At 39.3% G+C, this 144,179-nt stretch overlaps 1 protein-coding gene across 1 annotated transcript; it reads left to right on the forward strand.

Moving 5' to 3' along the window:
* The first annotated feature begins 49,906 nt into the window (after positions 1–49,906).
* On the forward strand, positions 49,907–51,458 carry LOC142457217 (heterogeneous nuclear ribonucleoprotein F-like). Its single transcript, XM_075558564.1, is given in 2 exon segments — positions 49,907–50,225; positions 50,227–51,458. Coding segments are annotated over 2 exon segments (1,245 nt in total). The 5' UTR covers positions 49,907–50,067; the 3' UTR covers positions 51,314–51,458.
* Positions 51,459–144,179: the final 92,721 nt, after the last annotated feature.

Raw genomic sequence — 144,179 nt, forward strand, 5'->3', positions numbered from 1 at the left:
CTGACCCTGAGTCTCCAGTGTTGTCCCCCTTAGGGCCCTGGGCCATCAAGGGATAGCATGTCTCATAGTGGGATCAGCCATATTGTCCACTCTGTCCATTGGCTGTTCAGAGCGGGGATATCATCCTCCAGGACTGATGGGCCAGGATGTGCTCCACTCTCTCTTCCTCCCTCTTCATTTGCTCTGATCAGACATGGCCCTCTCTGCTAACTGCAGCCTCACTGCTGTCCTCTCAAGTAAATTCTTCTGGGGGGAGGGGCAGTTGTCCACATAGCTAGTATGGGGGGCAAGCCCTCAGGCCCCTCCACTGGCTCCCCACTCGTTGCTGGCACACTGCATTCATCTGGCACTGGCTTTAAACCTAAATTTTGCTATTTTTATGCTCTTCTGTATAAAGTATACATCTGCTAGCATCTGTTAAGAAACAAAACAGAATAAACATTTTAAGATGTGGATAAAAATTCAATTGAATGAAAGATTAAGAATAATAATTTTAAATAATGCATATTTCAATTAATAAGCCTGTCACATCTTTACATTTAGAGTTTTATCTTATTTAAATTAGGTTTCCTATTTTATTTATTCCAAATATAGTGTTGCTCATTTGTTATTTACTGGTACCTCTAGTTGTATGGTTATTGTAAATGGGATCGTTTAAATTATGTTTTAAATTGCCTACGGATGAAGAGTAAACATTAGAAATCTGATGAACTTTTCAAATTCAGTAACTTTCCCACAATTTGCTAATGATTCTTTTATATGTCTGGATAGATAATATATCTTTCACCTGATTTACTTATTTTTGCACACCCTTTGTATCTACATTATGTCTTACTGCAAAATACTGAAAATAGAAGATTTATATTTAAGAGCGTTTGTTATATATATTAAAAGCATTATAATAAATTATTTTTATATTAAAGGAATTGTATCTATGAATACCAGCTATACTTGTGCATGAGTATATTGCTATCTTTCGTATTTTACCTGATTGAATTTACTAAAGCATCTTTATGGAGTGTCCACTTTAGCATTCCCTATCCTTGCTCTCAAAGAGAATAACATTCTAAGCTTGTGTAAGGCAGAGATGATGTAAGAGAAATATATATAAATATGAACAAAAAACTTAGTACTCTTGATTTTAATAAAACATTGCCATTGTTTTCACAGGCTTTTATATCCCTCTATATTTTGAGGCTTTTTGTAACATATTTACTATTGTATTTTTGGGCCATATAATGGTGTATTGAAATTACCAAAATGGCTCAGTCAGTTATCAAATGAGTCATTTGGTCATCAATAGGATCACAAGTGATGCCCAGCTTTCAGAGAACAAGTGCAATTGATAAAAATTTCTTATTTCCTTAATAACTGAAATATTTTTAATTAATGCATTTTATATTTAAAACAGGATGTTTTTTCAAATTTATTCAGCACTGTTGTAACTGAAAATTCATGAGGCAGAATCTGTGGTTTTGCCTTTGTGTATGTGTGGAGATCATCTTTTAAAATAAGCTGGAAGTTATTTTAGGTAGGATATGTGTTGCATAAAGCCCTGTCTTAATGAATATTCTCTGTTTTATATCTATGGGTTCTAATATCCATTGCAATAACTACACAGAACTCACACACAAATGAATGATTGAGGGTTTTTTAAAGTTACGATGCCAGTGAGGAATGCTGTGGGTTGAGTTGTTTATCAAATATGTTATTAAATTCTATCAAAACTGATAATAAATGCCCCAAAATCATAGCACTTTGTTATCAGACACAACACAAAGGTATTCATTAAGCTAAGCTCTATAGGTCAGCAAGTCCAACTTCCTTAAGTACCCAGCACCAATTTCAAATATGTGAATTCTCCTTACATCTTTCTTATTCAATGTACAGCCTTGGCATGCATATTAGTTCATGACTTGAATCAGATGCACCTTAGTGGTCAAAGTAATTTCTTTGCTTTAAAGAACACTAAAGAGATCTTTTGCAGCAAATAATGGTCTCCTGATCCATGTTCAAATAACTGTCTCTGATCAATCCACAATGAATTGTTCTGTAATTCCCATTTTCTTAAGGACATTGAGTTTGTTATGATCCATACATATACATGCCTTGGAACAGTCAATAAACCACAGCTAAACAGCTTTCTGGCATTAGCTGCTTTCAGTCATGATCCATCTGATATTAGCAATGACATCTCTTGTTCTGTGTCCTCTTCTAAATTAGGACTAACTCTTGGGGAGCTCTCTGTCAATGCACTACAGCAGCCTTTGTTGGAACATCTTCAGCAAAATTTTACTTGCATGTCATATTAAGGATATTTTTCTTTAATTTGAGCATTCTATTGGGTTACCTTTTTAGGAATGTGTGCAAATATATATCTCTTCCTGTGAGCTGGTCAAGTAGCTCTCTTCCAATATCCTGGCATGGACCCATGGACAAGTGAGGGCTTCCAGGGATCCATCAGTTTATTGAAACATTTCAATCGGTGATCCCTTAATTCCTGGAGCCTTGTTTCTGGCGAACGCTCTCAGTGCAGTGTGATCTTCTTCCTTCAGTGCCGTTCTTGCTCATATGCCACTTCCTGAAATGGTGGAATTTCCACTAGATCTTTTTGATACAGTGACTCTGTGTTCTTTCCATATTCTTGTGATACTTCCTCCATCAGAACATATTTTCCCCATAGAATATTTCAACTAGAAACGTGATTTTTTTCTGCATATGCCCTAGGAGTCAAGTTGATTAATTGTTATTAAGTTCCTTTATATCTGTAAACAGTTTCTTTCTAGTTATTCTGTCCTTCCTTAGAGTGGTGTCTTGCAATGTCCTATTGTTAGTGTAATATTGTTTATTTCTCTCTTCAATTCTATGAGTTGCACTTATATTTTAAATGTCTTTAATTGAATGCATAGACATTTATTATAATTATAGCTTCCTGTTCACTTGCCCTATTTTCATTACTTAATGCCTTTCACCTCCCATGATGGATTTTGCCTTGAAGTCTATTTTATCAAATATTCATATTACATTTCTGCTTTTTAAAATTATCCTTTAATTTTTGGTCCATTTTTGTCTCTGTGTTGAAGTGTGTTTCTCATAAGCAGGATATTGATAGGTCTGTTTTTCAATCAATTCTGCCACTTTCTGTTTCTTGACTGATAAACTGAATTCATTTACATTCCATGTCATACTTTATATGATTGAAATTATTGCTTTCATTTTTACTATGTGTGTTAGTCTGGGTACCTTAGAGAAACAAATCCACAGAAACTCATATGTAAAAGAGAGTTTTATATAAAGGGTAAGTGCACATCAAGAAAACATCCCAACCCAGTGCTGCCCAAGCCCACAAGTCCAACATTAACCCTTATGTCTGACACCAATCCACAAAGTCCTCCTACATCTCACAAAACACACACTATGATGCCAACTGCAGGAGGAAAGCCGAATCAGTGAGCATGTAAGCATCTCAGCACTGGCAGGGGTCTCCACCGGCTGCTCTAGCACCCAAGGCTGCATTGGGGTAGGTCCATGTGGCTTCTCCTCAGGGATGTCTTGCAGGAAGTGAGCCTTGCCAGCTGAAGCAGGGAACTGGCAAGGCAGCTGCACCCTGGTCCAACCACCACAAAGCAAGAGACCTGAGAACTAGAAAGGCGAGGCTCACTGAGCCATTTCTCTCTCCATCCTTCAATTAACCCCACATATGTTTATTGGCCAGATTGGCACAATGAACTACCTCACTATGGGTTTTTGAAATTTTAAAAATATGAATAAAATCTTTTCAAGAAACCTCATAACAAAGTGCCCGATTCCCTATTGACAATAAATGGAGATGAAGTTTGAACTGGCTTGAGTAGAAGAGGTCTGTGTAAACATACATAGATGGCGCTGACAGCTCTGAGCTCAAGTCCCTGGTATTGCATGAGCGTCACAGACAAACCCCGCAGTGTAAGGGCTGTCAATATGCAGAGTCACAGGAGAAACACTGAAGTACAGTGTCTTATTTATTCCCTTTTGTAGACAACTTTTCAATTTTCCCACATGATGCTTTCAAGATTTGCCTTATTTTTGATATGCCGAGTTAGATGTGTAGTGATGATTTTCTTTTGGGTTCTTTCAGCTTCTTGAATGCTTATTTTCTCTTCTCTTGATTTCAGGGACATTTTCTTACAGAAGATCTTGGATCAGTTTCTGTGTGTTTGTTTGTTTGTTCTTCCTGTTCTGGAATGTCACTCAGAGGTATATGCTTTGTTTTTTAATGTTCCATATAATTCTTATAGTTTCCTATTTTTTGTTTGTTGTTGTTCCTTTAATGCAGTTCTTCTAATAGATTATCATTGAGAGATTAACCTTCAAACTCACTCATTGAGCCTTCCTTTGCTTCAAGATTCTACTCTTATTTTCCAGTGTTATTTACTTCTAATATGTTAGTATTAGTCTTCTGAATTTATATTTATTATTTTTGTTATTTTCTAGTTTTTCTTCTATTTTGCCAAATTGCTTTATGTTTTCCTGAGTTCTTCCAAATTTTTTTTTCTGTTTTTGTTTATTTTTTCCAAAGTTGTGCTCATGATCTTTTTCTCCATCCATTGAAAGTACTAACAATCATTTTCATGAATTCATTTTCTGGAAATTCCTATACCTTTTCTTTCTCATGAAAGTCTCTTATTTATTTATATTGGTAACTTGTTTGTTCTAGCCTCTCTTGAAACTCTGTGGGAAATGTGATTTTCTGCTGTCTCTGAGATATCATATTGTATAGAAAGCTCTACATTTGAATTTTAATGTCTTTTTCTCTCCTCAAATAAAAGGAAATAATTTATAATACTTAATTTAATGTTTTATACAAAATAGCCAAATGCCACAGACAATACTGAATCATAACAACAACAACAACAACATGTTAATGTGCCTTAATTGTCTCTAAACCATAGGCAAAGTACAGTTGTGTCAGGTTAACTTCCTTATGTTTGACTAAATGATTCATGGAATAAAGCAGCTTGAATTTAATCAAACACTTTATTTGAAAGACACGTAGCTCTAAATCAATGGTTCTCAACCTTCCTAATGTGACCCCCCCCCGACCATAAAATTATTTTCATGGCTATTTCATCACTCTCATTTTGCTACTGTGATGACTCCGGCGACCCCTGTGAAAGGGTAATTCGATTCCCGAAGGGGTCATGACCCACAGGTTGAGAACCCCTGCTCTAAATTATCTTCATCTAAAAGTTTGTTTTAACACAAAAAAGAAGCTAGTGTTGGCATAAAACCATTCAAAATAAATGAAAGTAAAATTCCCCTGGATTCTCTTGGTATTATTTCTTCATAATAATAACCATTTAAGGGACATTGAAAATTTGAATTTTATTTATATATATTTAATTCACACTAAACAAGCTTCCTTTGAATTTTGAAAATAATAGCATACTTAGTAAGAATGTCTAAGAAATGAGAAAAATGTATCTTGGAAATTTCGCTGTACCCTAAATAGTAACAAAATAGGAATATCTATTATAGCATAGTCAGAATGATCTTAGAAGGAGCGTGACAAGGCCTTATCTCTGTACTTTGGATGTCTGTTCAGAGAAGTCTTTCCCTGGAGAAGATCATTAACTCGGCACAGGGGAGGGCTGTCAACAAAGAGTAAGACCCTTGCGGAGATAGATGAGCTCTAATCTCGACGAAAATAAAACAAAGCATAGCAACAATGGTGAGGGGGGCACAGGAGTGGACCATGTTTCATTCTGTTGTACAAAGGGTTATGATCTATTGGGAATGGCTCCGTGGCAAAGAAGATCAAACACTAGGAAGGAAGCTTCAAAAGGGTCAATGAAAATATAAAATTAAAAGATAATAAAATATTTTTCCTGAGTTTTTGAAGCCCTTTGTATAAGTACATTTTATAGCTAGTTCACATTTGGCTAGTATTCAGGTAGTGAGGATATTTTGCTTTTTATGGGCCCAGAGAGACATTTTCAAAATAGAATCGACCATTTAAAATAAAGTATTCTTTTGAAATGAGGTGGCAGAAAAGTGTAGAAATTTGGAATGCAGGCAACAAACTAATAAAACTCCAATTGTTTAGAAAGCTCTACATTTGGTTCTCAATGACTCTTTATTCCCTCAAAAATAAAAGGAAATAATTTACTACACTCAATTTAATGTGGTGTACTAAATAGCCAAATGCCACAGACAATACTCCACATCATAAACAAAAGTGAGCAGCAATTGTCCTTGGAAGTTGGAATCAAAATGCATCATAATGAAAAAAAAATCATTATCCCTTCTATGGGCTTGATAATGTTAATGTGTCTCAGTTGTTTTTAATCCATAAGCAAAGTACAATTGTGCCAGGTTAACTTCTCTATGTTTGACTAAATGATTCAGGGAATAAAGCACCTTGAATTTAATCAAGCAATTTATTTGAATGGCACATAGCACTAAATGATTTTTAGTTCAACTAGAAGTTTGTTTTGACATGATAAGGAACTAGTGTTAGCATAAAAGGAAAGCAAAATAATGAGAATATTTTTAAGTTAAAGACAAGAAATCAAGATAATTACAAATGTCATAAAAATGTTTTCCAAATGCCACATATATGAAGGGATGTCCAAAAGTGTTTCTACCAATTTGCAGAACAAAAATATAAAAATATTAATTTATCATTTCATAACAAAATCTCCATAGAAGGCTATATATTTCCTTGGGAAATATTTTCCTCTTTCTAACCCACCCATGGAGAATTCTGCCATGTTCATGTTACACAACATCAAAATAGCAGTTTGGGCATCTTCGAGGGATTTAAATTGTTTTCCTTTTAACTGTTAATTCAGTCTAGGGAACCAATGAGATCTGAAGGAGCAAGACCAAGGGTGTAGAGTGGATGAGGAAAGGACAGCCCTTCTGCCCCTGAAGAATGAGCAGGGACATTATTATTATTGGAGGAGGGGGGAAATCTTAGGTTGAATTATTCTGGATTTTTTTTTTATGAGTGCACTTTTCAATTTTCTTAGAAATGTTTCCCTACTAAGTTCCCTCCCTCTCATGATCATCCTGTACTTCAAGAAAATCTATTAAGATTAGCCCTAGGAATTGCAAGACAATGAGTTACCATAAGCTTCTGAACAGACCTCTTTACCTTGAATTTAAATGACCCAACAGATCCTCTTAGAAGGATTTCATTGGGCTTTGCTCTGTGGGTTGTAAGTATAAATCCAAGACTCATGTCAGTTATGATTTGTTCCTATAAAATTGTATGTACATGTATGGATTGTATGGATTGTATGATTGTATTGTATGGATTGTATGATGTATGTATATGTATGGATTGTGATAAGAGTTGTATCAGTCCTAAATAAAATGTTAAAAAATTTTTTTTTAAGTTTCATCAGTTTTGATCTTGCGTTAAAGATAGAAAAACTAGCTCTTAAGAGTGAATTTTGGGCAATGCTTTTGGCATCGTGTGATCCACACGCTTGCTGGTGCCAACATGTTTGCTGAATCAGCAATGCTGAGGTGTGTAAGAGCCCAATTTCAGTAGCTATCACACCGATGGGATTGCTATAGTCTCCTTCCACCCATTTCAGGCCTCCTCCAGTTTGTTCCATCATCGAGGTTGGTGGCTCTCTTCTTTTACTCATCTTGGAGGTCTCCCTGTCTTTCTTGAAAAGGTTTGATTTCTCAAACTTTTGGTGTTTTGGGTGCAGCAGCATTCCAGTGAGCTTATTGCAATGCTTCGGAGAGTCAGGAAGACGTCCAGGAGGTATGTTAAAAATTTGATGTTAATCATGCTCCTAAATTCATTTTCCCATGGTTCAGTATATATCCTTTTAAAAAAAATTAAAAACACCTTAAAGAGCCCAGACAAGTGGATTACAGAGAGAACTTACCTGTAGGCATCCACGTATTTCAGTTATATTTAAACAAGTGTTGTTTGGAATAGACCTGGACGTATATGAAGGGGAACATGAGCTGCATATTATTTTTTACTGACATTTGTACATATTGTTCTTTTTCAACCTTTCAAGTAGCATGACCATCTCATGTTTCTGAAGCAGCCAAAAGGGCAGCTTACAGTATGTAATGTCCTCTGCCTTGCTTTTTTGTTTTTCTTTTGCTCAGACCAATTGTTGTGTCTTCAACACTTTAATTTAGTAAATCTACCCTAAAGGTAAAGCAAAGTTACTCGCAGTAACGTTTCACTTGGCAGATTCTGGTACTCAGGGATTCCAGTACCAACGCAGGACTTCGGATACTTCCTGGCTGTCCAGCAGGAACGAAGCCTGCTCCATAGAGTTCAGACGGAGGGAATGGAGTCTGAAAGCGCTGATCGTCGTGGTTTGCTACAGTCAGCACACCACACGTCACCCAGAGAGAACCTCAGGAGTGACCAACCTGCAATCTGCAAGAACCACTCATCATCGCCATCCGTTAACCATATGGTCATGGATGGCACTGAAGATCATTGACTTGGTAGCAAATTAAAAAGCACTAAATCTACAGGGGGAAGGTTTCATCTGATCTCATATTTTCCATCCACTTCCGAGTTACAGGTTGCTTTTATCCTCTGCCTTCAATGTTCTTGTTTTCTCCCTGCAGTGGAACAGTGGAGGACCCAGAATATACAATACGGGTAATGCAGAGAGATACTATATGGAATTTTCACAGAATTTAGAAATCTAATCATTAAAATATGGTGAACAGTATATATTACAAATTTATATTTAAAACTATTATAAAACATATTTTATCAAAGCCAACTGAATCACATTAGGTTGATTTATAGGTGCTAGTTTCTAAAAGAATGCTGTATTTGGATTAAATATTATGTGTCAGATATTCAGTGGATAAGATAATCTGCCTCTGAAGAGAGCATCATTAGGTACATTAATCTGCCATACAACTCACCCAGTGACCTTTATGGGTGCCCCTTTCTAGACCTATTATGCTTTCTCTTTTAGAAAATATGTGAATTTAGAACATGCTGAGTGAATTATCCCACATTGTGCTCCTGATTCTGTTACCTTCAGGAAAATTAGGTGATTTCTGCTCCTGTTTTGCACCTGTTTATGTTACTGTGCAAATAATAGTAATTCATAAGCATGCTGTAGAAAATGCTTATGATGGAGTGGGCTAAGCATTGGGCTACTGGTTGCAAGATTCAAGTCCAACAGTTACTAGTTTGTTCAGTCCACAACAGAGAGATGAGACTGTCTTCTCGGAAGAATATTAATAGCATCAGGATCTCTATATACTGTCACTATGAATAAGAAGCAACTAGAAAGCAGTTGGGGGTGGAGGTGCTAAGGGCATTGTTCAGTTCAGTTAAGGTTTATGAAGACCTTTATATACAAGTCTATACAATTAAGTGTAGGAGTCCTATTGTTTTTTATCACTGATGTGTTATGTGAGAGAATAAGGATAATTATACAAGGCGTTGTGATTTGCGACTAAATAACTTTGAAGCTAAAATTAGAAGTTCTGGATTTGCATCTTTGTGACATTGGACTAGCCATGGGACCTTTTTGGGCATGTCTGATGGCATAACTGGACTTTGATTTGTTTTCTGTAAAAGTAGCATTGACTTTACCTGTCTCTTAAAAATTAAAATGTAACAGATAAAGTTCTTCTGCAATAAATTATGTGGTGTATAAAAACATGGAAAGGATCAAGTATGTAGGTTATTGTCATGAACCACAAGATATTGCCCTCATTCTTGCAACTCAAAGCACAAACTAGCAGACTCAGCATTCATTTGGGGCACATAAGAGCTGCAAAATCTCAGGCCCTACACAGACTGAAGATCTGCATTGGAACGAGATCCCTAGGTGATTTAATATGCATTAACACTTCAGAATCACTGGCTGGATATGCTTGCTCTTAATTCTTTCTTAGAATTAATAATAACTGTGTTAGTCTGGCTTGGCTAGAGAAACAAATTCATAGACACTCATGTGTATAAGAAAAATTTTTATATACAAGAGCAATTGAATATCAAGAAAACATCTTAGCCCAGTCCTGATCAAGTCCATAAATCCGATATTAGCCCATATGTCCCATACCAATCTATAAAGTCCTCTTTGGACTCACGAAACAGATGGAGTGATGCGAAATGTGGGGAGATCACAGGCACTGGGTGCAAAATCTTATGGATCCAGTGGGGGTAGAAGCATCTCAGCATTCTACATGCCTCCTCCAGTTCCCAGGGAACAAGGTCTATCAGAATATTGCTATGTGTCTTGTCAGCACAACGTCTCTCATCTCTCAGGGATGGAGTTTTAAGTCCTGTCAGTAGAGAGTCTTCAAGGGAGTCAGCAGAGAGAGAGGTGTCTCCTGCCTCCAAAGAGGAAACCCAGGAATGACTCAAAGGATATTCAAGTATCTTAGAAGAGGGCATTCAAGGTCCTTGTCAGACTTAGTACTTTCACATTTTCTTGGCAAAAATGCATGTAAAAATGTCATTTTCCAGGACCCAAAACTTAAAGTCTGATTCCCCAGTAACTCTCATTTTTTAACAATATTGCATTTTGTTCTATTATAGATAACTTAATCATATCCAAGCATATGACCACCTGTATCAGAAATACCGATGTGTTTTTTTTTCCAATTTCAGTAGCACAACTGATCCAGTAAAAGTTTTCCGACTCTGGAAGCCCTACATAGGATCATAACACGTCAGTTGATTGTGTTCGTCTGTACATAGCGAGCAAACCAGACATTTGGAATGGGGCTGCACTGTGACACAGAGCTAGCACCAGAAACCACTTATTGAAGGAACTGGTTTCATATAACAATGATCTGAGGAAAATATCTCCATCGAATCCATACTCACCTCTCCTAATTTATTTTAATTGGGAATCTCTCTCTCTCTCTCTCTCTCTCTCTCTCTCTCTCTCTCTCTCTCTCTCTCTCTCTCTCTCCCTCCCTCCCTCCCTCCCTCTCTCCCTGCTCAGTATCGATTCTAAATCATAGCAACCCTGTAGGACACAGAATAACTGCCCTTGTGGATTTCTGAGACTATAATGTTTTATGGGAGTAGAAAGACTCATCTTTTTCTTGGGACCTGGGGACCAGTAATTATTAATATTGTATATCATGCAGTTTGTTCTATCTAACTGGTATTCTGTTTAAGCTAGCTTGCAACTGGTGATCACAAAATACTCCTCTTTTTCACAAACTGTGCACTTTCTTCTGCTATTCTGAGGAGCAGTAACTTCTCTGATATTCACCGAATTCCTTCCAGAAGTCAACTGTAGACCAGTGAATAGATGTGCATCTTCAAATCAGAAAGAGAGAAACACCCAAATCTATGGCTACACACATTAGTTTTGGATTTAGTGTTCTTGTTGATGTTGTTGGAAGAGGTCAAGTCAGCTCTAACTCATAGAGACCCCCGCCATCTTCACAATTGTTATTTTTGAGGCCATCCTTGCAACTGTTGTGTCAATCACGTGGAAGGTCTTCCTCTTTTTTGCTGCCCCTGTACTTTACCAAGCATGGTCTCCTATAAGATGCACTGGTCTTTTCTGGCAACGTGTCCAAATTACATGAGACAAAGTCTTACAATCCTTGCTTCCAAGGAACTTCCTGGCTCTTCTTCTAAGAAAGACTGGTTGATCTTTTAGCAGTCCATGGTACTTTCAATGTTCTCCATCAATACTATAATTCTAATGCATCAATCCTTTTCCTATCTTCCTTATTGAATCTCCAACTTTCATAGGCTTATGAGGTGATTGAAAATACCATTGCTTGGATCAGACACATCTTGTAGCTCAAAGTAGCATCCTTGCCTTCCTTCCAACAATTTAAAGAAGCATGTGCAGCAGATTTACAACCAGGCGTCTCTTGGTTGCTGCTTTCATGAGCACTGATTGTGGATCCAAGCAAGATGAAATCTTTGACAACTTCAATCTCATCTCATTGGCTCAATTGTGAAGATGTTTGTTTTCTTTACAATGAATTGTAATCCATACTGAAGGATGCAATCCCTGATTCTCACCAGCAAGTTCTTCAAATTCTTCTCAATTTCAGCAGTCAAGGTGGTGTAACTGCATACTGAAGGGTAATAGCCACCCTTTTCCTTTTCCCCTTTTATCACCTTCACTGGATTGTTACTGTAGTTCATTTAGGGGAAATGGAGCAGGAGCCATGAAAAAAAGAGGAGACGTAAGATTGTTATTCTAATATCCCTACATCATTTTAGCAACTGACGGACTCCTGTAACTTCTTTGTCAAAGGAAAACAGGCCGAATTATCACTATGATTACAGCAAGCGCATATGGATAGTGCATATGGATGCACTATCTTATTAAAACATGTCTAAATCTCAAAGATCATAAATAAAGTACAAGCCCTTGTTGACGGAGATTGTCATAAAAAGGAACTCAGTGAAGCTTTATATCATTTATGAAATTGGCTCATATTTTATCAACTACACATCTAAGATAACATGTTGGTTTGCAAAAAAATTACATTTACTTACCTACCATAATTTTACATATGCAAAAATTTCAGCTAAAGTGTATTTAATCAATGCTCTCAACTTGCTTATGTGGTTATGAATGAGGAAGTGAATTCCTTGAAAGTGTCCAAGACTCTTTCCTGCGGCTTCATAATTCCATTCTAAATTTCCTGACTGCAGGCCAATGCTCGCCCTTCCTCATGCATCACTTTGTATTTGAAAGGCTAAGTGGAATTAAGTATAAAAATTTGAACATTTAGATTCATACTATGAAACCAAGGTTTTAAAGTTATGATTGATTTTTAAGGTGCAAAAGATCACTAATGCATGAGATTTTAAATATCTAAATTGGATGTAATAATACTTTTTATTGAAGATTGAAAATGGCCTGGGCTTTTACTGTTAATAGTTTTCAAACATGTACTAATAGGTAGGCCGATTAATGCAATGAATGCTTAGCAGCCTCATTTGCATAACGTGGGAGTCAAAAGTGCCCTTTTTTCTTTCTTCGTGCTGAGACATTATCTCAGTAGTAGTTTGCACCTGGTAACTTTTCCTAGTTCATGGTTCTTTGTAGTTTACTTTGTAACTAAAAGAGCAGTATTTGGCAGCAAGATACAATTTTTTCCTTTTTTGTCTTTTAAAGCTATGAGCTATAGTCTACTGCAAGAGTGCCTGGGGTGGGGAGGGCTACAGATTTCTCATTGTGAGGTGCCTTAAGTGGGTCCCTGAATGTGATAGATAAGGTGGTGTGTCAACTTAGCTGGGCTAGGATTCTCAGTGATTTGGCAATTAGCATTTAGTAATGCTCTATGACATGAACTGGCATAACGTAGTCGAAGTGAATATATTGTAAGCCTCCATAAGTTTCCTGATTTCTGGCCAATGCTGTCCCTGTCCCACATATCACTGTGTATTTCAAAAGGTAAGTGGAATTAACTATAAACATTTGAAGAGTCCGATTCATTCTATAAAGTAAAGATTTTACATTTTGACTGATTTTGTGTGTGTGTGTGTTCATGCCTTAAATACATATACATACATATATATCATCTATCCACTATCTGTCTTTCTATCTATATACCTTGGTGGCATAGTACACGTTGGGCTACTAACTGCAAGGTCAGCAGTTGGAAACCACTATCTTCTCCTTGGCAGAAAGGGAGAAAGCTGATGCTTTCTACTCCCATAAAGATTTATAGTCTCCAAAACCCACAGGGGCAGTTCTACTCTATCCTATAGGTCCCTGGGAATGGTAATCAATTTGATGGCAGTATATGTGTATATACATACACGTATATGTGTTTGTGATATATATATATATCATTGGTGTGGCACATACATTTATATGTGTTTGTGATTAGATGACAGATAGATACATACATGATAGATAGATAAACAGATAGATCAATTGATTGATCGATCGCTCGTCTGCCATACTGTGGTTGTTTGCATGTTGCTGTGATGCTCCCAAGCTGTGTCACCACTATTTCAAATACCAGCATCAAAGCATCAAAAAAAAGATATAAGTACTAAAAAGAGTTACTGTACTGAAAAGTTAGTTTGACCATGTCAGCACATGGCATATCATCAAGAATCAAGGGTGCTAAAGGAAGAAGCACAAATTACACGGTCATGTATTTGCTGCGCATTTTCTGCTCATTCTCCCATTGATCATTACTCTATGACGACTCATTTTCAGTAATAGAAATTGTTTTTATAGGTAAAATTTTAGTAGTAGTGCACATTCTGCATAGTGCTTGTCTTGAAAAGTTACTGTGGATGGGAGTTTTTCCCGTATCTCACAAATATCAGATGCTGAATCTTTAATTTGAGGTCACTCATCTGAGAATATAGCAAAGAAGTACCCCAAGTCTTTCCTTCATTTGTGTTCCTAAAATTTGTGATAAGCTAGACTTCCTTCCAGTCTCTACCATGACATTGAATTCTGCATCCATTTGCTCTTGCTTGCTTTCTTGTCTATCAATAACCACATAATGAGGCATTTAGGTGGTTTGATTCCTTTTTCTTTTCCTTTTTTAAGCCAGTGATAGTTAATGTTGCTGGCAATCAGGGTTATGCAAACCTTACCTTTATCTAAAACAAATCCATAGAGTTTTCTCATTTCTGTGACAAAATCAGGTCTATTTGCTAGGAGTCCTCAATGAGTCAGGGCTGTTTTGAAATTAGGTTTAAAACATTGTACCCACCCACAGTTGTTTTGTATTGTTTTATCATGACAAAGCTTCCCTATCCGCCTTACTTAATATGTACATAATTGGTAATGGTTTCCGTCTATGCACACATGTGCCACTGACTTCCTGCAGATAATGCAGGTCATTATTCTTCTTGATGTCAAACTTAATCAGATAATTTGAATTTTGCTTTTTTAGAGATGAAATATTACTTTAGCTGTAGGACATTAACAAGAAACACAATGCAACTGCAGACTGAAATGCCGCTGATAACCTGATTTTCAAATGTGTTATGCTAATACTGCCAACAGATGTTACAGTTCTGTGGCTGCTGGAGGAAAGACAGAGGAGGCTTTCTGAATCAATAAAGCACACGATAGTAATGATGATGGGAGACAATTGCATCTCTGGCAACTTTTTAATGATATTCACGTTGCCAATGGCTGTTTGGGTATATCTGTTGAGAGAGCTCATCTTATCGTTTCAGTTGATTCTAACTATGACTCATCCCATTGAGCAAAGAGCCAGATATGATTTTTTTCCTGGAAAAACTCCAGACAGTGATATAAAAGTTTGAGCATTTCACAAAGGATCACACACATTTGATTAAACCAATTCTCACTTGGTTTAACATTGAGAAGCAAAGTATTGCTCTCAGTACATCTAATGACCTCCACCACCACCACCACCACCCCACTGTAGACAAGGGTGGCTGCTCTGTCGTGGAGGGGGATTTAATTGGGTGGAAGGATTTAGCCACCTGGTTATAAGCCACTCTCATAGATTAAGTCTTGAGTGGTGTCTTCAGGAAAGTGTCAGACTTTCTAAGTTATGGTAGGTTGTTTATAATGGAATCACTGACTACCAAGTCTGGGGTTTTGTTTCTTTCTTTTCTTCTTTAGAGATCATTTTTGCCTTGTGACTTTACAAAAGACATTCATCTGTTTGGATATGATATTACTTTCATAGCTATGATAATGTGTTTACCTTTATAAGTGCTTACACATTCCTTAGACAGGCCTTGATTAAATAGCAAGATAGCTAATGAGTGAGAATAAAGAATTAAAGTCAATTTTCAATGTCTTACATCATCATCTTTAATGCTTATTTATTTTTATCTTTAATTGTACTGCAGGAAGTATAATGCCAATGTAAGGAGAAGGATTACATGAAATAAGACATACCAATTGGCAATGATCATAATTTCTGGGAAAAGTCAATATCTCACTTCACTGACACCAACTGCTTGAGCCAATTGAACTCATTATCAGTTCTGTTTCCTTCTGTCCTGACACCAGCTGAACATGCAACGCTTCTTCCTCTGATGCTAGGGTTCTAGAACTAGGTCAGATCTCACAAGTTGTGAGACACATGTGCCAGTCAACCAACTTCACAAAGACCTCAGATGCCAGTCACAGTCTTGGGATATCTAGTGACATTCTCACTGCTGAACTGTTAGATAAAAATTTGAGATTTAATTTTTTTCACTAGCCCCTCAAAATATCTGCCATAAGTTCATAGACCCAATTTCCTTTATTTGCGAACTATTGTATAAGAGCAGCATACTTTAAAATATCTTGGGTTAGAAAAGGGTAGTAGACTTGAAATTACCATTTTATTACAGCAAAAAGAATACAACACTGTACACAGAAGAGCTACACAGATTGAGGTCTAGGAGCATGTAAACAACCGGTAAGACCCTGAAGATCGCGGACACAGAACCTATATTGGGGGCTCATTAGAAAGGCCATGCCCTTCCCCACTCACCACTTTCTAGCATCACTTTCTAGACATTAACTGAGTCACCACCCTAGTGTGCACTTTCATCACAGGTAAAATTTCAAGATCTTAAAAGATAAATCTTAGGAACCAAGAACAAAGACTGCTTTGTGGTAAAGTTAATTTCTTTGTTGCAGTAATTGTTAATTGCCATCAAATCGCTCTTATTAATAGCAACCTTATATAAAACAGAATAAAACGCTTTCCAGTCCTGTTCCCTCCTCAATACCTTTGCCATGTTTGAGTCCATTGTTACAGGCACTGTGCCAATTCATGCCATTGGAGTTCTTCCTCCTATTCACTTGTGTTAGGCAGGGTTCTCTAGAGAAACAAAACCTGAACACTTATGATTTTATAAAGATAGATACATGATAGATAGATAGATAGATAGATAGATAGATAGATAGATAGATAGATAGATAGATAGATAGGGGCAGGTTTGTGTAGTGAGAAGGAATACAACAGCTAATTAGTTCACGCAGCTCTACAGAGGACTCAGTTCAACTCACTTTCATAGAACAGTTAATATACTGAAGGTCCTTCAACTCAAACCAACTGCTGGCCCAAGGTCAAGGAAGCCGACTGGGGAATCTGCCCTCTGACAAGACGAGCTGAGTTGGCCCACAAGCAGCAGACAAGGCCGGGTGGGACAGTAACAGCAGGAAGGTGAGAAGTGCAAACATAGCAGAGACCAGTAGCTCGGCAGCACAGGGAAGCAGGTCCCAATTAAGCCTCAAGCTCTACTGATGCACTCAGCAGGATCCACAGGTTGACTTGGCCCACAGGTATTACAGCAAAGGACTAGCTCAGGCAGCAGAGTACTGGTCTGGCCACAATGGAGACAGAGAGAAAAAGGCTGGCCTTGGAAAGACATTTTTCTCCATGGCCCTCCAATAAAGCTGTGACCTGACCAACGATCTCAATTCCACCCACATGTTCCTACAGAACCATTGAGTTGGTTCCAATCATAGTTACCTTATTGCAAGAGAATGGAACACTGATGAGTCCCATGACATTTTCACAATCATTAGCTCATGATTGCAACAATTTTGCCAACTCACCTCATTGAGAGTCTTCTTTATGTTTATCCTATACTTTACCAAGCTTGATGTAATTTTCCAGAAACTGGCCCTATCTGAGAATGCATCAAAGTACATCCCATTCTTAATTCAAAAGAGCATTTTAACTGTGTTTCTTCCAAGACAGTTTTGTACAATTATCTAGCATTTTTTGTTCAATCATTATAGAATATTTACACACTGTATATAAACAATTACTATTGTATGTATAGGGATATAATTCAAAGGCATTCATTCTACTTTGGTCTTCCCTATTTGTTGGATAGTTTTCCCATGAACTGGAGGCAGATGGAATGATCATGCTTTGTATCTTCTCCATTGAAAATAATTCTGCCATTGAGTAATTGCCAACTCATAGCAACTCTATAGAACACGGTAGAACTAAGCTTGTAACTATTTATGGGAAAAGAAAGCATCATTTTCTTCGGCGTAGCCATTAGGGGTTTGGAAATGCTAACCTTGTAGTCAGCAATCCAGCATATAATGCATTATGCCATCAGGCCTCTTCAAGGGTACCATAGCCCTCAAATGACCTCTCTGTTTTCTAATACTTTAAAGATGTATTTTGCCATACATTTTCCAATTGAAATATGTCATTTGGTTTCTTGACTGCTGTGCACATAGCAGTAAATCAAGGATCCAAGTAAAATGAAATCCTTGGCATCTTTGGTCTTCTCACCATTTACCTTGGTGTTACTCATTTGTGTAATTTGTCCAATTGTGAGGATTTTATATGTATAATTATTAAAGTATAATCCACATTGAAATCTTTGCTTTTCATTAGTAAGTGCTTCTAGCATCCTAGTTTTCAGCAAGCAGGATTTTGTCACTTGCATATCATAAACCGTTGATGAGTCTTACTACAATTCTGATGCTGTGTTTTCATTTAATTACTCCTCAAATTATTTTCTCAACATCAAGATTGAATGCATAAGCAAGCAGTTACCCTTATTCCGTTCGTGCAGCAGACTTCTGGCCTGTGTAATGTTCAACATGAGCACAATGAAATATTTCGTAATTCTCTTCTGTGTAATGTTATCCATACTTTGGTATGGTCCAGAGAGTCGAATCTATCTTCTTCTTCTTTGCTATTCTTCTACTTTACCAACCATGATATCCGCTTCTAGGGACTGGTCTGTCCAGACAACATGTCCTAAATATGTGAGACAGATCTTGCCATATTCCCTTTAAAGATATATTCTGGCTGTACTTCTAAGGCACACGGCATATGTATTGCTCTTCTGGTAGTCTACAGCAATTTCAAAATTATTTTGTAGCTCTATAATTCAAATTCAACTATTCCTTATCCATTGTACCGGTTTCCCTTGCACACGAGGCCATTGGAAACACTGTGGCTTTTGGGCCAGGCCTACATTCCTCTTCAAAGTGACGCCCTTACCCTTCAGCATTTTGACAAGGTTTGTGCAGTAGAGTCACCCAATTCAATTCTACCATTGAGTTTTTGCCTACAGTTTCCATTACCTTTGATCTAAGAAAGACACAATCCTTGACAACTTCAATCTTTTCTCGTGTTTACTCTGATGTTACTTATTGTCCTGGCTTTAAAAATTTTTATTTTCTTCATATTGAGTTGCCATCCATGATGAAGATTGCCACCACTGATCTTTATCACAAGTGCTTCAAGTCCTCCTCACTCTCAGTAAGCAAAGTTATGGCATCTATGTATCACAGGTTGTTAATAAGTCTTCCTCCTATTCTGATGTCTCATTCTTCTTCTTCTTATAGTCCAGCTTCTCAGATTATTTGCTCAGCATGCACATTGAGTGATTATGGTGAACTTTCCTGATTTCAAACAACGCAGACTTCCCTAGTCTCATTGAAATCAATGCTTCTTGTTCCATGTACGGGTTCCAAATAAGTACAACGATGTGTTATGGAATTCCTATTCTTTTGAATGCTATCCTTAGTTTTCTATGATCCACACTGATGAAGATATTTTCATAATTCTAGTAAACATCATCTAGTGTTCTACACTTTCAGCCAAGATCCATCCGATGTCACTAATGATATTTTCTTATGCCACATCCTTTTAAAATCTGGCTTAGATTCCTGGCAGCTCCCTGTCCACATACTACTGTAGCTGCTTTAAAATTCTCTTAAGCAAAATTTTACATGCATGCGATATTAATTATATTGTTTGAGAATTGCAACATTGTTGTATGCCCTTTTTTTGCAAGAGGTACAAATCTGGACATGTTTAATCTTCAACACTCCAGTCTGTTGTCCAGGTATCTATATTCCAGATTTATTGGCATAGATGAGTAAGTGCTTCTAGTGTTTACTCAGCTTGTTAAAAATAATTCATTGTTATTCTGTCAATTATTGGATCTTGTTTTTCACCTATTCCTGCATTGCAGCTTGGAATTCTTCTATAATTGCCATAGGTTCTTCATCATATGCTACTTCTTGAATTGACTATGGAATGTGGAATTTAGATATTAGGCCCACTTTAATTTTACTTAGATCCACAATCAATGCCCATGAAAGCATCAGTCAACAAATTGCACAAGGAATCTAGGACAGATTAATCCCTCAGGACCAATAATGAGAGTAGGGATACCAGGAGGGGAAAGGTAAGGTGGGGGGAGACAGAGGAAACCAATCACAATGTTCTACATATAACCCCCTCCCTGGGTGATAGACAACAGAAACGTGATTGAAAGGAGACATCAGTCAGTGTAAGACATGAAAAATAATAATTTATAAATTATCAAGAATTCATGAGGGAGGGAGAGTGGGGAAAGGTGGGATGAGGGGATGATACCAAGGGCTCAAGTAGAAAGAAAATGTTTTGAGAATTATGATGGCAACAAATGTACAAATGTGCTTGACACAATGGCTTGACACATATGTATTGTGAAAAGAGCTGTATGAGCCCAAATAAAATTAATTTTAAATAAATAAACAAAAATAAATTTCACAATATAGCATAATTAGAAAATCTGCTACAAAACACATTAGATATTAAAGAACAAAGATATCACTCCAAATACTAAGGTGTACCTGAACCAAGCCTTGGCATTTTCAATTGTATCATACCAATGCAAAAGTCGGATGATTAATAAGGAACATAAAGAATCATTGATATGTTGAAATATGCTATTGATGAAGAAAATTTACCTGCCATAGACTTATAAAAGTTTGACCAAATCTGTTTTGCAAGAAAAACCACCAGAGTACTCCTTAGAATCAAAGATAGTAAGGCTCCATATTGCATCCTTTGGACATATTATCTGGTAAAGACCAGTTCCCAGAGGAGGTCACCCTGCTTGGTAAGGTAGAAGGTGTGTGAAGAAGAGGAAGACCCTCATGGAGATGGATTGACACTGTGGTGGCAAGAACAGACTCAAAAACAGCATACGTTGTGGAAATGGTTCAGAATCCACAGTGTCGCGTTTGGATTGCTGTGAATTAGAACCTGCTTGATGGCCCCCAACAACGTGACAAAACATACGTTTTACATGTTAGTAGATATGCATTTAGCAGTACGTTTTTCTGTCTATTCTTTAAATTTTGTTTGGATGTTTTAAAGATGGTGTTTGGAACCATATGAAAGACAGAAAGTTAGTGGGGGGAAAAGCATGTTATCAAGTATTGCTTTTAGAATAGATATGGATTTATATTGCCCAAGTCTATCTGTAAAATATGGATAATGAAATTGATATTATAGAAGAAATAAGACTCTGTTCCTCAAGTTAAATTTGCAATTACTTTAGTAACTTTTTAAAAGGAACTATTCCAACTTAAAAAAATCATTTTATTAGGGGCTCCTACAACACTTATCACAATCCATACATACATCAATTGTGCCCAGCATATATTGCCATCACCATTCTCAAAACCCCTGCTTTCTACTTGAGCCCTTGGTATCAGTTCCTCATTTTTCCCCTCCCTCCCTGCTCCCCTTTACCCCTGAACCCTTGATAGTTTATAAATTATTATTATTTTGTCATATCTTACACTGTCCTATGTCTCCCTCACCCACTTCTCTGCTGTCCGTCTCCCAGGGAGGAGGTTATATGTAGACCTTGTAATCTGTTCCCTCTTTCTCCCTCACCTTCCCTTCCCACTCCCGAAATCACCACTCTCACCACTGGTCCTGAGGTGTTCATCTGTCCTGGATTTCCTGTATTTCCAGTTCCTCTCTGTGCCAGTGTATATCCTCTGGTCCAGATGGATATGTAATGTAGAATTGGGATCATGATAGTGGGATGGAGGAAGCATTCAAGAACTAGAGGAAAATTGTATATTTCATCGTTTCTACACTGCACCCTGACTGGCTCTTCTCCCCGCAGCCCTTCTGCAAGGGGATGTTCCATTTCCCATAGATGGGCCCTGGGTCCCCACTCCACACTCTCCTTCATTCACAATGCTATGAGTTGGGTGTTTTTTTGTTTGGTCTTTGATGCCTGATACCTGATCCATTCGACGCTTTGTGATATCACAGGCTCTCCATGTGGCCTTTGTTGTTTCTCAGTTAGATGGCCCCTTGTTTATCTTCCAGTCTATAGGACCCCCAATTCTATATATTTTGACAGCCGGGCACCGTCAGCTTTCTTCACTGCATTTGCCTATGCACCCCCTTTGTCTTCAGCATTCATGTCAGTGTAGGCTGGTGTGCTTTTTCCATGTGGGCTCTATTGTTCTTAGCTAGGTGGTTGCCTGTTTATCTTCAAGCCTTTAAGACCCCAGACACTATATCATTTGATAGCCAGGCACCATCCACATTTGCCTATGCACCCACTTTTTTCTTCAGCAATCGAGTCAGGACAGGCTGATATGCTTCTTCAATGTGGGTTTTGTTGTCTCTCAGCTAGATGGCTGCTTGTTTATCTTCAGGTCTTTAAGACAGCAGGTGCTATATCTTTTGGTAGCCGGGCACCATCAGCTTTCTTCACCATATTTGCTTGTGCACCCATTGTCTTCATTGATCATGCAGAGAATAATTCATTCAAGGCAAAGGCCGGAGTTTGCTAACAGTAGTGTTTTTCTAACACCTAGCACAGTGCTTGGCATGGAGAGCATTCCTCCATGCTTATATATTTGAAAGGTGCTACAACTGCACAAAACTTATAAACATATACATTAAACATCAAAAAACACCCCCTCCCCCCCAATCCAAATGCTGTTAGGTCAATGAAGTCAGATAAGTCATGATGATCTCATGTGTGCAGAAAAGAACTGGTAACTTCTGGAAGCAAAAAAATCTAAGCCTGTCTTATCAAGCACCTCGGAGTGACTTTCAACTGCCAACCTTTCAGCTAATTGTTGGAGTGATTCAATATTTGTACCACCAAGGGAGTCTGTTGCAATCCCCGAGCGGGTTTTAAATTCAGTTTTGTGGGTCAGGAGAAGTATTACTTTATGAAATGAAACATTTTGAACATATGAAGAGGCAGTGTAGCATTCCCTCGATAGCAATAAAGGGACCCCCTTCCCCACCCAGATGTAGCTGCACGTGAAGATGGTTGATACCATACCTACAATGTGAGAGTATAGAGAGATTTTATTACTCACATGACAATGGTTTCTGGAGAGAACAAGGTAGTTTCCATGTAGGTCCCAAAACAGATTAAGAGAGTGTGGAAGGAAGAATGGTTTGGCATTTTCATGGTGGCTAGTTTTTGAGGAAGGAGCCCAGGTGGCATCATGGATTGGGCTGCAAACCTCAAGATTGGCATTTCAAACTCACAAGCCTCTTAGTGAGATAAAAATGAGCTGTCTGCTCCCATAAAGAGTTTACTCTCAGAAACTCTAAGGAGACTTTCTATCCTCTCCCTCTGGGTCATGATGAGTTAGGCAAATGTTGACGATTGTGGGTTTGCTTTTATTCATTTGTTTGTTTTGAACATGATGTCAGGGTGGGATTTGCTACACACTGGCAAATCTGAAGTTCTACCCACCTCTCAGCTTGAAAGGAAGGAGTGCTCAGGCTCTACCACCAGCTGGTCAAAATGTGAAACAAGAGAGAAGGGAGAGGGATGGCACTACATGTTCTCAACAAACATCAAAACACAAGCTGCAACTTGATAGTTGGAAATCCTACCCACTTCTCAACTCCAAAAAAGGCAGCTGCCAGATTTTCTTATCAGCTTGGTAGAATATAAAAAAAATAAGACGGAAAGGGGAATAGAACTATTTAAAATCTGTCAGAGAACATCAAAAATAGAATGAGATCTTTCCTGTAGTAAACATTGTTCCATAAGCCCGCTCTTCAGCTATATGTGTGTAAGTGTGCACAGGCTAGATCCTGATGCAACATATATGGCTGTGATAAAAAGATTTCGAAGGTTGAAAACCAGAGAATTAAAAGTTATTGAAGAGGTTTTATTATGTGATGACTCAAATTAAAGTACAAAGTCATTGGAATTCTCTCCCCAAATTAATTGTGGGGATTAATTTTAATAGTTTTACCCAAGCTCTTACTGTCTCCCTTTTCTTTTATTCCAGAGGATTTAAGGACTGGGGGATATAAAGCTTGTTTATTAACACTCCTCCTTCCTGCCAAGCAGTTTGGTTCATCTGTACTACATTACTAAACTTATTTTATTTCATTTAATCTTGACAATTAGACCTCGTATTCCAATCCGGGCTAGGAGATAGACTGCAGAACAGTCTGGTTGTATAAATACTTGTATCTCCTTGTTTTATATTAATCTTTTCATATCTTCTTATTTGGATCCTTTGCTATCTTTTGTTATTCTGCTTAGTTTGGGGACGTTTTGCTGAATTTTAAGAATCCATAAAAGTGTAATGCAAAGTAATCTCCCTTATCTACCTAGCAGAGGCTATTACCTGGTAAAATATTTATAGTATAAAATAGTATCAAACAAATATTTATTAAAAACTATTTGATTTCAATTAGTATTCAAATATTCAGAACTTGATTTGTCCCCATGACACCACTTGCTGCCACTTTGCCCACGTCCTGACTCAGATTACAGAATTTTGTGATGTCCCTGTGCTTTAGAAAGTGTTATCTTTTATTCAGTGATAGTTCCTCATCCTTATGACTCTGGGTGACAGTCTCATATCTAAGATTTCCAGATACATCCCACCATTCTGACATAAATGAGAATTATTTAGATTAATTCGTGTATTTCTTGAGCTAAACATGCTTTTGAAATGTATATGACTTGGCTTTTCTTTTGCTACTCAAGGAAAGCAAGAAGGTGATGTCAACCAAGCAAATATATAGAGAGAGTCGTAGCCATCTGATAGGCAGATGGAAATGTTGATTAAAATGAAATCACTGTTGAATGTTAATTAGACTGTGATCTCACTGTATAATAAACTCCCGTTTTCAAAAAGTCTGCAGTGTGAGGTGTTGGGGACACTGCATTTCTGATGAGGGGATAATTGAATAGCTGGTTTGCTGCCTTGAAAAGCACAGCACACTCTTTAAAAGAACAACCTACGTTGCTAGGAAATGTGAGCGGTGCTGTGCACCTAGAGCAGTGGTTCTCAGTCTGTGGGTCGTGACCCCTTTGGGGGGGTCAAACGACCCTTTCACAAGGGTCATCCAATTCATCACAGTAGCAAAATTACAGTGATGAAGTAGTAACAAAAATAATTTTATGGTTGGGGGTCCCCACAACATTAGGAACTGTATTAAAGGGTCATGGCATTAGGAAGGTGGAGAACCAGTAATCTAGAAGTAAGCGTGTTTTGGGGAACCATGTGGGGGAAAAGGTGAAGTAAAGACACATTTTGGTTCCCCCCTTGTTTAGTACTTAAGCTAGTTTGTATCTCCACATTGAACAGTTTCCGTGTAACATGTTCTATGGTTTTTCGCCTCTGCCGTTTCTGCCTTTTGGCAATTGTGCCTCATCCTGTTTTCTTGCTCTGGAATCTTTTCCCTGTTTATGATTTTCTATTTTCTTATGATATAAAGGGCTTTTGGAACAAAGTTGCTTACTCAAGAGGAAATAAGGGGTAATTTTTTTGTGGATGCTTGTTCCTTGACCATATTACTCAATCAGTTTGCTCAATAAATAAACTGGAAAGGGGACATTGTGTAGAAGGGGGCATCCATGGAGATGGCAGGAAGAGTAATTAAATACTTTTGATATGCAGATGACACAACCTTGCTTGCTAGAAGCCAAGAAGACTTGAAGAGCTCATGGATGAAGATCAAAGACTACAGCATTCAGTAGGGATTAGACTCCAAAAAATCTCACCATAACTGTCCTTTACTATCTATCATATATATATATATATATATGTGTATATATGTATATATCATATATATATATATACTATGATCTCTTTGGGGGCAAAAGTTCAGTATATTCTACTGGAAGATAAACTTGTGAAGGTAAAAAATATGTATTTCCAATACAACTATCTGATGAAAAGTTTAAAGGTATTGAATATTTCTTCGAGAGGCTCTGTTGGTGCTATGGGCTAAGTAGTTTGCTGCTAACTGTATAGTTGGTGGTTCAAACCCACCAGCTGCTCTTGGGGAGAAGTATTCAGTGCAAAAATTTCCAAAGTTCATCTTCCACAGAGAATTTGTGAAAGATGAACAATAATTGATGCTGGAATCAAAAACAAAACAACCATTGATAGACTTCTAGACCTTAATTTGAAAATTAATCACTAGAGGTTCTGGTTGCAATGATCACTTAGTGATATTCACTGCGGATCTGAGTTTCCATCCTTTCACTGCTGCTCGCTGTTCCACTGACTGTCTGTTGTATCTCCACACTGTCCTGATGAAGAAGCACAAATCCAAAGTGAAGCAGTTCCCAGTAGTTATTGACATATGTTTAAATTAGATGGAAATATGCTTAATAACTTCATTTTTTTCAAATATTGTGTTATAAAAAGGGAGTGATTTTATTTTGCTCTCATGTAAATCTTACAAGCCTTGTAGGTCTATCTCATAATTGTGGGAGCGAGTTGTTCACTTATCCTAAGGAATGCAGTCTATGAGCAATTGTGTTTGCCACTTGAGGCTGCATGAGTTTAATGGGTCCATTTGCATTGGTTCATTTGCAGATCAATATCTTTATGTACTTTACTATAATTAGTAAACTTTTCAATAGTCTGTATTTTGCTCTCTACAGTATGAAGAGAAATCACTAATTGTCCTGTGGTATTACATTGAGTATAAAGCCTAGTGAAAATTATGGTGAGCAGTATCATTTTTCAAAATGTTTCCAAGGTTGAAGGGAGGACTAGGCTGTAATTTACCTGTTCAATAGCTATCTGAGGCAAACTGATGTGCAGCACTCATTCTTCAGATAGGGTTCTCTTCACCTTCAGCAAGATGTTAACTGCTTTTGAATAGCGATTCCATACTGTTTTGTTGGTGTTAACAGAACTATTATGGCGACTACTGACCATGTTTATAGCACTTGGCTGCTTCACTTCTGTGGCACGTGAGTATAGCTACCATAAATGACATTGATCATAGTTTTAAGCATCATCCTTCTATGATAAAAGTGGTGATATCATTGAATGGCAGGTTCTAAAGTATCATAAAAAGTCTCTCAAACAGATGGCAAATATACCACTGTTTACATTTTTTAAATGAACGCTACAGATGGCAAGAAATTATTCCGCCATGTTTAATAGGAAAATTCCCCAACATTTCTACAAAGGCACTTTTCTTTTTACTGCAAGGAAATATATTCCGTAATTTAGCTACCAACCATTCTTTTCCCTTCCAATTTATTTAGTGGAAGCATATGGGGAAGACGTCTAAAGAGCCAGCATTCGTTTTTCCTTTAGATGTCCTCATATTTATTGAGTTGTAAAATAAAGAAGAACTAGAAAGGTCTATGGTGTTCATCCTTTAGGGAACAATATGATACTAATTCTTAAAAGCACTTTGAAATAATTTACTCATTCGTTTACAAGATAATTCATGAACCACAATTTTTGGTTGCTCAGAAAATATTTGAATGTCTCATATGAGCATTCTAAAGAATATCATCTTCTTATATATATAAATATTCAACTTGTTTTGTTTCCTAATCTTGTGAAATGATTTTTAAAATGTTTCTAGTGGCAGGAATAATTCTTTAAGTAATATAGGTATTTGGAACAAGAATTTAAATCTTCTATTTTATTATATACCTAACTATAGTTAGAATAGTAGATATTATTAAGATCATTTCTCTCCTAAGAAAAACTTTCTCTGGACATAGTAGACCCGCCTCCGTGGGTTTTTCACACTGTACATCTTTCTGGAAGCAGGAAGCCTCATCCTTCCCCTCAGACCCAGTGACTGTGGTTCAAACTGCTGGCCTTGCATTTAGCAGTCTCATGCATAACCCGTTATACCACCAGAGCTTCTGAGAATAATACACCTTCTAAAAATACTTATTCAGATTATAAAACACTTCGTTCTGTTCTCACAGTAGCATACAAACACTTTATTTATGAAGAGATCAGTCACACTCTAATTAAATACACTATGCCACATTTTCTAACAGCCAAAAATGCAATTCCATGATCCTTTATAGAAGGAGTCATTCATTTAATTTTACTAACGTGATTTTTATTTTTTTGAAAAAGTCCTATAACATGTTTTTAATATGCATGTGCCTTTTTAAAAACTTTTATTGGGGACTCTTACATATCTTATCACAATCCATACATTCATCCAATGTGTCAAGCACATTTGCACATATGCCGCCATCATCATTTCCAAAGTATTCTCTTCCCACCTGCGCCCCTGATATCAGCTCCCCATTTTTTCTGCCCGACCTCCTTCGGGAACCCTTGATAAGTTATTAAATATTATTTTCCCCCTTATTTTATCGTCCTCCGCCGCCCCACACCCACTTTTCCATTATTTGTCCCCCTGGGAGGAGGTTTTAGGCTGATCCTTGGGATTGATTCCCCCTTTCTTCCTGCTCCCTCCTCTAATCCTCCTGATATCACTACTCTCTTTTTGGGCCCTGAGGAGTTTATCTATCATAGAATCCCTGTGTTTCTGGCTCTTATCTATTCCAGTGTGCATGTGCTGGTCTAATACGATTTGCAAGGTAGGATTGAGGTTATGATAGTGTGGGAAAGGAAGCACCAAAGAGCTAGAGGAAAGTTGTGTGTTTCATCGGTGCAATACTGCACCTGGACTGGATCATCTCTTCTCTATGACTCCTCTGTGAGGGGATATCTATTTGTCTACAGATGGGCATTGGGTCTACACTCCAGCCCCCCTCTACCCCCATTCACCTTGAATATGGTTTCATTCTGGGTCTTAGATGCCTGATACCTGATCCCATCGATACCTTGTGATCACACAGGCTGCTGTAATTTTTAAGTGCATTTTGATCTATTAGAAATCACATAAAATTTTTCAGGTTTTAAGAACCTATGAGTTGGAAGTTAATACATATTTCTTACCATTCCGTAGTTCAATAACATTGATCACTATTGAACAATTGCTACCACAATCAGTTTCCAAATATTCTTTTCCTTCCTGGACTCCTTGACATAGTCTCCCTTTTAAGCCCCCTCTACCACCGCTACTATAGCCCCCTGAAACCACTATGCTACTTGCTGTCCCTATAGGTTCATCAATCCTGCGTTTCAGATACCACAACACAACTTCAAGAAGGTGACCTCCAATGACAGAGCGCCTCTGAGATATACTCTAATATGATAAAACAAAGCAAAAAAGAAGAATTTTCAGGTTTTTCATTTCAAATTGTTATTTTGAAATCTCTCTTACTTGTGTTATAAAATTGTCCCTTTCAGAAAAACTGCAGTGATCTCCAGTTGCACACATATCGTCTATTAGGTTGGTGTGTTAAGAACTGAAGGATCGCGTTTCCTTACCTCTGGCTTTGGTTTTGGTTTCTTTCCATCGTGTTTCATATGGGCCTTTAGAAAACACAGAAGGCATTATTAAAATTCAATAGTCTGTAGTAGAACAAGAATTTCCAAAGAGTGGGGGTGCAGGAGGGGGGGGTGGTAAAAGGGAGACAATGTAAAAGAAACCAGGAAGAAATACCATGTTTGTAAACAGATTATGTAAGTGATGGGACAATTCTGCTTGATCTGATTGAGCAATGCAATCACATGACATGAGTATTAACAAGCAAGTAATAAGATATAAAGAGAAAACAGCAAGAACAACAAAACAAAGATCCAGGAATGGGTCTTGGGCTTACACTATCTCCTAGCTCCAACTTCAGAACAACTAGTTCTTACATCATGCTCCTGCTCGATCGTCTCCCTCTGGAAGGGGCCCCAGAGGAGATGGTACCATAGCAAAATGTGGGGACTCAATGAGATGGGGCCTGGAACCTTAGATAAAAAGAGTGTCTGGGATCTTAATGGCTTGTCTCCAATCAAGCAGCCAGATTATCTAAGTGACATGTCAACTAAATCCACATGGAAGAAGCACACCGTCATTCGTAATAGAAAGATTGTGAAGCATATAATCCAAAGTCAAAGGAGAGATTAGTATCAGACCCTAAAGGGTGAACATCTGGTTTGAAGAAGGCTGCAAGGACTACATGGGGAAGAAACCTCCAGTTAACCCCCTTTATTCACAATTGAGAGCTGGAGGGAAAGTGGTTACTAAACAGAGTGCATTAGACAGTTGAATATAAAGGCATAAACTGGACTTGAACAATTAAAACTTGGACAGCAAAACCCCTATGATACATGCTGATCTAGTATCTAAATTTTCTGTATTTTTGGTTCATTTTGTTTTGTTTGGGTTTATTTGTACATATTAGGGGTATCTCAGAGGACTGAGGTCAGTGGGGGCCACCCTTTTGAAGTTGTGTTATATGTTTTTTTTTTTCATTTATAGGTATATGAAATGCAGGATTTATAAACCTATAGAGATAGCAAGTAGACTAAGAGATTCGGGGGGAAGGGGGTTCAGTTGTGGCAGGGGTGGGGCAGTGGGGAGATGATGTTCATGTAGAAAAGAAATGGAAACTGATTGTGGTAGCAAATGTACAATTCTGCTGGCTGTGATTGAACTATAGAATGATGATATCAACTCCAAATTAATTTTTAAAAGTCTATGGTGCCTTTTACACAAGCCATATAGAAATGGAAATGAAGAAGCAATGGACTTGGAAACCAATATTTTATTATTATTATTATTATTTCTAACTATTTTATTGGGGGCTCTTATCACATCCATCCATTGTGTCAAACACATTTGTACATATGTGGCCATTATCATTTTCAAAACACTATCTTCTACTAAAACCCTTGGAATCCGCTCATCCCCCCCCCCCACCTCCCCTTCCTCATGAACCCTCGATAATTTATATATATTTTCATGTCTTACACCAACTCCTGTCTCCCTTCACCCACTTTTCTGTTGTTCGTTCCCCTGGGAGGGGATTATATGTCAATCATTGTGATCAGTTTCCCTTTTCTCCACTCACCTTCCCCTTACACTCCTGGTATCATTACTCTCACTGGTCCTGAGGGGTTTATCTGTCATGGATTCCTTGTGTTGAGAGCTCTTACCTGTACTGGTGTACATGCTCTGGGTCTAGCTGGATTTTTAAGGTAGAATAGAGGTCATGATAGTGGGGGAGAGGAAGCTTTAAAGAACTAGAGGAAATTTGTATGTTTCATTGGTGCTATATTGCATCTTGCCTGGCTTGTCGCTTCCTTGTGATCCTCTGTGAGGGGTGTCCAATTGTCTACAAATGGGCTTTGGGCCTCCACTCTGCCCTACCTTTCATTCACATCAATATGAGTTTTAGTTCTTAGTCTTTGATGCCTGATACCTTATCTCATCAACAACTCATGAACACACAGGCTGGTGTGCTTCGTCCTTTTGGGCTTTGGTGCTTCTCAGCTACAGAGCTACTTGTCTATCTTCAAACCTTTAAGACCCTAAACACTGTATCTTTTGATAGTTGGACACTATCAGCTTTCTTCACCACATTTTTTAATGCACCCATTTTGTCTTCAGGGAGCATGTCAGGAAAGTGAGCATCATAGAATGCTGGGTTGTTAGAACAGAATATTCTTACATTGAGGGAGTACTTGCATAGAGGACCAATGTCCATCTGCTACCTTAATACTTAACATATAAATATACGTACATAGATCTATTTCCCTATCATATATAAATATATTTACATAGGTTCGTGCCTGTATTTTGACCTCTATAAATGTCCTTTGCCTTCTAGATCTTTCCTCTATTTCCTTTTACTTTCATTTTGTCCGACTATCATATTCGACCTTCACTTGGGTTTCAGTTATTCCTCTCAGATACATTGCACTCGATCAAGCCCCAACAGGCATCTTACACCATCTTTGCCATTGACTTTAGTTCACTTGTTCCCTTGTCAGAAACCAATATTTTAATAAAAATTTTGAAATCAATCAGGCGAATCTCTATTATGTGACTAGGTAGTGTCTGGTATTCTTCCATAAGAAGTACTTCAAAACCTAGGGTCTCTATGTCACAGGGACCTATAACCTGTTGTCACGCCCTTCATGTTATTCAACTGTTCGCTATAAAAGGGAATTTTTATATCTATATATTTCAGAAACCAAAATACCACTGGGAGTGCAAATCGTTATGTCCTGGTCTACTTGCTGAATGGCTAGTGAATTGAATCCACCTAGAGGTAGCTTGGAAGATAGGACTGGTATCTTCCTTTAACAAAGTCAAAGCCACAGAAAATACCATTGAGCACAGTGCTCCATGACTCAGTCGGAGGGCAACGAACAACCAGGACACCTCCAAGTAGAGAAAGCCGAGGCAAGTCATCAAGACTTAGTCCCATAATCACACTCCATCTGTGTCTAATCCACTTGGGTATCATTTGGTTGAAATTACTTAGGTTTACTTGACTATGCTTGAGCCATATTATTCTTTTAAATTGTAGCTTAGACTTGTCTCATTGATTAAAATGTGCTGAAAATAAGATTGACTATTCAGAATCAATAAGTAGTATGAAGATTCCATGTGCTGTTCTAACAAGAATTAGGACAATGAGTTTATAATTTATGCCCCCATCACTCCCTGGGATATTTACAAAAAGAGTTTTTTTATTACTTATAATTTTAAGAAATAACTTATATATACTTACATTTTTGTTAGAAAACTGCTAAGTCTGAAAGAAAAAACCTCTACGGGTCCTTTTGCTGACCTCAAAAAATATATAAATAAAAATGTAAAAGGCATAAGACTATCTCAAAACTCTAAATAGTTCATAATTCTGAAAAATCTTTAGAATAGTATAGAGGAACATTTCCATAATAACTCTAATTAAATCACTAACCAGGATCTCATTAAGAACATATTTCAAAATAAATTTAATTTTAACATACCATTTTTAGAATTTATAATACCATCTTACTATTTTTAGTTATTCATATACTTAGGATGATTTTAATCAAGTTTCAATCTAGAAGACCTAATGAATCTTATGACTGTAAACTCAGAAATAGTCTCTGCCATTGAGTCAATTCTGATTCCTAGTGTCCCCAGAGGCTAGGCCAGAACCACCCCTGTGGGCTGCTGACACTGAATATTTCACGGCGAAGAAAGTCTCATCTTTCTTCCAAGTAACATCTGGATGTTTCTAACTGCTAAACTTGTGGTTCGCACAGTGGTTCTCAACTTTCCTAATGCTGCGACCCTTTAATACAGTTGCTCATATTATAGAGATTCCCCCCAACCAAAAAATTATTTTTATTGCTACTTCATAACTGTCATTTTGCTAGTGATATGAATCAGGTGACTCCTATGAAAGGGGCATTTGATGTCCCAAGGTGTTGCGACCCACAGGCTGAGAACTGCTGCTTAGCAGTTCAATGCATAATCCACTACTCAACCAGGGCCCCTCTCTTATGGACATAGGTATTTATTTTTTAAATAAATATTTGCAGAGAAATATGTAGGGAGCAGTGAGCAAACAACACCATAGATAGAGAAATACTAGGGAATTAAAATCAACAAAAAGGCAGATGTAGAGATCCTGGGTGTATCGGAACACAGCAATCTAGCAGAGAGGAAGTACTAAAAGACAACAGAAGGGTGAGTGTGATGGAGGAGCAAGAGGAAGGTAAAAGGAAACAGGAAAGACCTAGAAAGCACAGCAATGGATAGAGGAATATGCACAGATATGTACACATGTTAATACATTAGTTCATAAAAATAGAGGTATTTTCCTGTGTACATTTATTTATTTGGCAATACACTGAAGTAGTGCACAGACATCCGGCCTCTGCTCATGCCCTCCCTCAATGAAAGAACACTTTGTTCTAACAACCTGGCATTCTGTGATGCTCACCTGCCTGCCACAATTGCTGAAGACACAACGGGTGCACAGCAAATGTGGTGAAGAAAGTGGGTGGTGCCCAGCTATCAAAAGACACAGCATCTGAGGTCTTAAAGGCTTGAAGTTAAACAAGCAGCCATCTAGCAGAGAAGCAACAGCCCACATGGAATAAACACACCAGCCTGTGCGATCATGAGGTGTTGCTGGGACAGGGTAACAGACATTAGAAGATCCAAAACAAACAAAAACCATATTGTTGAGAAAGAGGGGAGCTGGGACAGAGACCCAAAGCCCATCTGTTGACAATGGGACTTCCCCTCACAGAGCGGTCACAAGAAAGGGATGAGTCAATCAGGGTGCAGTAAAGCACTCATGAAACACACGATACTCCTCTGGTTCCTTGAGGCTTCCTCACCCACCACTATCATGACCCCAGTCCTGCCTTTCACTGCGGTCTAGACTGGAGCATGTCCACAGGTATAGCTAAGAGATAAGAGCCAACAACTCACAAAACCCAGGAACAGGCATGGGAGTAGCATACCAGAAGGGTTTGCGGAAGGTGTGAAAAGGAAGGGAGGAAGGGGGAACTAATCATTATGATTGATGATGGACACATAAGCATGCATACACACATACGCATACACACACACACATGCACCACTAGGGGGACATAGAACAGAAACCTCGGGGAAAGGGAGAGAGCAGTTGGTGTAAGATATGAAAATAATAATAATTTATAATTTATCAAGGAGTCGTGGGGTGAGGAGGGAGAGAAAAGAAGCACTGATACCAAGGGTCAATAAAAAGTAAACATATATAAAATAATTATGGTAACATATGTACAAATATTCTTGATACAATTGAGGTATGGATTTTTATGAGCTGTAAGAGCCCCCTATAAAATGATATTTGATATTTTCATAATAATAAAAAGTACAATAATGGACCTTGAGATATATAACCATACCACAAAAAATTTTGTTACTATTCAAGTAACATATTATATTTGAATAATTTTAATTATTTGAGAAATAAATTATATGAGAACTGAAATATTTATTGTGGGGTGAATAATAATAATTTGAGATTTAATTTTGTAGCATTACCTGGTTGCTTGTGTTTCCTTATTGAGTATACGATTGACAAGCTTGTAGTAATAACAATATTTCAAATATTTCTTAATATAGTTTTTCAAATATTTCAGAATGCACAACATTGTGACCTTAATTAAAAGAGGTAGCTATAAAACCATGTATTTATTGCTGATCACTAGTAGTACAATGGTCATGCTTGGTCTGCTAACCACCATCCAGGTAAGCAGGTAAATATCACCTGCTCTTTCTGGGAAAAGATGAAGTTTCCTACCATTGGAAAAAAAATCATTCTTTTTTATTTTTTTAACAAAGAGGAATTTATTTTCTCACAATGTAGAATGTTAAGTTCTATGACTGGCTTTATCTCTCTGTGGGCTCTAGAGAAGTCTCTCTCTCTCTCTCTCTCGGCTCTAGAGAAGGCTCTCTCTCTGTGTATGCTCTAGAGAAGGCTTTCTCTGTTTGTGTGGGCTCTAGAGAATACTTTCTATCTCTCTTTGGCTCTACAGAAGGCTGTGTGTGTGTGTGTGTGTGTGTGTGTGTGTGCGCTCTAGAGAAGGTTTTCTCTCTCTATGGACTCCAGAGAAGTCTTTCTCTCTGTGTGTCTGTGGGCTCTAGAGAAGGCTGTCTCTCTCTCTGGGCTCTAGAGAAGGATGTCTCTCTCTGGGCTTAGTGAAGGCTTTCTCTCTCTGTGTGTGTGGGCTCTAGAGAAGGTATTTTCTCTCTCTGGTGGCTCTAGAGAAGGCAGTCTCTCTTTCTGTGGGCTCTGAAGAAGGCTTTCTCTCTGTGGGCTCTAAAGATGGCTGTCTCTCTGGGTTCCAGAGAAGGTTGTTTCTCTCTCTGGGCTCTAGAGAAGTCTGTCTCTCAATATCTATGGGATCTAGAGAAGGCTTTGTCTGTGTGGGGGCACTCTAGAGAAGGCTTTCTCTCTCTGTCGGCTCTAGAGAAGGCTTGCTCTCTCTGTGTGTGGGCTCTTGAGAAGGCTTTTTCTCTCTGAGGGCTCTAGGGAAGGCTTTCTATCATTGTGAGTGCAAGAGAAGGCTCTCTCGCCCTCTCTGAGGGCTCGAGATAAGGCCTTCTCTCAATCTCTGTGAGCTCAAGAGAAGGCTTTCTCACATTCTCTGTGGGCTCTAGAGAAGGCTCTTTTTTCTCTGTATGTGTGTTGGCTCCAGAGAATGTTTTCTCTCTCTGTGTTGTGGACTCCAAAGAAGGCGCTCTCTCTCGGTGTGAGCTCTAGAGAAGTCTCTCTCTCTCTCTCTCTCTCTGACTTTAGAGAAGTCTGGCTCTCTGTGGGTTCTAGAGAAGGCTTTCCCTCTGTGTGTGTGTGCTTTAGAAAAGGCTCTCTCTCTCTCTCTCTCTCTCTCTCTCTCTCTCTCTCTCTCTCTCTCTCTCTCTCTCTCTCTCTCTCTCTCTCTGAGCTCTAGAAAAGGCCTTCTCTCTCTCTCTCTCTCTCTCTCTCTCTCTCTCTCTCTCTCTCTGAGCTCTAGAAAAGGCCTTTCTCTCTCTCTCTCTCTCTCTCTCTCTCTCTCTCTCTCTCTCTCTCTCTCTCTCTCTCTCGACTTTAGAGAATGCTTTCTCTCACTCTCTGTGGGTTATAGAGAAGCCTTTCTCTCTCAGTGTGTGGGCTCTAGAGAAGGCTGTCTCTCTCTGGGCTCTAGAGAAGGTTGTCTCTATCTGGTGGCTCTAGAGAAGGCTGTCTCTCTCAGTGTGTGGGTTCTAGATAAGGCTTTCTCTGTGTGGGCTCTAGAGAACTCTCTCTCTCTCTCTCTCTCTCTCTGCTCTTGAGAAGGCTTTCTCTCTCTTTCTCTGTGGGCTCCAAAGAAGGCTTTCTCTCTCTTTGTGTGTGGGCACCAGAGAAGGCTTTCTCCCCCTGTGTGTTGGTTCTAGAGAGAATGTGTCTCTCTCTCTCTCTCTCTCTCTCTCTCTCTCTCTCTCTCTCTCTCTCTCTCTCTCTCTCTCTCTCTCTCTCTCTCTCTCGGCTCTAGAGAAGGCTGTCTCTATGTGTGGGCTTTAGAGAAGGTGTTTTCTTTCTCTGTCTGTGGGCTCTATAGAAGACTTTCTCTCTTTGTGTGTGGGCTCTATAGGCTTTCTCTCTCTCTGTGGGCTCTAGAGAAGGATTTCTCTCTCTCTCTATGTGGGCTGTACAGAAGGCTTTCCCTCTCTGTGGGCTTTCACTCTATCTGGGGTTTAGATAAGGCTTCCCTCTCTCTTCTGGACTCTGGAGAAGGCTTCTCTCTCTCTCTCTCTCTCTCTCTCTCTCTCTCTCTCTCTCTCTCTCTCTCTCTCTCTCTCTCTCTCTCTCTCTCTGATCCAAAGAAGGCTTTCTCTCTTTCTCTGTTTGGACTATAGAGAAGGCTTTCTCTCTCTCTGTCTCTCTCTGTGTCTCTCTCTCTCTGTCTCTCTCTGTGTCTCTCTCTCTCTGTCTCTCTCTCTCTGTCTCTCTCTCTCTCTCTCTCTCTCTCTCTCTCTCTCTCTCTCTCTCTCTCTCTCTCTCTCTCTCTCTCTCTCGGCTCTAGAGAAGGCTGTCTCTTTAGGCTCTAGAGAGGGCTTTCTCTCTGGGTCTGTGGGCTCTAGAAAAGTCTTTCTCTCTCTGTGGGCTCTAGAAAAGTCTTTGTCTCTCTGTGGGCTCTAGAAAAGTCTTTCTCTCTCTGTGGGCTCTAGAGAAGGCTTTCTCTGTGTGTGGGGGGTCTAGAGAAGGTTTTCTTTCTGTGGGTGCTACAGAAGGCTATCTCTCTCTCTCTGTGGGTTCAATAGAAGACTTTCTGTCTCTGTGGGCTCTAGAGAAAGCTGTCTCTGTGTGGGGAGGGGAGGGTGTAGAGAAGGCTTTCTTTCTGTGGGTGCTACAGAAGGCTATCTCTCTCTCTTTCTGTGGGCTCAATAGAAAGCTTTCTCTCTCTCAGTGTGTGGGCTCTAGAGAAGGCTTTCTCTCTCTGTGTTTGTGTTCTAGAGAAGGCTTTCTCTTTGTGTGGGTGGGGACTTTAGAAAAGGCTTTCTTTCTCTCTCTCTGTGGGCTCTAGAGAAGGTTTTCTCTCTGTGTGTTTGTGCTCTAGAGAAGTCTCTCTCTCTCTCTCTCTCTCTCTCCTCTAGAGAAGGCTGTCTCTGTCTCTTTGGGCTCTAGAGAGGGCTTTCTCTCTGAGACTGTGGACTCTAGAGAAGGTTTTCTCTCTGCGTGTGTGGCCTTTAGAGAAGGCTTTCTCTCTCTCTCTGTGGGCCCAGAGAAGGCTTTCTCTTCATGGGTGCTACTGAAGGCTATCTCTCCCTCTCTCTGTGGGCTCAAGAGAATGCTTTCTGTCTCTCAGTGTGTTGGCTCCAGAGAAGGCTTACTCTCTGTTTGTGCTCTAGAGAAGGCTTTCTCTGTGTGTGGGAGGGTGGGGGGCATGGGGGGCTTTAGAAAAGTCTTTGTGTGTGGGCTCTAGAGAAGACTTTCTCTGTGTTTGGGGTCTAGATAAGGCTTCCCTCTCTCTTTTGGGCTCTGGAGAATGTTCTCTCTCTCTCTCTCTCTCTCTCTCTCTCTCTCTCTCTCTCGGCTCTAGAGAAGGCTGTCTCTTTCTGTCTCTTTAGGCTCTCGAGAGGGCTTTCTCTCTGTGTCTGTGGGCTCTAGAGAAGGCTTTCTCTCCATGTGTGTGTGTGGCCTTTAGAGAAGGCTTTCTCTCTCTCTGTGGGCTCTAGAGAAGGTTTTCTCTGTGTGGGGTGGGGGGAGGGTCTAGAGAAGGCTTTCATTCTGTGGGTGCTACAGAAGGCTATCTCTCTCTCTCTCTCTCTCTCTTTGTGGGCTCAATAGAAGGCTTTCTCTCTCTCGGTGTGAGGGCTCTAGAGAAGAATTTCTCTCTGTGTGTTTGTGCTCTAGAGAAGGCTGTCTCCCTATATGTGGGGCTGTAGAGAAAACGTCTCTCTCTGAGTACTCTATAGAAGACTTTCTTTGTGTCTGGGCTCTAGAGAAGGCTGTCTCTCTGTCTGTGGGCTCTAGAGAAGGATTTCTCTCTCTCTCTCTGTGGGCTCTAGAGAAGGCTTTCTCACTCTCTGGGTTACAGAGAAGTCTTTCTCTCTGTGTGGGCTCTAAAGAAGGATTTCTCTCTGTGTGGTGGCAGTTGGGCTGTCTAGTGAAATCTTTCTCTCTCTCTCTGTCTATGGGCTCTAGAGAAGGCTTCCTCTCTCTCTGTGGGCTCTAGAGAAGAGAAGGCTTTCACTCTGTCTGGGGACTACATAAGGCTTTTCTCTCTCTCTCTCTCTCTCTCTCTCTCTCTCTCTCTCTCTCTCTCTCTCTCTCTCTTTGCTCCAAAGTAGGCTTTCTCTGTTTCTGTGTGGACTATAGAGAAGGCTTTTTCTCTCTCAGTGTGTGGGCTCGAGAGAAGAATTACTCTCTCTGTGTTTGTGCTCTAGAGAAGGCTTTCTCTCTGTGTGTCTGTGCTCTACTGAAGGCTTTCACTCTGTGTGTCTGTGTGGTCTAGAGAAGGCTTTCTCTCTCTTTCTGTGAGCTCTAGAGAAGGCATTCTCTCTGTCTGTGGGCTCCAGAAAAGGTTTTCTCTCTCTCTCTCTCTCGGCTCTAGAAAGGCTTTCTCTCTCTCTTTGTATGGGCTCTAGTGATAACTTTCTCTCTGTGTGTGGCTTCTAGATAAGGCTTTCTCTCTTACTCTGTGTGTGGGCTCTAGAGAAGGCTTTCTCTCTCTCTGTGGTCTCTAGAAAAGTCTGTCTCTCTATATCGGTGGGCTCAAGAGAAGGCCTTCTCTCTCTCTCTCTCTCTCTCTCTCTCTCTCTCTCTCTCTCTCTCTCTCTCTCTCTGGGCTCTAGACCAGGCTTTCTGTGTGTGTGTGTGTGTGTGTGTGTACAATAGAGAAGGCATTCTCTCACTCTTTGTGGGTTATAGAGAAGCCTTTCTCTCTCAGAGTGTGGGCTCTAGAGAAGGATATATATATATATATACATGCTCTAGAGAAGGCTGTCCCTATGTGGACTATAGAGAAGGCTTTCTCTCTCTGTGTGGTCTATAGAGAAGGCTCTCTCTCTCTCTCTCTCTCTCTCTCTCTCTCTCTCTCTCTCTCTCTCTCTCTCTCTCTCTCTCTCTGTCTCGTGGCTCTAGAGAAGGCTGTCTCTGTGTGTGGGCTTTAGAGAAGGTTGTCTATCGGTCTGTGGGTTCTATAGAAGGCTTTCTCTCTCTGTGGGCACTAGAGAAGGCTTCCTCTCTCTCTCTGGGTTATAGAGAAGTCTTTCTCTCTGGGTGGGCTCTAAAGAAGGATTTATCTCTGTCTTGGGGGACGGGGGGCGGTGTCTAGAGAAGGCTTTCTCTCTCTCTTTGAGGGCTATAGTGAAGGATTGCTCTCTCTCTCTCTCTCTCTCTCTCTCTCTGTGGGCTCTAGAGAAGGCTCTCTCTCTGAGTGTGTGTGTGTGTGTGTGTGTGTATGTGTGTGCTTTAGAGAAGGCTTTCTCTCTCTCTCTGTGGGCTTTAGAGAAGGCTTTCTCTCTGGGGGGGGGGGATCTAGAAAAGGCTTTTCTCTGGGTGTGTGGCCTTTAGATTAGGCTTTATCTCTCATTCTCTGTGGTCTCCAAAGAAGGCTTTCTCTGCGTGTGCGTGTGGGCTCTAGAGAAGGCTTTCTCTCTGTGTGTCTGTGGGTTCTAGAGAAGGCTTTCTCTCTCTTTTTGTGAGCTCTAGAGAAGGTTTTCTCTCTCTTTGGACTCCAGAGAAGGCTTTCTCTCTCTCTGTTGGCTCTAGGGAAGGTTGTCTCGCTCTCTGTTTTCCAGAGAAGGGTTTCTCGCACTGTGGGCTCTAGAGAAGACTTTGTGTGTGTGTGTGTGTATACTCTAGAATAGGCTTTCTCTATATCTGTCTCTGTGATCTCTAGAGAAGGCCTTCTCACTGTCTCTTTGGACTCTAGAGAAGGCCTTCTCTCTCTCTTCTCTCCCTCTCTCTCTATGTGTGGGCTCTAGAGAAGGCTGTCTCTCTGTGGGTTATAGAGAAAGCTGTCTGTTTCTCTCTGTGTGCTCTAGAGAAGACCTTCTCTCTCTGTGTGTGCTCTAGAAAAGGCCTTTTCTCTCTCTCTCTCTCTCTCTCTCTCTCTCTCTGCTCTTGAGAAGGCTTTCTCTCTCTTTCTCTGTGGGCACCATAGAAGGCTTTCTCTCCCTGTGTGTTGGTTCTAGAAGAAGGCTCTCTCTCTGTCTCTCACTCTCTCTTTCTCCCTGTCTCTGGGCTCTAGAGAAGGCTGTCTCTTTTTGTCCCTTTGGGCTCTAGAGAGGACTTTTCTGTGTGTGTGTGTGTGTGTGTGTGTGTGTGTGTGTGTGTGTGTGTGTGATAGTATGTGCTTTAGAGAAGGCTTTCTCTCTCTGTCTGTGGGCTCTAGAGAAGGCTTCCTCTCTGGGTGTGCGCTCTAGTGAAGACTTTATCTCTCTGTCAGTTCTAGAGAAGGCTTTTTCTCTGTGTGTGTGGGCTCTTGTAAAGTCTTTCTCTCTCTGTGGGTTCTAAAGAAGGCTTTCTCTCTTTTTCTGTGAGCTCTAGAGAAGGTTTTCTCTCTCTTCGGGCTCCAGAGAAGGAGTTCTCTCTCTCTGTTGGCTCTAGAGAAGGTTGTCTCTTTCTCTCTCAGTTTCCTAGAGAAGGCTTTCTCTCTCTGTGGGCTCTAGAGAGGGCTTTGTCTCTGTGTGTGTGTGTGTGTGTGTGTGTGTGTGTGTGTGTGTGTGTGTGTACTCTAGAATAGGCTTTCTCTATATCTGTCTCTGTGGTCTCTAGAGAAGGCCTTCTCTCTCTCTTCTCTCTCTCTCTATGTGGGCTCTAGAGAAGGCTGTCTCTCTGTGGATTATAGAGAAAGCTGTCTGTTTCTCTCTGTGTGTTCTCTAGAGAACGCCTTCTCTCTCTCTCTCTCTCTCTCTCTCTCTCTCTCTCTCTCTCTCTCTCTCTCTCTCTCTCTCTCTCTCTCTCTCTCTCTCTCTCCAGGCTCAAGCGAACGCCTTCTCTCACTCTCTGTTTCTTTCTCTCTCTCTCTCTTTTTCTTTTCTCTCTCTCTCTCTGCTCTTGAGAAGGCTTTCTCTCTCTTTGTGTGTGGACACCAGAGAAGTCTATTTCCCCCTGTGTGTTGGTTCTAGAGAGAAGGCTGTCTCTCTCTCTCTCTTTCTCCCTGTCTCTGGGCTCTAGAGAAGGCTGTCTCTTTTTGTCCCTTTGGGCTCTAGAGAGACTTTTCTGTGTGTGTGTGTGTGCGTCTGTGTGTGATAGTGTGTGCTTTAGAGAAGGCTTTCTCTCTCCATCTGTGGGCTCTAGAGAAGGCTTTCTGTGTGTGCGCTCTAGTGAAGAGTTTCTCTCTGTGTCTGTGGGTTATAGAGAAGGCTTTGTGTGTGTGTGTGTGTGTGTGTGTGTGTGTGTGTGTGTGTGCGTGGGGGCCCTTTGGAAAAGGCTTTTTCTCTCTCAGTGTGTGGGCTCTAGAGAAGGTTTTCCCTCTCTGTGTTTGTGCTCTAGAGAAGGCTGTCTCTCTATATGTGGCCTGTAAAGAAGTCTTTCTCTCTCTCAGGACTCTATAGAAGACTTCCTCTCTTTGGTGTTGTCTGTTGAGTAGGCTTTCTCTCTCTGTGGGCTCTAAAAAAGGCTATCTCTCTCTCACTCTCTTTCTCTCTCTCTCTGGTGGCTCTAGAGAAGGCTGACTCTCTCAGTGTGTGTGTGTGTGTGTGTGTGTGTGTACTCTAGAATAGGCTTTCTCTATATATCTGTCTCTGTGATCTCTAGAGAAGGCCTTCTCACTGTCTCTTTGGACTCTAGAAAAGGCCTTTTCTCTCTCTCTCTTTCTCTCTCTCTCTCTATGTGGGCTCTAGAGAAGGCTGTCTCTCTGTGGAATATAGAGAACACTGTCTGTTTCTCTCTGTGTGTGCTCTAGAGAAGGCCTGCTCTCTCTCTCTCTCTCTCTCTCTCTCTCTCTCTCTCTCTCTCTCTCTCTCTCTCTCTCGGCTCTTGAGAAGGCTTTCTCTCTCTTTCTCTGTGAGCTCCAAAGAAGCCTTTCTCTCTCTTTGTGTGCTGGCACCAGAGAAGGCTTTCTCCCCTGTGTGTTGGTTCTAGAGAGATGGCTCTCTCTCTGTCTCTCTCTCTCTCTCTTTCTATGTCTCTGGGCTCCAGAGAAGGCTGTCTCTTGTTGTCCTTTTGGGCTCTAGAGAGGGCTTTCTCTGTGTGTGTGTGTGTGTGTGTGTGTGTGTGTGTGTGTGCTTTAGAGAGGGCTTTCTCTCTCTGTCTGTGGGCTCTAGAGAAGGCATTCTCTCTGTGTGTGGGGGGTCTAGAGAAGGCTTTTCTCTGTGTGTGTGGCCTTTAGATTAGGTTTTATCTCTCATTCTCTGTGGTCTCCAAAAAAGGCTTTCTCTGTGTGTGTGGGGGGGTGGGGGGGCTATAGAGAAGGCTTTCTCTCTCTGTGTGCTCCAGAGAAGGCTTTCTCTTTCTCTGTTGACTCTAGAGAAAGTTGTCTCTCCCTCTCTGTTTTCTAGAGAAGGCTTTCTCTCTTGTGGGTTCTGGAGAAGGCTTTGTCTCTGTGTGTGTGTGTGTGTGTGTGTGTACTCTAGATTAGGCTTTCTCTATATCTCTGTCTCTGTGGTCTCTAGAGAAGGCCTTCTCACTGTCTCTATGGGCTCTAGAGAAGGCCTTCTCTATTCTCCTCTCTCTCTCTCTGTGGGCTCTAGAGAAGGCTGTCTCTCTGTGGGTTATAGGGAACGCTGTCTGTTTCTCTCTGTGTGTGCTCTAGAGAAGGCCTTCTCTCTCTCTCTCTCTTTCTCTCTGACTGTAGACAAGCCTTTCTCTCTGTGTGTGGATTTTAGAGAAGGTTTTCTCTCTCTCTCTCTGTGGGTCATAGAGAAGCCTTTCGCTCTCAGTGTGTGGGCTCTAGAGAAGGATATATATATGTGTGTGCATATATATGTGTGTGTATATATATATATACATATGCTCTAGGAAGGCTGTCTCTCTCTGTGGGCTGTAGAGAAGGCTTTCTCTCTCTGGTGGCTCTAGTGAAGGCTGTCTCTCTCTGGTGGCTCTAGAGAATGCTGTCTCTATCTGCCTGTGGGCTTTAGAGAACGCTTTTTCTCTCTCTGTGGGCTCTAGAGACGTCTTTCTCTCTCTGAGGGCTCTTTAGAAGACTTTCTCTCTTTACGTGTGGGCTCTAGAGAAGGCAGTCTCTCTGTCTGTGGACTCTTGAGAAGGATTTCTCTCTATATATGTCGGATGTAGAGAAGGCTTTCTCTCTCTGTGGGTACTAGAAAAGTCTTTATGTCTCTGTGGGTTATAGAGAAGTCTTTCTCTCTGTGTGGGCTCTAAAGAAGGATTTCTCTCTGTGTATCGGGGGCAGTGGTGGGGTCTAGAGAAGGCTTTCTCACTTTCTCTTTGAGGGCTCTAGTGAAGGATTGCTCTCTCTCTCTCTCTCTCTGGCTCTAGAGAAGGCTTTCTCTCTGTCTGGGGTCTAGATAAGACTTCCCTTTCTCTTCCGTGCTCTGGAGAATGTTTTCTGCCTCTCTCTCTCTCTCTCTCTCTCTCTCTCTCTCTCTCTCTCTCTCTCTTTCAGCTCAAGAGAAGGGTATCTCTTTCTGTCTTTTTGTGCTCTAGAGAGGGCTTTCTCTCTGTGTCTGTGGGCTCTAGAGAAGGCTTTCTGTCTGCTTGTGTGGCCTTTAGAGAAGTGTTTCTCTCTCTCTGTGGTCCCAGAGAAGGCTTTCTCTTTTTGTGGGGTGTGGGGGTCTAGCAAAGGCTTTCTCTCTGTGGGTGCTACAATAGGCTATCTCTCTCTCTTTCTGTGGGCTCAAGAGAATGCTTTCTCTCTTTCGGTGTTTGGGGTCTAGAGAAGGCTTTCTGTGTGTGTGTGAGGGGGGCCTTTAGAAAAGGCTTTTTCTCTCTCAGTGTGTGGGCTCTAGAGGTTTTTCCTCTCTGTGTTTGTGCTCTAGAGAAGGCTGTCTCTCTATATGTGGGCTGTAGAGAAGTCTTTCTCTCTCTGAGGGCTCTATAGAAGACTTTCTCTCTTTGTGTGTTGGCTGTAGAGAAGACTTTCTCTCTCTGTGGGCTCTAGAAAAGGCTTTCTCTCCCTCACTCTCTTTCTCTCTCTCTCTCTGGTGGCTCTAGAGAAGGCTGTCTCTCTCAGTGTGTGGGTTCTAGATAAGGCTTTCCCTCTCTGTATGAGCTCTAGAGAAGTCTCTCTCTCTCTCTCTCTCTCTCTCTCTCTCTCTCTCTCTCTCTCTCTCTCTCTCTCTCTTTCTCGGCTCTTCAGAAGGCTCTCTCTCTCTCTCTCTCTCTCTCTCTCTCTCTCTCTCTCTCTCTCTCTCTCTCAGCTCTTCAGAAGGCTTCCTCTCTCTTTCTCTCTTGGCTCCAAAGAAGGCTTTCTCTCTCTTTGTGTGTGGGCACCAGAGAAGGCTTTCTCCCCCTGTGTGTTGGTTCTAGAGAGAAGGCTCTCTCTCTGTCTCTCTCTCTCTCTTTCTCTCTGGCTCTGGCTCTAGAGAAGGCTGTCTCTTTTTGTCCCTTTGGGCTCTAGAGAGGGCTTTCTCTCTCTCTCTCTCTCTCTCTCTCTCTCTCTCTCTCTCTCTCTCTCTGTGTGTGTGCTTTAGAGAAGGCTTTCTCTCTGTTGGGGGGGATCTAGAGAAGTCTTTTTCTCTCTGTGTGTGGCCTTTAGATTAGGCTTTATATCTCACTCTCTGTGGTCTCCAAAGAAGGCTTTCTCTCTGTGTGTGTGTGTGGGCTCTAGAGAAGGCTTTCTCTCTGTGTGTGGGCTCTAGTGAAAGCTTTTTCTCTGTGTTTCTGTGGATTCTAGAGAAGGTTTTCTCTCTCTGTGGGCTCCAGAGAAGGCTGTCTCTCTCTCTGGTTTCTAGAGAAGGCTTTCTCACTCTGTGGTCTCTATAGAAGGCTCTGTGTGTGTGTGTGTGTGTGTGTGTGTGTATACTCTAGAATAGGCTTTCTTTCTATCTCTGTCTCTATGGCCTCTAGAGAAGGCCTTCTCTCTGTCTCTTTGGGCTCTAGAGAAGGCTCTCTCTCTCTCTCTCTCTCTCTTTCTCTCTCTCCTTCTCTTTTTCTCTCTATGTGGGCTCTAGAGAAGGCAGTCTCTCTGTGTGTTATAGAGAAGGCTGTCTGTTTCTCTCTCTGTGTGCTCTAGAAAAGGCCGTCTCTCTCTCTCCCCCGGGCTCAAGAGAAGGCCTTCTCTCTCTCTCTCTCTGGGCTCTAGACAAGGCTTTCTCTCTGTGTATGGATTTTAGAGAATGCTTTCTCTCTGTGTCTGTGGGTTATAGAGAAGCCTTTCTCTCTCACTGTGTGGGCTCTAGAGAAAGAGATTATATATATATATATATATATTTTATATATATATATATATATATATATATATATATATATATATATATATATATATATATATGCTCTAGAGAAAGCTGTCTCTTTCACTGTGGGCTGTAGAGAAGGCTTTCTCTCTGTCTCTCTCTGGTGGCCTTATAGAAGGCTGTCTCTGTGTGTGTGCTTTAAAGAAGTCTTATTCTCTCTCTGTGGGCTCTAGAGATGTCTTTCTCTCTCTGAGAGCTCTATAGAAGACTTTCTCTCTTTGTGTGTGGGCTCTAGAGAAGGTTGTCTCTCTGTCTGTGGCCTCTTGAGAAGGATTTCTCTCTCTCTATGTGGGCTATAGAGAAGGCTTTCCCTCTCTGTGGGCTCTAGAGAAGGCTTTATGTCTCTGTGGGTCATAGAGAAGTCTTTCTCTCTGTGTGGGCTCTAAAGAAGCATTTCTCTCTGTGTGGCGGGGGTTGGGGGCTCTAGAGAAGGCTTTCTCTCTCTGAGGGCTCTAGTGAAAGCTTTCTCTCTCTCTGTCTATGGGCTCTAGAGAAGAGAAGGCTTTCACTCTGTCTATGGTTAGATAAGGCTTCCCTCTCTCTTCTGGGCTCAAGAGAAGGCGTTCTCTCTCTCTCTGTGGGCTCTAGAGAAGGCTTTCTCACTCTCTGTGGGCTCTATAGCAGGCGGTCTCTCTCTTTGTGTGGGCTCTAGAGAAGGCTTTCTCTCTGTGTGTTTGGATTTAGGGAAGACTTTTGCTGTCTGTGAGGTTTTTTTATTTTTTTAAATATTTTTATGTGGGCTCATACAATTTTTATCACAATCCATACACTCATCCATTGTGTCAAGAACATATTCACATTTGTTGCCATCATCATTCTCAAAGCACTTGCCTTCCACCTAAACACTTAATATCCACTGCTAATTTTCCCCCTACCTCCCTACTCCCTTCTACTTCATGAACACTTCATCATTCATATATCATTATTATTTTGTTATATATTACACTGTCTGGTGTCTTACCCTGCCCACTTCTCTGCTGTCCCTCCCCCAGGGAGGAGGCTATATGTAGATTCTTGTAATCCGTTCCCCCTTTCTACCTCACATTGTCTCCACCCTCCAGGCATCACCACTCTCATCACTGGTTCTGGTGAGTCATCTGTCCTGGATTCCCTGTGTTTCCCGTTGTCAGCTGTACCAATGTACCTCCTCTGGTCTAGCCAGGTTTGCAAGGTAGAATTGTCATCATGATAGTGCGGGGGAGGAAGTATTTAAGAACTAGAGGAAAGTTTTATGTTTCATCGTTGCTACCCTGAACCCTGACTGGCTCATCTCCTCCCCAGAACCCCTCAGCATGGGGTGTCCGTTTGACTACCACTGGGCTTTGAGCCTCCACTCTACACTCACCCGCATTTTCAATGATATGATTTTTTGTTCCTTGATGCTAGATACCTGATCCCTTTGACAGCTCGTGGTCACTCAGGCTCGTGTGATTCTTCCATGTGGACTTTGATGCTTCTCAGCTAGATGGCCACTTGTTTATCTTCAAGCTTTTAAGACCCCAGGGGATATATCTTTTGGTAGCCGGGCACTGTCAGCTTTCTTCACTACATTTGCTTATGCACATATATTTCTTCAGCAATCGTGTCAGGAAGGTGTGCATCATGGAATGCCAATTTATTAGAACAAAATATCCTTTCATTGAGTAAGCGCTTGAGTGGAGGTCCAATGTCCATCTGCTACATTAATACTAACCCCCTAAATATATGCACATAGATTTATTTCTCCACACTCATATAAATATATTTACATATGTACATTCCAGTCTTTGGACCTCTATAAATACCCTTTGTCACCTAATTCTTTCTCTATTTCCTTTTACTTTCCTCTTGTCCCACTAGCATGCTCAGCCTTCATTTGGGTTTCAGTAATTTCTCTCGGTTACCTTGCCCTTGCTGATTCCCTACCGGGCCACTCACACCCTCCTTACTACTGATTTAGGATCACTTATTGCTCCCCTGTCATTTGGTTGGTCAGCACCATCTCCCTGCCCCTTCTCCCATGTCTCCCCAGAACCATTGGTCCCATTGTTTTCTCCTCCAGACTATTCATCCAGTTCATCTTATCTAGATAGATCTGTAGAGATAATAATATGCACCAAAAATCAAGTCATTGTAAGATTGGCAATGAGTGAGCTATGGCAATAAAGGGGGAAACCAAATACCCAATAGAAGAATAAATTAATTAAAAGAAAAAAAATTTTAAAAAGAAAGAAAAACCTGTAAATAGATAAAGGTCTGATTTTTTATCTCTAGGCATGTCCTTCAGTCAGGTCTAATGGGGTACCATGCTCTGGTATTAGAGTCTGTCCTTTGTACTCCCATTGGGGGCTTCCTGCTCTGCTCCCACAGGTGCTGTGTTGCACGCTTTTAGTGCATTGCCTCAGTGTCACAGGGTTAGTTTGGGCCAGTCCCGGCCCTGAGTCTCCAGTGTTGTCCCCCTTAGGGTCCTGGGCCATCAAGGGACGATGAATCTCCTAGTGGGATCAGCCATATTGTTCACTCTGTTCATTAGCTGTTCAGAGCGGGGATATCATCCTCCAGGCTTACTGGGCCAGGATGTGCTCCACTCTCTCTTCCTCGCCCCCCCCACACTTTTTTTTCAGTATATGTGCTGCCGAGGAGAGCACCCTCTCCCTTTCTTTGCTCCCATTTGTGCTGATCTCGCATGCCGTCCTCTCAAGTAAATTCTTCTGGGGTGAGGGGCAGTTGTCCATGTAACTTTTTTGGGGGCCGAGCCCTCAGGCCCCTCCACAGGCTCCCCACTCCTTCCCGGCACACTGCAGTCGTAAGGCACTGGCTTTATATCTGGTCCCTCATTCCCTGTGGAGACACAAACAATACCCTCCCTTGTTGGGTCAGTGCCCTATTCCCCCATCACACATTTTTCCCTTACCCCTTTGCTCCCTCCACTCCCATTTTAGTTGGCTACCGTATGTACCCCTGGGTTTGGGCTGGCCCCTCTCATAATATAGGAGTGTTTGTATATAGGAGTGTTTGTATATAGGAGCTTTTTCCCTGTGCCCCTTTTGCACTTACCTTTCTGTTCTCTCTTTTTAATACATAAATAAATAAACTTACCTCAGCTGACTCATGTTATACTTGTCCTTTTGTGCTTGGCTCACTTCATTTAACATTATTTCCCCCACTTCTTCCCATGCATTGATATGCTTCATGCGTTCATCACTGCTTTTTAGTGATGCATAGTACTCCATTGTATGTATGTACCACAGTTTTTTAATCCATTCGTCTGTTGATGGAAATTTGTGTTGTTCCCAACTTCTTGCAATTGTGAACTGCGCTGCAATGAACATTGGAACACAGATTTCTGGCCGTGGTTTGTTTCTTGCCTCTTCTGAGTATATGGCCAGTAGAGGGATTGCTGGGTCGAATGGTAACTCAATTTCCATCTGTTTGAGAAATCGCCAAATCGATTTCCACAGTGACTGTACATATCTACAAGTCCACCAGCAGTGGATGAGAGTTCCTATCTCACCATAGCCCCTCCAACATTTGTTGCTTTCTGGTATTTTTATTGGTCTATCTTTGAGGGTGGTAGGTGGTACCTCATTGTTGCTTTGATTTTCATTTCTCTTATGGCCAATGAATGGGAACCTTTTCTCATATGTTTATTGGTCATTCAGATTTCAGACTCTGTGAAACTTCTTTTCAGGTTCTTTGCTCACCTCCTCAGTGAGCAATTAGTTTTTCTCTTATTGAAAGCTTGCAAAGAATTGTAGATTTGAGTGTGCGGAAACTCGCTGGGGCTGGCGGCTGGCGGCGGGGCGCGCTGTGGAAGGGCTAATTCATAACTTCCAGAACATCTTGCTTGAGGCTGAGCATCTACCATTATCTTTAAAAGCTACGAAAAGCCACACTAAGCTGGTTTGACACCTGACCTGTTGAATCTCCATGATGCTGGGTCCTGAGGGAGGTGAAGGTTTTGTGGTCAAGCTCCGAGGCTTGCCGTGGTCTTGGTCGATTGAGGATGTGCAGAATTTCCTCTCTGAATGCAAAATTCATGATGGCGCATCAGGTGTTCATTTCATCTACACCAGAGAAGGGAGACAGTGGTGAGGCTTTTGTTGAACTTGAATCAGAAGATGATGTAAAAATGGCCTTGAAGAAAGACAGAGAAAGCATGGGGCACCGCTATATTGAGGTATTCAAGTCCCACCGAACCGAAATGGACTGGGTGTTGAAGCACAGTGGTCCAAACAGTGCCGATACTGCCAACGATGGCTTCGTGCGCCTCCGAGGACTTCCATTTGGATGCACAAAGGAAGAAATTGTTCAGTTCTTCTCAGGGTTGGAAATTATGCCCAATGGTATCACTTTGCCAGTAGACCCCGAGGGCAAGATTACAGGAGAAGCCTTTGTGCAGTTTGCTTCACAGGAATTAGCGGAGAAGGCGCTAGGGAAGCATAAGGAAAGAATTGGGCACAGGTATATTGAAGTGTTTAAGAGCAGTCAGGAAGAAGTGAGAACATATTCTGATCCCCCTCTAAAGTTCATCTCTGTGCAGCGGCCAGGGCCCTATGACCGGCCTGGCACCGCTCGGAGATACATTGGCATTGTGAAACAAGCAGGCTTTGACAGGATGAGGTCTGGAGCCTATAGTACAGGCTATGGAGGTTATGAGGAGTATAGTGGCCTCAGCGATAGCTATGGTTTCACCACAGATCTATTTGGAAGAGATCTCAGTTATTGTCTGTCAGGAATGTATGACCACAGATACGGAGACAGTGAATTTGCTGTCCAGAGCACAACCGGACACTGTGTCCATATGAGGGGGCTACCATACAAAGCAACAGAGAATGACATTTATAATTTCTTCTCTCCACTTAATCCTGTGAGAGTACATATTGAGATTGGCCCTGATGGAAGAGTGACCGGTGAAGCAGATGTCGAGTTTGGCACTCATGAAGAAGCCGTGGCTGCAATGTCGAAAGACAGAGCCAATATGCAGCATAGATACATAGAGCTGTTCTTGAATTCAACCACAGGGGCCAGCAACGGGGCATATAATAGCCAAATGATACAGGGCATGGGGGTATCAACCCAGTCTACTTACACTGGCCTTGAGAGTCAGTCTGTGAGTGGCTGTTACGGGGCTGGCTATAGTGGTCAGCTAAACAGCATGGGTGGATATGACTAGTTTTATAGAAATATTTTGAGTTATTTCAATCAAATTATCACAGGTAGCCAACAAGCAGTGGAGAGCAGTTATTACATAGAAGCTGTGGGACCCATTTTGCACCATGAGTTTTGTGAAATCTGGATTAAAAAAAATTACCTCTTCAGTGTTTTCTCATGCAAACTTTCTTCTAGAAGCATGTGATAAAGATAATGAGTAAATGATAAACATTTTGGCTTTTCTCAACATTTTTGTAGTATACTAAAGAGTGATGCCAGAGTTAAAAGTAGTTAAAAATGTGGATCTTTTACACCACATCGCAGTAAACACACTGGGGAGACATGCTTTTTTTGGAAACTCAAAAGGTGCTAGATCCCTAATCCAAAGAGAAACATTTCTCACGTTTGTTCATTCTAGTTTGTTCTCATTTAAAATCTTATAGGTTAAGTTTTAAGCTTTTAAAAAGTTAATTTTGAAAATTGAGACACAATACTAATACTGTAGGCATTGGTGAGGCCTTGACTTAAACCTTGCTTTGTACTGTGATTTCCTTTTGGGTGTATTTTGCTAAGTGAAACTTGTTAACCAAATTTTTTTCTTAAAATAAAGACTTTTTCACAAAAAAAAAAAAGAATTGTAGATTTTAGTAATAAGGCCTTTCTCTGATGTGTCATTGCTAAAAATGTTTTCCCAGTTGGTGGACTCTCTTAGTACTCTCTTGGTGAATTCTTTGATGTACACAGGTGTCTTATCTTCAGTATATCCCACTTGTGTATTTGTGTCTCCTCTGCATTTGTATCCTTCCCTATTTCTTGTAGCCTATGTAATCCCTGTTCCAAGGTTCTCAGGTTTGTCCCTATTCCCTCATTGATGGTCCTAATTGTTTGGGATTTTATCTCAAGGTCTGTGATCCACTTTGAGTTTATTCTTGTGCATGGAGTGAGGTAAGGGTCTTGTTTCATTTTTCTGCAGGTAGATATCCATTTTTCCAGCACCATTTATTGAAGATGGCATCTGCACCCCTTTTAATATTTTGGGAGGCCTTATGAAAGATCAGTTGCCCCACACCCCCAAAAAAGAAAGAAAGATCAGTTGCCTATATGCTGATTTTTTAATTTCTGGGCGTACAGCTCTTTTCCATTGGTCTGAATATCTGTCATTGTGCCAGTACCACACTGTTTTGACTACTGTGGCCATATAGTATGTGCTGAAATCAGGCAGAGCAAGCCCACCCACTTTGTCCTTCTTCTTGAGGAGTTCTCTGTGAATTCTGGGCACTACCCTCTCCAGATGAAGTTGGTAATCTGTTTTTCCATATCTTTGAAGAAGGATGGTGGTATTTTTATCAGGATAGCATTGAGCTTATATAGTGCATTGGGCAGAATACCTTTAATATCTTTCCTTTGTCTTATGTTGTTAGTTAGGACCTCCAGTATGATGTTAAATAGGAGAGGGGCCAAAGGGCATCCTTGTCTGGTCCCCTTTTTTAGTGGAATTGTTTGTGTCTTTTCTCCGTTAACTACATTAGCTGTTGGTGTTTCATATATGAATTGTATAATATTGAGGAATTTTCCTTCTATTCCTATCTTTTTAAGTGTCTTAAACAGGAATGCGTGTTGGATGCTGTTGAATCCCTTTTCTGCGTCTATTGATATCATCATGTGGTTCTTATCATTTTTCCTGCCAATGCGGTGAATAATGCTGATGGTCTTTTGTATGTTGAACAATCCCTGCATCCCTGGTATGAATCCCACTTGATCGTGGTGGATTATTTTTTAATATGCTTTTGGATTCTATTGGCCAGTATTTTGTTAAGGATTTTTGCATCAATATTCATTAGTGATATGGGTCAATAGTTCTCAATTTTTGTGACATCTTTGCCCACTTTAGGTATCAAAGATATACTAGCTTCATAGAAAGAGTTTGGCAGTTTTCCGTCTTTTTCTATGTTCTGGAAGAGTTTGTATAGGATTGGTGTCAGTTTTTCCCTGAATGCTTGGTAGAATTCTCCTGTGATGCCCAGGTGATTTATTTTGTTGGTAATCCCTTGATTACCTTGTCTATTTCATCCTTTGCTATGGGTCTATTGAGGTTGTTGACATCCATCTGGAATAGTCTAGGGAGGGATTTTGTTTCCAAATATTTGTCCATGTCTTCCAAAATATTGAATTCGTTAGAATATAGATCTTCATAGTACTGTGTAATTATCCTTTTGATTTCATTAGGGTCTGATGTAATGTCCCCTGTTTCATCCCTCATTCTTGCAAATGTCGTTTGTTCCTTCCTTTCTTTGGTTAGGTTTGCCAGAGGTCTATCAATTCTCTTAATTCTTTCAAAGAACCAACTTTTAGCAGCATTAATTTTTCCATAGTTTTCTTGTTTTCCCTCTGTAGTATCTCTGCTCTGATTTTTTATTATATCTATTCTCTTGCTACTAGTATGATTGTTCTGTTGACCCTGCTCTAGTTGGTGTAAGTTTTGTGTCAGCATATCATCCACTAGTCTCTCTTCTTTTTTAATGTGTGCATTTATTGCTATCAGCCTTCCTCTGATAAATGCCTTTGCTGTGTCCCACAGGATTTGGTATGTCATATTTTCATTCTCATTAGTTTCTAGAAACTTCCTGATTTTATCTCTGATCTGGGTCAATACCCACTCCTTTTTCAATAGGAAATTGTTCATCCTCCAATTGTTGACCCTTGTTTTCTTCACTGTCCTTCTGTTAATTTCCAGCTTTATGGCACAATGATTGGAGAGAGATGTCTGTAGAATCTCTATGTGCTTGAATTTACTCAAATTCGACTTGTGTCCTAGCATGTGGTCTATTTTTGAATATGTGCCAAGTGAACTTGAAAAGAATGTGAATTTTTTTACATGTGGGTGGAAAGCTCTGAAAATATCTATCATGTCAAGTCGTCCAATTGTGATATTTAGATCAGTAGCCTTCCTGTTGAGTTTCTTTCCTAATGATCTGTCTTTATCAGAGAGTGGTGTATTAAAGTCAACAACTATAATTGTTGAACCTGTGATCTTTTTTCATCTTTTAGAGTGTTTGATTTATGAATTTTGCAGGTCTCTCGTGAGGTGCAAAAATGATTATTATACTCACTGGTTCTTGGTCTATTGTTGCCTTGAGCATTATATAGTGCCCCTCCTTGTCTCTTGTTATGGCCTGTATCTTGAGGTCAATTTGGTCAGATATTAAGATCGCTACACCTGCTTTTTTTGCATTACCATTTGCTTGGTATATTTTTCTCCAGCCTTTAATGCTCAACCTGCTTTTGTCTATAAGCTTGAGATGAGTCTCCTGGAGGGAGCAAATTGATGGGTTATATTTCCTGAGCCAGTCTGTTAGCTGCTGACTTTTAATGTCTGGATTCAGGCCATTGATATTCAGTATTATTATATCTATCTGTGGACTCTATGATGTCATATACCTTTTGTGATGGATAATTTTCTATCTACCTGTCTTATCCGCTTGTTTTGTGTGAGTGGTTTATGTTTGCTTTCTTTCCACTATTGAGCTGATGCTATCCTGGGGCTGTTTCCTCTTTGTCTCCCTATGTGTGGAGTTGTTCTAGGTGATGGTCTCTTATTTGGCCTTGGTGGGTGTTGATCTTCAGCCCATACTGGATCGGCAAGGATGTTTTGTAGGGTTGGGTTTGTTTTTATGTATTCTTTGAGGTTGTGCCTGTCTGAGAATACTCTTAGTTCTCCATCTATCTTAATAGATAATTTGGCTGGGTAATGTATTCTTGGTTTTGCGTTGTTTTACTTCAATTTTTGGAATATCTTACTCCATTCCTTCCTCTTCTTCATCGTTTCTGCTGATAGATCTGAACGTACTCTTATTGGAGTACCTTTATACGTGACTGTTTGCTTCTCCCTAGATGCTTTTATGATCTCCTTTTCCTCATAGTTGGATAGTTTGAAAATTATGTGTCTTGGTGACTTCATTTTTGGAATCAGTCTGGCTGGTGTTCTTTCCTCCTCTTTTATGGTTGCTTGATTTTCATTTATTAAGCTGGGGAAATTTTCCTCTAAGAATTCCCTTGCTATTGTCACTGTTGACTTCTTTGTCGTGTCTTGTTCTGGTAGTTGAATGATTCTAATATTGTTTCTTTTCATAGCACCTGATATGGCTCTCATGTTTTCCTCAGTTTCTTTGATTGTCTTATTTCACTGTTTTTCCCATTTGCCGAGGTCTGCTTGGTTGTCCTCTAGGTCACAGGTGTGATTCTCTGCCTCCTCAAACCTATTCACTATGTCTGTCAATTTGTCCCTGGATTCTGTTATTTCATCCCTTGACTCTTGTATTTCCCTTTAGTGTGTTGCCTTTATCTCCTATATCATTTCATCTTTTTTTCTAAATTGCTTCCCTCATATCTTTTATGACTTTAAGCAACCTTGTGAAAAAAATTTTTGTGGCAGGTCAATATCTGCTTCTTCTATGCACACCGGTAGGTTCATGACTTCTTCCATCATTTTTTTCTGTTTTTCCTGCTTTTTCTTTGAAGATGTTGGAACTGTTGCTGTTAATGTGTTGTTTTAGAGGAGACCGGAACCATCTTCCTGAGTCGAAGATCTCTGGTCTCTCTCTTTGTATGAGTCCTTTTATAAACTACCTGCTGGTAGCTGTTCTGAGGGGTCAGGCAATCGCTATATCTTCCTGTGGTTTCACTCTTATCCTAGCTGTCCAGAATTCTGTTACTTGAAATGTGTGTTGGATATTCCTCTCATGTGATACTGGTCAGATTGTTGTGGGCCCATGATGGCGTCGCTTCCCTGTCCTATCTCTAAGTGGGCTTCACAGTTCTTGGGGCACCTTGGCTGTCCTGTGGTGTTTTTTTCTCTGTAGCTGTGGTGCTGAGGAGGGCGTGCGGGTGTATCCTCCTTGGTGTAGAGCTCTGTAGCTGGCAGGGGAATTACCGAAGGCAGAAAGATTGCCTTGGAGGTTGGGAAGATGTTCCCACAGTAGCGTGGAGCCCCACAAGTGGTGGTCAGGCATTTCCCCCAGTCACTTGTAGGGCCTCAGGAATTAGGCAGGGATTGCCCCCACTTTTTTTACAGGAGAAACCCCGCTTCTTGGTGTGTGGGAGAGGGCCAGCGTTAATTCCCCAGCTGCTTGCCAAGCCAATAAATGCTGGTGGGATCTCCCCCAGTTGGGCCTTCAGAGTTGCCCTATGTGGAGAAAAGTGACCTGGAGGACGATAGTGTCTTGTAGTAGGAAAGAGAGTGAAAGGAGAGGAAAAAGAGAGAAAGAGGAAGACACACACTGGGGCAATAATACCAAGCAAACTGACATCCACTCACCCATGTACACCTAAAGGTGAAAACAGTACAAAAAAGAAGGAAAATAAAACAACAAAAAGGAGAACTAAATATGTTGAAGCTGTGGTAGAAAATAGAGAAGACCTTGAAGGAGAGGAGAAAAGAAGAAAATGTGTAAGAAGAGTGCAATGAAAGAAAAAAAGGGAAGAGACAAGGAAGGAGGAGAGAGAATTTTAAATATAGTTAAAGAAATAGCTGACCCCATGCTGTGCTGTGTGTAGCATTGACTTGTCCTGTGTGCAGCACTGTCTTATGGGTCAGGCTGCCCACTGGGAGGACAGGGTTGCCCTAGGCTGAGTGTAGGGGTCTGGGAACCAGCAGTGGTATGTGCAAGGAATGACAGTGAGCAGAGAGAATCATACAAGCTGAGAGAGAGGTGAAGAGAGCAAAGACAGAGAGAAGAAAGAAAGAAAAAGAGAATAAAGATAAAGAAGGAAATAAACCCAACTGAGTTCACGAAGGTTGGCTGTGATGGTAAGAGAGAAGGATGATTGCTTGGATGTGCGGCCATAGGGGTTTAGACCCTGCCCCCAAATGGTAGGTTGGTGTGTGCCCTTTTAATGCAAGGCCCTGTGGTGCTGGGCAGAATTTCCCTAGTTGACCAGATCGCTTTAGAGGTCTGATGGCGATCCCCTCAGCAGCGCAGTGAGTTGTAGGTGTTTGTCCCAGGTGCCTTGAGTGGTGTACAGCACTCCCATAGAGGGCAGGCTGGAGTTCCTTCTGCTATTTGGGTTGATTTTCCCTAAGCGGAGGGTAGTGACCTGAAAGCCAGTAGTGGCATATGATAGGACAGAGTGGGAGAGAAGAGGAGAAAGATGGGAAAAGAGGGGGGAAAACGAGGGATAAAGAAGAAAGAGAAAATAAAACCCCAACACAAACCTAAGCTCGTTGAGACTGAGTGCGGTGGAAAAGTTAGAAGGGCTAGTGAATATAGAGAGAAGAAATAGAGTAGTAGGTAAGGAAATAACTGAAGCTTAATCACCTGTCTGTGAGGCTGGAGGAGTTCCAACTCTTCCTCCAGGTAGCGGGGTGATGTACCCGATTGTTGTAGGGTTCCACAGATGCTGTGTGGGGTTACTTCAAAAGCAAGCTCGCACAGTGGCCAGGGGTCACTTGGTTGCTGGAGTTTGCTGGTGTACCTTCCTTGTGCTGTATATAGCACTGCAGGAGGGGCTTGGAGGGGGGCACTGGAGTGTTCCCTCAGCCCTGTCTGGGGCCCCAGGACAAGAAGGGCCTCCCCAGCTATGTGTAGAATCACTGAGAGAGAAGCTGGGCTTGTCCTATCTAGTCTGCTGGTGCTTACTAGATAGGAGAATTTGATTTTATATTCCCTCCCTGGCCAGCTAGAATAAAATCAAATGAAATTGTCTTTCACAGTCACTGGGCTGCAGCTCTTGCTGTTTAAAGTTGGCTCTTGCTACAGCGGATCTTTCTTATGCTAAAAGCCTCCAGGCCCTGTAGCTGAGTTCTGGCATTCCTTAGCTAGGTTGCTTCTTGTGCTGATTTATGTTAATGGCCTCCACCTATGTGCTCCTTGGAGCTCAGCAACCAGACTTGGGTTTGAGTTTTAACCAATAATACATATTTCACCCTTCTTTTTTTTCTTGCTTGTGATGTGCTCCGATTTGGGGGCTATCAGGCTGACCCCCAGAGGGGGAAATCCAGCTTTTTATAGGGGTTATTTCCTTCTCCGCCAATTGGAACTAGGTTTGCTCCCTGGACTCCCGCCTTTCTGCCTATTTTCTCCCACACCGCGATCTTCCTAAGGTAATAATATATTTTTTCTTTTACTCTAAATTATGGCTACCCACCGCCACTCCCCTGGGCCTGAGCTCAAGACAGCCAACCACGCAGAGAGCTCGGGAGTGGAGTTCCCCTCGTGTCTGGGATTCTGTCCCCTCTCAGGCGTTCGCCTGCAGGAATTGCTGCTCCTGGCAAGTGCACACCAGTGCCTGCAGGCTCGCCAAAGCTAGAGCGCTTTAAAGCGTTCTTGGTTTGCTTTGTGAGTGGAAATCCCACGCAAAAAGGGGTTCCGGAGAAACCCTGGTACCCTAGTTCTAATTTCAGGACTCCACCTCCCGGTTTCCTTAGCCTTACCTCACAAATTTCTGGTCTGGCAGCAGGAGCTCTGGAAGGATGTGTCCTATCTGGTCGCCATTTTCTTCCCCCTCCTCTCTCTGTGAGTTCTAAGGCCCATGTTTTGTGGTTTTTCATGGGGCTTGACATCCACCTTTCGTCAACTGTGCTTTTCTGATGTGCTTATTCTATCTCATTTATCTCAAAAGAGATTGATTTAGGAAACACGCTACACTTATACTGTCTCATTGACATAACAAGGAAGACTCTTTTCCAAACGTGATGATTACCGCACGTCGGGGTTTACAACCCATATTTTGGGGACACCCTATTCAATCTATAGCAATCCTCTAGTTCTGCAACCTGGTCTCTATACACTCCGTACGCACCTGTTAGAAATCCGGTAAGACATAACCCTGGCAAAGCAGAAAAATGAAAGATATTAGTGAGGCCTTGAAAATTTATGTAGGGCAACCTCCTATAATTTCAAGCATTTCTTTTTCTTTTTTTATATAAATCATTCTATTGGGGCTCTTACAGCTCTTTTTACAATTCATACATCAATTACGTCAAGTGCATTAGTACATATGTTGCCATCATCATTTTCAAACCATGTTCTTTCTACTTGAGCCTGGGGTATGAGCTCCTCTAGTTTCCCTTCCTCCCCCTCCCCCACCCTTGTCACACCTTGATAAATGATTAATTATTATTATTTTCATGTTTTACACCATCTGCTGTCTCCCTTCACCCACATGTCTATTTTTCATCTCCCAGGGGGTTGGGGAGAGAGGGTGATAAATGATGCTCATTGTGATCATTGCCCCCTTCCTTCCCTGAGTTCTAATCTTGGAAACCCAAAGGAGCTGTTCTACCCTGTCCTATAGGATCGCAAAGAGTCAGAATCGCTCCCTAGTGGTTTGTTTGTTTGCTTAGGTACATACAGGAAGAAACGGACAATTGGAGCAACTTGGACTCATTGCTTTCTCCAAGTTACACGTCATGAAAGGTAAGAACAAGACACAATTTAATCAGGTGACTACAATGTTTGATTTCTGTCTCTTTACCCAAAGTTGTTCTTAGGAGGAAAATATGATTAAAGACAATAAGCAACATGCTGATTTTACCTTGTTCATCTCCATGGGCTGAACTACTCTGTAGGATCTTGTAAGAAGTGGCTCCTGATATTTTTCCAAATTATTATATTTTATTGGCATCTACTTCATACATCATAAAATTAATCCTGTAGTTATATTAAGAGAATGTGTGCGGCCAACACCACAATCATTTTGGAAATTTTTTTTTCTTTTACTCATTTGCTTTAGCTCCCTATTTGCCACCATTCTTCCTGCCATGTCCCCAGGTAATTTTCCAGCCAGTTCCTGTCTGTAGAAATATACCTATCCTGCGCAATATATACAGAAATTTTTTGAAATATAAATAGGAAATAAACAAGCAAATGAAAAAATAAGTAGACACAGCATAGAAAAATGTCATTAAAAGAAAGCATAAGATAATAAAAACTGAAACAATTTTACAATAAGTCAAAAGGAGAATAAAAGGATAAGGTATTGAATATGTGTTTTCTCCTTATACCCTAGTTTGGTTGATTTTCTCTTTAAGTGTCTTCTTCTACAATTAATTTAGGTCACTCTTCCAGTTTTGTAAAAAATATTAATAATTAAGTACCATTGGGTTCCAGGTCAGAAGATCCAAAGGCACTGGATTATCATTTTTGAATTTATAATTCTCAGTAGCAAATTATTTATGAATTCATCAAGGAGATTAACACAATTGTCTTTTTAAAAAACAAACAAAATCTAGTTAGCCAATATACAATATTTTCCAGATAAAATGTGATCATTGCCTGGAATAAAAGGGAATGGGTGTCTGAATGACCAATAATTTTGTTTCAGTATCTTGCTCTCATATTTCCTTCTATTGAAAGGTGTCAGAATTAGTCTTAATTTTAACAACCAGGTATTTTCCAAACCTCAAACCTATATGGACATCTGTATTATGTTCAGTTCTTTAAAGAAGACTAGTGATTTTACACACATACACACACATATGTAATTTTTTAGCATACAAGAATGAGTGCTTTGAGTGTTTTACCAGCTTGTTCAAACATTTCAATTAGTGTTTTGTCAATTCCAGGAGTATTGCTTTTCATTAATAATTTTGGATTTCTTCCTTCAATGCCATCGGTACTTGATCATATACTCATGGAATAGTTCAACATTGACTAATTATTGTTAGTACAGTGACTCTGTGTATTCCTACCAAAGAAGGAATAGGACATCCAATTTGGGACAATTAGACACTGAAAATCTCATGGATAACATCAACACACTGTCATATGCTGAAGGCCCATGAGGAGAGACTGGATATTGTCACAGATAGTGCCAGAATATGAGCCTCTGTGGTTAGAAAGTACTCAAAACATGATTGAGGTTGAGCTGCCCACTCAAAGTAGGATTGATCAGAATGACATGGATGGAGTAAACCTGAAGGAGTAAAGCCTTTAGGACATTCATTTGCTGATGAAGTGAAAATGAGAAGAAACAGCTGTAAACATCAATTCATCTCATGTACTCAAAAACTTGAATTGTAGGAAGTATGAATCTAGGAAAATTGGAAGTTGTCAAAATGAAATTGAACCCATTATGATTGATATTACAGGCATTAATGACCTAACATGGACTAGCCACAGAAAATGATGGTGTTTACTGTCCTGGGAATGACACAATCTAGAGGAATGACTTTTCAGTCATTGTCAAAAATTATATTTCAATATATATCTTGAAGTACAATGCTGTCTGTGACAGGGAGATAAATATATATTCAATTTAAGACTATTCAATAAGTACAACTATTATTTAAACCTATGCACCAACCACCAAAACTAGTGAAAAAGAAGTGGATGAACTGTATCAACATCTGAAGTCTGAAATTGATCAAACATGTATTCAAGATGTAGTGATAATTATTGGCAATTGGATTTCAAAAGGCGGAAACAAAGAGGTAGAAACAGCAGCCAGAAAATATGGTCTTGGGGATAGAAACAAAGCTGAGGATTGCATGAGAGAATTTTGCAAGATCAACAACTCCTTCATTGCAAATCCCCTTTTTGAAAACCACAAACAGGACGTATACACATGAATTTCTCCAAATGGATTGCACAGAAATCAAAATGATTACATCTATGCGAAGATATAATGGATAAGCTCAATAAGGACAGCGAAAATTAGGCCAGGGGCTGACTGTGGAACAAACCATCAATTGCTCATATGTACATTCAAGTTGAAGCTAAAGAAAATTTAATATAAGGCCAGGAGAACCAAGTTTTGAACTTGAGTTTATCCCATGTGAATTTAAAGAACATCTCATGACTAGATTTGACATATTGAACACTGACAGAAGACTAAATAAATTGTGGGATTATATCAAAACATCTTTCATTAAGAAAGCAAGACATAACTAAGAAGGCAAGAGAGAAAGGATGAACATGCACATCAGATGAGACTGAAGCTTGCTCTTAATGCTAGAGCAGCTAAAACAAATGGAAGAAATAATGAAAAAAAACTGAACAGAAAATCAGACAGGAATGTTTGAGAAGACAAAGTAAAATACTTTGAAATGTGCAAAAACCAAGAATAAGAAAAGGAAATAGGAAGAACGCAGCATATTGCAAATGGAAAGAATTCAAAGGGAAAAAAATTAAACCTCAGGTTGCAATACTGAAATAGTCTATGGAAAAAATATTGAATGATGCAGGAAGTATCAAAAAAGATGGAAAGAACATGCAGAGACACTGCATTGAAAATAGTGAGTCAACATTCCAACATTTCAGCAGGTTGTGTATGAGCAAGAACCAATGGTGCTGAAGGAATAAGATCAAGCTGCACTGAAAGCATTGATTAAAATTAAAGACTCCAAGAATTGCTGGAATACCAACTGAAGTATTTCAACAAGCTGATGAAGCATAAGAAACATTCACTTGTCTGTGCTAAGAAATTTGGGTGTTTGTCTACCTGGTCAACTGACTGGAAAGATCTATATTTGTACCCACTCCAAAGAGAGATGACCCAAAAGATTTCTCAATTTATAGAACAATATGAGTGATATCATGTGCAAGTGAAATTTTACTGAAGATCACCCAACAATGATAGCAACAATAAATTCACTGGGAGCTGCCAGAATTTCAGGCAAGATTCAGAAGAAGATATGGAGCAAGGGATTTCATTGCTGATATCAGGTAGATCTTGTCTGAAAACAGAGAATATCAGAATTAGGTTTAGTTCCATTTTATTGACTATGCAAAGATTTTCAAGTATGTTAACCCTAAGAAAATATGGCTATTCTTGAGAAGAATGGGAATTTCAGATCACTTCATGTGGAACCTGTGCATGAATCAAGAAGCAGTTTAAGACACGACAAAATAATAATAACTTATAGATTATCAAGGATTCACAAGGAAGGGTCTGTGGGGAGGGAGGAGAAAAAAATGAGGAGCTGATATCTAGGGCTCAAGTAGAAAGCAAATATTTTGCTAATGATGAGGGCAACAAATGTACAAATGTGCTTGACACAATGGATAGATGTATGGATTGTGATAAGAGTTGTATGAGCTCCCAATAAAATGATTTTTTAAAAGAAAGAAATAAGCAAGGAACAACAATATTTATACCACATTTATCTGAAAAAAGCACCCTTACTCAACATATATAAATAGCCACCACAAATCCATAATAAAGTATTTGTTTGGGTGAAAAATAAATTTTTAAGGGGCTGTTATAGTCTGCATAAGACCTCTTCAAAATTTTGAAAAGCAAGAAAATTATTTTGAGGATTAAGGTGTACCTGATCTAAGCCACGCTATTTTCAGTTGCCTCACATGCATGTGAATGTTAGATATTGCAGAACAAATACCAAAGAAGAATGCATGCAGTTAAAGAAGAACCCATGGTTGAAAATATTGAAAGAAAGATATGGAAAGAACCATAAACTCCTTAAAACAAGCATATCAATCTTGGAAGAAGCACAGCCAGAATGCTCCACTAAAACAAGGAAGCAATACTTTGTCTCTGGTTCCTTGGACATATTATCAAGGAGACTAGTTCTTGATTAAGGACATCATGTTTTGTAAAGTAGAGGGGCAGCCAAAAGAGGAAGGCCCTCAGCAAGATGAACTGAAAAAGCTGCAGCAGCAATAAATTCAAAAACTAAGAGCAATTGTCAGGACAGGTCAGGACTAGGCACTGTTTTGTTTGGTTGTCCCCAGTGTCACTATGAGTCAGACCCAAGTCAACAACACATAACAATAACAACATTCTTTTTCTACTAATGCTTCACACCAACTTAAAAGCACCTTACCACAACAGCAATAAACATGTCTCTGCTGGTCAGAGAATAAAATAAATATAATCACTAACTCTCCCCAATATTGAATAATGTATCTGGGATTAGAAACCTCATCTCAAAACTGGAGAACAGCATTATAGAGAGCATTTAGTTTAAATGGTATACACTCTACACTTAATAAGGGTGATTAGTGATGCAAGACTTTATTCTAGAACTCTACATTTTTAAAATTTTGACTTCTCATTTAAATAAAAAATGGTGCATTGATTATAGAATTAAACAATAACAAACTGTGACACATGTGTGATAAAGCCCATTTTATGTGATCCCTGAATGACAAATTTAGACAATTGTAATGATAAAAGGTATTTTGGAAAAATAAATGAGTAAAAAGAGAAGGTTAAAAGTTCACCCTTACTGAGTGAGCCAGGTTGATATAAATAGATAATGAGGTTTAGTACAGGGAAAAGTATTTTGCAAAATGAATAGTGAGGACTTTACTTATTATTAATCATAGCCTTCATGACATTTGTAAGTCTTATAAGAGTAAAAATCCATAAGCATTTCAGTCACTCCTTTATATAATTATGCAGTAAGAAATTGCCTAAATTAAGGCATTTTAAAAAGTTCAGGATGAAGAAAAAAATTTTCCCTATATTAAATAACTACTTGAATATCAAATTAATCCTTTTCAATTCCACAGAATAAAGACATTTTTTCAACAAATTTTACTTGGTAAAATATGTTTAAAAGCATGTGATCTTTAGTTTTTATACAAGTATATACTTCATTTAAGACTCATTGTATTGCTGGTAAAGTCAATTACTGTTTTTCATGGATACATGATATTTGGCAAAAATCTATTGTTACTGCCTCATTTACATTTTACATTCAGGAATGATTTATAAGGTTAAGTAATAGTATTTTTTAAAGAGAAGATATACAATGTATTTTAGAGTCTTTGAAAGTAATGATTTACTGTATGTAATGGTACCAAGAAAATCTAGCATGAGTTGGCAATATCCAAATATGTCACAGCCATGATCCAGTAGTCCAGTATCGACATATATTATGTCTTCTGTTTCAGCCCCTGCCACCTCAGTGGTTTGTTAGCTCATTCGCATACTAACTTATTAAAATATATGGCATAGTTATAATATATAAGTTTACTTATGCAAAGAAACTCTGAATACATTTACTAATACATAACATTTCCCCATGTAAATTTCCTCATATTTGAAGTTTAAGTTATGCATAAAAGATTCATCTACAGAATGACAATGACTTTATTCAAATTTCTTAAGTCATCTGGCTATCATGTATAAAATATATGCAAAAATAAAATTTAAAATATTTTCTTGGATAGCATCTGATAATAATCTTTACATTGATGTTATCTAAAAGTAGATAACTTTGCAACTTACTGTTAAATAGGTTAAGGGCAACAGAGGATAATGTAATATATGAAAATAATAATATATAACTTATCAATGGTTCATGAGGGAGGGTGGGTGGGGCAGGGAGGGAAAAAATGAGGAGCTGATATCTAGGGCTCAAATAGAAAGAAAATGCTTTGAAAATGATGATGGCCCCATACATGCAAATGTGCTTGACACAATGGATGAATGTATGGATTGTGATAAGAGATGTGAGAGCCCCCATTAAGAGTATTTAATAATTAAAAAATGTGTAGTAGCTAAGACAAATTGAAGCTATGATGCAGTGCAAGGGATACACAGAAATTTTCAAAGGGCAGCTTAAGAAAACAAAGTAAAAGTATTATAATGAAATGTGAAAAGACCTAAAGCCAGAAGGAAAGAACATAGGTGCAGGTTCAAATAACTGAAGGGAAAAAATGTAACCCTCAAGGAGCAGTGGGGAAAAATCCTTGTGGTAAAATAGCGAGTGCCAGAGGAGCATCAAAAGATGCCAGATGGACTACGTCCAGACGGTGGACTAAAAGAATAGATCGACTCGCAAACATGTGAAGAAGTAGCATGCGATCCAGAATCTATGGTTGCGGAGGAAATTGTCCAAGTTTCACTGAAGGCATTAGTGGAGAAGGCTTGAATGACGGATGGGATACCAACGGAAATATTGCCGCACTTGAGGAACTCACTAATCTATCTCAGGATATCTGGAAACAGTTAACAGGGTGACCAGTTGGAAGAGCTGTATATTTGTGCCCATTCTAAAGAAAGGTGACGGAGTAGAATGCAGAAATAACCAAACAACACAATTAATATTAAGTGAAAAAAGAACTTTGCTGAAGATAATTCTAAAACAGTTGAAGCAGTACACCAGAGTTGCCAGTTTCAAGAGAGACTTGAAAAGGGATTGGAATAAGGATATAATTACTGACATCAGATGGATCTTGGCTGAAAGTAGAGTATACGAGAAATACGTTTAAGTCTATTTTATTGACTGTGCATAGGCTTTCAAGCGCGTGGATTATAATGAACTATTGATAGCACTGGGAAGAACGGTCATTCCAGAACACTTCATTGTGCACATGGGAAACTGCATATGGACAAAGAAGCAGCGATGCTAACAGAACAAGGGAATTGCTGCTTGGTTTAAAACCAGGGACGGTGTGCATTGGGGTTGTATTCGTTCATCCTAATGATTCTATTTGTATGGTGAACAATAATCTGAGAAGCTGGGCTATCTGAGGAAGAACACGTCATCTAGGTTGAAGCACAGTTCATTGTTGCTATGTGCCGCTGGTCCTGTGACGTCAATGGTTCTTATGCTTGAGTCCATCATCACAGCCAATGTGTCCATCTGTCTCATCAAAGGTCTTTCTGTTTCACTGTTCCTCTGCCTTCACAAGCATGGTACCCTTCTCCAGGGACTGGTTTCTCCGGATGCCGTGTCCAAAATACACGGATGAAACCTCATTATCATTTCTTTTATGGAGCATTCTGGCTATACTACCTCCAAGAAAGATTTTGGTTTTTGTCAGTCCATGGTTTCCATTTTACATTCAATATTATTTTTTCTATAAGTAAGGATGGCTTGAAACATTTACCGATAAAGATAGAGGATGGCAGCCTTTAGTATGTATTACAACTCAATGTAGAGAAAACCAAAATCTTCCCAATTCTGCAAATAGGTAATATCATGAAAAATGGAGAAAAGGTTGAAGTTGTCATGGACTTCATCTTGCTTGGATCCACAGTACAGGAGTATGGATGCATCAATCAAGAAACCAAACAGGACTTTGCAGTCGGTATATCTGCTGAACAAGGCCTCTTTAAATTATTGACAAGCAAAAGATGTTGCTTTGAAGATTAAGGTATGCCTTGCCCAAGCCCTGCTATTTTCAATTGTCATACATGCATGTGAACGTTGGATATTGAGAAGAAGCACTGCAAGAGAATCCATGCATTTGAATTCCGGTGTGCTCAAAGAATATTGACAGCACAGTTCATTGACAAGCTGCAATATGTAGATAACATGACTTAGCTAGCTGAAAGCAAGAGAGCTTGGTGTACTTCTTAAGGAAAATTAAATACTCAGGCTTCATTATGGATTGCAATTCAATGCTAACAAAACCAAAATCTTCACAAATAAACCATTAGATAACATTATGCTAAAAGTAGAAAGAATTGAAGTAGCCATGGATTTTATGCTATTTGGATTCACAATCAATGCTCATGGAAATAGCATCCAAGAATTCAAATAGCATTGCATTAGTCAAATATGCTGCAGAATACCTTTTTTAAGTTTTGAAAAGCAATGATTTTGAGGTTTAATATGTGCCTGGCCAAAGTCAGTATATATTCAATCACCTCATATGATTGTGATGTATGTACAAAGAGGTGGTTGGACAGTCATGTCTATTGGTGGAGTCAAACCTGGCAATCAAGTAATAGCTTGATGACACCTCTTTGGGGGTGTGGCCTCTGGTGTAATAGGGAGGGACTCTGGGAACTGTTGTCTCTCTCTCTGCCTCACATCCTTGCCTTTCAGCTGCCTCCCTAAATGGGCAGCCCCTTTTGGGACCTCTGACCCGGAGAGTTGCCCAAGGCCTACCATGTTTCCTTCCACTTTGGAGCCACAGACCTCTGCAGCCCCTGTCCTGTGAACGCTCTGCTTCCCAAATCTCCAGTCTTCATCACTGGCATTAGGCTATGTTAGTCTAAAGCGGGACTTTTACACTAGCATTGGACTTACAGACTTGAGTTGGACTGGGTTGGGATGCCTTTCTGCTATATAACTATTCCTTGATATGTCTCTGGATTCATTTCTCTGGACAGTCCAGTCTAACACAGACAATAAGCATGGAAGACTGCAGAAGAATAGGTGCATTTGAATTATGGGCTGATGAAGCATACTGAAATCCCTGTGGCCTGCCAGAAGGACAAAGGAATCTGGATGAAAAAAGAACAACCAGAATGTTCCTTGGAAGCAAGGATGGCAATAATCATCTCACATACTTCAGACATGTTATCAGAAGAGACTAATTCATGGAGAAAAATATTATGTTTGAGAAAGTAGAGCTCAAGGAAAAACAAGAACACGTTCTAGGAAATGGGTTGATGCAGTGGCTTCAGCAAAGGGCTCACACAATGGTGAGGAAGCTGTGGCTCTTTCTATTGTGCAGAGTACCCGTGGGTCAGAATTGATTCAAAGATGCCTAAAAACAACAACAACACCCAGGGGTGGGGTGGGCAGTGGCTCAGTAGTCACCTGCTAATCCAATGGCCATCAAATCAAATTCACCAGCTGCACCTGTACCGAAAGATGTGGAAGCTTTCTTATGAAAAGAAGTATACTCTTAGAACACTGTGTCTCCATTGTACTCAGTATGATAGGGTGATTATGAAAGTTTCCCTGACTACCAAAAGAGCAAACAAACCTCTTTTGGAAGAAGTACAGCCAGAGTGTTCTGTGGAAGCAACGATGGTGAGACTGCGTCTCACACACTTTGGTCATCTTACCAAGAGAGACCAATCTCAGGAGAAGGAAAACATGCTTGAAAAAGTGGCAGCAAAAAAACAGGAGGAACCTGGACAGGAGAGATGGAGACAATGGCTGCTGCAATGGGCTGCAATTAACCAAAATGGGGAGCTCAGCAGGGGACCCGACAGTACTTCATTCTGTTGTACATGGTGTCGCTGTGACTTAGACCCCATGGACAGCACCTAGCAACAGCTAACACAGGGCCCTTAGGAGTCAGAATTGACGGGGATGCAAGACAACAACAAAATTCAATATGCTCAGCTCATGGGAAATCTTTCCCTCAGCTGTATTGATAACTACTGGTTATTGAAATGTGAAAGTTGGAAGCCAAAAGAAGGATCAGTAATTATAAAGTATGGTATTTGTGATAGAAACTAAGACAAAGATCACAAGATAAAATTTTGCAAAAGCCAAAAAAGTTTTCACTGCACATATTTTCATTCAGTAACATAAATGGCTACTGTACATGTGGCTCTTGCCAAACGAAACAGACCTCAATTAAATGGACTCTATCTATGGGTAGAGATAATGGAGAAGCTGTTATCACTAACCAAATTAAGCCCAGGGGCTTAATGTGGAACAAATAATTAATTGCTTACATATAAATTCAGGTTATATGTGAAGAAAATGAAGAAAACGAGTTCATCAAAATGAAGAAAACCTGAAGAAAATGAAGAAAAATAGTTCATCAATACCAAAATATGACCCTAAGTATACTCCAACTGAGTTTAAAGACTATCTCCAGAATATATTTGATAAGTTGAATACTAATGACCCAAAAGGAGAGGAGTTACGGGATATCAAGTAGTAGATAACACAAAGGGAACTGGGGGTGGGGATGGAGGCGAATGAAAAAAAAAAAGAAGTAGGTAACAGAAGAATGTCTGAAATTATTTGTTTACATAGAGTAGTAAAACTGAGGGAAGAAATGATGAAGTAAATGAAAGATAAAAGATGTAAAAGAGCTGAACGGAAAGCTTCAAAATGAATCTCCAGAAGACACAATAACGCGGCTTGAAGTGCAGAGACCTCGAGTGAGAAAGCCCCACGGGCAGAACACGCGCCACACAGTTCAAGCTGGAAACACTGGTGAAACTCTCAAAGCTTGAAATACCGTTGACCGGTATGGCATGTTTCAGAACAGTACAGAGACATCAGAAGAAGATGAAAGGGATGCATAGCATCATTGTTCCAAAAAATAATTATTTTATGTTCAACCAGGTCAAGAGGTGTGTATTACCAAGAATTCATGGAGTCTAAGGAAGAATCAAAAGCCACACTGAAGGCATTAGTGAAAGATAAGTGACAGATTAGCATCCAGGAATATATGAAATACCCACCTAATAGTTCAATAAACTTTTGCAAAACTAGAAGCACTGTAAATATAGGCCAAGATGCTAGCTACATGACCAACACACTAGAAGAGATCTGTGTTTGTGCTTATTCCAAACAAATATGACCCAACAGAATTCCAAGATTATCAATGGTTTTAATACCACGTGCAAGTAAAATTTTGAAGATTATTCAAAAACACTTGTAGCAATACATCAATAGGGAGCTACCAGCAATTCTGGTTGGATTTACAAGATAACTTGAAGATGCCCTATTGCTGATATCAGAGAGATCTTGACTGAGTGTAAAGAATACTAGAAAGATTTTTACCTTTTTCATTGACTATGCAAAATATTCAACTATGTGAATACTAGAAAAATATGGATAACATTGAGACAAATGGAAATTACACAACACCCATTATGCTCATGCTTAACTTCTATAGAGACTAACAGTCATTCAAAGAGAACAAGGGAATATTTCATGCTTTAAAGTCAAGAAAGGTGTGTATAATGGTTGCATTCTTTCACAATGAATATTAATCTAAATGCTGAGAAAATTATATGAGAAGTTGACCTATGTATGAAGAGGACTGAGTGGCATCAGGACTGGAGGAAGACTTATTAACAGCCGTAGGTGTGTAGATGTCATAACAGTGGTTGCTGAAATCATAGAAGATTTGAAGCATTTTTTAAACAGTTTTATTGGCACTTCACCCACATGTCATGCAATAGAATCATATAAAGAATTGTACAATCATGACTACAATCAGTTTCAGAATATTTTCCTCTTGAATCACTTATTGATGAACATGAAAGACCATAGTCTTTAACATGGATTACAATTTAATGTAAATCAAATAAAAAATCTTCACTACTAGACCAATAGACATCATGATAAATGGAAAAGAGATTGAAGTTATAAATAATTTCATGTTATTTTTCTTCGCAATCATTGCTCATGGCAGTCAATAAATCAAATGCCATATTGCATTAGGCAAATCTGCTGCACAATATCACTTTAAAGTTTAAAGAGAAAGGACGTCACTTTGAGTACTAAGGTGTGCCAGATACAAGCCACTGTATTTTCAACAGCTTTAGATATATGTGAAATTCAGACAATGAATAAAGAAGAATAGAAAAGAATTGACATGTTTTAATGATCAGATTAGCCAAAATATTGAAAATTACATGTACTGCAAGAGAAGGAACCAGTTTTCTTAAGGGAGATGCAAGCACAATATTCCTTAAAAACAAGGATGTTGAGACTTGATCTCATTATTTTGAACATAGCATTGTCACATGTACTTTAGACATGTTCCCAGGAGAAGCTAGTCCTTGAAGAAAGAACCTCATACTCAGAGAAGTAGAGAGTAAGCCAAAAATAGTAAGGCTCTAAATGACATAGCTTTAGACAGTGGCTCAAACATAGTAATTGAGATGCTATTTGTGATGCAGTAACAGGCAGTGTCGAGTTCTCTTGTACTTTGAGTTGCTATGAGTAGGTGCTACCTCGACCACCACGGATAAATATTGAAAAACACCGAGCTTTAATTTATATCTCACCACTATTGTCGGAAACAATTAAGTTAATAGGCAAAAGATAATCATCTTTCCTACATAGATAGAGTGAAGCCTGTGAATTCCAGAACTAGACCAAGATGCCTTGTTTTTCTAGGGTTCTTGAGTACTCACCGCTTTTCAATTTCTGCACATTTGAGTTGAAAATATTTGAGTTTTCCTTCTCTGACTAGTTTCCTTCCACCTTATACAGCTTCCGGCTTTCACAAGTTTTGCTCCATTAATGTTTGTCAGAAATGTGCATTTGAGATTCCTGAAGAGGGATTTTCAATTTTCCCAATAAATAATATCCTTGTTGTTGTTGTTTTTTAGCAGAATGACTTTTCCAAAAATTTGACATCATGCTAAAGAAAGGTAGCTATTTGGTTCCTATTGCCTTTGCTTAAATAAATCAATGAAATTGTGTATGATATTTAAAAGTCTTAGCTTAGAAGAAAAGTATGCCATTTTCACACTATTATATTAAGATTTAATATGAGCATGAATCTATTAAGTTATCCATTTGAGCATAACTGATATTATAAATTACTTGTCATACTAAATGATCTCATTAATCAAAGAAAATGTACTGAAATTGTGGAAGGGATAATACCCCCACGAGTCCTTAACAAACAGACTCAGTAGCACAAATCTTTTGAAAAGTAGAATATAAATTCCAGAATGTCATCCATTATATTGTCTGATTGAGACATGCTTCTTAAAAGGATTTAATATAAATACATCAGTGATTAAATAAATAAATAAACGAATTTACAATCATGTTCCATGTAGCAACTTAATTAAATTACAACATTTTGGCCATCTCACTTTTAGCATTTATATGTGCTAGACTCTGGGACACTCTTCAGTGGTTCCCAACACAGATTCAAACTAGCCATAGCCCACATGATGTTACTTTACGTAGGAAAAATATGTAGAGCACTTTTATTCAGTTTTGTTTTCCAAATTAATAAACTTTGGAAACAACAACGTGCTGACCCATTTACTGCTGAGTATGCATTTTACAGTTCATTTTTAATACACTTTATTGATTAACCTATCATAGTAATACCAGTTTAATTAGGTTTCAAAATTGTGAACTATATTGACTAAAAAACAATGAAAGGTCAGATGATGTATTAGGTTTCATTGTTTCTGAGGGATATAAGCAAATGATTGTGTTATTAACTCCAGAAATTTTTCATTTTAAATGTATGTTTTTCTTTGACAATCTAATAATGCTTAATATCTTGTCAAATATTCAATACAGAGAGGCAATACACCTATTACAGTTACTTTCCTTTGCCAGTGTGTTTCTTAACTCAGAAAAAAAGACAGGGAAACATACGTAGCTCAGTATTTGATTACGGCATATTTGGCTGATCAGAGTACTTATATATGTTTGCTGTCTGACTGCCTCAAAATATGTCAAATTGGGTTGTTATAATATAATTCAAAGTCTTATTAGGGCTTCACATTGTTAGAAAAATATTTTTTCTAGCCGAAAAAATGAACAAATGATATACTTTGGAAGAGAAATATAAGCAAGACCGAAAAATAATGGATTTTAGTTATGGTGTCAAGGCTAATGAATACACTCTCAATAGTTAGAAGAATGAACAAATCTCTCTTGAAAGAAGTACAGTCAGAATGTTTTCTGGAATTGAGTATGGTGAGGTTTGATTTCCTGTACTTTGAAAATGCTATCAAGAAGAATCATTCCCTAAATGAAAATAACATACTCGATAAAGTAGAGGGTCAAAAATTGATGACAATGCTTGGTACAATATATTCACACAGGGGCAGCAACAGTGAGATCAAACACTGAACAGTGTTAAGAAATTGACCAATTTCATAGTTTTCAATTGCATCACATAAGGGACAAAATTTCACTTCTATTTACTTTCATACTAACATTTCCCTAACTTATTTCCTGAGGTTTTTTGTTTTGTTTTGTTTTTGCCAGAAGGAATGAACAAGACATGTCTCATAATGAGCAAGAAAAATGAGCAGAATTAATAAAAATTAAGTTCTATTTTGAGGCGATGGACAAAAAGCAACTCCAGATTGTGAGCGTTGAGAGTAGAGAACTGATGAAGAGAGCCTGAAGACTGCCCGCCATATTGATAGGAAGACGTTGCCTAAGAGGAAGGGACACATCGGAGCCCCTATATGTGTGCATGGGTTCCTTTACTTCTTGCCACAACACTCAAGCCTGTGGCATGATGCCTTTTCCCAGGAATTGGTCTATACTGATAATATGTCCAAAGTTTGTGAAGTATCATGACACCACATAATCATCTCAATTGGTAGATCAATAACAATTTAAATAATAATTCAACATTATTTGTAAATGATTTGTATATCACGAGAAGGGAATTTCTTCAATCTAATAAAACCAATTTATGAATATTATCAGATAAATTAGTTTCACCAAGGATAAACAAAAAGAATTCCAAAATCTCACTTAGCATCACTTTTAAGAAACAGTATGAATATACTTCTTTTACACTAATAGCTATATTAAATATGTTTAAACATTTAAAGGGAACTGTTAACATAATGAGAGAAGTAACAATAAAATATTGAACTCCAATAATTGAAACAGCATAATATTTTAAAATTAAAATTTTCTGGATGAGTCTAAGAGCAGCTAGAAAATGACAGAACAAAATATCAATGAACTAGATGCCAGGTCAACAGAAACTATTCAAATTGAAATAGGTGGGAAGATTAGGGATAAAGGGAGCTGTCTCCACCGAGAATGCTTATGCTAAACAAAACTAGCTGAAGGCGCCACAATAAAGGATTTGGGATAGGAGGGCTTGAATAGTGAAGACTGGGAGCAGGCCTCTTCTCAGGCCTCTCTCTTTTTAGGTGAGGGGGTAAGATCTCTCCCATGTACTGTGCACACTTCGTTGTCCCCTCAGGGCTTGCTGCACTCTCTTCTTATTTTGGTTCTATGGACTCCTCTTAGAGACCATTCCCAGGGCCTCATCATGCGGCCCTGCACATTTTACGGAGATGGTGTGTACCATCTGAGACTATATTACCCACAACTTCCCTTTTCCTTGTAAAAGTTACTTGGATTTACAAAAGTGCTTCTGCCGCTTGAATACGTTCAGTGTTGAGAAGCAAGAAGTGAGGCAAAGCATCCCAGAAACCTAACAGCTAGATACATAAATAGATAGATGGCTGAAAACAATCATTAGAGCTTTAGTATCTTTTAAACCCCTAAAAACAATGGCATATGCATGTGATATGAGTCCCTAAACTTTGGGCACAGAAAAAGAAAGTATTTGAGAAAATATGTTTAAAACTCTCCAAAAATATTAAATGATAAATTCAGAAAGCCAAGACTTTTAAAAGATTCCACACGATAGACAAATGCAGAAAAAGAGAAAAGGTCCTCACAATCAAACTGCTAAAAGCCCATGATAAGTACAAAATCTTAAATGTATCAAGGAAAAAGAAATATACTACTAGGGGGAACGAAAATAATAGTACTGTGCATTTCCCATTACAAAGAACGTCAGCAAGGCAATGAAATCATATTGTTGTGGCTGGAATGGAAAGAAATTAAACTGTTGACCTAGAATTCAACATATATCAAACATTAATTTTAAAAGTGAAGGTAAAAGAATGACATTTTCACACAAACAAAAGAGTAAAGAATTTATTACCAGCCAAACTGCACTGTAGGAATTCTGCAGCCTGAAGGTACATAATTGGAGATGAGACTGCAAAGGAATGGAATCTGAAAACATGAATAAATGTAAAATCTGTTTCTCTTGAAGTTTGGATCTTTTGAAAATACAATTGACCATATTAATTATCTATAATGTGAACATATTCCAGATATTATGGCATATATAGGAACTGAATATCTGACAAAATATATAAAGGAGATGGGAAACAAAGTATGGTACAAAGGAAGAGACATTGTTACAGATGTCACATATGTTTAAAGGAAAATAAGAGACTATTAGTGGTAACTATGCCAATAGTATATACCTAGATGAAATGGACAAATTTTTTTAAAGACACACATTAAAAACTGAGGGGGGAAATGTGAATAATCCTTTAGACTGTCTTCATCTCTCTCTCAATCTTACTCTCTATCTCTATCTCTAAAATATGTAGAACCAATAATTTGAAACTCTCCTATTAAAAGTAAAAGAAAACTACAGAGAAACTATCAATCTTTCACAAAGTTAATCAGAAATTTGAAAATATGGAATACATTTCAACTAAGATGTTGTGGTCTGCATTACCTGATACTGAAAATATATTTTTAATTACAACAAAGCTATAGACATCATATCCCATAACTGTAAATACCCCCTTCTAAAGAAAGTATTAGAAAATTAAACCTGAAATGATATAAAAAGAACCATGACCTAGTGGATTTTATTCCAGCATTGCAAAGATTATTTGATAAGTGAAGTTCAATCAATAGAATTCCCCATATTAATTCAATAGAGGTGAAACATCTCAATTGGTAGAGAAGAAACACTTTTAATAATAATTTTTAAAACCCTCAGTATGCCATTAAAGGGAAATTTCTTCAATCTGGTAAAGGTCATTTGTGAATCTCATAAAATAAATTGATTTCCCCAAGGATAGAGGAAAAAAAGGCAAGGATATCTGTGTATAAAACTTTTATTTAACATTGCATTAGTTTTCCTAGCTAGCTAAATAGCTGAATAAGATAAGATAAATGAAAGCAATACAGAGAGAAAAGAAGTATTTGATTTTCAGAATTAAGGAATGACATGACTATGTATAAGTGAATCTACAATAAAAGAAAAAATGCTAATGTAAATTTAGCAAACTCTCAGTATGTAGGGTATCACCCCTAATCCACCCACTGCCCATGGAGTTGGTTCTGACGCATAGCAATCAAGTAGGAGAGCGGCAGAACTGTCTCCTAGGTGTTCCCAAACTCTCAAGCTTGACAGAAATCGAATTAGTAAAAAGCAGCTAGTACATTTGCACAGCCAGAATTCCAAAGAACAGACAACCCCCTGCATATATGGAGTGAAAAAGAGAGAGAATGAGCGCCAATGATGTAATAGCGGGTAAGGGTTGATTATGCAAAGGCAGCAGATGAAAGGCACCCCTGCTCAGTAGGAGGAAAGTGTGTCTGTCTGCTCGCCACAAGTGTTAAAGCCTCAAAACCCCAGACTTTCTCTACTCTGCCTCAAAGGGTCGTTATCGCAGAATCGATCCAGTGACCCTAGGTCTGATGCTGGGTGCTACAGCTGGATGGTGCTATTTTTGTTAAGTGCCTTTGGGACAGCTCTGATTAACATCGCCCCTATGCATGATGGAACATGGCCTAGCTGTGTGCATCGTCCCAATTGGAGTTACGCTTGAGCTCACTGGTACCCGCTCTTGTCAACTCATCTTATTGAGGATCTTCCTCTCTCACATTGACTTTCTAACGGAGTGAGCATGACGTCCTTCTCCAGTGACGGGTCTCTCCTGGTAACATGTTGAAAGTACTTGACAGGAAGTCTCACCACCCTCCATTCTCCAGCGCATTCAGGTTGCGCTTCCGACAAGACAGATTGGGTTGCTCTTCTAGAAGCTGATGGTACGTACTTTTAATATTCGTCACCCACACCATAATTCAAACATTTTTTTCTCTAAACATCAGTATTGACACCGTTCATAAACATTTAGGTAATTCAAAATATCAGGTCTCAAAATGACATCTTTGCTCTATAGCACTTTAATGAGGTCTTGTGGAGTAGGTTTGGCCACTGCAATACGTCATTTGATTTTTTGCTGACTGCTTCCTTAAGGGTTGATTGTATATCCAATTAAAATTAAATCATTGACACCATCCATCTTTCATCTGTTTATTATAAAGTTGTCTATTGTTCCAGTTGGGAGATTTTTTTTTCTTTTATAACACATTGTAATCCACAATGATGGCCAAAGTCTTTGATCATCATCAGTAAATGCTTCAAGTCCTCATCTCCTTCAGCTATCAAGACGGTGTCATCTGCATATGAAAGGTTTTTAATGAGTTTTCCTCCAAACCTAATGCCATGTTCTTCACAGAGTACTGCTTCCAGGGTTCTGTCCTCAGCATGGAGATTGCACGGTGGAATGGTGGAAAGCCATAGCACTAATGCACTCCAAAGCTCAGTTTATATATCCGTGCATCAACTCATTGATTATTGTTCTTCAAGGATTACATAAGATTTCCCTTTGTTGCCATTAACTGGTGTTATGGTTCATCAGTTTTACTCCACTTCTAGCTAATGATTTCATCTCCCTTCACTTTCAACCACTGGGCCATGAAGACGGTTTAGATAATATTGGCTTTTTGTCATATGTAGCTGTGTCTCCTCTAACGGAAAGGTGTGGGTCATTTCTAGGTACAAGACTGTCATTTCTCATCAGAAGATTCCTGCTTAGAGTTGTCTGTATGTTTCTTTTCTCTTTTTCATTATATACTTTGTGGTACCACCTAACTACTCTGCAAATCGACCTATTCACTTTAGCTAAAGAAACGGAATTTGCATCCATATTTTACAACAACTAAATCCTTAACTTGATTCATTTTTGAATAGTAAATCAAGAAACGTAGTATCTTTCTGAAAATAAACATCTAAGAACGATAACAGCAGGTGATTTTGTACTTCAATGTTGAATGTAGTACATGTTACTAAAGATGTGATATAAAAAAAACACTCAGAAACAAAAAGACAGTCATAAGTGTGACATGTGATAGCAAGAATATAGTAAATTGGGAACTCGACCTGCATGTACTTCCACGATGAAAACTCCATGTGCTGGATGGATGTGCGATTAAGTTTTTCTTTGGTAAAGGTATGGTATGGTGATTCGGAAAGACAGCTGTTCAAATAAATTAAGGGTTAAAGGAAAATTCCTGCTGACAGGATGCCCTCTGGTGCTGTCGGGTAAATACTGGACTGGTAATTGAAAAGTTGATTCTTCAAACTCACCAGCCACTCTGTGTGAGAAAGTTAAGAGTGCCTGCCCCTGTGAAGCATTACAGCCTCTGAGACTCCAAAGGGTAGTTCTGGTCTATGCTGCAGGGTTCCTACGAATCAGAATCTACTTGATAGCCATAGGTTTGACGTGTCTGGTTTACATGGTAGTAAAAAATAAATCCATGTCTTTCAAAAAGAAAACAAAAAACATACACAATCACAAATTAAAGAGCATAGAACTTTATGAGAATAATATAATGGAAGTTTTCTTAACTCTAAGTTTACTTTTTAAGCCAATAAAACTCATGGCGATCAAGTTGATTTTAATGCATAAGGACCCTAGACATTAGAGTAGAATTGTTGCTTTGGGTTCTGGCTGTAAACCTTAATGGAACAGAAAGCCTAATCTTTGTCCAGTGGATTGCCTGATGGGTTTGAACTGCTGGTCTTGCAGTAACCCACTAAATCACCAGGTCTCCTAATTATGTATTTACTGGTGACTGGAAGGGGGCTATGCATTAACTGCCACATACTTGATGTTTTCCCTAAAGTCTTGATGCTTGTGGTTATGGAGAAGGATGCTCCCTTGGCGGTGAACTCTTGGACTCGTTTGCAAGTCCATCCTCTAAGTTTGCGTTTTGCTGTGGTCCTGTCAACCATTTAGTGTGGTCTGAGGAAAAGGAGACTTACAGTCCTGCCAGGTAAGTAGTGGCCTCTTTTAAATAGACACTATTACTCCATGGCCCTGGTCAGGTAGAGTGAATATTTATTCATGTTGTAATAAAGGATTTGGGTGGCAGAAGGCGTCTTTGTAAGCCTCACTTCTAACCACTTGGCCGAATGCCTGTCTTAATTATTTCCCAGTTGTAATGGCTCTGGTTGGAGACTTTCATCTGCAAGCATAATTGGCTGCAGTCTGATTTCTTGGGAAAGTTTATCTGGCCAATAAGCCTCCAGTAACAATGGTTGGATTTCCAAGAAAATGAAGAGTTGGTTGGTTTTTTTGTTTTTTGTTTATTTTTTTTGCAAGTTGTCCAAAATAGATTCCCCCCCCTGAAAAATTATATACTATATGAATTAGGTGCACTTTCTATATAAATGTCATTCGACTTTTGCTATAGACAGGTATGTGCGAAAGAAAACAAGGTAAATTAATGTTATAGATAAATTGGTAGAGTTTCCTACTTTAGAAGAATTGAGGAACAAAATGGCTTATCAGGGTATTTACTCATGAAAAGTGGCAAACCTTTTTGCAACATAAATGATCTGGTCTACTTCTTTGATAGTGCTTTGTTTCTGTATATAAGAGCACATGTTAGTATTACACCTGTCAGTTTTGAGCTTCTGCATCTGCGAAGAGAGTCTAGGTGATCAAACAGTGTAACCTGCAGCTGCGAACTGAAATGTTAAAGGCTCAGATTCATAGAGCTGACTCTCAAGGAAGGTCTGCTGATGTCCAAGTGCATTCACCTTGCTTCCGAATCAACCTGGCAGCAGTTAGTCCTGTTGCGTACTCGCCATTTTATATCAACCAACCATCAGACTTTACCGTCTTCTTATCATTGTCTATGGAGCCCCCACCGCTCTAGTTTCATGATACTGTGGTTTTATTTTTTTTCCTGTAGCAAATGATACTATATTAAAATTATGCTTTAGGGAAGAATATAACTGAACAGTGAATCATTTTGAATGTTTGATGTTTTACTAAACTTGATCCTAGATGGGGAGGGATGTGGTTACTCTCATGGATGGAGGGTATCACACGTCACAGAAAGCACTGCCTGGCCGGAATACACCCGGATTCCCCTCTGTTGCTCCTGCAGGCTGGTTGCTGTTGGTTTTCATCAAGTTGATTTCAACCCAGGGAGAACTCTCGTGCAGAGTGAAACTGCTCTTAGGATTTTCAAGACTGCCTTTTCAGAAGCACACTGTCAGGCTTGTCTTCGGGGGTCCATCTGGGTGGGTGTTAGCCATCAGGCCTTCCCTGAGCAGTCAAGCACTTCATGCCTTACCCCATTAACAGCAGTAATTGCAGCTCCATCATCAAGCAAACCCTTCTGCCTTCTCTAGAGTTTTTGAAAAGACACGTAAAATTCAAATCAGATGTAAGAACATCAGCTACCTCCCCTCTCTTCCAATGAGCTGCATTTTTAATGCGATTTCACTCCCTCTTTGACAAGGAATTGACACTCAACTTGCCACTCAGCTGTGTTTTCTTTGATCACTTTCAAGCATGATTGACACCAACAAAGGAAGGGAGGGGAAACGAAACATTGCTCTAAAGTGGCTCACAGATAGCCCACAGGACAGACATGCAAATAAGCTAGTGTACCTTCCATGTAGGCGGATCAGGCCATAAAGTATGTCCACCACGTTGCATTTGCTTTCATCATTGAGGAGTTTTCAAGGATGTGGGAAAGGTTTGTCATTTTTGAAAATATTCGCTAGCCCTTAATTTGTTTTCAACTAAATATTTATGTTCAAATATGTTTCCCCTCTTAATACCAGCTGAAATAATGTGCTGAAGTGTGTCCTTAATATTCTTCTGTGGCAGTTCATCTATGACAAACCTTTTCAAAACGATTTGCTGAACTATCTATTAATATCAGTCTTTACCCAGGCGTGACAGCCCTGTCAAAATGACACGCAGCAGACTGAGGAGGTGCCTGTACTGTGGCAACTCGAGGTTGGAGGCTTATTTTGTCATTTGATCTTTATATCTCTGCTGATCCTGAAGGACTGGAAATAACCCCAAATGTGAGCCGGTGCCTCCTATCTCAGTGGAAGGCTGCACAGCATCTCTGTTGGCTGCCGATTCTTTGTCACAACTGGATCTTGATGCAGTGTTGGCCCAGCACGCTCTGAACTTCCTTCGATGTGGTTTTCAAATGCCTGATTTATCTCATTGACATTTGACAGAGCAAAGAAGAAAACTAAAAAGCGAAATGCAGTGACAGCTAACAATATCCGCTTTCCCCTCAGATTCCGTGGCTTTGCCCGAGGAAAGCCGAGTCTCAGCCCTTTGGTTGCTCATCAGAACGACATGTGAGCACTGAAAAATCAAATGAAATGTAATCTGGTTGATGTCGGCTCATGTTTGGGTTTGCAAGGCAAATCATCCATTTGTTACAATTAATGAATATCCTGCCTCAAGGACTGAGAGGATTAGTTACTTCAAAGAGCTTTAAATGTATCCTTGAGGTAGTTACACAATGTTATGTCAACTTGATAAAAGAATGAAGGATGGAGGCTAGCCTGTCAATCAGTTCACAGCCTGCTGATTCCCCAGTCCTTGTAGGCGTGGCCTTCTCATGAGATTTCTGAGAACATCCTCTTTCTTGATTCTGCTATCAGAAGGGGCAGGTGCTCTCTCTCTCTCTCTCTCTCTCTCTCTCTTGCTCTCTCTCTCTCTCTCTCTCTCTCTCTCTCTCTCTCTCTCTCTCTCTCTCTCTCTCTCTCTCTCTCTCCCTCTCTGCAAAACATTCCTGTTGACAAGCTACACTGATCCATGCTGGCAGCCAGAGCCCTGGAGTTGCCTCCACTGTCATTGGATCCACAGAACTTTCCACCCACTCCCCTGTGATCTTCCTGCATTCAGCATCATTACATGTGCTGCATAAGTCTGAAGAGGAATTAATGAGCTAATATCTAACCTATGGACTTGATCTGGACTGGGATGTTTTATTGTCGCATATTATTTCTCGATATAAAGTTTTCTACAAAACCAATGTTCATGGAAACAGCAGGCGAGAAATCTAACAATATGTTGCATTGAGTAAATCTGTGACATAAGACCTCTTCAGCGTGTTAAAGAGCACAGATGTCTCACTTTGATGATATCATATGCCTGACTCAATCATACTAGTTTCAGTTGCCTCATACATGTGGAAGCTGGAAAATAAATAAGAAAAAACAGAAAAAGATTGATGCATTTGAATTATGGTGCTGGCAAAGAATATGGAAGTACCAAGGACTGCTAAAAGAACAAACACATTTATCTTGGTGGAAGTATGATCAAAATCGTCCTTCGACGTGAGGATGGAATGATTTCGATGTTTGTACTTTGGGCAGGTTTTCAAGTCCAGTTCCTAGAAAAAGGACATCATGGTTGGTAAAGTAGAGGATCGATGAAAAGAAGGAGTCTAAACAAGATGGATTCGCACAACAGATGCCACACTGGCCTCAAACATACCAATAATTGTCAGGATGTCACAGAATCGAGACTTGTTTTGTTTTGTTTGTGCATAGGGTTGCCGTGAGTTGTAACCAACTCTATAACACCTGACCATAGCAATAAGAAATTATTGTACATGGTAAAGGAGTTCTGGTTGTACTGTTTAGTATCTTTGTCTTGTTTCTGCCTTTAGGGGAACAATTTTAACTTCACACCATTAAATAACATCTTTATAATGTCTTTATATCATGCTGCAGAATATTCCTTCTATTGGACTGCTAACTACAAGGTAAGAAGTCCAAACACACCAGGGTGCTTCTCAGGAAAAAAATGAGGCTGCCTGCTTCCATAAAGATTCATAAAGGCCCAGGATTACTATAGGGGGTAACTATGAGTCAGAATTCCCTCCATGGCAGTGGGCTTGAATGATGTGGGCTGTTCAACTTAATTCATTTGCCGAGGGAGATCCAGTTCCCTCAACACAAATTGCAAAGGGATTATTAATTTTCCATTGACTAGATTAACAATATGTTTTGAGAAACATAAATATGAGTTTTTTACTTTGATTGTTTTTAATCTCAAGATTGTTTTGGTTCTTATCAGTGCAATTACATAAACATTTGAGGACAATTTTTTTCTATTTCAGCAAAAAAGGGCTACTGAGATTCTATTTTATTCTATGTTTTTATTAATCATTTTATTAGGGGACTCTTCCCTTTCTAGTACTGTAGCTTTGCCCTCATTTACCTTCTCATCTTTGTCTTATTGGTATTTACTGCCCCTTGGCATTAAGCTGATGGCTTTTAAGTAGAGGACCAATCTTGCAAGTGGCGTTTTTACTTTGTGTGCCACTTGCTGTTTGACTAAAGGTGATCTCACAGGATGGGTTCATTTGGAGAGTTAGTGCTCCAGTTGAATAGAAAGACCTGTAATTAGTTAATAGTTCATAAGCTTTTAAGACCCCAGATGCTACACATTTCACTAGGAAGCACGTAGTAATTTTTGTAAAGTGTTACACTAACTGACGGAGTTGACCCATGGGATTATGGTACTAAACTTTCAATCTCAGGTAATCAATATTAGAATATGTTTTTATGCATTTGTAATATCTATATTTGTGTCTTCAATGAGTAAAAAGAGGGCTCAAAAAGTTTGTGGAAAATACCATTATATTTTCATTCCATTGCCCACAAACTTTTAAAATCTTTTTTATATATTAACTGAACCGATACACTTTAATACCCATCAGGATATAACCAAACATTAATTTTTACTTTTGTTGTGCTGTGCCCACAATGTCCATTTGGTGATGCTTTTCCCATTACCAAATATACAAATAAATGACAAGCTTCTATGATCTATAAAATTCCCCTTCCTCTCTTATTTTTCAGGTACCTCTATATTTATCTATTCTCATAAAAGAGGGATCATATACATATACTTTTTGTTGTTATATACTTGACTTATTTTACTTGGTCTTAGGCATTCCAGGTGCCATGTTATAATATGATTCATAGAATTCTTGTTTCTTTAGGATTGTGTAGTATTCAATTGGAACTCCAGAATACTTCTTTGTGCTCATGTAGTGCCTGCACATGGACCAAGAGGCAGTCATCCGTACACAATAAAGGTGTACAACACAATTGAAAGTCAAAAAGCTATGCTTCAGGATTCTATCCTTTCGCACGTTTATCCAATCTGTATGGAGAGAAAATAACATCATCTTGAGAATATGAAGAAGAACACAGTACAGGGTTAGAGGAAGGCTTAATAACAACCCGAGATAGGCAAGGGACACAAGCTTGCTTGCTGAAATCGATGGGGATTTGAACAATTTGCTGGTGAAGATCAAGGATTGTAGCTTTCGGTATGGATTACAATTCAATATAAAGAAATCAAAATCCACATGATTTGACCAACCAGTGACATCAAGATAAATGGAGAAACATTGAAGTGTTCAAGAATGTAATTTTTCTTGGATGTGCAGTCAGTGCTCATGGATGTAGAGGTCACGAAATATAAGAATTCATTTCACTGGAAAAATCTAAAGAGTTCTTTAAGGTGTTTAAGATCACAGAATGCCAGGTTGTTAGAACAAAGTGTTCTCACGTTGAGGGAGGGATTGAGCAGAAGCCCAAAGTCCTTCCATTTCCTCAATGTATTTCCATATAAATATATGTAAATAGGCCAATACCTCTATTTTTATGAATTATATTTACATAAGTGCACACCTATGTTTGTACCCCATTCAGAACTTTGCTTCATTTGCCTGACCCAAGTCACAACATTTTAATTGTTTCATATGCCTGTGAAGCTGGACAATTAATAAAAAGACTAAAGAAGAATCTGTGCATTTGAATTCTAGTGCTGACAAAGAATCTTGAAAGTACTATGGACTGCCAAGAGAGCAATCACATCTGGCATGCATGAAGGGCAACCAGAATGCTCCTGAGAAGTGAGGATGGCAAAAACTCATCTCAGGTACTCTGGAAATGCTGTAAGAAGACATTTTTCCCTGGAAAAGGGTGTAATTGAATCATCTTGGTAATGTGGAAGGTCAGCAGAAAATAGGAAGACTCTCAACCAGATGGATTTACACAGAGTCTGAAACAATGGGCAGCCAAAATGATTGTGAGGATGGGGCTGGGCCAGGGAGTGTTTCAATCTGTTGTACATTGGGTCACTATGAGTAGAATTCAACTTGACGATAACACTAAACAAAATCAACAATTAATCCAATAGTGAACACTTTGTTTCCATTTATTTCCTATTATTGAAGAAGTGGCAATGAGCACAAGAATGCATATATCTATTCAGGTAATTAGTGCTAAGTCCCTAGGCAATATGCCTTGAGTGTGAAAGAGTGGCTCATAGGGAAATTTCACATTTAATTATTGAGAAAGTGCCTGTAAGGAGTGTCTGACCTTCACCCTTTGCTGTGGAGTTGTTGCAGTTTTCTATGGGCATTAGAGATTGGACTTTTATTGGATAGGTCATTTCCAAGTTTCGCTGAGTTGTTAAGTTGTTCATTTACTCTTAAAAAGTCATTTGATGAGGGGCCAGCCCCAATCCCAACTACTACGTGGACACCTGCCCTGCCCCAAGAAGAATTTATTTCAAAGGACAGCATTGAATCTGCAGCTCCAAGTGAAAGATATATCTGATCGGAGCACATGGGAGCAGAGGAAAGGGGAGGAGGAGAGAGGGGAGCATATCCTGGCCCACCAGGCCTTGAGGACAATGCTCCTGATTAGAGCAGCCAGTCCACAGAGAGGAACGCATGGCAGTCCTCACTATGAGACATGACATCCCTCACTGACCCATAGTCCAACAGGGGACAACACCGGAGACACAGTGTGGGAATTGCACCCGATCTGATCCGGCCACACCGAGGCAAAACACTAAGGGTCTGCAACAGAACAGCAAGGTAACTGAGCAGCAAGGTCTCCTGGGAATGCTGAAGGAGGACCTTGGGGCCAGGGCATGGTGCCCCAACAGACTGGACTGCAAAACACTCCTAAAGGCCAACAGACAGATCTTGAACTAATTACAAGCTTTTCTTTCTTGTAGTGTTTTTTTTTGTCAGTGGTTTGTTGTTGTTTTATTGTACATAGTTGCTTGATTTTGCTCTGTCTTGTTTTTGTGCATAGTATTGTATCTGCAGATCTGTCTAAATAAGATAGGCTGGATGAACAATCTGGAGGAGAAAAAACAGGACCTACAGTTCTGGGGGGACATGGGAGGGAGGGGGGAATGTAGTGGTGTTAACAAACTCAGGGACAAGGGAACAACAAGCGATCCAAATTGGTGGTGAGGAGGGTGTAGGAGGTCTGGTAGGGAGTGATCAAAGGTAATGTAACCAAGAGGAATTACTGAATCCCAAATAAAAACTGAGCATGATAGACAAGAGGAAAGTCAAAGGAAATAGAGGAAAGAGTTAGCAGGCAAAGGGCATTTATAGAGGTCTAAATAAATACATGTACATATGCAAATATATTTATATATGAGGATGGGGAAATAGATCTATGTGCATATATTTATAGGTCTAATATTAAGGTAGCAAAAGGACATTGGGCCTCCACTCAAGTACTTCCTCAATGCAAGAATACTTTCTTCTATTAAATTGGCATTCTATAATGCTCTCCTTCCCGACAGAACCACTGAAGACAAAGCGAGTGAATAAGCAAATCTGGTGAAGAAAGCTGATGGTGCCTGGCTATAAAAATATATAACATCTGGGATCTTAAAGGCTTGAAGGTAAACAAGTGGCCATCTAGCTCAGAAGCAACAAAACCCTCATGGAAGAAGCACACTAGCGTGTGTGATCACGAGGTGCCTAAGGTTTTAGTTATCAGGCATCAAAGAACAAAAAAATCATATAATTGTGTGCTCACCTCCCCAGTATGATCACTGAAGACAAATGGGTGCATAAGCAAATATGGTGAAGAAAGCTGATGGTGCCCGGCTATCAAAAGATACATTGTCTGGGGTCTTAAGGCTTGAAGGTAAACAAGCGGCCATCTAGCTCAGAAGCAACAAAGCCCACATGGAAGAAGCACACCAGCCTGTGCAATCACAAGGTGTCGAAGGGATCAGGTATCAGCCATCATCAGAACAAAAAATCTTATCATAGTGAATGACGGGGGGTGTGGGGGAGTGCTGAGTGGAGATCCCAAGCCCATTTGTAGGACACTGGACATCCCCTTATGGGGAGGCGATTAGCCAGTCAGGGTGCCATGTAGCAATGATGAGACATATAACTTAATGCTTCCTACCCCGCCCCTCTTTTCCCACTATCATGATCCCAATTCTACATTGCAAGTCTGGCTAGACCAGAGTATGTACACTGGTACAGATAGGAACTGTAAAGATAGGGAATCCAGGGTGGATGATCCCTTCAGGACCAGTGGTGTTAGTGGTGATACTGGGAGGGTGGAAGGAGGGTGGGTTGGAAAGGGGAAAGGATTATAAGGATCTATTTATGACCTCCCCCCTGTGGGGCAGACAATAAAAGAGTGGGTGAAAGGAGACGTCAGAAAGGGAAATGTATGACAAAATAATAATGTATAAATTATCAAGGGTTCATGAGGGATGGGGAGCGAGGAGGGAGGGGAAAATTTAGGAGCTGATGCCAGGGGCTTAGGTGGAGAGCACATGTTTTGAGAACGATGAGGGCAATGAATGTACAGATGTGCCTTACACACTGCTTCTCTCACATGCTCCCCGTTTCCTGTTTCTAGTTCTCTTGTTTTCCAATTTTCCCACCATTCCTTCGGAATATATTCCTTCATATTTCTACGTTCTGAAAATCACCGAACTGCCCCACAGAAAATTCACCTACAGTTTGAGGAAATGTCCCTCATGGTGGTGGGTGCTGTTCGGTCCAAAATCTAAAGGGTAGAAGAGGGTAAACCAGATGTTAACCCCTCACATGCTCCCTGTTTCTAGTTCTCTTGTTTTTCAATCTTCTCGCTTTTATTCTCAGGTAAATGCTACCTTTGGATGGTTTATTATTCTAAGGTGTGCATACCACACTATTGTTATTGTTCCCCTTATGGACTTCTATTGTTTGGCTGAAAATTGAGCCAAGAGGGTGGGTTCACTTCCAGAACTGAAGGGTAACTATAAGCCACAGTCGACTTTATTTTGTAACTATTATTTTTTTTTAATTTCTAAGAGCTATATTTTACTGACAGGTATTCTTTGGGGACTTTTAAATCTGTTTATAAAATACACTTTCATTATTTTAATAATCTTGGGAGGTTCTTATTTTAGAATTAAGCATAGGGAGATTAAGACACTTGTCTAATGTCACATTGTTAACAAGTAGTAAGACCAGGATTTTGAATAAAGGACACCAGCTTCTTGACCATTACTGTTCTGTTTTGCTTCCCCAGAGTAAGCTGCACTGAGGTGGTCTGACATTGTTTCTCTCTGTGAAGAAAATCAAACATATGATCCATTTTTCCCAGCCTCTCTAAATTATGTATGTCATATGCCACTTTCCCTAAGGATTTTTTTCAATATTCTCTGTTAACTAACAAAATTGTTCAGTATAATTTACAGTTTAAAGAGGTTAGAAATTTGCATTTATATAAGAGTCTCTTGGAAATAATTACATAGCCTAAGTGAATTACTCTAATGGAAATATTTTAGGTAGGACCTTTGAAAAAGGATATTGTGAGAATGGGAACTTTAATGAAAATATATGATGTTGGTATGCTTAATTCTTTTTATACTATAATATGTAGCTGGAATATATCTCTCTTTCTGTTTGTGTGCTTAATTCTTTCTCCACTGATATAACCAAGTGATTTTCATAAAAGAACATTTTTTGTTGATATATTTAGTTACAAATAAAATAAATGAGATTCAAAATATCACTGAGTATGTCAATTTATGCTATCTACTAATCACTGTAAAGATGAACCAAATCTAATGTATATAGAATGATAAAGAAGAGCATTCTAAATAAGGGTTATATATATATATATTATATCACTTTTCCTCTAATTATCAAGTACCATTATCACCCATATTTCTCATTCTATATGCATGTCGTAGGAGCTGAAGAGATAGGGTTGGGGGGGTTGGAGTAGGTAGTTCAAGGAAATGACTGACACGGCTGTGGAAAGTCTACTGTGTCCCATCTGTGTATCAGGTGTCACACTGGATTATCTCCTGACTTATGTGGTTACCCAAAATATATGCAGGGGTGGGGGGCAAAATCCCAAATCTGTAAATCAAGTGAAGACTGCTTTCTCCCATCTCACAGCTGAAGGTTATAGAACCATGAGTCAGATGGCAGATTGAGAAAGAAAGCGTCTCCAGGCCTTCCATATGTGTTGGCTGCTGGTCACACCGTCAGGGAAACTCCCACTTTATACTTCTCATGTTAGATCATAAAGTGGCAAATCCATAATAGCTACCAAATTACTGTAAATCATAGCCTATCCAACTTTCCCCATATCTATAACCATACTCATGGCCGTAAGATCTGCAGCCTGATAGAACAATTCACATTGCTATCTCATCTTGTATCTTTTTGCCATATTATTATGTGCTCTCTCGTTAGCTCTGACCCATAGAAACTCTCTGCACAAAGGAAGGATATGCTGCACAGTCCCGGACCAGCCTCACAATTGTTCCTAGTCTTGAGCTCATTGATGCAGCCATGGTGTCGATCCATCCTCTTCGGACCTCCTGACATGTCCAAAGTATGTAAGATGAGGTTTTGACATCCTTGCCTCGGTTTGTCATTTTAGGAGTCCATGGTACTCTCAATAGTCTTCTCCAGGACCATAATTCTAATCATATGTTCTTCCTTTGTCTTCCTTAGTCAATGTCCAACTTTCACATGTATAGGATACAATGGAGAAGGCTGTAGCTTGAGTCTATGTCTTTTTGACACAGAATCTCTGAATTAATATATACTAATAGATTTGTATTCATGTCTACCACTTTCCGTCTACTACAGTTTTCCCTACAGAGGTTTTATTTGATGACAAAGAAATTAAATTCAAAATCAATGAGAATATAATATCTATCTGGAATTTAAATAGTATACTTCTAAACTTTAAAAATAAAATAAAACAACAAATTAGAAGATATTTTTACTAAATTGCAAGAAAAATACATCATATCTCACTAATATACCCCAAAAAATCTAATGGAAAAATGAGAAAAGGAGTTCTTGAAAATGCTATATATTTTTTAGTGCCCAAGAAAAGCTAAAAATTGTAAAGGAGTCTTACAAAGAAATGGAGCAATAATTTTATGATGCAAACAATTGTGCTTCCTTGTGCAGATGCATTAAGATATTTATTTGTATACTTACACATAAAGGAGCCATCACTATATTTAATCGTGGTGTCTAAGAAATCTCTGCACATGCATCTATGTTAATAATTAAAGAGACTAAATAATAACTCCTATTTAATAGGCCCTGTGAAAATACCCCTTGAAAGCTTATTTTATTAATATACAAATTAGTTATCATAATTAGCTATAAAGAAAGCAAAGATGAGCACATTGAAGCAGATGAAAAACAAGATTTGGAAAGAGATAAAATTGATTGCAAAAATTAAAAAAAACATTTAAAAAATCATTTCTATTGTAATGATATGCTTAAATTTTCCACACCCGTATAGCAGAAAAAAAGATGAAAATAACTTCATGAGTTTAAGTCTTTACTTCTTGACTACTCATTGTACATTTGTACTAGTAAGAGAAGCCCTTAGCAAGATACCGATCCTTGGCATCTTGCCTGTTATACACAATGTTCACATTGGTTTGTATACTTTGGGAGAATTACAGACATACATTTGGGACTGAAACAGCTATATAGCAGTAATTTTAATATCACTCTTTTCCCACTAACTAAAGTAAAAATCTGATTCATCTTCTTTTCTCTTTAATTTTCACCTTGTTCTAGAAACATTCAAGTCTTTATTTCTTATACATAGAGTATCAAGTGACTTCAGAGTGCATCTCTCTGCCTTCGAGTGAATTCTGATTCATATCTGGAGGAAAAGGCAGACCTGCTCTGTGTGTTCCCAAGACTGTAACTACTATAGGAGTGGAAAACTTGGCCTTTCTCCCATGGAGAGCTGGGTTTCTGATGCTGACCTGCAATTAGCAGCCCAAGGTGCAGCCATGATGTTTCCAAGGCTCCTCTCCCACACCAGGGCACCTGCACATGGATCAAAAGGATCTGGGAAGCAAGGTCATGATCATCTCTCAAGGAACCTGATTTAAGAAGGTTTTAATTGTATATAAATATAGGTTATTTAAATGATGCTTTTATATTTATGGTAATGTCACAACCATCTGAAAAATATTATGCATCAAAATTGTTTTATTTTAAAAATCATTTTACTGAAAGCTCTTATAGATATTATAACAATTCATAATTCAATTTAGAGCAAGCATAATTATACAATTAGTGCTACCATAATATTCAAGACATTTTCATTTTTCTTGAACTCTTTGATATCAACGCCCTTTTTCCCTTCCCTGCACCACCCTATCCCCCATTTTTAGCTGTCCTTGCTAGTCTTTTCATGTCAACATTAAAACAATACTTGACTATTTCAAAGTATGAGCTCATTCTTGGAGTAATTGTTTTATTTTTTGGCTAACAAACATACATATTCCAATCCCCAAACTATCCCTGATGCAGTGGTCCCACACTAGGGTCATCCTGCTATCTGTATTAGGATGGTCCACCTTCTTTTTGCAGGCATGCATCTAGCCCTTAGCAAACTCGATAGGGGGACGCCTTCATTTAGTCAAAGAGCATTTAGCAGGTGAAAGAAATAGATGTTGGAAACTAATTTTCCTTTTTTGAGAGATGTGGCCCACCACTCTATGCCATTTTCAACCTTACAGTATTTCAAATTATTTTTGTTATACTCTCTTGGGAAAATATGCATTGAAAATTGAGTAAACTATTTAAGAGAAGATATCCATTCATTCCATCATACCTAAGTATGATGAATTCTATAAAATGGATATTTATACAGATATCTATATTCAATTGCTACATACAGCCAACATTTGATTCTGGATTATTTGGGGCTACAAATAAAAGCAATATTACATCACATGCAAGCACATAGAGCATCAGAAAAATTGCTATAAAATTGTTTTAGATTATTTGGTTGAGAGCAACGTCATTTCCATTTCTCTGAAGATTGGTTATATCTTCATTCTCTTTAACTACATTGTTTTTCTTATTATCTGCTCACCTTTTTCCCACTCTCTTTCTATACATTTCAATATATAGGAAACCCACTGTCACTGAGTGGATTCTCACGCATCATAAGCTATACAATTGACTAGAACTTCCCCTTAAGGTCCCTGAGAAGGTAAATCATTATGAGAGCAAAGAGATCTCACCTGGGAACGTGGTCGCTGGATTTGAATTGCCAACCTTACCGTTAGCTCCCCATTGTCTACTCCCTATTTTAATGTGTGACCCAAAGCACACACATTGCCATAGAGTTAATTCTGACCTCTAGTGATCTTTGGTGGGGTTTCTCAGGCTATGAATCGACATGAAGGTAGATCGCCAGTGCCTACTCCACAGCACCGCCCACCTTTTATGGTACTATATAGTGATCAGCAATTCAATATTGTGAACCAGGGGTTAGGCATTTCTATAGGGATTCGATTTACAAAGAGTCTCGATCTGATGGACTCTGTCGTTGGGGACATGCGCACGTCACAGGGTATAATCCTGTATGATTAAAGAAATAACTGCCGTCAAATATCACCAATTCAGCTTTCAGTGTTCTTACAATGGCTTCATAATAAGCCCCTATCATCATCCTGTATCTTTTGAGAACATCTATCAGGATTCCCCCTTCAGGGTCCCCCCAAATCGTCTTTCTAATCTTTGGAACTGTCTACTTTAATTTCAACTGGTCAATGAGATACCCTTCAGAAGTCACTGCTTTGAGGGGACCTTATTTTGAAGGACCACTAATGAAGATACGTGTGTTACAGAAGGAACTTGACCGAAGTCACTCACTGATAGCAGAGGCATGTTAAAGCTCATTTTATCTGAAATAAAGTAAGCATTCATAAATTCAAAAAAAGAAAGAATTGAAGTATGAGTGAAAGAAATGTAGGAGTACCACAGAGAGGCTGAGAATTGCTCAGCTAGAGCTGATTTAGGTAGCTTTTATGGAATGGGCGATGCTGGCATATGAAAATCAGTTGGTTGCATCTTAGATTTGTTTTGTTTTGTTTTAAATTGTTCATAGACCATTGTTTCTCAAAGTGCTGTCCAAGGTTCATATGACCATAATCAACCAGAATATTTTTAATAACGTAGTCTTAGGCTTCCCAATTATTTTTATTCTTTAGCTACAGTATTGTATACAGAATATGTATTTTTTAAAATGTGAGGTGACTTTTTAGCACAATAAAATTTACTATGGAAACAAGTGAGGATAATTTCCTCTTGCATCATAATTAAAATAATCAAAATCACATTGTTTACCACTGTCATCTCCACGTTTTCTTTATTAGAACATAGTCTCAGATGTTGTGGTGATACATGCAATGTTTAATAAAGTACGGTTTTCGTGCAGATAAAGAAGATGTAATGAGCCATTATTGCTTTATTGGCCAAATTAGTTCAGTGTTCCAACAAGATTCTCAGCTGCTCTCTGTGGTGGCTTTTACTGAGTAGTCCTTTAGAATGCCCATGGATTTGCGCCTGCCTGGAATATATGTTAACCCTCACCCATTACTAGACATATACTCCTCTTTGTATCAAACCCAAGTGACTCTTCGAGAAGCCATCCATAAATGGTGTTAGTTATGCAGAGCTGACTCTCCATTGCATGTCTGTACAACTTATTTAAGAAGTGAAGTTACGAAGTATTTAAACAATAAAATAGCCGAGCATTCATGGTGATATTGGTCAGATGAAAATTTTATTCATGCAAAGACTAAAGGTTAAAATGGGCAAACATAACTAGGTTGAAAAATATTAGAACTTAAATTTGCCAATAGAAGAGAAAATGATAAAAGTAATTGTGAGACCAAAATGATGAAATTTTAGCAGTCTGTCAATGTAAGAAAAATGTTGAATTTTATCAACTTTTTGCAAGGATAAGTAAGTAATCTTCTTTTAGTAAAAATGATTGTAAAGGTATGTTTAACTTTCCCTTATGAGGTAAAAATACAGGTTTTATTAAAATAAAATAATAAAGTGCTGAAAGTATGTGAAAATTAATTTATATCTCATACAGTGCATAGTATCAAGCTAAATGATTAGTTTCTTCTTTATTATAGTGAAAGATTTTCATTTATATTATTCGGATAAAATTTGTTTTGTATTCAAATAGTTTGAGATATCATTTGGGAACTATTTTATAAGCAATAAGATAGAAAAATAATTACAGGCTATGGCCTCCTTGGGCAATCGCATGGTTGTTCTCATTGAGAGCTGTTTCCGTGTCAGAACAATTCAATCCTAGAGCCACAAAACCGCCCACAGACGACACATAGATTCTACAGACAACCAAAACTCTTCTTCTCGTGTTAATTGTCTCTTGGTCTCTTAGGAAATTAACTGTAGATAACATCAATAGTTGTTCCACCAAGGAATATCACTGCACTGACACTAAAATAACCTTCCTCATTATATTTGCTTAGCTCTTCTTTCAGTTTGTTGCATTAAACCTAAGGCTCCAGACATTCTGAAGAGCATAATTCTGAAGTAACAGACCAGAAAACAATCCTAGAAGCCCAAACAGAAGCATACAAACAATTGTCCCTATTAATAAGTGCGAATTTCCTGTTTGGCTATACATAATGAATCAAATATGATTGAGCCGGGAGTAATATTCTAACATGAGTTGCATGTTCCAAAGGTGTAGACAAGCTGATGGAAGGCAAATGACTGAAATAAGCTAATCATTGGCTAAGTGTTTCAAAATAATGAGCTAAGCCTTTTCCAAGAAGCCTCCGGAAAACTACATAGTCAAGTCTGCTCAGAGTTGCTGATACAGAGGAAGTGAAGTGCCCGTGATGTCAGTAAGCTAGTCATCCTCATCTAATTCACTCTGTCAGCACGCGAATGCCTAGGAGAAGCCCCATTAAGAATCAGTGCATGTTGGCCTTTCTCCAAAAGCTGTAGTGAAGGTGACATAAAATCTAATACATGAAAGGAGGGAGGCTGTAGATTGGGGAGGGGAACAAAAGTGAGCTAGAGAAAAGAAGGGGGGTGGGAGAAAGGAGAGAAAGAGAAGAGAGAAGAAGAGGCAGAGAGGAAAGGAAAGGAGACCAGGGGAAGAATGGAGAGCAGAGGGAGGGAGGGGAGGAAGGGGAGAAGAGGGAGAAACTGATGGGAAGGTTGAAGGTAGGAAGATGGAGAGGGGAGGGAGGGGAGGGAGGGGCAGGGCAGGGAGAGGATAAATGGGAAATGGAGAGGATAGGTGTCTATGCAATATTTTAATGTCTACTGTGATGTGTGTTAGGTGTGGGATTGCTAACCACAAGGTATTGGTTGAAACCCACTAGTCATGGTCGTGTGTGTGTGTGTGTGTGTGTGTGTGTGTGTGTGTGTGTGTGTAAAGGGATTCATTTTCTTTTAAAAAAATTTTTGGCACTTCATCCACATATCACACAATTCCATAGTTCAGCCATATCAAGAAGAGATGTACAATCTTTACCACAATCAATTCTAGAGCTCACTAACCGTTTTCCAGGAGAAACAGACATCTGACTGCTGTGATGAAGATTTATAGTCTCAGAAACTCCAAGTGACTAGGTTTTCGGAAGTCTGGTTTTGGCTTTTGGCGTCCCAGAGTGGTTGCAATGGTGTATTTCAGAATCTGCACTTTGCTCCTATGAGTTCCAGGGAATGCCCTTCCTTCCCTTTTTGCCCTCATAATCGCTCTCAAACCTCCACCTCACACATGGGGTGCCCAAGAAAGCCCCCTGCTTTTTTGTCTCTATAAGCTTTCTCTTAAGTAGAATGTTACAGGGAAGGAGAGAAAAATTATTCAAATTTTACCAAAGTATAAAAAATAGAGTTAGCAGTGTCTATCAGCCCATTCTTTATACTTCAGCTGTCACATTGACAGATCAGAAGTTCTAAGGCATCACTTCAGTTAATTTTTTTTCTGGAAACATCACTGATAATTGTGTTCCCTAGGGTTAACCCTCTGTCACAATGTATACCTCCTCATATACAACTCCATCTTTAATCGGGAAAAGTTGTATCAAATGATACAGCCAGTATCCTCACAGCCAGTACGTAAGTGGTAGATGGCTGTCCGTTTTTATGTATAAAGCACTTGGATTGTCTTCCCCTCTCTTGTCTACCCGAGATTACACACTTTCACGGCACTCAGTTGTGACACCTTTTGACAAATGGATGGTCAGAGGCTGATGGTGATTTGACAGCACCTGTGAGTCCATTGTGTGTCCGTCAGATCAGTCCACAGTTTTGCACTGGTTAAAGGCACATGTGTGAAAGATAGCACTTTGTAGGGTCCCTAGATCCCGCTTCCCTTTTCACTCATTTGTTGTTTGATTTTAATGAATAACTTCAAATGTTTCTCATTTCACGTTTGAAATGCTGGTAGGAGCCCTGCATTTGGCATCTAGAATCTTACCCAGCATCTCTATGGGGCAATAAAGAGATCCAACCCTAGAATAGGTAGACAGGGAACATGTGTAACTCAATTTACCCAGTGATGCTGTCCCATCAGAGAAAATGGGGTGATCCAACAGAATGCACACGTATTGAATGAGATCATTTTTCTGACATGCAAATAAAATCGTGCTGAAGAAAATACAAAAATAGATGCAGCAATACACCAACAGGGAACTGATGGAAATTTAAGCCATATTCAGAAGAGAAATCGTGTGACGGATCTTGGATTAAAGGACTACCATACAGATGTTTACCTGTGTTTTATTGACTATGCAAAGGATTTGACTGTGTGAATAGTAATGTTATATATAATAATATGAGTAATGAGAATTCCAGAACATTTAATTGTGCACATGAAGAACCTATGCATGGACCAAGAGTCAGTTAATCAAACGGAGCAAACTGCCTCATGATTTAAAATTTGAAAGCCTTTGCATCAATGCATTATCTTTTCACCATACCAATTCAATCTATGCTGAGCAAATAATCTGAGAAACAGAATTATATGAAGAAGAATACAATACAGAATTAAAGGAATATTCTTAACCTGTAACATGTAGATGCCAAAACATTTCTTGCTGAGAACAGAGGACTAAAGCAACACTAATTAGGCATAAAGAAAACAAACCAAAAATATATCACATTAGACCAATAAGCAACATCATGATAAACAATAAAGAGATTAAAATTGTAAAGAATTTCATTTTACTTAGCTACACAATCAAGGCACATTGAAGCAGTAATTGTGGAATTCAATGGATTATTGCATGGTGAAAAGAGTTCTCATGGCACAGTGGGTTATGTATTAGGTTTTAAATACAAGATTGGCGTTTCAAATCCTGAGCCACTCTACTAGAGAAAAACCGAACTATCTGCTTCTATTAATATCCATTTTTGAAAACCCTGTCCATATGGTCACTGTGAATTCAATCAATCCAATGGCAATGTGTCTGGTAATGTACAAAACAGCAGCAACGAAGCCTTTGTAAAGTGTCTCAATTCAAAGACATCAAGTTGAGACCTAAGCTGAGTATGTCTCAAACCGTGGTATTTTCAACCACCTCATATGCATGTAAAAGCTGGCCAATAAATAAGACTAAAAAATAATTGAAGTCTTTATGTTCTGTTGTTCGCAAAAATATTAAATATATCATAAATTGCCAGAGTAATAAACCCATCTATCTCACAAGAAGCACGGCCACAATGTTTATTAGAAGCAAGGATGGTGAGATGAAGCCTCACTTTTGGCATGCTATCAGGAAGGACTAGGCCCTGCAGAAGGATACCAAGATTGTTAATGTAGAGGTTAGCCAAAAGAAAAGAGAGAGAGAGAAAGATCCTCAAAGAAATGAATTGACACAGTGACTATAACAATGAATTCAAACCTAAGAATGATTATAAAAATGTTTCAAGACTGGACAATTTTTCATTCTGTTGTACACAGTGCTGGTGTGAGTAGAAGCTGATTTGAAGTCACCTGCTAACAATAGATGGTTCTCACTCAGAGATACCCATGTGTCCAGGATTTCATTGGTTGTAACTTTAAGGAAAGAAACATTGATATCATAGTAGTTACTAGCTCAAAAGCTAACTGAAAAGTCAACCCACCAACTGCTATGAAGGATAAAATATCTTATTTACTCCCATAGAAATGCTAGCCTTGGGAAGCCTATCAAGCAGTACTAGTCAATCTTAGTGGGCTACTATGAGTTGGAATTGACTCATTTTAAACAAATTTAATTGAATGCAAGTCAATCACCAGTTTTCTTCCATGAAGGTGCTCAGTTGGCTTGAACCTCTGGGTTCTCACTCAGCATTCCTGTTTTCAGGTGCTGGGGAGTCAGCTCTAACTGATAGCAATGCCATTTACAACAGTGAAACACTTCCCTGGTCATCTTGCCCCATCTTTACAACTGGTGTGTTTGAGCCCATCGTTACAGCCACTGTGCCAACCCATTTTGTCAAAGCTTTCTGTTTTTCCACTGCCCCTCCACTTGACTAAGCAGAAAGCCTTTTTCCAAAGGCTGGTCTTGCTGGAAATATGTACACAGGGCATGGGACAAAGTCATGCTTCCCTTCCTTCTAAAGAGCTTTCTGCCTATAGTTCTAAGACAGGACTGTTTGCTCTCTGGGAGATCCATGGCACTTGTAAGGACCTGTTTAATGACTTTGGGTTGAAAAAAAGAAAAGAAAAAAAAAGCCCTTTAAAAAAAAAAAGAAAAAAGAGCCCTTTGCCCCTTCAAGTCATTCCTGGCTCATAGCAACTATTAGATGCCTTGGGGCAGTTGTAGAGTGTGATTTGGACTGCTAAGGGGTGGGTGTGTGTGTGAAAGTTTACCCATGCCAGTCATGCCCATAAAAATTCACAGCCTAGGGAATCCTATATAGTATCTCTTGGAGTTAAAAGCAACTTAATGTTTAGGATTGGTTTTTGATCTTTTGCTTTTAGCTTATAGTATTTGTGTTGCTGTAAATATTTTTGGAAGCAGACTACCTTATCTTTCTCCCCTGCAAAGGCTGGTGGTTTCAAACTGCCAACCATTCAGTTAGCAGCCAAAGTATTAGCCACTGTGCCAAAGGCTCCTTCTTTATTGTATTAGGACAGAACCAATATGAGGAGAACATACACCCAAGTTCTTCTAGGGCGTCAGATGTTTTGTTAGTTGCGACCAAGTGTACTCATGGCCCCTCAGTGTCCTCACGTAGGTTGAAGTTAAGCACTGTAAAAGCTCACGATGTCATCCCACCGCCCAAAGAACTCCTCTTGCACCAGACCATAGAGAATACTTCATGTTTACTATCATTTTAATAATATAATGATGTAATAAATGTCATAGTAAGATGCTTAATTATAATATTCTTAAATTATACCAACATTAAAAACAGTGCCCTCCTGCCTTTGTTTTCGTTTGTTCTGTTGTGGGTTTTTTTGCAAAATATGTCTACATTAAATAGCAACATTACTAGTTACAGCACTGTAAGTAACTGAATGGAAGCCTTTTCAATTTTTTCTCTTTTCCTTTCCATATGACTTTATTTCCCCACTCACTCTTCAGTGGTTTGTCCAGTGATGGTGTTACTGGGAGGTTAGAGCTTTGCCACCATTATTTCAAACACCAGAAGACACCAGTGGTGAACAGGCTTCACCAGGATTTTCAGACAAAGAAAAGTCTATGAGGAGAAGGAAGGATGGTGAGTCCACGTTAGCAGGATTAGCCCATATATAAAGCAGACGAACATTACCAAATATAGAACCATTAAATGAGCCTCTTGGGTTGGAAAGAAATCACTCAAAATACAACCAAGGAAAATATGTCTTCTCAAAAAGATCCACTTTGATTCCACAAAGCTGAATCCTGTAATCACTTAATATCTCCAAGAGAATTGTCTTAGGAGAGACATCACTTAAAAGATGCATTAAAATTAATTAATTAATTAGAAGATGCATTAAATTAAAATGCTTCATATTGAGGGCATTAACCTGGATGAGTTGGAACAACATGTGTATAACTTGCTGTATATAACTGATGATGTGCTCTGAAAATCATCACCTAAATTCTAATATTTTAAAATTAAAACAAAAGAATACAAGATTATACTTTCAAAAAATTTGATGGAGCAAAACTTTATAGACTTGCTAATGGGCATGATTCAGAATATGAAGAAACAACTGCAATCATCCACTAATATTCAGAATGTGGACTGTAGGGAATATGAATCTAGAAAACTTGGAAGTTATCAAAAAAGAAATAGAATAAATAAGGACTAATAGTCTTGGCATTAGTGAACTGAAATGGATTAGTATTGATCATTTTGAATCAGACAATTATGTTTTCCAGTCAATTTCTTCACTCTGAAATTGGTAAATGTGGGATCAAAATATTGCAAATCACTTTTTTCAACCATATAAAAAGGCACTACTATGTATGTGGACCTTGCCATATCACACTGAGATCTAATTGACTACAACTATGGGAAAAGACAATGGAGAAGAGTCCATATCATTAGTGAAAAAAGGACCAGGGACTGACTATGGAACAGACCATCAATTGCTCATATGAAGTGCAGTTCGTAGCAGGAATGAGTCCACCGATGCCAATATAAGCTCAAGTATACCTGAATTTAGAGACTATTTTGAGAACAGATTTAATATATTTAGCACTGATAATCAAAGAGCAAACAAATTGTTTGATAACATCATGACTATCAAACATAAAGAAAGCAAAAGGTCAGCAAAGATAGGGTAGAAAGAAAAGGACAAAGTGGATGATAGGAGAATTGGTGAACTTTGATATAGAACATTGAGTGGCTAAAGTGAGTAGAAGAAATAGTAAAGGAAAAGAACAGAAAAATTGAAGAGGCAACTTGAGAAGTCAAAGCAAAGCATTATCATGCAGTGTGCATAGACCTGGAATTAGAAAACTAAGAAGGGAGCATTCATTAAGATTATCTGTAACTGAAATAAGTAAAGAATAAATCAAGTATCGAGTTGTGATATAGGAAGATTCTATGAACAAATATTGAATATTGCATTCAATCATCTCAAGAGGTAGCATATAGTCAAGAATTGACAATATTGAAGGAAGAATTAAAGATACACTGAAGATTTATTGAAAAGTAAAATATATCAATGAAATATTTCAACAAACAGATGAAATGCTGGAAGGAGGTATTAATTTATGCCAAGAAACTTGGAAGACAGCCACCTGGCTTTAAGAGATACATATGTGCATCTATTCAAAAGAACAGTGACCAAAAATTGTAGAAATTATCAAATAACATAGTTAATATCACATAAAAGTGTAATTGTGCTTTCTTTTAAATGGATATAGCGGTACGTAGACAGGGAGCTGCCAGGAATAGAAACTGAATTCAGAAAAGGCTGTGGGATGAGGGATATCATTGCTGATATCAGATGCATCTTGGCTGAAAGTACAGAATACAAAAAGATTTATTCTTGTGTTTTACTGAATATGCAAATACACCAGATTATCTAGATCCTAACAAACCATGGATAACTTTTGGAAGAATCAGGATTCTAGAACTTTTCATTGTGATCTGGCAGAATTTGTACATAGACTAAGAAAGAGGTATTCGGGCAGGCCCAGGGTCCACTGTATGTTTTAACATGAAGACAGGAGTATGTCACAGCTGCCTCCGTTCAGCACACATGTTCGATCTGAATACTGAGCACATATTCTGAGAAGCTAGAATATACTGAGAATGCAACACCAGGATTGGATGAAGTTTTCTTTTACAACCTACGCCATGGATTAGGGACATTTGCTGCACAATACCTCTACAAGAGGTTAGAATAAGTAAAGACACAACTTGGAAGACTAAAATGTGCCTGAGCTAAGCCAGGGTATTTCCAAGGTACTCCAAGGAATTCTCTTTTAGTAAACCATTTGAATAAGATAATTTTGTCCCAAGTAGGATCTGCTTCTGAAAAACTTGGCCTAAAATATGGGGCAAATATGAAAATCCCCTTTTACAGACATATTGATCTGCCCCTATTCTTAGCAGCTTTTTGTCCTGATGGCATATCAGCTGCTGAACACGTTGGAACGAGGGAACCGCAGAAATTTAGGTCGATGGAATATTTATCTAAGATCCTAAGTGGGACAAATGGTTTGCACTCAGCTATCGACTTATTCAATGGCTCATAATAACTATGAGAGATAGTTAAATCACCAAGAAGTGCACAGGGAAAGGCGTTGTCAATCAACTTCTATAAAGTTCTACTTTATAACTCTTGGGGTACCCATGAGTCTGAATCAATTGTGAAAATGGCTTTGCTTTCTGCTTTAGGTCTAGGTTTGTTTGATTAGTATAAAAGTGGTGTGGTGGGGACATCTACCTTCCTCTCACTTCCCAAAGTGGGAGGAGGATTAAGATCAACAGACTAATGTTGATTCCTATGAGGCAGAGATCAGCGCATATGCCACCCTCCTCCAAACATATTTTTAAAACCAATTAGGACATTAACCATCCCTCTCATGACACTCTATTTCTGTGCTCACTTCAATGACCTATTTCAATAGTCACACAGAACTTACAGAAAATACAGTTGTGGGGGTTGTTAAGGGAGTAACAAGTGCCAATTCAGGATAAGAACCAACACAAGACAGAGTTCTTTGATCAAGACAACTTCTCCTCAACCATACATCTCTATGGACCTTCCCAAGCTCCCTAGCCTTGGCCTTGGTCAGGCAAGTATTACAAAGGTCTTTTATGTTTACTATCTGAATTCCCAAAGGCTTCTCACTCTGCCAGTAAGCCTTGGCCAAAGACTCTCAGCTCTAGTTTTATAAATTGATGACTTTCTTACTGACTAACATTGAGTTGTTTCCAACTCATAGTGACCCTGTACGGCAGGATATTCCTTACTACCTAGAAAAGGCCTTAGAAGCACCTTATGTCCCCAACAGAAGGCACTAAGTTTGCCCACTTTGTGGCCTAGCAAATCCACCATTCTGTCCCATGATAGTCTCTTGGTTCTGCTGTATCTGCTGCAACCATTTTTCTGCCCCTCCTCATTATCTGTCTCTTACCATCTCCAATGGCGTAGCTTTTGGGTTCTTGAGCTCCTTGATGCGCCCAGCACAGGGACACTGGTCCAAAGGATATACTCCCTGCTTGGTGGTCATGCGGCCAAATTTTCCCACCTCTAGGGAGACGTATTTTCAGCCCAGCAGAGTGCCACAACCGACCAGTCTCACATGAAGGTTCCATAAGCCTATTTTCCGCCCCCCCCCCATCACTCTTTCGGTGCTTCCTATGTCATTCAATATTTTGTCTATAGAATATTTTTTCTTGAGTTCTTTCCGTTTAAAATATGCTGAGTGTATTCTTTCCTTTGGGTTTTCTAATTCTAGGTACTGGCACATTTTTTTAAATAACATTTGGCTTTGTCTTTTCAAGCTGCCCTTTGAAATTTTCTATTCAGTTCCTTGACTTCATCCTTTCTTCCATTTGTTTTAGTTACTCAATGATTGAGAGCAAAAGGACTAGTCAACATTCCTCCATTTCAGCAGGCAGCATATAAGCAAGAATCCATGGGGCTGAAGGAAGTCATTCAAACAGCACTGAATGCATTAGCTAAAAGCAAGACTCTGGGAATGATAGAATATCCATTGAAATGTTTCAGAAAGCTAACGAAGCACTCAACTCATCTCTGCCAGGATATTTCAAATACAGCTTCCTGGCCAACTGACTGGAAGAGGTTTAGAGTTGGGCCTAACTGAATGCTCAAACTATAGAATGATATCATTGATATTGCACACAAATACATATTTGCTCAAGATCATCCAACAACAATTACAGCAGTACATTGACCGGAAACATCCAGAAGTTCAGCTCTGAGTCAGCAGAGAATATGAAAGCATGGTATCCTTGAGGTCAGACCGAGCTTGGCTCCAAGTTAAAAATACCAGAAACCTGTTTACTTATGTTTCATTGAGTATCTGAAGGCATTCAACTGTGTGGACCACCATAATTTTAGATAACTTTGAGAAGAATGGGATTTCCAGATCACTCCATTGTGCTCATTTGGCACTTAGATCAAGAGGAAGTTATGTTAACACAACAAAGGAATACTACATGGCTTAAAGTCAGGAGAGCTGTGTGTCAGGGTTGTCTCCTCTCATTATTCTTCCATTTTATACTGAACAAATCATCAGAGAATCTGGATTATATGAAGAAGCGTTTGGTATCAAGAATGAAGGAAGACTTATTAAAAATCTACAGTAGGCAGATGACATAAACTTGCTTGCTGAACATGAGGAGGACTTGAAGCACTTGAAAATGAAGATTCAAGATTGTAGCTTTCAATATAGATTACAACTCAATACAAGGAAGACTATAATCCTTGCAACTGGACTAATAGGTAACATCATGATAAATGAAGTTAAGGTTGAAATTGTCAAAGATTTTGTTTTACTTGCATCACAATCAATGTTCATAGAAGCAGCAGTCAAAATATGAAAATATGCATTGGATTAGGTAAATCTGATGTACATGATCTCTTTAGATTACTAAAAAATTCTAGGATGTTACTTTGAGGACGCAGGTGGACCCAAGCCATGGTATTCTGCATTGCCTCACATGCATGTAAAAGTTGGATATCCATTAAGAAGACTGTAGATGAATCAATGCACTTGAATTGTGGTGCAGGAGAAGAATACTGAAAGTAACATGGACAGCTAAAAGAACAAACCCATCTGTATTGACAGAAGTAAGGTCAAAGTCTTGGGCCTTACTTTTGCCTCTTTGGAGGCAAGACTTCCTCGGAAATACTTGGGACATATTGTTAAGAGAGACTAGTCCCTGGAGAAGGACATCATGTTTGCTAACATGGAAGGACAACACCAAAGAAAAAGACCCTGGATGAGATGTACTGACACAGTAGCTACATCAATGGCTCAGGAATAGGAACGATTGTGAGGCTGGGACAGGACAGTGCAGTGTTTCCTTTTTGGTTCTCAGGGTCACTATGGATCAGAGCAGACTCAACAGCACCTAACAAAAATAAGAATAGCCCCTACTACATGGATATCATTCACATTATTTATATTTTTAGCAAGCTCTCCATTCTCCCTGGTGAGCCAAAGATGCCTCATTTTTGCATAGTTCTATAGTCATTAAGAAGTCCTAGTGGCAATATAAATGGGACCAATGGTCAAGAGATCAAATAGCACATTTCATTAAGTAAATCTGCTGCACACGATATTTTCAAAGTGTTGACAAGCAAGGGTATTACTTTGAGGACTAAGGTATACCTGACCTAAACTGTGGTATTTTCAGTATCATCAGATGCATGTGGAAGTTAAACATTCAATAAGGAAGACAAAAAATTCAGTGCATATGAACTATGTTTTTGGTGAAGAATATAGAAAGTGCTTCGGACTGCCAAAAGCACAAGCAAATCATTCTCGAAAGATGTATACCCAGAATACGCCTTAGAGTTAAGAATGGTGAGACTTTGGCTCCAGTATTTTGGACATGCTATCAAGGGAGAGCAGTCCCTGGACAAGGACCTCCTGCTTGGGAAAGTGGCAAGGGAAATTATAAGGCCTCACAGAGATGGATTGACAACAGTGGCTGCAACAATGAACTCAAACATAAGAACAATTGTGATGATAGTGTCATTACTTTGAACTTTTTTGTGTGTTTAGATGGAAGACAGGAGTTCTAGACCACAAACAATGCAAAAGCTAACCGAAGAATTTAAGGAGATAGGAGACTGGGTCTCCTCCTGGAGTCTCCAACCTTTCAGGCAATTGGTATAACTGTAGGGCAATGGTTCTCAACCTGTGGGTCAAGACCCCTTTGGGAATCAAACGACCCTTTCACAGGAGTCGCCTAAGACCATCAGAAAACACATATTTCCGATGGTCTTAGGAATGGAGACACTGCTCCTCTATCCATCTCCAGACCAATCAACCCACATGCAGATACGCCCACATATGAGTGAATACCTGGCATGCAGACTGTTACCCATGCTTCAAGATAAAATTTCATTTGTCATTAGAAACAAATATTTCATAATATATAATTACATATTGTTTTGTGATTAATTACTATGCTTTAATTATGTTCAATTTGTCACAATGAAAATACATCCTTCATATCAGATCTTTACGATTCATAACAATAGCAAAATTACAGTTATGAAGTAGAAAAAAAATTTTATTGTTAGGAATCACCACAACATGAGCAACTGTATTAAAGGGCCGGGCCTTAGTAAGGTTGAAAACTGCTGATGTAGGGTAATTATCAAGAGTCTTATTTGTTGTCCCATCATTTCCTCTCATCAGCTCTTTAATTTACTCCAAATTATGTTCAGAAATATATTCTATGGACTTCAGAATTCTGAATAAAGGACACATTTATACATAAGTGTGTAAATATGTTCAAATGTCAGCACAAAGTAGAAAGAGTTATAATCAGTTCATCCTTGATATACTTTATAAAAAATAAAGTGGTTACAGTTCTGTCATGACAAATCATGCAGTTTACAAACTCAAAAATCTGATGCCATCCAGTTGGCATTTATTTCGACACTTTCTGAAATGATGCTCAGATAATTTGCTCCTTTACTCACTCTAGCTTGACAACTAGAGGGTATTTTATGCTGGTCTTCGATGAAAAGCCCTGTGTCCACTTGAATGGCTCCAAAATGAATCAGCTCAACTCCTGGATATGAATGATTCATTGGATCTTATCACTCGCATGCTGGCTGCTTTCGCTCTCCCTTCACTAATGATTTCTAAATCCTGTGTCCAGATGTTCTCTTAGGATAATGGGACAGAGATAATAAAGGTATGTGCAAGGATGAAGTTTGATTTATTTTGAATATTTTTAATTAAAACATGTAGTTATGGCTTAAAGTCAGACTATATTAAAACTTTGAATGCCATGCCATAGAAGGGCCTCTTCATTTTACTGACATGATTATATACATCTCAATGTGTGAATTTGTGTCTTTGTATCCTGAAATTAAGGAATGCTCGTGGTACATTGGGCTACTAAGCCAAAGGTCAGCAGTTTGAACCCCCCAGAGAGAAAAATGAAACAATCTACTTCCTTTAAGATGTAAAGCCTCAGAAAGCCTAGGGAGCAATTGCACTCAGTCCGATGGGAGGGCTCGGAGTTGAAATCGACTGGTTGACTGAGTCTTTGCGTGGCACAAAAAGTTATGCACTTGAATTCTAACGTAAAGATTTGAAGCTATAATCACTCCACAGTGCTTTGGAAGAAAGGCCTGGTGTTTACTCTGGGTGAACTATCACAGTTAGTGAAAACCTTACTGGCATAGCTCTAGTCCATGATGAGAGCATGTTAAAACTACCTTACAAGACGTGGAACTGCCTTGCAAGATGTGGAACTACCTTACAAGGCATGGAATTGCCTTGCAAGATGCTGAATTACATACCTCCCATAAACATAAGAGACTCCATGTTGAGAGAGACTAAAAGCCCAGTAAGAAATGCAGAACACTGCAGACTCACTGAAAAGAAGTAAACCACCTACCAGGACGGCACCTAGAAGCTCCACATCTGGGGAACCCTGATTAGACCTTGAACTACATCAAAGAGCCTTTAAGATTGTCTATAAAAGGCCCGGGTAGAAAGACTAAACTCAGAGAGCTAGAAACTAAGGAGGAGACATCAGCGCCTGCTCTCTCCAACTCTACCCGGTGAGTTCACGATGAAGGCAATGTCTAGCGGGAGTAAGGGCCAGTCATTGATATAATGCTGAACTAATATTGTATCACCCTTAGAGCTAATGACAAGTTAATTTTAAGATTGTTCGATTGTTCAATGTGTGTTTGAAGCGAACAAACTGAGCATTTGAAAATATCAAAGAGACGTTAAGTAATTATTAATTGCACCTGCTTGTGACACTCTGAAACCTATCCAACTGGGCCTCCATGATAAGACGTCTGGGTAGTGAGAAAAAGTGGAAGTCTTCTACTTCTGTAAAGACTGATAGCCTTGAAAGACCCAAAGTGGCAGTTCCACCCTGTCCTAAGGGTCAGGATGGGTCAGAATTGACTCAAAAGTAGTGACTTTTTAAAAAACTTATAAGTCAATAAAAGCATATGGCAACTGTTGGTTTGCTGCATCAAGTCAACCAAGTCATGCAGTCTGCAGAGCTACCCAGTCATCATTCCACTAAATTTTCCAACAAAATGGAAGACTCCCAGTCCCACCAGATAATGAGAAAATCAAGTTACACTAAAACAAGTAGAGCAATCTGTTGTCTAGTTGAGTGTCCTTTTAAGATCACTGATTCTGTTGCTTCTACTCATGGACAAGTGACCTTGCTTTAATGTTAGATATGCATGCATGTCTTTGGTGCACCCAATATTTTATTTAATGCCCAATTGATTTTAAGTTTAAATCGCCATTGTGGTTAAGCATTCACTTTTTAAAAATTAAGGAAGAGGGGGAATAAAAGGTGAGCAAAGAAATAAAAGGTGAGCAAAAAAAAGCAGTTCTCTAGCAGCTTACTGTTTAAAGTGTACTAAAATCTCAGAGCACCATTAGACTGACAGCCAGTCACACACCTGAACAAAGCAGCAGAGACAAAGAATTCATATAAACACTCACAGATGTGATGGTGGAAATCCATTACTTTTTGTGGGAGAATTTCTGTCTCAACAGTAATACAATTTATACAATTGCTAAACCAAACATGTAACCTACATTGTGTCTAAAGACCACAAAATCTAGATTGTGGAAGAATTAGATACGAGAAAAGCTCCTGTGTGGAAACGGAAAGCCCTGCACTAGCTTCACCGCGATTTATGCTGCTTTGAAAGGATAAATGGAAAGTAGAAGCCAGATCTCTATCTGCAGTCTAAATTTTCCCAAACGAAACTAGTTGTTTGCAGAGCGAGGATCATGCAACGCCTCTTACCCCAGCTAAGCAGCTCTCAGGGATGCATACAGGAGAGGGATTTAGGTCGCTGGGTTACGAACACATAGATGAGCAGACTGAAGACTCACAGATGACCTGCACTGTTTTCTAAAGTCTAGAAAGATCTAATAAAGTTGAATCCCACAGAACAGACTCTGGATAATGCCAGGGTTGGGAATACAAGGGAGGGAGGATTGAACAATGGACTAGACTGTTGACTGGTATTAAATTGGCTGAAATCAAGAGAGTAGTAGGGAGAAGAGAAACCAAGAAGCAGGTAAAGGGCAAAATATTGGGAGGTTTAATTAGTAGCTTAAACTGTTGAATATAAATCTGTTTTGAAGTATAAACTCCTACCTAATTTGCAATTGAAACATTATTTTTTTTAAATGAATCCAACAAAATATGTTCTTTCTTTTAACACACTCTAAGCATGCACATATAAACATGCTGGTTTATTTTTTTTTAATGAAAACATACTGTTTGTCTTACATGTGTATATATATATATATAACTTCAAAATGGCCCTCGGTCGTGGAGATGCAGTGGTTAATGGAAAGATCACAGTTCCAACTTAGCCAGGGAGAGAGAGTGAGAAAAAAGCTGAGACTCTGCTCCTGTGAAGATTTCCACTTAGGAAACCCCAGGGGTAGTCTCCCCAGCTCTATGGAGCTGCTTAGGAGTTAGGATCAACTCCAGGGCACAAAAGGACAACTATAGTAGACATTTTTTAGGACCCACTGCCCCTTCATTCTCTTAACAACATTCATGCAATGTAGGTAGCCCCTCATTCATTTCATACCAATAAGGCCCAGGAGAGGAGACTTGTAGGGATTCTGGTAAACTGTCCCTTTCGAGTTAAATTACGTGGATGCAGCTGGTTTTGCTCTTGCTGTTCACTTCTCTCCACCTTCTTCTGACACGAGTACAGTATTTAGAGCTGGTTCTGCGGTAGCGATCTGTGAGCTGTGGTCGTCACCTAATCTGGTGTCAATTTAAGGATGAAGAAAGAGTGTGGGGTGGAGTCTAGACTGCCAATCTGGAGAAAGCCAATGAGACTTCTGTGTGGGGATGGCCTTCTCCTGAGAATTCTGGGAAATCTGGTCCTTCCTCCTTGGAGGCAGAAGACACCCTTCTCTGCTACTCACTGGGAGACATTGCAGAAGACAAGCCACATGGATGCAACCTGACTTCGGAAGCCAGAGAAGCCACAGAGAGACCCCTGCCAGCACTGAGATGCTTACAACGCCACTAAACCCAAAGACTTTCTGCCCACTTGTTCGTGATTGTCCTGCATTTGACTTCATTGAATGTGTTTCATGAGTCTGAAGAGGACTTTATAGATTGGTATTGGACATGTGAACTAATGTCAAACTTACGGCCTTGGACTGGACTGGGTTGGAATGTTTTCTCAATGTTTATTTCCTCTTGTATATAAACATCTCCCTTATATAAATATGTGTGCCCATGGATTTGTTTATCTAGTCCACCGGACTAACAGGATCATAAGAAGAAAAAGATGAAGTAGATCACAGAGACATCACCCTTGGCCAAGACCAACATCAAATAACTTGCAGATTCTTTTTTTTAATCATTTGATTGTTTGTTCTGGGTCTTCTGATGCCTGATACTAATCCCATGGACATCTCAAGATCACACAGGCTGGTGTGAATCTTCCATGTGGGCTTTTTTGCTTCCCAGCTAGATGGGCCACTTATTATCTTCAAGCTTTTAAGACCACAGACAGTATGTCTTTTGATAGTCAGGCACCATCTGCTTTCTTCATCACCTTTGCTTATGCACCCATTTTGTCTTTAGTGATCATGTGGGGATGGTGAGCCTCACAGAATGCCAGGTTAATAGAAAAAAAGTATTCTTGTGTTGAGGGAGTGCTTAAGTAGATGCCCATTGCCCATCTGCTACCTTATTATTTAACATATAAAATTTGTACATAGAACTATGTCCCTATTGTTATATATAAATATATTTTCATATGTACATGCCTGTCTTTATACCTCTATAAATGTCCTTTGCCTCTGGATTTTTTTTGTCTATTTTCTTTTTACCTTCCTCCTGTCCTGCTATCATGTTTTATCTTCATTCGACTCCCAGTAATTCTTCTCAGATACATTGCATTTGATCAAGCCCTACTAGGCACCCTACACCCTCCACACCATCAATTTTAAATCAATTGTTTTCATGTGTCTGGGTTTGCTGGCTACCCGCTTTCATCCCCCCACTTCCCCCTCTCCTATGTCTCCATGGAACCATCAATCCCATTGTTTTCTCCTTGGAATTGTTTTTTCTTGCCTCTATTATCTAGTAGACAAGAAAAAAAAACAAGAAAAGAAAAGCCTATAGATAATTCCAAGTCTGTCTGTTGACCTTTATGAGTGTTTTCCAGTCAAGTTTAAAGAGGTGTCATGCCCTACCCCCAAAGTCTATTTCAGGGATTCCTCAGAGACTTCATTGCTTTGCTTCCTTTGTTGCATGCCCTTATTATTTTGCCCTGGTGTGATGGGGTCAGATCGGGCACGATTCCTGCACTATGTCTCCAGTGTTGTCCCCATAGCGCTAAGGGACAGTTAGAGAATGTCATGTCTCACGGTGGGGCTGACAGAGCATGGGCCTGCTGTGAGCATGAATGTCATCCTTGGGGATTGGGGGCCAGGTTGCATTCCACTCTCTCTTTCTCTTTCCTTCCCTCTTAATTTGCCCCCGTGTCTTCTGTGTGTTGCTTTTTGAAGCTTATCTCAGTGGACTCATGTTGTACTTGTCCTTTTGTGTGTGTCTTACTTTGCTTAGCATAATTTCTTCCAACTCTTCCCATGGGGTGATATACTTCATGCATTCTTCACTGCTTTTTAGGGATAAGTAGTATGTAGTACTCCACTGTATGTATGTACCAGAATTTTTAATCCATTCATCCGTTGATGGAAATTTAGGTTATTTCCAACTCCTTGTGTTTGTGAACTGTGCCTCAATGAACATTGGAGCACAGATGTCTGGACGTAGTCTGTTTCTTGCCTCTTCTGGATATATGCCCAGTAGTGGGATTGCTGGGTCATATGGTAGCTCGATTTTCATGTTTTAGGTATCACCAAATTGATTTCCTTAGTGCCTGTACATACCTACAGGTCCACCAGCAGTGGATGAGAGTGGTTATCTCACCACAGCCCCTCAACCACTTGTTAATTTCTGATTTTTTGAATTGGGCAATCTTTAAGGGTGTTAGTTAGTATCTTACATTTGTTTTAATTTGTGTTTCTCTTAAGGCTAAGGGTTGTGAACATTTTCTGATATGTTAAATTGGTCATTCAGATCTCTGCACTCGTGAAACTTCTACTCAGGTCCTTTGCCCACCTCCTCCAAGGGTTATTTGGTTTTTTCTTATTGTAGGCTAGCAGAGTATTGTAGATTTTTAGTAATAAGGCCTTTGTCTAATATGTCATGGCTAAAGATGTTTTCCCAGTCTGTGGGATCTTATTACTCTCTTGGTCAATTCTTTCGATGCACACAGGTGTTTTATCTTCAGTATATCCCACTTGTCAATTTTGCCTCCTCCGTGTTTGTGTGCTTCCCTATTTCCAATAGCCCTGTGGAAAAGTTCTCAGTTTTATCCCAATTCCCTTATTAATGGCTCTTATAGTTTGGGGTTTTACCTCAAGGTCTGTGATCCACCTTGAATTTATTCTTGTGCATAGAGTGAGGTAAGGATCTTGCTTCATTTTTCTGCAGGTAGATATTCATTTTTTCCAGCACCACTTGTTGAAGAGGGCAGCCACTTCCCATTTGGTATTTTGGGGGCCCTTATCAGAGATCAGTTGTCTGGATGCTGATGATTTTACTTCTGGGTTTTCAGTTCTTTTCCATTGGTCTGAGTACCTGTCATTTTACGAGTAACCTGCTGTTTTGAACACTGTGACTGTATAATAGGTGCTAACATCAGGCAAAGAAAGGCCTCTGATTTTGTCCTTCTACTTGAGGAGTTCTCTGCTAATTTGGGGCTTCTTCCCTCTCCATATGAAAATGGTAATCAGTTTTTCCAATTATTTGAAGAAAGATGATGGTATTGGTATCAGGATAGCATGAAAATTATATAATGGCTTTGGCAGAACTGACATCTTTACTATATTGAGTCTTCTGCTCCATGAACATGGGATATTCTTCCATTTTTGGAGGTCATTTGTGGAGGTCACTCTTGGTTTATTGTAATAGTATTCTGTATTTTCCTCGTATAAATCTTTTGGGGTTTTTTTGATCAGGTATATCCCTAGATATTTCAATTTGTATTTGGCTATTGTGAAGGGTACTATTTTTTGATACCTTCTTCTGTGGTCTTGCCCAATGCATGTTGCAGCCCGATAGACTTATATTTGCTGACCTTGTATCCTGCCACTCTGCCATATTACTCTATCACTTCTCATACTCCCTTTGTAGAGCTTTTGGGATTTTCCATATATAAAATAATATCATCTGCAAATAATGATAGTTTCACCTCTTCCTTCCCCAGGCAAATACCTTTGATTTCTCTCCTTTGCCTTATGTTGTAGCCAGGGACTGCAATATGATGTTAAATAACAGTGGGGACAAGAGGCATCCTTGTCTGGTCCCCGTTTTCAGTGGGATTGTGTTAGTCTTTTCTCCATTGACTATCACGTTGGCTGTTGGTTTTTCATATACAGCTTGTATTATATTGAGGAATTTTCCTTCCATTCCTATCTTCTTGAGTGCCTTAAACAGGAGTGGGTGTTGGATGGTATTGAATGCTTTTTCTGCCTCTATTGATATTACCATGTGGTTCTTACAGTTTTTCATGTCAATGTGGCTAATAATGCTAATGGTCTTTCATATGTTGAACCATCCCTGGATCCCTGGAATGAATTATACTTGGTCATAGTGAATTATTCATTTTATGTACTTTTGTATTCTATTGGCCAGTATTTTGTTAAAGATTTTTGCATCGATGTTCATTAGGGATATTGGCAAATAGTTCTTAATTCTTGTGGGATCCTTTCCTGCTTTGGGTATAAGGGTTATACTAGCTTCACAGAAATAATTCAGGAGTTTGCCATCTTTTTCTATGTTCTGGAAGAGTTTGTGTAGGACTGGTGTCAGTTCTGCCCTGAATGCTTGGTAGAATTCTCCTGTGAAGCCATCTGGCCCGGGACTGGGTGTGGGGAAGGTTTGTTGGTAATCCCTTGATAACCTTGTCTATTTCTTCTATTGCTATGAGTCTGTTCAGATTCTTGACATCTATCTGGGATAGTCCAGGAAGGGATTATTTTTCTAAGTTTTTGTCCATGTCTTCCCAGTTGTTGAATTCATTGAAGTAGAGACCTTTGTAGTACTGTGTAATTATCCTGTTAATTTCATTAGGGTCTGTTGCAATGTCCCTCATTTCATCCTTCATCCTGGCTATTGGAATTTGCTTCTTCCTTTCTTTGGATAGGTTTGCTAACAGTTTGTTGATTCTGTTAATCCTTTCAAATAATCAACTCTTAGCTGTATTGATATTTTCAATTGTTTTCTTGTTTTCCCTTCATGAATCTCAGCCCTGATTTTTGTTCTTTTCTCTTACTCTTAGTAGGATTGTCTGACTGCTTTAATTGCTATAGGTTTTGTGCCAGCATATCAATCATCTCTTTACCTTTTACATGTGTGCATGTATTGCTATCAAATTTCCTCTGATAATTGCTTTTTCTGTGTCCCAAATATTTTGGTATTTTCATTCTCATTGGTTGGTGGAAACATCCTAATTTCATCTCTGCCCTGGGTCAGTAACCACTGTTTTCGCAATAGAGAGTGATTCATCCTCCAATAGTTTGCCCTTGTTTTCTTACTTGTCCTTTTGTTGCTTCCCAGCCTTATGCCTTCCCAGGCATAATATTTAGAGAGGGAAGTCTGTATGATAACTTCCAGATTTGTAAAAAACAAACAAAAATGCATACACATCATTTAATCTACTGTGGTTGTGTGTTTCTTGAAACCAAATATGTATCCTTTATTTTAAATAAACTATTTTTTCTCTAAATGTTGGCTATGTATCCATGATGTTATGATTACAGCAGGTAATTTAAGAGTTTGTTTAGTAAAATATGTCAAAGACTATTAAATTATATAGTAGGAACTTTATCTCTTGCTCTGTTCTCTCTGTAACATTCTAATAAGATAAGAATTGAAATTTGGTGTTTGTAGTCCCTTGTGATCCACGCCACCCCTACGTACAACAGAACAGGACATTGCCTCGTCCTGTGACATCCTCAAATGTTTCCTATCCTTGAGCTCATTGTTTCAGCCAGTGTGTCCACGCATCTCATTAAAGGCATTTTATTCTTCCCCTCCACTTTACTAAACACAATGTCCTTCTCCAAGGACTGGTCTCTTCTTCCAACATGTCCAATGTACGTAAGATGACATCTTGCCATGCTTGCCTCTAAGGAGCACTGTGACCACACTTCTTCCAAGACAGATCTGTCTGCCCTTTGGAAATCTACGATATTTTCAATATTCTTCTCCAGCACCACAATTGAAATACATGGATTCTTTTCTTTACTTATCATGATGTTACCTTGTTGTCTAGTTGTGAAGATTTTGGTTTTCTTCATATTGAATTATAATCTGTGGTGAAGGCTGTAATCCTTGGTTTCTATCAGGAAATGTTTCATGTCCTCTGAACTTTCAGCAAACAAGGATTTGTTATCTGAATATTCCAGTTGTTAATAAATCTTCCTCCATTCTTCATGCTGCATTCTTCTTCATGTATTCCAGGTTCTTTGGTTATTTGCTCAGCGTATCGATTGAACAAGTATGATGAGTGGATACACCCTTGCCAGATACCTTTCCTAAATTTAAACCATGCAGTATTCCTTTGTTTTGTTCCCACAACTACGTCTTGATCCATGTACCAGTTCCCCATGAGCACAATGCAGCATTCTGAAATTCCCATTATCCTCAAGGTTATCCATTGTTTGTTATGATGAATGCAGTCAAAAGCCTTTTCATAGTCAATTAAACACAAGTGAACATCTTTCTGGTGTTCTTTATATTCAGTCAAGATCCATTTGACAGCAACAATGTTATCACTTGTTGCAAGTTCTCTTTTGAATCTAGTCTGAAACTCTGACACTTCTCTGTCAATATACTGATGCTACCTTTGTTGGATGATCTTCAGCTGAATTTTACTTGCATGTGATGTCAATGATAATGTTCTCTAATTTGAGCATTCTGTTGCGTCATTTTTCTTTGGAATAGGTGTAGATATGGTTCTCTTCCAGTCAGTTGGCCAACTAGCTGCCTTTGAAATTTCCTGGTACAGACCAATGAGTGCTTTCAGTGATTCATCAGCTTGTTGAATCATTTCCACTGGCCTTCCACCAATTCGTGGAACTTTGTGTCTGGCTAATGCTTTAAGTGCAACTTGTACTTCCTTCAGAAATATTGGTTCCTGCTCATATTCTACTTACTGAAAGGCTGTAATATTTACCAGTTCTTTTTGGTACAGTGACTTTGAGTATTCTTTCCATCTTCTTTTGATACTTCCTGAATCATTTAATATTTTGTCTATAGAATCTTTCAATATTGGAACTGGGATTTTGAATTTTTCTTGAGTTCTTTCAGTTTATGATATGCTGAGCATATTCTTCCTTTTTAGTTTTCTAACTTTAAATTTTTGCACTATTCATTATAATATTTTATTCTTTCTTCTGAAGCTGCCTTTTGATATTTTCTATTCAACTCTTTAACACCATCATTTCTTCCATTTGTTTTAGTTCATCTATGACTAAGAGGAAGTTTCAGGGTCTCTTAAAAGGCATTTTGATCAAATTTCTTTCCTATTTTTAAAATATTATCATTTGTTTACTTCATGAATGATGTACTCTGTATTGTCCTATAGTTTGCCAGGTCTTCCCGCATTAAAGTTCAATGAGTACAATCTGTTCTTTAGATGTTCTGGAAATTCAGGTGGATGAGACTCAAGATGGTATTTTAGTCTCATGGATTTATTTTAATCATAGCCATCTTTAACCTGAATTTACACATAAGCAATTGGTGGTCTGTTTTACAGTCAGTCCCTGGCCTAGTTTTAGCTGTTGATATGGAGCTTCACCATCTTCTCTGCTCACAGATGCAATCACTTTGGTGTCTGTGTGTTCCAGTTTGAGAAGTGTACATGTATAGTCACATTTTGTGTTGTTAAAAAATAGGTATTTTCTGTGAACAACTCATTGGTCTTACAAAAGTTTATCATGCCATCTTCAGGTTTGTCACAAAACCACAATTTTCAACTCCTGTTTCTTCTGCATTGTTTCCAACATTTTCATTCCAAAAATTATCAACGTATCTTACTTGCATGTTTGATCAATTTCTAACCAAATACATTGATATACTTATTTAATTTTTTTCCTTCCTAGCTTCTGTGGTTAGTGCATAAATTTAATAATAGTTGTAGTCATTGAATTTTCTTGAAGGTGCATAGCTATAATCCTATCATAACATTTTACTTCAATATTGATTTGGAAACATCTCTTTTGACAATGGATGCAATGTCATTCCATTTCTCTTGATTGTGTCATTCCGGTACAGTAATTGATTTGATTTTCTGTTTCAAAATGGCCAATATCATCAGCACATTAATGACTAGTTTATTGGTCTTTATATATTCTATTTCAATTTTTACCCCTTCTGATTTTTTACTTTTATCTTTTGCACATTCTACTTTCTGATCATTAGCAGATTTTTGCAGATGTTTCCCCTTCCCTTGTGGCATATCCAATCAGCAAATGAAAAGCCTGAAGCCTCCACTCTCATAGTCTTTAACCTATTCACATGGCCATGGTCAATTCCACCCCAAGAAAGCAGCTCCTTCTCAGTTCCATTTTAATTGCCTTCTGACAGAGGGACCCATCCTGTGTTACTATCACAGACAACAAATGTTCAGCTTCCATTTTGGGGGTCTTAACTATCTGACAAATGTTCAAAGCTATACATATGGTTTTCAGTGTCGACTTCTTTTGAGGTCTGTAGAAGTTTCCTTCTTCACTGTCCATTCTTAGTATCAAAACTCTGCTGAATCTTGTCCACTTTGGGTGACTCTGTTGGCATTTGAAATACTAGTTACATAGCTTCCAGCAGTACAGCAACAGCCACTACAATATGACAAAGTGACAGCCAAAGGGTGGAAGTGAATCTTAACAAGACTAAATAACTCTTTGATAATCTCTTTTTTATATAAAAAAGCTTGAATAGTCATATGCAGCTAAAAATGATTATTTTTAAACACATGAAGACTATTAAAAATAAATAAACCCTCATTGCCATCCAGTTGATTCTGATTTGTTGTGACCCTACAGGACTAGGTAGAACTTCCCCCATAGATGTCTGATATTGCAACTCTTTAGAAAGCCTCATCTTTCTCCCTTAGAGCTTTTGATGGCTTTAAGTTACTGACTGTGCAGTTAACAGACCAACATGTATCCACTATGCCGCCAGGCCTCCCTATAAAACAGGGGATAAGTTTTGTATGGTATTGTTACCTAGATAGAGGCTGGCAAAGAAAGAAGATGTGATGTCAAGAATGGGGCAGACATTGTGACACAAAGGAAAGATGGAGACATGTTCCACCCAACTGCCCTCTCCCTCTGCCACATAGCTCTCCAACACAAAGGAGGAGTGGAGATATGTTCCCCTGCATTCCTTCTCCACCACAAAGGAAGGTGAAGAGCAGATTGGACTTATTTCCTTATCAATGAAAGAGGCTGGAAAAAGAGAAAAATCTGGGTGGAGAAATATTCACACACACCTGCAATGACTGAATAGAATCGAGGTTGGGGTCTGAGAAAAGGGCCCCACTTGAATCATGGGCTACCTGGAAAGAGGGGGCACACTATAGAGCACCAGTCAGAAAGTAAACCTAGGGTGGGATGTCTGCCATTAGCCCCATATTAAGTTTGGTTCTATGTTCTATCAAGGCCTTTTAGTCCAAATAAAGGCTAAAAGGACAAACTGATCTGTCTTGGAAGAAGTTCAGCCAGAGCACTCACTAGAGGCAAGGATGCCAAGTCTTTCTCCTATGTACTTTGGCCATGCCATCAGGAGAGACCAGTCCCTGGAGAAGGACATCCTATTTGGTAAAGTAGAGGGGTAGCTGGAAATGAATTAACATCATGGCTGCAACAATGGGTTCAAGTGGGGACAATTTAAGGATGGCACAGGAGTTCCACTCTGGGCAATGTTGCATTCTGTTGTACGCAATGTCCGCATTGGTCAGAACTGACTAGGTAACCTCTAACAACAAGAAAGTCCCTTAGGATTTCTTTTCCAAAGCATCCTTTCAATAAACTCACTCCTGTTCAAACCTTTTCTCCAATTTCCATCTGAATTTTGTTCCTTGTCTGAAGTCTTTCTTCCAACCGAGGCAAAAACTGAGGCATGGAGATGCTTGAAATATTGGGCCTCCCCCAGGTTCCACCAGTTTCTATCTGTCTCTACTTTTAGTTTCATCTGCTCTCTCTTCTTTATTTTGTGTTAACAGTCTTTAAATACAGAGGCTTTGGGAGTGGACTTTCACAAAAGGGCTACCTTGTAAGTCCATGTGAAACAAGAGAATGGAGTGCTAGAGCATGTGACCAGTGTAAGAAAATATTCTTCACAATTACAATCAGAAAGTTTCAGGTGGCTCTTGATGAGAATACTTTCTTGTGCAGAATGGTTTCAGAAAACTGCTTACATGTGGCTTTACAATGTCTGGCTCTGAAAATTCTCTATTATGCACTACTAGAAAATAAGTTATTTTAATTGTTTCATAATCTTTCAAGTGACACTTTTGGGGTCTCACAATGCCTCTTAATAATTAGGCAAAGCCTTGTAAATGTCAACCAATCTGGGGGTCAGGGGGAGTCTGTTATTAGTACCTGATATTTCTGTATGTAAGCACCCAGAAACATTTAATGAACTGGAGCAACTTATAATTTAACTTTGTGCTGCCAGATTCAAGCTCTCATTCATCTATAAAACTTGCTGTTTTCTACTTGAATGTATTGAAGTTTTTCCTTAAAAATGCTACCTCAAGCTCCTTCACAGCAGAAATTAACTGCAACTCTCCTATTAGTCTAGCAGCGGTTGTTCTTTTGACTTGGATAATATTTTAATTGGCTTTTTCTGCCCATTGAACCCTTTTCTTGGGGATTTTGAAGGTAGTTCTCAATTTTTGGGGATGTTTCACTCACAGTTTCTCTTTGATTTGTCCAATACTCTCCTTCCTGATCCTTTTGAATTCTACTGATATTCTGAGTTCTCTGTTCTCTTTCAGGCATGATCCAAATAAAAATGATCTAAAATCACCCCAAACTAGCCTTTAACTTCAGAGCAGTCATTTAATCTCACACTTTAGGTTTTATAGGCATGATTTACACTCAAGCCATTCCTATTGCAAACTTTAAGAGATTCAAAACACATCCTCAGAATGTCTCCCTGAAGACAGCTAATAATTGCCAAACTGTTTTTTGAGCAACTCCTCTTTTAGTGATTTGTCCTTTGGTAGTGTAAATAATTAGAACTATTATTCTGAGAATGGTGTCAAAATTGAAGTACAATTCCCATTTAGCATTTAGTTATCTTGCTATTGCTAAGCCAATCTTGGTTAGGCCAGATATTTAAATAGCTATACCCCTAAATATAAAATATTTGACTATTAACGTTCTTAATATGTACAATTTAATATAAGTAAAGTAAACATATATGAAACTTGCATTTCAGTCTCTATAAAAATGAGTAACTGGGGGACTGGGAAAAAATGGCGACCCAATAGGACTCACCCGGTGGGAGCTCCTGCTCCAGACCAGAAACTTGGGAGATAAGGTGGGACACGGGGAGGTAGAGTCCTGAAATTAGAACTAGGGTACCAGGATTTATCCTGGACCCCTTTTTTGCATGTGATTTCCACTCACAAAGCAAACCAAGAACGCTTAAAACTGCTCTAGCTTTGGTGAGACTGTGGGCGCCCGCTGCTCCCTTGCAGGGAGCAGGGATTTCTCCAGGTGGGAGCCCTAAAGGGGACAGAATCCCAGACATGAGGAGAGCCCCACCCTGGAGCTTTCCGCGTGGTTGGCTGCCTTGAGCTCACAGCCTGGGGAGTGGCAGTGGCAGGTAGCCATAATTTAGAGTAGAAGAAAAAGCAGATATTTACCCCAGATAGATCACGGTGTGGGAGAAAATAGGCAGGTTGTCGGAGTCCAGGGAGCGAATTTAGTTCCAATTGGTCGAGAAGGAAACAACCTCCCTGATAAGCTGGATCTCCCCCTCTGGGGGTCAGTCTTATAGCCCCCAAATCGGAGCACATCACAAGCATAATAAAAAAATGAAATTATATTATTGGTTTAAAACTCAAACTCAAGTCTGTTTGTTCCAAGGAGCCCATGGTGGGGTGCTTAACATAAATCAGCATAAGAGGAAACCTAGCTAAGGAATGCCAGAACTCAGTTACAGGGCCTGGTGGATTTTTGCATAACAAAGACCTGCTGTAGCAAGTATCAGCTTCAAACAGCATTGAGCTACAGCCCAGAGACTTTGGGAGACAATTCAATTGGATTTTCTTCTAGCTGGCCAGGGGGATAAAATAAAATAAAATTTAAAATCCTCTGATCAAGTAGGCACCAGCAGACTAGATAAAACAATAAGCCCAGCTTCCCTTTCAGTGATTCTACACATAGCTGTAGAAGCCCTGCCTGTCCTGGGGCCAGACAGGGCTGTGGGAACACCCGCCGTGCTACACACAGCACAAGGCAAGTACACCAGCAAACTGCAGCACTCAACTGACACCTGGCCACCGGTGTGATCTTGCCTTTGAAGTAAACTCAAACAGCATCTGTGGAACCCTACATCAAACGGGTATACCTCCCACTACCTTGAGGAAGATTTGGAACTCCTTCAGCCTCATGGACAGGTGATTAAGTCTCAGTTATATCCTTATCTAATGAGCTATTTCTTCTCACTCTATTCACTAGCCCTTCTATCTTTCCCACCGCAGTCAGTCTCAAGAAGTTCAGGTTTGTGTTGGTATTTTCTCTCTCTTCTTTTCCCCTCTTTTTTCCCCTTTTCCCTCTTTCTCCTCTTCTCTCCCACTCTCTCCTATCATATGCCACTACTGGCTTCCAGGTCACTAACCTTCTCTTAGGGCAAATCAACCCAAATAGCAGGAGGAACTCCAGCCTGCCCTCTGTGGAAGTGCTGTACACCACATAAGGCAGCTGGAACAAAAATCTACCCCGCACTGAGCTGCTGAGGAAAACTCCATCCGAGCTCTAAGGCGATCTCATCAACGAAGGCAATTCTTCCCAGCACCACTGCTTCCCTGCATTAAAAGTGCACACCAACCTGGCATTGTGGGTCAGCATCTAAACCCCTCTGGTCACACACCAAACAATTAGGGATCAGTTATCTCTTTATTAATTATGTTCTCCTCCTCTCTCTCCTCCCTCTTTACCATCACAGCCAATATTAGTGAACACAATTGGATTTTTTACCCCTTCTTTCTCTTCATTCTCTTTTCCTTTCTTTCCTCTTTCTGTCTTTGTTCTCTTCACTTCTCTCTCTGATTGTATGATTCTATCTTCTCCGTCTTATGCTGGTTCCCAGACCCCTACACTCTACTTAGGGCAACGCTGTCCTCCCAGTGGGAACCTGTCCCCTAAGACACAGCACAGCACAGCACAGCACGGGGTCAGCTAGTTCTTTATCTATTTTAAAAATTCTCTCTCCTTCTTCTTCCTTTTCTCTTCTCTTTTTTCTTTCTTTGTGTTTGCCTTTCATGTTTTCTTCTTTTCTCCTGTTCTTCTAGCTCTTCTCAATTTCCTACCACAGCCTCAGCAGATTCAGTTCTCCTTTTTATTAGTTTCTTTCTTTCCTTTTTTATTTTTACTGTTTTCACTTTTGTTTAATCCCTGAATTTTAGGTGTGTATATGAGAGTGAGTGTGAGTTTGCTTGGCATTGTTGCTCCAGTCTGTGTCTTCCTCTTTGTATCTTTTTCCTCTCCTTTCACTCTCTTTCCTGTCATAAGCCACTGGCAGCCTCCAGGCCACTACCCTCTGCCTAAGGCAACTCTGAAAGCCCAACTTAGAGAGCTCCAACCCGCATTTATTGGTTTGGTAAGCAGCTGGGGAATCCACACCAGTCCTCTTTACGTACCAAGCAGCAGGGAGTATTCCCATACAAAATGTGCGGGAATCCCAAGCCTAAACACTGAGGCCTTACAAGTGACTTGGGGAAACGCCTGACCACCACTGGTGGGGCTCCACGCTACTGCAGGAATATCCACCCAACCTCCAAGGCGAACTCTCTGTCTCCGGTAATTCCCCTGCCAGCTACAGAAGTCTACACCAAAAAGAGTATACCCACATGCCCTCCTCAGCACTACAGTTGCAAGTAAAACACCATAGGCCAGCCGAGGTGCTCCAGGAACCATGAAGCCTACTTACAGATCGGCCAGGGAAGCAACACCCTCGTAGGCCCACAACAACCTGACCAATGTCACACGAGAGGATTATCAAACACACTTTCCAAGTAATAGAATAATGGACGGCTAGGATAAGAGTGAAACCACAGGAAGATATAGCGATAGCCTGATGCCTCAGCACAACTACCAGCAGGGAGTTCATAGAAGTACTTATACGAATCCGCCAAGAGAGAGAGCCCAGGGCTCTTCGACTCAGGAAGCTGGTTCCAGGCTCCTCTAAAACAACACATAAACAGCAAACAGTTCTAACAGCTTCAACGGTAAAGCAGGAGAAACAGAAGACAATGCCAGAAGAAGTCATGAACCTAACAATGGGCATAAAAGAAGCAGATATTGACCTGCCACAAAAAGATATTTTCAAAATGCTGCTTGATGTCATAAAAGATATGAGGAAAGAATGCAGAAAAAAGAGGAAATGAGAGAGGAGATTATGCAACACACCAAAGGGAAATGCAAGAGTTAAGGGATGAAAGAACAAAATCCAGTGATAAATTGACAGACCTTGTGAAACGGCTTGAGGAGGCAGAGAATCACACCAGTGACATAGAGGATAAACAAGCATACCTCAGCAAGCAGGAAAATCAGTCAAGTAAGACAATCAAAAGCTGAAGAAAACTTAAGAGCCATGTCTGATGCTATGAAAAGAAACAATATTAGAATAATTGGACTACCGGAACAAGACACAACAAAGAAGTCAACAGCAAAAACAGCAAGGGGATTCTTAGAGGAAAACTTCCCCAGCTTAATAAATGAAAATCAGGCAACAATTTCAGAGACTGAAAGAACAATAGCCAGATTAAATCCCAAGAAGAAGTCACCAAGACACATAATTGTCAAATTATCCAACTATGAGGAAAAGGAGAAGACCATAAAAGCATCTAGGGAAAAGAAAACAGTCACTTATAAAGGTACCCCAATACGAGTATGTTCAGATCTATAAGAGGAAATGACGAAGAAGAGGAGGTAATGGAGTAACAAATTCCCAAAATTGAAGGAAACTACCGCAAACTTTACCCAGCCAAATTATTTATCAAGATAGATGGATAAGTAAGATTCTTCTCAGACAAGGACAACCTCAAAGAATACATTAAAAGAAACCCAGCCCTACAAAAAATCCTTGCCAATTCAGTATGGGCAGAAGACTATCACTCACTGAGGGCAAATAAGAGACCATCAAGGGAATCCCCAATGCTCACTAAATCCTTGAAGATTAAACAGTTTAGCAAATAGGGAAGGACACAAACACAGAGAAGGCACAGATTGACAAATAGGATATACTGAAGATAAAACACCTGTGTACATCAAAAGAATTCACCAAGAGAGTAATAAGCGAGTCCATGGACTGGGAAAACATCTTTAGCAATGACACATCAGACAAAGGCCTTACTACTAAAATCTACAATACTCTCTAGCTTTCAAAAAGAAAAAAAAAACAACAAATTGCTAACTTGAGAGGTGGGCAAAGGACTTGAACAGAAGTTTCACAGGGGCAGAAATCTGAATGGCCAACAAACATATGAGAAAATGTTCCTGATCTTTAGCCATAAGAGAAATGCAAATTTAAAAAACAATGAGGTATGACCTAACACCCTTAAAGGTAGCCCAATTCAAAAATCAGAAATCAACAAGTGTTGGAGGGGCTGTGGGGAGACAGGAACTCTCATCCACTGCTGGTGGACTTGTATGGACGACCACTATGGAAATCGATCTGGCAATATCTAAAACAGATGGAAATCGAGTTACCATATGACCCAGCAATCCGCCTACTGGGCATATACCCAGAAGAGGCAAGACACAAACCAAGAGCAGAGATCTGTGGTCCAATATTCATTGCGGCACAGTTCACAATTGCAAGGAGTTGGAAGCAACCCAAATTTCCATCAATGACGATTGGATTAAAAAACTGTGGTATATACATACAGTGGAGTACCACACATCACTAAAAAGCAGTGATGAACGTATGAAGCACATCACGGCATGGGAAGACTGTAGGAAATCATGCTAAGCGAAGTAAGTCAGGCACAAAAGGACAAGTACAACATGAACCCACTGAGGTAAGCATTAAAAAAATGCAAAAGGGGCATAGGAAAAAAGCTACTGTATTCAAGTATTCTTGGAGTGAGGACCATTTGTATGGCAGGAACCAGATCAAATGCAAGGATGCACAGGCTAGACTACTAGGGAAGAGTTGGGGAAAGGGAAAAAATGATGAAAATAAGGAAGAAATGGGTCATGGGGTCATGGGGTGCTAACCCACCCAAGGGGAGGGTATTATGTATCTCTCCACAGGGAAAGAGAGACCAGACTTCAACCCAGTGCCTGAGGTGTGAATGCAACATTCCAGAGTGGAGGAAGGAAGCAGTGGAGAGGTCTGGGGGCTGGCATCAGTACCAAATACTAAGTGGACGCCTGCCCCTCCACCCAGAAGAATTTATTTCAAAGCATGGTATTGAATCTGCAGCTCCGGGAGAGGGACATATCTGCTCTGAGCACACAGGAGCAGATGAAGGGGGAGTTGAAGAAAGTGGAGCACATCCTGGTGCACCAGGCCTTGAGGACTATGACCCCAGTTAGAGCAAACAGTCCACAGAGAGGACCGCATGGCCAGGCCCAATATGAGACATGATGTCCCTCACTGACCCATGGCCTTGCGGGGGACAGCACCAGAGACACTGTGTCAGAATTGCTCCCAACCTGATTCCACCAAACCATGGCAAAGCACTGGGGAAGTGCAGTGGAACAGCAAGGGAATGGAGTGGTAAGGTCCCCAGGGAATGCTGAAGGTGGACTTTGGGGCCAGGGCGTGGTGCCCCAACAGACTGGACTGTAAAACAGTCCTAAAAGCCAACAAATGATCCTTGAACTAAGTACAAGCTTTTCTTTATTGTTGTGTTTTGTTTTGTTCTTTGTCAGTGGTTTGTTATTGTTTTGTTATATATTGTTGCTTTGTTTTGTTCTGTCTTGTTTTTGTGCATGTTTTTTTTTTTTTTATCTCTGCAGGTCTCTCTAAATAAGATAGGTTGGATGAATAATCTGGAGGAAAAACAACGGGACAGACAGTTCAGGGGGAAATGGATTGGGGGATGTGGGGGGAAAGGAAGTTGTGTTAACAAACCTAGGGACAAGGGAACAAGTTATCCAAATTGGTGGTGAGGTGGGTGTGGGAGGCCTGATAGGGCATGATCAAGAGTAATGTAATAAAGAGGTACAGCTGAAACCCAGGTCGGGACGGAACATGGTAGTGGGATAGGAGGAAAATCAAGGGAAATGGAGGTAAGAGTTGGGAGGCAAAGTGCATTTATAGAGGTCTAGATAAAGACATGTACATATACAAATATATTTATATATGAGGATGGGGAAATAGATCTATGTGCCTATATTTATAGGTTTAGTATTAAGGACATTGGGTCTCAACTCAAGTACTCCCTCAATGCAAGAATACTTTCTTCTATTAAATTGGCATTCTATGATGCTCACCCTCCTGACCCAACCGCTGAAGACAAAGCGGGTGAATAAGGAAATGTGGTGAAGAAAGCTGATGGTGCATGGCTATCAAAACATATAGCATCTGGGGTTTTAAAGGCTTGAAGGTAAACAAGCGGCCATCTAGCTCAGAATCAACAAAGCCCACATGGAAGAACACACCAGCCTGTGTGATCATGAGGTGCTGAAGGGATCAGTTATCAGGCATCAAAGAACAAAAAAATCATATCTATTGGGTGCACACCTCCATGATACAATTGCTGAGGACAAACACATGCATAAGCAAATATGATGCAGAAAGCTGATGGTGCACAGCGAACAAAAGGTATAGTGTCTGGGGTCTTAAGGGCTTGAAGGTAAACAAGCGGCCATCTAGCAGAGAAGCAACAAAGCCCACATGAAAGAAGCACACTAGCCTGTGCGATCATGAGGTGTCAAATGGATCAGGTATCAGCCATCATCAGAACAAATAATCTTACTATAGTGAATGAAGGGGGAAGTGCAGAGTGGAGACTCATAGCCCCTTTTTGGCCACATGAGATCCCCTTGGATAAGGGTCTAGTGGAGCAGATTAGTCAATCAAGGTGTGATATAGCATCGATGAAAAATACAATTTTCCTCTAGTTCCTAAATGTTTCCTCCCCAAATGCTATCGTGATCCGAATTCTACCTTGCAAGCCTACCTAGACAGAGGATGTACACTAGTACAGATAGGAACTGGAAACACAGGGGATCCAGGGTGGATGATGCCTTCAGGACCAGGGGTGTGAGTGGCGATACTGGGAGGGTGGGTTGGAAAAGGGGAACTGATTATAAGTATCTACACGTGACCTCCTCCCTGGGGACAGACAACAGAAAAGTGGGTAAAGGGAGACATCAGACAGGGAAAGGTATGACAAAATAATAATTTATTAATTATCAAGGGCTCATGAGGGAGGGAGGAGCAGGAAGGGAGGAGAAAAAAAGAGGACCTGATGCCACGGGCTTACGTGGAGAGCAAATGTTTTGAAAATGATTAGTGCAATGAATATACAGATGTGCTTTACACAAATGATGCATGTATGGATTGTGATAAGAGTTGTATGAGCCCCTAATAAAACATTGTTTGTTTGTTTTTTTAAAACATCACATAGAACAAATCCACCCATAGGTCGACAATGAGGATACAGTCACCTGGATACCTTCAACTCAATAGAGGAAAAGGAGGCCAACATAAACCACACACACAACACAAGCGGATAAGATAGGTAGATAGGAAAATGCCGAACACAAAAGGTCCAAGATAACATCACAAAGTCCATATATGTATATAATAACACTGAATATCCATGGCCTGAACCCAGGCATTACAAGGCAGAGGCTAACAGACTGGCTCAGGAAACAAAACTCATCGATCTGCTGCCTCCAGGAGACTCATCTCAAGCTATCAGACAAAAACAGGTTGAGAATTAAATGCTGGAAAATTAAATACTAAAGAAATGGTAATGCAAAAACAACAGGTGTAGCGATCTTAATATCTGACCAAATTGACCTCAAGATACAGGCCATAACAAGAGAGAAGGAGGGGAACTATATAATGTTCAAGGAAACAATAGACCCAAACCCAGTGAACATAATAAACATAAATGCACCTAACGCGAGTCCATCAAAATTCATAAATCAAACGCTCCAAACGATGAAAAAAAGGAATCACAGGCTCAACAATTATAGTTGGTGACTTTAATACACCACTCTCTGAAAAGGCAGATTATTGGGAAAGAAACTCAACAAGAAGGCTACAGATCTAAATAGCGCAATTGGACGACTGGATTTGATAGATATTTTCAGAGCTTTCCACCCACATGCAATAAAAATTACATTATCTTCAAGCCCACATTGCACATATTCCACAATAGACCACATGCTGGGATGCAAGTCAACCTTGAGTAAATTGAAGCACATAGATGTTATACAGACATCTCCCTCTGATCACTGCACCATAAAGCTGGAAATTAACAGAAGGACGGTGAAGAAAACAAGGGCAAAAATTGGAGGATAAATAATTTCCTATTGCAAAAGGAGAGGGAATTGACCCAGATCAGAGATGAAATCAGGAAATTTCTAGAAACCAATGAGAATGAGAATACGACATACAAAAACCTGTGGTATACAGCAAAGGCATTTATCAGAGGAAGGCTAATAGCAATAAATGCACACTTAAAAAGAAGAGAGTCTCATGGATGATATGCTGACACAAAATTTAAACCTATTAGAGCAGAGTCAACTGACCAACTCTACTAATAGCAAGAAGATAGATACAATAAAAATCAGAGCCGATATACAGGAGATGGAAAACAAGAAAACTATGGAATAAATTAATGCCACTAGAAGTTGGTTCTTTGAATGAATTAACAGAATTGATAGACCTCTGGCAAACATAACCAAAGAAAGGAAGGAACAAACGACATTTGCAAGGATGAGGGATGAAATAGGGGACATTACAACAGATCCTAATGAAATCAAAAGGATAATTACATAGTACTATGAAAGTCTATACTCTAACGAATTCAAGAATTTGGAAGATATGGACAAATATTTGAAAACACTCTCCCTTCCTAGACTATCCCAGATGGATGTCAAAACCACAACAGACACCTAGCAATGGAAGAAATAGACAAGGTAATCAAGGGATTACCAACAATAAATCCCCCTGGGCCAGATGGCTTCACAAGAGATGGCTTCCCAAGCATTCTGGGAAGAATTGACACCAATCCTATGTAAACTCAGAAAATAGAAAAATATGGAAAACTCCCAAACTCTTTCTAAGAAGCTAGTATAACTTTGATACCTAAAGCGGGAAAAGATGCCACAAAAATTGAGAACTACAGACAAATATTCTTAATGAAGATTGATGCAAAAATCATTAACAAGATACTAGCCAATAGAATACAAAATAATATTAAAAAATAATTCACCATGACCAAGTGGGATTCATATGAGGGATGCAGGGATGGTTCGACATATGAAATACTATCAGCATTATTCGCCACATTGGCAGGAAAAATTATAAGAACCACATGATAATATCAATAGATGTGGAAAAAGCATTTGAAAACATCCAACACTCATTCCTGTTTAAGACACTCAAGAAGATAGAATAGAAGGAAAATTCCTTAATATTATAAAAACCATGTAGGAAAAACAAACAGCGAATGTGGTAGTTAATGGAGAAAAGTCAAAAACAATTCCAATGAAAAGGGGAACCAGCCAAGGATGCCCCTTGTCCTCACTCCTATTTAACATCGCCCTGGATGTCCTAGCAAACAACAAAAGACAAAGGAATTATATTAAAGATATACAGCTGGTAAAGGAAGAGGCGAAATTATCATTTTTTGCAGACGATATCATTCTATAAATCGAAGATCCCTTAAACTCCACAAGCGGAGTGTTGGAAGCAATAGAGGAATATGGCAGATTGGCAGAAGTCTATTGGACTGCTCTACACATCAGACAAGATCACAGAAGAGACGATTAAAAAGGTAGTACCCTTTACAATAGCCAAGCAAAAATTGAAATGCCTAGGGATATACCTCACTGAAAAAAAATGAAAGATTTGTATGAGGAAAATTATAAAACACTACTTCAAGAAATCAAGAGTGACCCCAACAAATAGAAGAATATCCTGTGCTCGTGGATTGGCAGACTCAATATAGTAAAGATGTCAGTTCTGCCCAAGGTACTATATAAGTTCAATGCTATCCTGATACAAATACAACCATCCTTCTTCAAAGAATTGGAAAAACAGATGACCAACTTCATATGGAGAGGGAAGAAGCCCAGAATTAGCAGAGAACTCCTCAGGAAGAAGGACAAAGTGGGAGGGCTTGCTCTACCTGACTTTAGCACATACTATGCAGCCACAGTAGTCCAAACAATGTGGTACTGGCATAATGACAGATAGTCAGACCAATGGAAAAGAGCTGTACGCCCAGAAATAAAAACATCAGCATACAGGCAATTGATCTTTGATAAGGCCCACAAAAATATTAAATGGGAAGCAGATACCATCTTCAATAAATGGTGCTTGAAAAATGGATATCTACCTCCAGAAAAATGAAGCAAGACCCTTAACTCACTCCATGCACAGAATAAACTCAAGGTGGATCACAGACCTTGAGATAATTTAGGGCCATTAATGAGGGAATTGGGACAAACCTGAGAACGTTGGCACAAGGACTACATAGGTTATCAGAAATAGAGAAGGATACAAATACAGAGGAGTCACAAATAGACAAGTGGGATATACTGTAGATAAGACACCTGTGTACATTGAAATAATTCACCAGGAGAGTTATAAGAGAGTCCACCAACTGGGAAAACATCTTTAGCATTACACATCAGAAAAAGGCTTTATTACTAAAATCTATAATACTTTGTAAGCTTATAGGTTTTTCTTTCTTTAAAAAATTTTTTTCTTTCAAATAATTTATTTTCTATGGGTAATTAGTTTCCTTTTTTGTTGTCATTTCTGTGTTCTCACTCATCACCTATCTTGCTATGGCTTGATATTTGGTGCATATTATTACCTCTACAGATCTATCTGGATAAGATAGAGTGGATGAATAGTGTGAAGGAGAAAACAATAGGAACAATGGTTCCAGGGGGACACGAGAGAGGGGGAGGTGGTGTTGACCAATCCAGGGACAGGGGAGCAACAAGTGATCCAAAATCAGTGGCAAAGAGGGTGTGAGAGGCCTGGTAGGGATTCACCAAGGGCAAGGTAACCAAGAGAAATTACTGAAACACAAATGAAGGCTGAGCATGATAGTGGGGCAAGATGAAAGTAAAAAGGAAATAGAGGAAAGAACTAGGTGACAAAGGATATTTATAGAGGTCTAAAGACTGGAATGTACATATGTAAATATATTTGTATAAGAGTGTGCGGAAATCTATGTGAATATATTTATTGGTTTAATATTAAGTCAGCAGATGGACATTGGGCCTCCACTCAAACACTTACTCAATGCAAGAATATGTTGTTCTGTTAAATTGGCATTCCAGGATACACACCTTCCTGACACCATAGCTGTAGAAAAATGTGTACATAAGCAAATGTGGTGAAGAAAGCTGACAGTGCCAGGCTACCAAAAGATATAGTGTCTGGGGTCTTAAAGACTTGAAGATAAACAAGTGGCAATCTAGCTGAGAAGCATCAAAGCCCACACGGAAGAATCACACCAGCCTGTCTGACCATGAAGTGTAGAAGGGACCATTATCAGACATCAAAGAACTAAAAATCATATCAGTGTTTGCCCACCTTCCTGATATGATCACTGAAGACAAACGTGTGCATAAGCAAAGATGGTGAGGAAAACTAATGGTGCCTGGCTATCAAAAGATGTAGCATCTAGCGTATTAAAGTCTTGAAGACAAACAAGTGGCCATCTAATTCAGAGGCAGCAAAACCTACATGGAAGAAACACACCAACCTATGTGAGCATGAGCTGTCGAAGGGATCAAGTATCAACTATAAAGGAACAAAAAATCATATCATTTGTAAATGTGGGTGAGTGCAGAGTGAAGACTCAAACCCCATAGGTAGCCAACCGGACATGGTTGTGGAGAGGAGATGAGCCAGTCAGGGTGAAGGGTAGCAGCGATGAAACATATAACTTTCCTCTACTTCTTAAATGCTTCCTCCCCCCACTATCATGATTCCAATTCTACTTTACAAATCTGGTTAGACCAGAGGATGTATATTGGTACATATAGCAACTGGAAACAGGGAATACAGGACAGATGACTCCTTCAGGACTAGTGGTGAGAGTGGTGATTCCTGTAGGGTAGATTGAATGTGGGGTAGAAAGGGTGAACTGATTCTAAGAATCTACATATAGCCTCCTCCCTGGTGGATGGACAGCAGACAAGAGGGTGGGGGGGGGAGACATCGGACAGTGTAACATATGACAAAATAATAATTTATGAATTATGAAGGGTTCATGATGTAGGGGGGAGTTAGGACGGAGGAGGAAAATGAGCAGCTGATATTAAGGGCTCAAGTAGAAGGCAAATATTTTGAGAATGATGATGGCAACAAATGTACATATGTGCTTGACACAATTTATGTATGTATAGATTGTAATAAGAATTGTACAAGTCCCAAATATAATGATTAAAAATGAATAACTTATTCGTTAGTGAGGTGCAGTGAATTATTTATTATGACCCTTCTACCTGTATAGTCTTTGTAACTGCCACCAAGTAATTGTGTAGTACTATACAGATGTGAGGTGCTTGAGACTGACCAAAGAATTGGTCAACTTGCTAATAATATAAACAAAGTATCTGAGGCTGTTGGGGTGACAACATTCAAAAAAGACATTAAAAAACAAACAAACACTGCCATCCATTGATTTGATTCCAACTTAATGTGACAGTATTCGACCAGGTGGAACTACTGTGGGTTCCGCTTTAATCTCTATGAGAATAGAAAGTCTCCTCATTTTCCCAATGAATGGCTGTTGATTTTGAACTGCTGAACTAATGGTTAGTAGCCCAATGCATAACCACTATGACAAATATATCATATGGATTTCTGAGGAAATTGGTTATCCTTCCATTCTGGTAAGTTAAAAATAAGAAGTACATGCATGTGGTCATGGCTGAGAAGACACTCTTCTGATTAAAGTATTTATCCTGAATTAAATCTTTCCAAAACTGTACAGTAAAGAGAGCCAGTGAAAACACAGCCTAATGTGTTCACTTGTGATGACCACCTGGGTCCACTAGATGAGTGAAAGTAGAGGAGCAATGGAGAGATGGGATGAGGATGGATGTGCTCGATTGGCATCCAGGGATTTAGCTCACAGAAGGTAGAGAAAAGAAAGAAAGGGCTGGCAAGTCTGAAGAGTAGACTGCCTTGTGAATTTTTAAGTTTGTAGCTGTTCCATCGACCTAGCTTGAATGACTAGCAATGAGCTAACCAGAATTGTACCGAATGAAAATAAATGTGTTTAACACTGTGAGCTGATATAAAATGGGGTACACTCCCCCAAAAGAGAATTTTTCCCAAATTCCATGTATTTATTTATTTATTTTACAAAATAAACATCACCATCAAGGTACTCCCCATTTCACTTAATATATTTCTCAAATCAGCAATTCCGTTCTTGGAAATATTTTTTAAACTCATCTATTTGGATAGCTGACAACACCTCCCTCCTTTTTTTTTCTTCAGCTCTTCAATATCATCAGATCACTGTCCTTTCATGTCCCTTTTCATTCAAGGAAACAAAAACAAGCCACATTGAGTGAGGTTAGGTGAGTCAGGTTTTTTGTCAAAAACTGCCACATTGAGATGGCTGCATGAACAGGCACATTGTTGTGGTGGCAAAACCAGTCCCCTATCTGCCACAAATCAGGTTTTTTTTTGTTGCACCCTGTTATGCAATCTTTTCAGACCTTCTAAATAGAAAGCTTGATTAACACTCTGACCTGGTGGAACAAACTCCAAATGTACCATCTCTCTCAAATTAAAAAAAAAAAAAGCATTATCTTGACCTTTGATTTGACTTGATGAGCGTTTGGTGGGCATTTTTCCCCAGGTCATTACTGGTGATGAAACATGGTGCTATTCTCACCACCCTGAAAGCAAACATCAATCGAGCCACTGGAAAAAGCCGTCACCTTGCCCCCCAAGCGCTCATCAATAGTGCCATGGAAATAGCCAGACGTAGAGTGTATCCTTTGGATTTAAGTTCGCTGACGTGGAGAAATTAAACATTATAGAAATATTGTTGGGATGATTTATACAGTTTTTTAAAAGTAGCATAGAAAACAAAATACTAGGTTAGCCCTACTTTTTAGAATAGATTATTTTTATTCTGATTGAAAAAAGAGGCAATGTTTAAATATATAGCTAATAGTCTAGTCCCTAATGAACGTATGTCAGGTAGTATCACAGGTAGGTTTCATGTCAACCAGGACACTCCCATGTTATGCTCTAGCGTAGTGTGGTCAACTCCACGAAGGGATGGGATCTTTCATGAAGCAGGAAAGCAGTTGCAGGGAGAACAGACTTCCTTTATCTGGGAACAGCTTGGATAAAACTGAGGGAGGTTTCCTTCAGGATGTGGGCTACCCTACATATAAATGGGCAGTGGTAAGTCATTCCTAGTGCTGGATTTAGATTCTGTATCTGGATCGTGGACTTCTGTTGTATTGCCTGCCCATCCCAGGAGCCATCCATCAGCCGACTGCAAACCTTTGGTTCCATTGACAAGTCTCAGTTTCACTCAACTCTGAATTCACCATCCTGTCTTCTTCCTGATTCCTGTGCATCGTTGCCTGGCAGCTACAGAATTCGGGAAACACCTACATCTGTACCACAGAGTGAACTGGACTGGACTTATCCACTTCTACAAGTATGTGAGCCATTTATTGATATAAATATCTTTATATATCCATAAAAGCATCACAGATTGCTTGTCTAGAGAACCTAGCTTAATACTGATATTTAATAAATGCTGCTACATTGGGTGGATTATCTATAATATATCAGAACTATGCAGATTTACCTATAATCTTGATATCTAAAAACTGTCATTATCTATTTCTCTATCACTGAATAACCTACTGGATTATCTATAAAAGTAAAATATGATTGCTGGGAATATATTCACAATACTCCCATGTCCTCTATGGCTAAAATTAATAAGCTTAATTACATAGGTTATAGCCAAATTACCTAAAAATGTTTAAATTCTATTACTTAATGGGCTGAAATAATTTTTATCTTTAGTTTTAACAAGTCATGTAGCCTAGGCTCAAAGTGATATCAAGTATATTTTTTGGTCAAAACCCATAAAGAGTTAGTTTAATTAAATTTGTAGCAGCAAAAGTTTGCAAGTATCTAGCTTTCTAAAACATTTAGCAAGATAAGGATAATCCATTACTATATTTTTGTCTCTCACAGATTTACATGGGAATTTACTGGAAAAGACCTCACTTGAATCCTATATCTATTTCCTCAGCAGATGGCCCAATGCCAGGGGACACGCTTGGATGGTACTTAAGACCCCAGCAACATTTGAAACTAATGGACTAAGGACAATATTCATCTTCACTTTGCAGTGAAGTTTCCAAAACTGTTTATCTTTATATGGTTAATTTGTTTTCAAGAAGCAAAACACATAATAGAACATAAAATTCCAGAGAATTTGAGACTGTTTTAGGACTCACCTCATAAACTGTACTACTTGAGGGAGGATCTACAACCTTTGCTAGCATTGCAATTTCTAAAGTGCTGACTAGAATGATGACCAGAATAGTTTTTAATAAATAAATATTTTTATAATACTATTGCATTATACCTTCTCAACTTGGCCAAAGGAAACCTTAAAGCCAATAACTTATCTCATTGTACAATAATTGTTCTACTTTCTCATACGTCTCCAAATTATCCAGTCCATGTAAATCATCGTAACATTTATCTAACAAACACCATATTAAAGGTAAAATTTATAAACAAATAGATAATCATGCCTTTTATTGCTATGTTAGGGGAGAATCCATATGACGAAAAGAAACACAAAAATATTTTACGCATCACTGTGATTTAACAAGGTTGTCTAATTGAACTGTGGCTGTAATGTTGATTAATGCAGATCATTTCTGTGAAAACTTTTATTAATTTGAAACAAACACACAACTAAATGGGATAGTTTGAGCCCTTGTTTAATCTTATCAGGAGAAAGAATCAAAAGACAAAAGCTTTATACAAAGAAGATCCAGAGAGCTTGGATTAAAGCTACTTCTTAGAAATTACAGCAGTTACCCTTACATTAAGCTAATTTTTACTACAGACATTACTAAAGAGAAGAGCTTTTAGGAATAGAATATCAGCAATCAAATAATAAAACCAAAGTTTATTGAGAATTTACTATACTACTGACACTGTACTTAACACGCACTATCTAATAGAAGGTAGGAACACAGCTATGAAATACATAGCGATATTAAGCAATTTGTCCAAGACTGACAGTTGGTAAATTTTGAAGTAAGTCAGTTCTGCTTGATATTGGACCTGAGTTCTCAACAACCATATAAAACTCTAGCTTCAAATTACAGAACATCAAGAACAAAAATACTGTCATTATACAAACAAGCAAAACTATCTGAGTCCATTTTTGATATTTTTCATCAGGGACAATTTTCCTGCTGAGTATGCAATTAAACAGAGAAGCCGTTGCCAGATCATGGTGGTTAAATGCACTTTCTGATTCACCTTCATCCTGCATGTTCAAAAGCAAAGTTATAATGGGACCGACAACTGTGGGTGACCATGGGTTCCAGTTGACACCAGTGCCCTCCTGGCATCTTTTCACAGGGCTTTGTGTCCAAATGACTATCCACGTAAGGTTTAATGTGATCATCTAACAGTGAAACACAGGAAGAAGCCACAACAAATGATAATAAAATAACCCAAATTAAAGCCTGCCACTCTTCTGAGGATGAATGGTTTAATTGTATTCAAAGCAGTATCTTACCCATAACATACAAAAAAATAGTAGGACTGAAAATAATCGGACTTTAAACACAATAAACTAGTTAAAGGAGTTGTATTATGCCTGGCAAACATATTCCAGAAATAGAACACTTAGACTTTTTATGTCAAACAGAATTTAAAAGTATATTTGAGAATTCTGGTCAGAAAAAAAGGGGCGTGGGTGGTGGCATGGAGTCAACTTTTCCTCTCAGTTAAATATTGCTATAAACTGGAAATTTTATATGAGGCAATTAAAGGGAAACATAGGAAACAAAGAGTTATTGTTTAAAGCAGTGATTCTCAGCCTTCCTAATGCCACAACCCTTTAATACAATTCCTCATGTTGTTTTGATCCCCCAACCATAAAATTCTTTTCGTTGCTACTTCATAACTGTTTGCTACTGTTATGAATCACCATGTAAATATCTGATATACAGGATGTATTTGCATTGTTATAAATTGAACATAATTAAAGCGTAGCATTTAATCACAAAATGATATGTAATTATATATTGTGAAATAGTTATTTCTAATGACAAAACACTGAAATGTTGTCTTGAAGTATGGTGTAGCATAGGTCTTCACACTGGGTACTCATATGTGGGAGTGTCTGCTTAGGGGTGGACGTGCCTGGAGATTGAGAGAGGAGCGATGTCTCCATTCTTAAGACCATCAGAAACATGTGTTTTCCGATGGTCTTAGGTGACCCCCGTGAAAGGATCATTCGACCCCCAAAGGGGTTGTGACTCACAGGTTGAGAACTACTGGTTTAAAGGATATTAATTTTCTCTCTGAGTAACAAAAAGTTTAAGAAGAGATTACATGTCTCAAAAATGTTTAGATGGAAAAGTTTGGACGATATACATTGTAAGATTTACACACACAATAGAAAGAGCTGATAACACACATGATCAAGTGTGATAATTAGGTTTTGTGTCACTTTGGCTGGGTCTGGATTCTCAACAATTTGGCAGAAATGTCCCATGTACCTTACAGGACTGGATAGGGCAGAGGTTGTACACTGGTGCATATGGGGGCTGGAGGCACAGGGAATCCAGGGTGGATGATACCTTCAGGACCAAGGGTGTGAGGGGCGATGCTGGGAGAGTGGAGGGTGAGTGGGTTGGAAATGGGGAACTGATTACAAGGTTCCACATGTGACCTCCTCCCTAGGAGATGGAAGGCAGAGAAGGGAGACTCCGGATAGGGCAAGATATGACAAAATAACAATGTATAAATTACCAAGGGCACACGAGGGAGGGGGGAGCGGGGAGGGAGTGAAAAAAAAAGAGGACCTGATGCAAAGGGCTTAAGTGGAAAGCAAATGCTTTGAGAATGATTGGGGCAGGGAATGTGCGGATGTGCTTTATACAATTGATATATGTATATGTATGGATTGTGATAAGAGTTGTATGAGCCCCTAATAAAATGAAAAAAAAGGATTAGGGCAAAGAATGTACAGATGTGCTTTGTACAATTGATGTATGTATATGTATGGATTGTGATAAGAGTTGTATGAGCCCCTAATAAAATGTTTAAAAAAAAAAGAAATGTCCCATGATGTTATATAACATAATCTAATAAATTCCATAATGTAAACAGCTGTGAATAGTCAAGCAGTTGTGGGACGATTAGGGTGGAGTACAGCTTCCCCCCTTACTCAGATCAGAACCTGATGCCACTGGAAGGAATTTTACCCTGAGTTGTGTCCTTCTTCCTATAAGCTTGACACCCCGAAGAAAGGAGCTTGCCTGTGTGGTGGTTTGGATTCTGCATCTGGCTCATCAACTTCTGATTCTTTTCACTTGAACCAATGACCTGGCATATTGCCTGCCGATCCCGAGAGCCATCAGCAAACTACCATCTGTCCTACATGGTACAATGTTGAGATTCAGTTTGTCCTGACTCATCTCACTGCTTCCTGGTTTAGCTTCCTGTTTCCGGACTGATCTTTTTGCTTTCTGTCTCACCAGCCCCTGCAGCTTTGTGAGTCAAGAGAAACCCCACGTCAATACTTGACCCATGGACTTGAACCAGACTGAATTTACCTGAGTCTACAATGGTAAGCCACTGTCGTTATGTAAATTTATATCGATCTATCTTATCTCTCTATCATCTGTCACTGGTTTTTGCTTCTCTAGAGAACCCAGTTTAACACAACCAGCTATATGCTGCTTACAAAAATTACACCATAATTAAACTTAAAAGTATGGAGACAAGATGAATTATAAAATATATTTATAAAATTCCCACGTCATGTCTCCAGTGTTGTCCCCTGTAGGGCTATGGGTCAGTAAAGGATATCTTGTCTCTTAGTGGGGCTGGCCAAGTGGTCTTCTCTGTGGTTTGGCTGCTCTGAGTAGGAATATCATCCTCAAGGCTTTGTGGGCCAGGGTGTGCTCAACTCTCTCTCCCCCCCCCTTTCATTTGCTCCCGTGTGTTCTGATCAGACATGTCCCTCTCCTGGGGCTAGAGATTCAGTGCTGTCCTCTGAAATAAATTCTTCTGGGGGAAGAGGCAGGTATCCATGTAGTTGAGTTGGGGCCGACCCCTCCACTGGTTCCCTTACTCCATGCTGGCATGTTGCATTCATATCTTGGAGAACAGCATCCCTCACTGACCCATAGCCATAGAAGGGACAACACTGGAGACACAGTGTGCGAATTCTGCCTGATCTGATCCCACCACACTGAGGCAAAACACTAAGCATATGTAACAGAACAGCCAGGAGAACAGAGCAAGGGAATCCCCAGGGAATATAAAAAATAGACTTTGGGGCCAGTGTTTGTTGCCCCAAAAGACTCATCTGGAAAATACTCCTAAAGACCAACAAGCAGTCCTTGAACTAACTGCAAGCTTTTCTTTCTTGTTGTTGTGTTTTGTTTTATTTTGTTGCTTGTTTTTTTTATCTGTCTTGTCTTTGTGCATGTTATTATCTCCCCAGGTCTGTCTAAATATGATAGGCTGGATGAACAATCTGGAGGAGTAAACAACAGGACTGACAGTTCCAGGAGGACATGGGAGAGGGGGAGGTAGAGGGAAAGGAAGTGGTGTTAACAAACCCAGGGACAACGGAACAACAAGTGATCCAAATCCATGGTGAGGAGATTGTAGGAGGCTGGTAGGGTGTGATCAAGGGTAATGTAATCAAGAGGAATTACTGAAACCTTAATGAAGGCTGAACATGATAGTGGGACAAGAGGGAAGTACAAAGAAATAGAGGAAAGAGCTAGGAGGCAAAGGGCATTTATAGAGGTCTAAATAAAGGCATGCACATATGTAAATATATTTATGTATGAGGATGTGGAAATAGATCTATGTGCATATATGTATAGATTTAGTATTAAGTTAGCAACTGGACAACAGGCTTCCACTCAAGTACTCCCTCAATGTAAGAATACTTTGTTCTATTAAACTGGCATTCCAGGATACCTTCCCAACACAATCGCTGAAGACAAAGAGGGTGCTTAAGCAAATGTGGTGAAGAAAGCTGATGGTTCCTGGCTATCAAAAGATATAGCTTCTGGGGTCTTAAAGGCTTCAAGGTAAACAAATCGCCATAAAGACTTGAAGGTAAACAAGCGGCCATTAAGCTGAGAAGCAACAAAGCCCACATAGAAGAAGCACAACAGTCTGCATGACAAGAGGTGCCAAAGGGATCAGTTATCAGGCATCAAAGAACAAAAAATCATGTCATTGTATGCTCACTTCCCTGATATAATCATGATCGCTGAAGACAAATGGGTGCATGAACAAATGTGGTGAAGAAAGCTGATGGTACCCGGCTATCCAAAGATATAGCGTCTGGGGCCTTAAAGGCTTGAAGGTAAACAAACGGCCATCTAGCTGAGAAGCAACAAAGCCCACATGAAGAAGCACACCAGCCTGTGTGATCACAAGGTATCAAAAGATCAGGTATCAGGCATCATCAGAACAAAACAATCATATCATAGTGAATGAGGAGGAGTGCGGAGTGGAGACCCAAAGCCCATCTGTAGGCAATTGGACATCCCCTTATAGAAGGGTCATGGGAGGATATTAGCCAATCAGGGTGCAGTGTAACAACGATGAAACACACAACTTTCCTCTAGTTCCTAAATGCTTCCTCCCCCCACACTATCATGATCCCAATTCTACCTTACAAATCTGGCTACACCAGAGGACGTACACTGGTAGAGATAGGAACTAGAAACACAGGGAATCTAGGACCAGTGGTCAGAGTGGTGATACCAGGAGGGTAGAAGAAGGGTGGGGTGGAAAGGGGGAACTGATTACAGGGAGCTACATATAACCTCCTCCCTGGGGGATGGACAACAGAATACTGGGTGAGGGAAGACGTCGGACAGTGCAAGATATGACAAAATAATAATTTACAAATTATCAAGAGTTCATGAGGGAGTGGGGAGCTAGGAGGGAGAGGAAAAAACGAGGAACTGATGCCAGGGGCTTAAGTGGAGAGCAAATGTTTTGAGAATAATGAGAGCAATGAATGTTCAAATGTGCTTTACACAATTGATGTATGCATGGATTTTGTTAAGAATTGTGTGAGCCCCTAATAAAATGATTTTTAAAATTATAAAAATAGCCATATTTATATTTGATTAGCTAAACACTATAGTAAAAATTACCAGAGATAAAATTCAATAAATAATATATTAATATAATAATAAACATAACAGATCTCACAAACTCAAGAAAAAGCAATTAATTTGTTGTAAATTGTATTAATCTCATTAAAATTGGATATGTAAATATTATGTGGTCAGAATAACAAATACACTGCAATGTTACTTTAAGTAACATTGAACATATTTTGCATAGACTTGCTTGTACTATAATTGTATTTATTTATTACACATATGTTAATATATGCTATAAAAGAACTAGGAAGAGATCCTCCACATGTCTCATTTTTAATACATAACTTTAATTTCACACAGAAGAAAACTCTACTACTCTGAATGTATTACAAACTCTTGTATATCATTACCAGGGAGGAAGATAAATCTGTTTTAGCTCAGTGCATCCATCAAAGTACTTGAAAGTAAGCCACAGACACACACTATATTTTAATATCAGGCACAGAAATTTACACGAGTCAAACATTACCAGTTCTGGTGGCCTAGTGGTTATATGTTGGGCTGCTGTGAGGCCAGAAATTGTAAAAGAGTTGATGCAATATGAAAGATGAGGCTTTCCACATTTTCTGTGGCATTTTTCCTGAGCCAGAAACAAAATCTCACAGCTGTACCCTGTTCACTTAAATCATCCTCATAAAAAACAAGGTTAGAGAGAAGCTGCTATTACCAAAAATCATTCACTGTGACCAGAGAGAACCTTCCCAGGTAATGCTCCTGGGTGCACTAACTAAAAACGAGTTGCTGGGTGTTCCCCTAGTAGGAACAATGCATGCTGAGACAGCTCCACCTCGAGGAGCTTCTTCCAGTTTGGTCTTCTGATTATGAGATAGGCTGTGATCTGCATATCAGCAGTTCGAAATCACCAGCAGCTCTTCAGGAGAAAGACTGGACTTTCTACTCCCATAAACAGTTACAGTTAAGGAAACCCACAGTAGGTCATGATGAGTCAATATTGCTTCTCTATGAGTCAGCATTGCCTTTATGGCTGTGAGTTTCATATCAGTTTCTAGAAAGTAGTCAAGTCATTAATCTCAGAGTCCCTTTGGGATGCATTCTAAATATTTCATGACTTAGAAATAGTAGTTACTATTATATTTATGGGAAGGTAAAATATAGAGAGTAAACAATGTATGTACTTCATGCTATCAAGAAAAAATTAATGTAGACATTTCTCTCCATGTTTTGACTCTCAAAATAGAAATTTATCTGAACAACTACAATAACCCTGTACACTATAGACATTTAATCTACTAAATCTTGTCTAAGTAATTCCTTTTCATACCTGAAATGTATCTGAGAGTATTAGTTCAAATCATGGTACATATAGTAGGATTTCTCTTAATTGTCTT

The sequence above is a fragment of the Tenrec ecaudatus genome, chromosome 9, assembly GCF_050624435.1.
Source record: "Tenrec ecaudatus isolate mTenEca1 chromosome 9, mTenEca1.hap1, whole genome shotgun sequence".
Taxonomy (NCBI): Eukaryota; Metazoa; Chordata; class Mammalia; order Afrosoricida; family Tenrecidae; genus Tenrec; species Tenrec ecaudatus.